Source organism: Melanotaenia boesemani, chromosome 13, assembly GCF_017639745.1.
Source record: "Melanotaenia boesemani isolate fMelBoe1 chromosome 13, fMelBoe1.pri, whole genome shotgun sequence".
Classification (NCBI taxonomy): domain Eukaryota; kingdom Metazoa; phylum Chordata; class Actinopteri; order Atheriniformes; family Melanotaeniidae; genus Melanotaenia; species Melanotaenia boesemani.
This window is the reverse complement of record NC_055694.1, coordinates 30,246,841-30,357,624: the sequence shown is the minus strand read 5'-3', so window position 1 is coordinate 30,357,624 and position 110,784 is coordinate 30,246,841. Positions and strand designations below refer to the sequence as shown.

At 40.4% G+C, this 110,784-nt stretch overlaps 4 protein-coding genes across 9 annotated transcripts; all 4 read right to left on the bottom strand.

Annotated features, from left to right (window-relative positions):
* Positions 1 to 12,104: 12,104 nt before the first annotated feature.
* mical1 (microtubule associated monooxygenase, calponin and LIM domain containing 1) lies at positions 12,105 to 36,547 on the bottom strand. Of its 3 annotated transcripts, none has more exons than XM_042004373.1 (24): positions 36,400 to 36,547; positions 33,443 to 33,737; positions 31,792 to 31,999; positions 30,639 to 30,746; positions 30,458 to 30,553; positions 29,895 to 30,050; positions 29,514 to 29,614; positions 27,934 to 28,191; positions 24,015 to 24,130; positions 23,604 to 23,730; positions 23,240 to 23,318; positions 22,985 to 23,126; positions 21,291 to 21,487; positions 20,406 to 20,512; positions 20,193 to 20,249; positions 19,829 to 20,084; positions 18,773 to 18,840; positions 17,832 to 18,618; positions 17,627 to 17,742; positions 17,437 to 17,550; positions 15,335 to 15,428; positions 13,903 to 13,993; positions 13,666 to 13,739; positions 12,105 to 13,116 (listed from the first exon to the last, which is right to left on the bottom strand). In XM_042004373.1, the coding sequence occupies exons 2-24, from the start codon at positions 33,698 to 33,700 to the stop codon at positions 12,926 to 12,928; spliced, it is 3,801 nt and encodes a 1,266-aa protein (XP_041860307.1). In that variant the 5' UTR covers positions 33,701 to 33,737; positions 36,400 to 36,547; the 3' UTR covers positions 12,105 to 12,925. The 3 variants fall into 3 exon arrangements, with proteins under 3 accessions (XP_041860307.1, XP_041860308.1, XP_041860309.1); XM_042004374.1 differs by having other exon boundaries at positions 20,406 to 20,509; XM_042004375.1 differs by having other exon boundaries at positions 22,985 to 23,120.
* A 2,835-nt stretch (positions 36,548 to 39,382) lies between these two features.
* LOC121651948 (probable GPI-anchored adhesin-like protein PGA55) lies at positions 39,383 to 41,375 on the bottom strand. Its single transcript, XM_042004427.1, has 2 exons — positions 41,105 to 41,375; positions 39,383 to 41,022 (listed from the first exon to the last, which is right to left on the bottom strand). Exons 1-2 carry the CDS (start codon positions 41,373 to 41,375, stop codon positions 40,985 to 40,987), a joined length of 309 nt encoding a protein of 102 aa, XP_041860361.1. The 3' UTR covers positions 39,383 to 40,984.
* On the bottom strand, positions 39,383 to 75,835 carry src (v-src avian sarcoma (Schmidt-Ruppin A-2) viral oncogene homolog). 4 transcript variants are annotated; one of them, XM_042004392.1, is made up of 14 exons: positions 75,477 to 75,835; positions 54,877 to 55,138; positions 54,684 to 54,783; positions 52,710 to 52,727; positions 52,081 to 52,179; positions 50,718 to 50,744; positions 50,165 to 50,268; positions 45,438 to 45,587; positions 45,165 to 45,320; positions 43,519 to 43,698; positions 43,328 to 43,404; positions 43,072 to 43,225; positions 41,950 to 42,081; positions 39,383 to 41,858 (listed from the first exon to the last, which is right to left on the bottom strand). In XM_042004392.1, exons 2-14 carry the CDS (start codon positions 55,127 to 55,129, stop codon positions 41,650 to 41,652), a joined length of 1,659 nt encoding a protein of 552 aa, XP_041860326.1. In that variant the 5' UTR covers positions 55,130 to 55,138; positions 75,477 to 75,835; the 3' UTR covers positions 39,383 to 41,649. The 4 variants fall into 4 exon arrangements, with proteins under 4 accessions (XP_041860326.1, XP_041860327.1, XP_041860329.1 ...); XM_042004393.1 differs by lacking the exon at positions 50,718 to 50,744; XM_042004395.1 differs by lacking the exons at positions 50,718 to 50,744; positions 52,081 to 52,179.
* Positions 75,836 to 81,076: 5,241 nt separating this feature from the next.
* Positions 81,077 to 99,093, bottom strand: kcng1 (potassium voltage-gated channel, subfamily G, member 1). The gene is made up of 4 exons (XM_042004397.1): positions 98,760 to 99,093; positions 97,817 to 97,932; positions 89,429 to 90,265; positions 81,077 to 83,095 (listed from the first exon to the last, which is right to left on the bottom strand). Exons 3-4 carry the CDS (start codon positions 90,209 to 90,211, stop codon positions 82,316 to 82,318), a joined length of 1,563 nt encoding a protein of 520 aa, XP_041860331.1. The 5' UTR covers positions 90,212 to 90,265; positions 97,817 to 97,932; positions 98,760 to 99,093; the 3' UTR covers positions 81,077 to 82,315.
* Positions 99,094 to 110,784: the final 11,691 nt, after the last annotated feature.

Genomic DNA, 110,784 nt, shown 5'->3' with positions numbered 1-110,784 from the left:
TGTTCAAATAATTTGATTAATGATGGTGATTTACAGTTTAATTTGTAACCCAGTTCCCCGTTTGCCCCAAAGTTGTGGTGCTGTGTAAAAAGTAAATAAAACAGAATACAATGATTTCCAACTCTCAAAACCCCTCATTTTATTCCTCATAAAGCATAAATATATCAGATGTTGAAGCTACAATTTTTAATGGAAAATATGAGCTTATTTGAATCAGATGGCAGCAACACATCTGTTAAAAGTTGGAACAGGGGAAACAAAAGGCTGGAAAAGTAACTAAGTATGTTAAATGGCAACAGGTCATGAACATGATTGGATATTAAAGGAGCATTTCAGAGAGGCAGAGGCTCTCAGATGTAAAGATGGACAGAGGTTCAACAACCTGACACAGACTGGGTCTAAAAATTGTGGCACAATTTCAGAAAATGTTCCTCAACGTAAAATTGTGAAGACTTTGAAGATCCCACTATCTACAGTGTATAACATCATCATAAAACTCAGAGAATCAGGAGGAATCTCTGTGTGCATGGGACAAGGCTGAAGGTAAGTGTGGATGCTGGTAATCTTGGGTCCTCAAGCAGCACTGCATGAAAACCAGACATGATTCTCTACTGAAAATCACTGCACAGACTCAGGAAGACTTCCAGAAACCACTGTGTATGAACACAGTTCACCCTGAAATCCACAAATGCAGGTTAAAGCTCTATCATGCAAAGAAGAAGAGGTGTGTGTCGATGAGGTTTGCAAATCATTGCATTCTGTTCTTTATTTACATTTTACACAGACATCCAGCTTTGTTGGAGTTAGCATTGTTGATCACTTCACTGAGGATAAATTTCATACTTTTATATTAAAATGTTCTGTGTCTAAACTTTAATTCAACGTTAGAATAAAAACAAAAAAACATGTATAATAACTAGCAAATTCAATGTTTACACACACTTTAAACATCTAATGACTGAAATAATATTATTGTTATTTTAATACAGTTTACAGGTTAAAGTTTATGTATATTACTCATATACAACATATGTTATTATTTAATAAATGTTAATAAAAGGTGATAATCATGAGGGTGAATTTTCTTTCATGTTTTGCAAAGATGAAATAAGTTTTCAGGTCTCTTCAGTGGATGAATTAATCAGGTCAACATGATGCAGCTTCATGTTATCAGCATGTTGTTTTGACCAGATACCTTTAATGGGATTATTTATTAATCTTCATCACCTGCCACACGATGAGCCATGCAGCCGTGACAAAGGACACACACACAGCCCTGATGACATGATGGCGGTCCTCTGGTCACATGTTCACTCTTTGTTTATACCAAGATAATTCCTTTACTGTATATATGGAATAAAATGAACAAATGTAATCATTTCTTGGAGCATTAGATTCTGTAGTGTTCAGGATGTTTTCATGAGGCGTGATCTGCAAATGGAGACAGAATATCAAAAGCTGGTCAGACTCATGATGTTGTCATGGAAACCATCTGCAGAGGTTGTCACGGTCATCTTCTGTTTAAGAGATTTAATTCAGAACCAGAAGATTTTTCTTTTCTTCTTATTTTTAATATCTGTAATTGATCCATTTTTTTTTCTATTTTTGATTCAATTAAAACACTTTATTTTTGTTCCTGAGGGGCGATTAGACGGCACAGAGAGCACCAAACAAAACATGACACATTAAAAATATAAAAATCTATATAAATAAATAAATAAGAAAAGTTAAATTAAAAGCTCAAAGGGCAGTTCTGATGCTTCTTTGCTGGCTTGTTGGAAAATCCCATGGTGGCGAAGACCAGGATTAATTGGCCCAAAGCTTCCTACAGACTCCTTGGTCTTTCATCGTGGTTCTCATAATAGTACAGTGTGTAAGAATTACTGACATCTAGTGGTAAAGATGTGCATAGCAATGACTTCAAATACTAAAATGTGAATGAATGGTGGCCATCATTGGCCAAAATTCTTCCGGACATAAACATGTTTTTATGTGTGAGTGGATCCAGTGGCCTCAGCGATGACTGCACTACACATTGTGTAGATGTACGCTGACTTCTTTTATGGTCCTTTCAAGGTGTTAATAATCTCAAACGATGCTCTAGCACCCATCAAAAAAGCTGGTACTGCAGTTTTAAAGCTTCATATACAGAGTTGTTTGTCCATTCAGTAACACCGTAGTAAAAATGGTGGCACACATGGTTGGAATTATAAGGGCGATAAGGGGAGCTTGGCCCCCATGAAAGAGCTTCCTTGAAGACATTCAGCTGAAAATAGTTCAGGCTACACATATTTTAATAATAGGGATATATCAATACCACATTGTTTCAAAATGAGTACAAGTACATACTTATTAGTACTTCCCTACACTTAATACTGACATGAATACTAATAAATCCCATTAGAGTTCACTGGTACGGAGGGTGGACCAGAATGTCAAATGTAATGACTGAGTAGTTAATTAAGAGATATATCAAACAGATCATCTTATGGCTCCGGAGCAGCGAGTGGCTCTCTGGACCTTCCACAATGGCTCTTAATACACGGCTAAAATTACTAAAGAACTGACTAATGTTTTTAAATATAGATATAATGACAAATACAGGTTTTTAGCAATTTTGCTTTTTTCATGATATAATTGTTTTGAATTTCCACAACACAATGATGCTAAAAGTACCAGTAATACACACACACACACACACACACACACACACACACACACACACACACACACACACACACACACACACACACACACACACACATATATATTTACATAATTTCCCACAAATGTCTACATCTCATAGAGAAAAGTGTGTTTATTCCCTTTTGCAAATGTTTCATGTTTTTCTTTATTTTGAATCCTGAAAATAGAAATAAAATGTGTTGTTTTTATTACAACAAATCTCCAATAGTATATTAATCTTTAATCATAATAAGTCTTTTTTCAAAAGGGTGAATAACATTTGCAGCTCTAAATTAAATGGGCTGAGGGAAAAATGGCTCTTGGGATTGTAAAGGTTGCAGACCCCTGCACCAGGGTTTTAAAAGATTTCTGTAAAAGGTAAAGTATCAACTCAAGCTTTTTACTCAAGTAAAAGTGTAAAAGCACTGGTTTCAATATCACTTAAAGCATAAAAGTAATGTAAGACTACAGCTTCGGCCATTCCACAGTGGCCTACAGTGCCCCAACCTCCCCCCAAAAAACATTAAAGGCCACATATTAAAATGTTAATGTTGAATAATTTGGGATGCTGTTCTCTTGAGTTTCAGCCCCGAACATCTTTGTACAAGGCTGCATATGTCTGGCATGTCCTTGCTGGACTGAGACGTGATTTGCATCATGCACAGCTGAAATAGATCACGCACAAACCAACGGGGTGTAAGAATATGTTTATACTTCTCATCCAACCACAATCAAATTCACCCTATCCAGATGGCACAAGTTATCTGGATAGGCTTATTTGCATCTATGTGTGTGTGTGTGTGTGTGTGTGTGTGTGTTTTAAAGATGACAAGCCTGATTGAAATAGGAGTAATGAGGCTATTTTTTAAATGTAAGGAGTAGAAAGTACAGATAATCATGTGAAAATGTAAGAGTAGAAGTAAAAAGTTGGCTGAAATAATAATTACTCCAGTACAATATAAATACCCCGAATTTCTACTTCACTAAGATAACAAAGTATTAGTATTTTGTTAATTGACTCTGGCCAATGTTTAGAGTCATAGGATAAAACATGAGCAGATTTTTAGAGCTGGAATCAAACTTTTCACCATAAAACAGCAAAAGTAAGACATGATTTCTGATTCTGGCTGCCAGCTCCCAGAGTTTCTGTCCCGCCGTGATGAAACACACATCTTTGTAATCAGTGTTGCACCCTTACATCAGACTGGACTCCGTCTCGACTTTGGCAGCTTTATTAGCCCCGCGCTGCATATATTTTTATAATATGTGGATTTTCTTGAGGCAGCCAGGACATGCAACGAGACCACGATACACAGGTGAACTAACAGCAACATACACGTTGCGCACACACACTGCATGCAGGCTGATGACGTGCTGTAACTCACAAGTGTCACATGTTCCCGCAGCATACACAACAAAAAATACAAACAGAACAAATGAACAAATGACTTGAGAAATTACTTGAATGATGAAAAGAAAGAAAAATAAAGATTGCTGAAACACTTCTCCTGGATAATTTCTAAATTAGAACATATTATGTCTTAATATTTCCAGGCTACGGCACCCCGCCCCCAGAAAAAAAATAAAATGTTGTCAAATTATTTTCATATCTTTTCTGTGAACAACAACATGTGCATTTAAGGTATGTAAACAGGTAGGTTAATGCATACTAAATATGACAAATGTGACTAAATTGGCTTGTGTTCTTCCATCTCATCTTTATCTCTCTTCCAGATATTCTCATGGCAATAATACAAGACTTCATACGTCCATTAGTATCGGAGGCTGATTAGTCCATAGAAGTTTTGGTGGGCCCCCTAGATTTTTACACATTTCAGTGTCATGCATTATTCTCTGATCAATGACTGTACACACAACTATTTCTACACTGGCTGTGCACTACTCAGTTTTTTAAACTTAATTCTGTGCTTGGATAATACCCCATATCTGGCCTTAATGCTACTCAAATTAATGCCCAGACTGAGTCTCCTCCAGTGTGAGTAACATACCAAGCAGCGTTCTGTTGAAGCACTCTGCAGGGTTTGCCTGGGGAGGGTTAGGGGACGTGTCAGATGGGCAGATATCACAGTGGCTTTGCAGCTTTTGGAAAACAATATTCTCAAACTCTTTTCCCTGATCCCGATGGATCCTTGATGAGAAACTGAATCGCATGAGGAAATCGTCAAAGAGCTTTTTAGATGCAGTCTTCCCAGACTTATCCTTAGTTGCACAGGCCATAAAAAATAGAAAACCCCATTGTAAAAATATGCAACATGAGAACAACGTTTTGGTTAAAATAATTAAGAAACCAAACATATACATCAAACCCGCTGTAACAGCTGTTTACATTAGAAACAACGGGAACAAAATATATTATATAGACTTTTAATAAAGACATCAATGGACCGCAAGCGGTACTGGGCGCAGCCATCTTTAAATCTGGTATCTAGGGGTCCTTTGAAACTTACAAGTTCACCATTCGGAAAAACTAGATCACTTCTAACAAATATTCCTCAGAATTCCAAGTTCAGGACAACTGGAAAAGCACAATTCCATGCATGTCTTTGGACTGTGGGAGGAAGCAGGGAGAGAACTCATACACAGGGAGAACATACAAACTCCACATGGATTCTCTCCAGAAACCTTGTTGTTAATATATAAGACTTATAAAAATAAGATATATTAAGTATGTACATTAATAAATTATGTTGGGTTTTATTGAGTGTGTTTGTGGTCTACTGGGAAAATCACGGACCTCCTCCAAGCACTCCTTCATACTTTAGATGCAGCAGTCTGGCTCTGAAGGAGCTCTGCTCCAGGGGATGAAAGCTTAGCCCTTATCTTCTTCTCTCTCAACACCTCAGCTGGTGGATCCAAGGGGCATCCCAATACAGAACAACTCTGTACTGGGATGCCTCAGTACAGCAACGGACAGAAGCCGACGTCAGATCAAGCAATATCCATCACTGATCAATACGTCCGATTTTACTTCTGACAAGTCTGACAAAGGCTGAAATGTCTGACTGTTTTACCAATCACTCATTCACATAATGATACATAATACACCATGACTGTAGCCCCTCCCATCAGCTGTCACGTCACACTTACTTTTGAGCCCACCTTAATCGTCTCATTACCTCAAGAAAACAAATGTCATTTTCGTTATCTCCAGATAACGAGAAAATTAACTTGTTTTCTGGAGATAACGATTAGAAAAGAATAATAACTGAAAACAGCCGCTCACATCTTCCATAAAAAACATACCAAACATGAAATATTTTCTATATAATCAATATTATGGGGATTCGGCTTTGGTTGTGATTAGAGTCTTGGATATGTCAAATATCAACAACAAAACTGATGTGATGTCATTAATATCGTTTATGTAGTATCGGCTACTTTCTCTGGCGACCTTTGTGGCCAAAAGTGTCCCATTGACTTCCATTAATACTACACGTTTTAATCTTACTATCATTACAGTTAAAAACTATTTATTCTTTTATGTCAGCAATTCATTTAGAAGAAAAATAACAATATTTAACAATTTTACTTCACCACCATATTTAACTGGTTTCTCATGGGAATCCTGGTATGTTTGACAGTTGAGTTCAAACGCAGGGTTCTCTCCTAATTCACACACAGTATAACAACTTCTGCAAGGGTGTGAGCTGTCATTGAGAAAGCATTGTGCCAAAAACAAACAAAAAAGAAATCAGAATAGACTTGAGAAAAACAATTGCTGATGCTCACAAAGCAGGAAGCTGGGAAACAAAGTGGAAGATGAGTCAGAGACCGGTTAAAAACCACAACAAAAAACTGCAGGATTTTATGCAGCAAAAAGGATCCACAGCTTACTGTTAGCATCAGGGGGATAATCATTTTAACCTCGGTATTTATTTTCTGTTTGAAAAGTAAAATAATATTAACATCCAAAGTGAAACTAAAGAATGTTGAAATTCTTTGGTCCGTTTACAAGTATTAGGAAATGCTTTTAAAACAATTAAGCAATCAACCTGACTGCAGGTGTGTGTGTGTGTGTGTGTGTGTTTATCCTCTGATCGAATAGATTTGATTCATCCTCTGACCCGGTGTCAGCTGAGAGGTTCTCTCAAAATCTACTAAAATCTAGAATTTATTTTCCAACATGTTGCTGGTTTCACAAAGGTTAGTTCTTTGCTTCTAGTATAAAAGCAGGAGTAAACAGAAGTAAACACAGCTCTGGTTCTACTCTGGGAGCGGAGGTGGAGCTGGTGGAGGGCTACAGATGGCTTGGAGTTCAGCTGGACCACAGACTGGACTGGAAATGCAACACAGAAGCATCTAGAAGAAAAGACAGAGCAGACTCTGGAGATCCTTCAATGTCTGCAGAAAGATGTTTAATATCTTCTATCAGAGTTCAATCTGCTGTGCAGCATCTGTTGGGGCAGCAGAACCAGAGACTTAAAGAAGCTGATCAAAAAGTTCTGGTTCTGTTCTGGGGACTGGTACACTGTAACATTCAGGGGCCTTAATGTATTAAAATGGTGGTAAGGTTTTCTTCTGTTGGTGAACTTTTGGTAAAGCAGAGACTTAACACCTGCTCCCTTTAAACTATTTGTGTCTGTCTATGGGATTAACTCCAGCTCCTTTCATTATGTCACTGAAGTGATGTAAAACAAAGCTGACGTCAGATGGCCAGCAGATAAAACCTTGGGTCCTAAAGATCTCCTGCAGCTGAATTAATGGTCATCAGGATTACTGTAAATGGATCAGGGAAATGTTCAGGGCCAGACATGAAGTGTCGCAGGCATTTAATCACATCTTCAAACCTTCAAACAAGCAAGAAACAATCAGGATGTATGAAACTAAATCACACTGCAGAGTAAATGAAGTCTGTGCTCACACCTGAGAATTAAGGATAAGCTGATGTTCAGATAAAACCAGAACCAAGGCCACAGAAAACAATCAGCTGTTACTTAAGATCAGACTTCAAGCTCTCCTTTCTGATAAATCTTATAGTAGGTCTGGCTTGGTGATCCTTATCCATCTCTTTAATTCTGCTGCTATAGGCCGAGGCTGCTGGGGGACGTCCCATGATGCACTGGGCTCCGCTCTGCGCTTTTTACTTTACATGAAGAAATATCTGACATGGTTGTTGTCATTCATTTGTGTTTCATTTTTTCTTTCTCAGCAGGTATCATTGGATTAAGTTAAGAGGTGTTTATATGAACACAGTTATTAGAAACTGGACTAATGTGGATCATATGATGGATTTGAGACTTGAAACGACTGTATTGTGCTGTATGAATAAAACTAGACTGACTGAACTGAATTTAATTGATTTCTGATCCAAAAGAAAACTTTTCTCTTTTCTGAGTGAATTTTATCCAGGAGAATGTCAGCCGACTGCTGTAACCTTTAATTATAATCGTTAACCTATAATGCTTCATTTAAAACCCCCAATAATTTCCTCTGCAAGGTCACCAAGTCTCATAAATATTAAATTTAAAGCTGAAGTTGCTGGGTTTAAACAGATGGAGAAAAAAACTGGAAACTCAGGAGTGAATTCTCAAAGTGTATTTTATATTTTCCACATGGCAGCAGAAAGTCCTCACTGCTGAATCTAAAAGTTGGGATGCTGTATAAAATGTAAATAAAAACAGGATAAAATGATTTCCAAATCATAACAACTGCCATTGTCAGACCTCTTATACATGTCCCGGTATAAGCTCAGGATTTAACACAGGAAGGAGTTAAGCATCCAGCAGTGAGAGATAAGATGATATAACAGCACAAGGAACAGAAGACACTTACTTTAGACTAATCTGTAAAGTCAAATGAAGCAGCTTCATTAATGCATGTTCCAGTGAGCTGTAAACTACCTTCTTACATTACATGATGAGTTGGTGTTGTGCACGGCAGCAGCATGCATGTAGTCAGAGCCGCTGTTACATATAAAATATGTATATATATATATATATATATATATACATATGTGTGTGTGTGTGAACACTCTCTTATGAACATGCCAGTTACATAACAGATAGAAGCAACATTAAAACTAATGTTGCTAAAATGAAGAATGAATTAGACTATTTTTATTAGACTATTAGACTACTTTTATTTATTTATTTGTTTATTTTGATCCAGTTCTCTTATTAGGTTACTTAAATTTCAAAATATTTTATAAACCCACTGTAACATAACTAAATAGGAAAGTCTCAATTAAATAATGTCAAGGCTTTTTTCCAGCGATTTACCACTTTACCAGTGATTATTATTATTATTTTTAAATAATAATAATAATAGTTACCCCTGATTTAAAAAAAAATAAAAAATAATGAGCCAGTCTGTTGAATGGCTCTTTGAAAGGAACGGCTCCCCAAGATTCAGCTCCTTTCAAAGAGCCATAAATCCCATCTCTAGGTTATACTCTAAGGCAGGGGTGCCCAGCTCCGGTTCTCAAGGGCCACAATCCTGCAGGTTTTTGATGTGTCCCTGCTCCAACTGAGATGAACCACTGTGGGCCCCTGAGCAAGGCCCTTAACCCCCAACTGCTCCCTGGGTGCCAGGATGTGGTCTAGCAGCCAACTGCTACTGGTTTAACTAGGATGGGTCAAAATGCAGAGAAGAGATAAATAAATAAAATGAGGAATAAGTTCAAGCTTATTAAAATGTAACTGAGATCTTTGATGGCATGAAAACATCTCAGTGGGATTTTCATTATAAAAACCAACAGCTGTTGCAGAACATTTGTTATATGTTGCCATTATAGATGAGTTTGGAAGAGTAAGTGTGATGTTTTTGAGACCTTTATTAAAATAAATATGCCAGCAGCTTCCTCCGTTGGAATCACTGTAAATATGAATTAATCAGGAGGTCTCTGATGTGTCTTTGTATTACTGTGTAATAGTTGCTGCATGTTATGTCTGCACTGGTTGCAATATCTATTATTTTGTTCAATTCCATATTTATTTAGTATATTTAATTCGTATTTTGTTTTCCTGTTCACTGTTTGTATTTTGCATGTACAAAGAAAATTTAGACTTAGACTTAAGTTTATTGTCATTATACAAGTGCGGTACACAAGTACAACGAAATGTCTTCCAGGACGACCCGTCCGAGGATCAGGCAGACTGAGGCAGCAGCCGCAGGGGCGGCGCACCTGTCATATTTAATGCCCTATTTACATTGTACATTGTGTCACTTGTTTCTTCAGTTTAATTTGATGTGTTATTTTCTTCTTAAAGAAATAAAATCTTGAATACATGCATGTATCTTATGTGTAAGTGTATTAAAATGAATTGTGAAACTGACTGCGATGGAAGTGGGGGGGCATCTAAAATCTTGCCTAGAGCACCAAATGGGTCTGAGTTAAATACAGGAAACTAGTAACAGTTAGCTCTTCTCTGCATGCCTTTTCTCACATAAGCTGAAAACGTTAGCTAAACTATTCTCAAACTAAAGATTTTATGAGATTATCTTGCAGCCATGTTGGGACTTCCGTTTTTTAAGAAATTCATGCTATTAAAGGTAAAATAAAGTTTCAATGATGTGCAGAAATAATTTCCATACACACAAATGTACAAGATGGGTTTAAATCTGTGTACTACATTTCAAGGGGTAGGACAGCTGGGAAATAACTTCAGAAATCTAACACAAGGATAAATACTGAGAGTCCATGTGTGCTTCCTAACAACTCTTATGTAATTCTTTAATAAATGTAAATCAACAGTGATGACTGTGAGGATGAACGATGACTTTTCTTTCATGTTCTGTAAAGATGAAATATGTTCATGTTAAAAATGAAGCATAATGAAAAGCCTCAGAAACCATCTTTGAACGGTGAAAATGAAACTACAGTTGATGGAAGTTTTCAGGTCTCTTCAGTGGATGAATTAATCAGGTCAACATGCTTCATGTTATCAGCATGTTGTATTTACCAGACGCCTTTAATGGGATTATTTATTAATCTGCATCACCTGCCACACGATGAGCCATGCAGCCGTGACAAAGGACACACACACAGCCCTGATGACATGATGGCGGTCCTCTGGTCACATGTTCACTCTTTGTTTATACCAAGATAATTCCTTTACTGCATATATGGAATAAAATGAACAAATGTAATCATTTCTTGGAGCATTAGATTCTGTAGTGTTCAGGATGTTTTCATGAGGCGTGATCTGCAAATGGAGACAGAATATCAACCGCTGGTCAGACTCATGATGTTGTCATGGAAACCGTCTGCAGAGGTTGTCACGGTCATCTTCTGTTTAAGAGATTTAATTCATAACCAGAAGATTTTTCTTTTCTTCTTATTTTTTTAATATCTGTAATTGATCCATTTTTTTCTGTTTTAATCAATTAAAACACTTTTTTGTTCCTGAGGGGCGATTAGACGGCACAGAGAGCACCAAACAAACAAAACATGACACATTAAAAATATAAAAAAACCATATAAATAATTGAAATAAGAAAGGTTAAATTAAAAGCTTAAAGGGCGGTTCTGATGCTTCTTTGCTGGCTTGTTGGAAGAGTTCCTGGTGCTGAGGACCAGGATTAATTGGCCCGAAGATTTCCCTACAGACCTTCCTCATGGTTCTCATTACAGTGTGTAAGAATTACTGACATCTAGTGGTAAAGATGGTGGTAAAGCTGTTAATGACCTGGTAACAAGTCTGTAACATGACTGGGTGTAAAAGGAGCATTTCAGAGGGGCAGAGTCTCTCAGATGTAAAGATGGACAGAGGTTTACCAATTTGAGATAAACTGGGTCTAAAAGATGTGAAACAACTTCAGAAAAATGTTCATCGATGTAAAATTGTAAAGACTTTGAAGATCCCACTATCTACAGTATAAAATAAAAAAAATCATAGAATTGGGAGGAATCTCTGTGTGCATCAGACAAGGCTGGATGCTGATGATCTTGGGGACCTCAGGCAGCAATACATTAAAACATGATTCTCTACTGGAAATTACTGTGTGGACTCAGGAAGACTTCCAGGAATCAGTGTCTGTGAACACAGTTCACCCTGAAATCCACAAATGATGGATGAAATTGTGAAACTATTTCTGCAAAGCATGGACGGCATGTAATGCAGACTAAAGAGGAGAGGGAGCATCCAGCTTGTTATCAGTGGACAGGTGAAAAGCTGCATCTCTGGTATGGGGCTGCATTAGGTTTTATAGCAACATCTGCTCCCATCCAGAATGCTGCAATAATTAAAATACTATTATTAATGATAAGATTGTTAATGGACTGGACACACACTGATGTCAGCTGCTGGCCTCAGCCTTGCTGTCTCCAGTCTGCCTCCTGGTGGTGAGACGATGGAACAGCAGGAGCAGTCACATGACCGACACCAGGTCGAACACCACACACACAATAAAAACATACCTTCATTTTTCCTTCATACACAACAAAAAAACTGGAAACATTAAAGTGCTTGATCTTTATTCAGAAACTGAGAAGTGGCAGCAGAACACTGAAAACAGTGAAAGGGTTTTTAATTTTCCTCATGTTGGTCTGTTTTCCATCAGATGCCGAGTTTTTTTCAGCAACACCTAAATGATGGCATTTAGATGAAGCTGTCCATTTCAGTCTGCTTTTCATTCACGTTTTCCAGTCTAACACCCCCCCGCAGCCACTTCTAGAGCAGCCGCTGTTGACCACCTGAGATCCGACAGGACTAAAGTGTCAACCCTGAGATTAACTGTCCAACATGCTGAGACAAAAGCTTCAATACACAAAAACAAACAGAATTTTAATTCATTGCTCAAACACTTTTAATCCCTCACAGTTTTTAACCTCTTTTAAGTTTATATTTAATGTAGAAATAGTAAAGATATCATGAGGATATGTATTTCTGTGCTGTAGCATTTTTCCATAATGGCACATTTAAAATCAACATGAACATTGAATCAAAAACATCCATCACCGAGGATCCAGCTGTGGTCATCAGCTGCTTCGTTACATTTCTGACACCGACAGGTTAGTTTCAGGATTCTGGTGATGACCATCTGACCTGCGGTACACCGAGCTGCCTCAAACATCAGCTGAGCAGAACTGAGCTGCAGCTGTTGGGCACAAGAGGTCAGACCTTCCTTTAAGGATGGACTGTAACTCACCTTCAGACTCCACTTCTGTCCTTCCACAACAATCTGGTCTCATCTTTGGCTTTGCCAGGGTAAGTTTCAGGTTCCTTGTTTGACACGCAGCAGGTGTGAGAGCATCACCTGTAACTATCCAACAGGCTTACTACCAGTGAACCTGAGATCCTGCCTTCGAGTGCCGTTTGGCCTCCATGATGGAGAAAGCCTCTTGCTCCTCGCTGATCTCTTTCAGCCTCTTCTCCTCCAGAAACGACACCAGAGAGTCCCTCATGTTCACCACCTCGATCCTCTGCTGAAAGATGCGTTCTTCCTCTGCCTGCTGCTCTGTTGTCTTCTCTGTCAGACAGAAACATCAAAGATGAACCTGCTGAAAGAGGCAATCCTCCCTGACTTCAGCAGACGTTTAACAGATAATGAAGCTCCTGTTCCAAAAAGATTCATGACAGAGTCTCCTGGATATAAACCAGTCTTCTGACAGTAATAATCTTAGATCACCCACCCTGAAAAAAAAATTACGAAGCCACTTCCTGTCAAAATTTCCACCAATCAGAGCTTAAATTGGTAATGTCCAATCAGGAGCAGCCAAAGATCAAAAAGTGAACAAAGTTCAATGTGTGTCTGAAAAGAAGAAAAATAATGCTCCTCTATGGCTGGAATAAAGTCAAGAAGATGTTTTGATGCACAATGGCGCCAAAAACCAGCTGATACCACGAGGAAACATTTTTTATCATCATGGGTTGTGTGACACACAAAAAAAAAAACAAACAAAAAAAAAAACTATAATAGAAGTAGTCTTAGGAACAACTAGTGCTTGTTTCTAAGTTGTGTGTCTGTTTAAAACCTTTTAAACACTAAAAATGACTGTGTGCACATGAAGCTACACACCTTTCAGGTCCAGGTATTTCCTGAGCTCCAAATCCAGCGTGCTCTGCTTGTCCTCCAGTTCCAGCTGTCGGGACCTGAGAGGAAAGCAAAGCTGAATCAATCACGTCCACAGAGCATCCCGCTGCAGGAGCAAGTATGAGAAATAACTGTTGCCAAGGTGACAGTAAAGGGTTTTCTGAGCCAGAACCCTGAATCTGAACCGTGCTGTGACTAACAGGTGTTGGGAAGTGGACTTACGCCACCATGAGGTCGGACTCCTCCGAAACCAGGGCGTTCTTCTCATGGATCAGCTGGATCCACTGCTCGATCTTCTCAGGACCTTCGTTTCCTGAATAAAAAGACGTTAGAAAATCTGTGTATAAAAGTAGGTTTAACCTTTGTAGGTTGCTTTAAAGTCCTTTACCAAAAACCACAATAAAAACATTACAGAGTAATTTTTTTTCCACTTTTCTCCCCTTTAGAATTTTTAATCAGCTTCATTCCTAATCACAAAATACCAAATATATAATTATTTTAATTATTTGAACCCTTTAAATGTAATTTTAAATACATCATGTCCAGTTTTTATTGAAAAAAAACCCACAAAAAATTACTTATTTTCCATAATACATATTCGGAAGCCTTTTTTTTCCCCCTAATCGGTTTTAAATGCACTCAAAATAAATAAAATCCTCATCACACTAATCCAAATTACATGGAAAATAAATTCTAGGTTTTCTTTCATAAAAACAGCGATGTGGTCAAATTGGCATTTAAGAGGTTAAAATAACTTTATATTGTTTATATATTTAGAATTTTGATCAGGACTGAAGTTAATCAGCGATCAGCAATTTGAGTAAAAAACATTAAAACGTTAAATATTCATGAATAAATCAATTAATTTTAAACTAATATTTTATAGCAGTTTTTTTGGGAGCAAACTTTTTTGTCCTATAATGACCCAGAAGGTCGGAAAGTTATCTGAGGTGACCTTTTGACCTTGGAAAAACAACCTGAACGGAGGCCAGAAATGGAGGGAAAAAAAGTAGATGAAAGAACAAAAAAGTCCCCAAAGATCTACAATGGTAAAAAAAAACACAGAAGGACACTTTTGAGTGGAAGTTCCAGATAAGGTGGCGTGATGCTGGGTCTGGTAACAGTCATGTGCGGCAGGCTCTCATGGAAGCCCTCAGGCTCAGTTTAACTCCAGCTACGACGCTCTTGTGGTCATGAAACAAAGACGAGCAGTGTGCAGCGTTTTGGAACAAAATGGCTCCTCTGACTGATCCTCTGCTTCTATTATCAGAAAACAAACATTTTCATTTCCTGCGAACCTCTGAAGTCTTACACTTCTTTGACTTTATTTGATTAACAAAGTCAAGTGTGGACAGGAAAGAGTGGGAGAGGATGGGTGTGGGGGCCCTGCTACAGCATGAAATGAAACTAAACTGAATATCTGGTCTATATAACTCTCCAAAAACACCTCTGACCCACCGAGGAAACAGTTCAGTATTTTGGGATGTTTATAGTTTCACACATCAGAAGTGTTGAGGACTCACCTTGAACTTGGGGGTGTACGTTAGCTAATGAACAGCCTTTGTGAAACTTTCTGGGACAGGGTTTGCACACAGACATTTCATGGCAACTTTAACTAAATAAACATTTTAAAATGATGTTTTCTTTTTCTTACCAGCTTCTCCTCGCAGACTTCTTTCCAGCTTCACACCTTTGTCTTCCAGCTCCTTGTAGGTCACTTCAATCTCCTCCAGTCTTCTCTGGATGGACTGAACCACAAAACAGGAAGGAAATTCTCTTAAAATATTCTAATTAGATGCTGTTTAATTTGAGGTAAGAAGTTTCCAAAAAATAACTGTTTTTTCTGACCAATATTGTGATTGGGATTTGGTTTACGGTTTAATCTTTTTAATTCCTGATTCTGTTTAGTTCATAGAGAAATATAATTTTACATGAGATGAGGAATGACCACATGAGATGACAACATGAGCTGCTCTATATTCTTTAAGATCATGAAGTTCCAACAGTGTGATGAAACCTGTGGCCAAAACAATGAAGTTTCCTGTAAAACAGGTTTATAGTTGTAGTAAAACTAAACAAATCTGATGTTTTTCATCTGATTTACACCACAGCTCATTTCTCTCTACATGATTTTGTTTTGCACACAGCAGAGTTTCACCCCGATGCCACACAGACACGTGCATGCACGCCCAGGAAGGCACGCTCCAACCAGCAGAGAATGCATGCCGGAAAATATGTGCCTTCATCCAGCTGCAAATCAATCATCCTGGTTTTTAAAGTCTCCCAGAGAAGTGAAGATGCTGAGAACTTCACGTCCATCAGAGACACAGCTGAACGAGCTAAATCTACCACCCCCGTAGGAATTTCTGAGCCATATTACGGCTTAAAGTGGTTCAAATATTTTTTGTAGTTTTATTCGTGTCAAAATGATATCTGAAATCTGAAATTTGATTTTTAGAACAACACCACTCAGTAAAATCGTTTTCATTCACTTCACCAGGACATTTCACAAGTTGGACTGTTTTCTGTCGTTTCAGTCACTTATGGAAAATTAGTTCGTGATGAGGACTGAAAACGTGACTTCACAGCTGAGTGTAGATGTCACATGACGTTTAAATCCAACATGTAGCCTATCAAGTCTTATTAAGTGTTGAACTCACTCACAGGGAAAAGTTTGATGAGATAATGAGGAGGAAGAATCACTCACACCCAGTAACAACCGGCTGAGAGCGGATAATAAAAAGCGTGTGGTGAATGAAATGTGATGTATACACAGAGCAAAATCCCGGCCTCAAAAAAACGACATCTGCTTGCCCTAGTTTAAATAACTGTTGCACAAAGAGACGGGAAGTAGAAGTGAAGGAGTGGACGGGGAAAACCGTGGATGCTGCAGGTGTGGAACCTGGATCAGGCCTTGTGTTATATTAATCGCACTCCTTCATGATGAGCTAATCACAGCATCTTAAATTGTGATTTTGATTTAGAATGATTAATCATTCAGCCCTGTGGACCACAGATCTAATTATAACCTATTTAATAATAGTCATAACCTGATATATTTACCATAATATTTAGCTTATCACAATATTTAAAATTATAACTAAGATATTTGCATATTTGCCAAAATACTTAATTTTATATTTACCATAATTATCATGAAATTTGCCAGATTATTTAGCTCATTTATCACCATATTTAGCTTGATATTTGCCAAGATATTTCACTTTATATGGCTGTTTATCATTGATTCACTACAATATTTAGCAGGATATTGTTGTCATTTTTACAGACGTGCTGCTGCCATCAGATTAAAGATTAGCTCACATTTCCCATGTAATGTCTCAGTTTCAACATCTGTCATGTTGTTTATTTTCTACCAGGAATGACGTATTCTGTTATTTACATTTTATAATGCATTGGTTTCTTCTTCAGCTGTAGCTCAGGAGGCAGAGCAGTTGTTCTGCAACCAGAAGGTCGGTGGATCGATTCCCGGCTTTCCCTGACTACGTGTGTGTGTGAAAATGGGTGAACATGACAGGTAGCGTAAAGTGCTTTGAGTGGTCAAGCTGACTGGAAAAGTGCTACATAAGTACAAGTCTATTCACCATTTTAGCAGTATTTAACTTAGTTGCCATGGTAACAAATGAACCAGGACTAAACTCTGAGATTATCACATCAACTAACGACCACTTTCCAGAAAGCTATGTGTTTACAGTTGAAAGATATAACAGCTGCAGGTGTGGGGGGCAGACTGACCTGAGCTTTGTGAAATCGTTGTATTTTACACGTTTTGGCTCGGCGCTCCAGAGTCCTCATCTTCCTCAACTCCAGCTTCTCAGCCTCAACTGGATCCGACGGCTCCATTTGAAGCTGATGGAAAAAATGACTAGAATGTAGGTGCACTGATAATAATGAAACTAGTCTCTTTACCATGTCCACTTCTTACCTCCTCATCAATCAACTCAATGTCATCCTGTTCAAACATGTCATCGTCATCATCGTCATCATCGTCCCCTTCAACACCCTCCTCTGAGGCACTATGAACATGTCTGAATGTTGTTTCTGTTAGAAAAAGGAAGAACAATCTTTGCATCAACTTTTTCCCTGAACGCTCTGGTCTTCAGCAAAGTGAGGATGATGGTTTTACTGACCCACTCTCCCTGGATGACCAACATGGACACTGAGCCGGTTGTCTCTGCTGATCCTCGGAGATGAAAGATTCCAGGGGGAAAACTTGGATCGGGCCCTGCTCTGCCCATTTGGCATCTCTTTTTTCTTGAAGCATCGTCGGTTCCTGTTTTCCCGGACATGCCCAGCTGTGCTCCCACTCCAGTAGCCCTCCTCTTCTTGACCATCCAGGCCTTCTTGTTTAGGAGGCACTCCTGCATTTGCAGAGGAAGAGGAGCAGGAGGAAGATCCTCCATGGGTCTCCGAGTCTGAGTCAACACTGAAGCTCTGAAGGTTCCTCAGCTGGCTCCTCTCCTCATCGGTCAACTGAAGCTTTCGCAGTGACTGCTTAGGACGGGAATCCGGCCCTGATTTCTCCTCTGGAGGTGCTGGAGATTTCTCCGGAGTGGAAAGACTCATCAGGAAGGTGGATCTTGGTTTTGCTACTGGGGGAGAAGACTCAGAGGTGGGTGTGGTTTCCCTGGAAAAGCGAGGCTTTGGGACTGGAGAGGGTTTCATCTCCTCCTCCTCCTCAGTGGGAGCTGCTGCCTCAGTTACAGGTGAAGGGTCTGTAGAGGTGTTGGACTTGTGTGGTTCCTGGGAGTCTTCTTTGCATCCCGGTCCATGCTGTTCTGATTCTTTGGGGTTGTGTGCTTGTGTGTGAGCAGGAGCACAGTCCAGAGTGTGGTCGTACTCCTCATCTGATGGAGATGGTATGTAATCATCACTGGAAAGCCCATCCTCTGGATCTGTCTGCTGAACTTTGCTATCCTAAGAACAGGAACAGTGAGAAGTCAGCTGGTTATGTGTACTGTTGAAACAAAGATGGTCAAGTTAGCCCTGCTGACAGTAAACCAACAGCCAGCTGGATTATGTAACAAAAGATAGAGCGGTTAACAGAGGTTAATTCTGTTCAGTGACTCACCTCATAAAATGCATCATCTCCATCAGGAAGCAGCAGCTCCTCAGAGTGAAGCTCACAGTAAAACCTCCCTGTGGTGAAAGAAGAGTTTACATCCTTTATCCAATCACAAGAAACAGCTACATTTGTTCTGAGAGCAAACACTGAAGCACCAAGATGCTTCTTCGCCCTCTGCTGGAGCAGAAAGCAAGCCTTCTTCCTGGCAGACATGTTGACTTAAATGAGCTCAGGTGTTTTAAAAAGGCTGCGTTCCACTTCTGCACCTGTGTGAGATGGTTAGCTGGAGAACAAGGACTAAGGAAGTGGAATGCAGCCTCATGAAAACACCTCCTACTGTTTCTGCTGCAAAAAAGGCCTGGAAATCTAAAATGTGATAAAAATGATTAAGACGAAAAAGCTCTAAAACACAAATCTGTTTTTATTTCTTTTCTATTATATTAATTATTGATGATGTATCAAATAGTTTAAACATGGATTCAGAGAAACACGCTGTCATGTTGTTTGTAAGAAATCAACAACTGCAAACCTCTGGTTTCATTTTAAAGCTGAAAAACGGCCTGGTTCTGGATCTTTGGACCTAGCAGGCATCACATCCCAGCCTTGAAACTTGGTACCCCTCACGTGGGTGGTCTGAAAGTCTGACCCCAAAACCTCTTTCACCTCATCATCAAACAACTTTTCATGTTGATCAGCTGATCAGTCATCTGATCACATGATCACATCCTGCTCATCAGACTGATAATGAGAGCCTCAACTACAGTTTGAGGTCAAGTTCTGGTGTTTTCAGTGCTGGGTAATCAATTAACATTAATCCCATCAGACTGCAGAAAAACATGGATTAATTATTAATAACTGATCGGGATGATTCCTGCCTAGAAATGAAAAAAGACTCCAGGAATAACTAAGCCTAGAGTAGTTAGTCCTGGTTAATTGCACAGAATTAATCTCCATGGTAACTGATGTAGAAGTGAAGGATGGGTTCAGTCTCAGTTTAATCTGTAATGTAGATTTCTGGTTTGAAATGAGGGAAGAAAAGTTTAATGAGAGCGTGACACTCACCTGAGTTCTGGTCGAAGGTGTATCCTCCGAGTCGGAGCGTGATGCCACACTGATGGCAGGTGAAGCAGCTCCGATGGAAGAACTTCCCCTCAGCACTGATCCGCTCCAACGCGTACACCCTCTGAGAACAGAAGTAACACTCCTCACTGCTGGCCATCAAAACCGGAGTCAGAGGCTCTGGTTCTGGAGCAGGATCAGGACTGGAACCAGGATCAGGATCAGGACTGAGTTCAGGGGACACGGGATGTACTGAAGTCTAAGGAGGGGGTCAAGAAGGCTGGGTCAGAATCAGAACCAACAAGGCAAACATTGCTGTTAGCTTCTGATAAATTAAAAAACCAGTTAACAGCTGAAAGAAACCTACTCTGTCCTCATCACCCATTCTTCCCTCTGTTTTTTGTTTTAGAGACGCCAGCTGTTCCTGCACAGAAGACAAGAAATACTGTTTTCTTCATCACATAACAAACATGATAAAAACGAGCCAAACAATCTGCCTTTAGCCTCGATATGCACGAGTCAGACTAAATAAGCAGAGAGACTGGAGGCCCCTCTGGGATGGAAACATCTCCGTTGTTACCTTGCGTCTTTGCAGAGAGTTGTGCTTCAGCTTGCTGAGGAAGAAGACAGCCGACTGTGTCCGGGAGAGACTGAGAGACTTGGATGATGGCAGAGATCCTGGAGCTTCTGTCATCAAAGTATAATGTTACAAACAGCAAAGGCAGGTTACCAGGGATCAGACAGCAAATTTACAGACACCTGCACATGACCTACGGCCTGCGTGAAGCTTTTCAGAAAGTCTGACTCTACATTTCTTTCATTTTCAAGATGCAATCAGATTTTTAATTTCTACTGACATTTTTTCTTCTTTTTTTTGACTCAGCAGCGGCACCTGGATCAGTCTGGTTAATCCAGATGAAAACTCTCCAGCTTCAGCTCTGACTTACTCATTCATCATTCAGAGGAGGCTACTCAGACTGACAGCTCCCCTCCTGATCCCATCCCCAGCCGAGCTGCTCATCACACCCACCTCGGCTCATTCAGCGCCTCCAAACACTGCCATCACTCACTCACTCACACACACACACACACACACACACACTGCAGAAAGTTCTGGTACCAGAAAGGCAGTAAAAATACCTCTGCTGTTGAAAGCTGACAGAAAATGTGTCCTCAGAGAAGGAACAGAGGCTGATCCCGTCAGAGCAGGAAGAATCAGCTCCACTCTGACTGGGGCTGGCTCTGAGCATAAACCACTCTACCACAATGCATTGTGGGTAATTTGCTCTTAAAGAGACAGTACCCATTCCACAGTGAACACGTTTCAGAAGGAAGACACCTCACCCTTTTAAGGTGATGCTGATGCTGTGCAGTATCTTAGCAACCACGTTATGTAAGTTTGATGCTGCTGTCAGTATCACCATCTTCAGACATAAATCAAATTAATCAAAAAAATAAAACAAACCTTTTATTTTTGGAGGGACAGCAAAGGCGTCTTGGATCTGGGTGAGGTAGAGGACCATGGACAGCTTGTCTACCTGACCACTGCTGGCTAAGTCAGCTGGAGACATCACAGGGGGGATGCCCAGCTCCTTCTCCAGGATACTGAAGGCCAGCTGGGTGTTGTGAACTCCATCTGACCCATTTAAGGTTGACATGTCACTTTGGAAAAAACAGACATCATGTTAACTCTTTGGTGTTAAATTCAGCAGATGTTTTCACAGGAAGGTGCATCAGCTTTTGATTTCTGTTTGGTTTCTTTCACACACTCTTAGGTTTGTGACACACAAATATGATGGAGTAAGGAAAACACATGACTATCTCGTGAAGATGCTCAATCAAAAAAAAAAAAAAATCTCCCTGATGTATGGTTTTAGACAGTATTTACATTCACAATCATTTTCAGAAAAAAACTTGGACTGTTCAGTATATCTGTTGTTTAGTACATCAAAATGTTCTGTACACCATGTTCCACACGTCGGGAGGAAGAAAAAACAACTTCACGTGGATCTGTGTGACAGCCAGACTCTGTCATTAGACTCGTCTTTACACACCAACATATGCTTCACTTGACAGTGATATGAAGAAAATATTTCATGTCTTTGAACCTTTATGATTTATACCCGAACAAAACAAAACTACATGTAACAATTTTTCCACAGAAAATTAAAATGGTCTAAACCTAAATCCAAAGTAAAATGATGCGTTTTCTCTGTCTACGTCTTGTAATGACGTTAACACACATCAACAAGTGCTGGCTGAGAGGTGCACACATGACAAGAAATGCTCTCTGATTCTCACTGAGAAGAAAACACAGTGTCGGGGGATCCTTACGACACTGAGAAGTTCCTAAAATCACGAGATTTGCTCCTCAAGTGGAGTTAGCTTCGTCATCCCACTTTATTCATTAAATAAAATCAGACAACGCCGCTTCCTCCTTCATAGTTTGTCTAGAAAACACAACACTATAAACTCCAGAGGAAAGATCATTAAATAAACAGTAAAACTAGAGATAGAGATGGACTTGGCATAGTTGTCAATGGTAAGGAATAAATTCTTTGTTAGCTTTTAACCAGCTCATCACTCCTCTTATTGATGCAGCGGATGTGTAAACTCACTACCTCTGGTTACCTTCTCAATACTGGTTCCAAATCACTTCAAGCAAAACTATCAGGTAATAACAAAGATTAATGCACTATGTCTGCACAAAATATGTATTTAAGTAAATAAGAACACAGAAAATATTTATTTCTGCCTTCACCTCTGATTCAACCACATCAGTTTCATATTTAATGACATTCTTCTTCTTTTTTGACATTTCTGGCAAGTTTGTCATTGTTATTTGGTTAAAATGTAAAGAAATGCGCTGTATTTATACTTATTTGCATATTCACTAATGGGAGGAGACAAGTTGGTCTAAGTGGTCGGGAAGCTGCGCTCAATCCCCAGTCAGTTGAGATGATCCAAGGACAGATGAGCAGGAACAAGCGTACGCACAGATTCATCATCTGAATACTTCTGGCCATATGTACTTTCACAGTTTTGGCCATTTGACATCTTTCACCTACGCAATCCATCGACCATGAGGCCCCAGAACTGGAGCTGGTTCACCTCTATCTGGACCAGTTAACCTTGTTACACAACAACACAAGCACTCACATGAGCTGAGGCCTGAAGTGATGGATCAGAGCACACAGAGCCAACCCAGACCTCCACGACTGCGTGAAATCTTTTACGTTCACATGGTCGTAACCCGCCGTGTGTTTCTGGCACCACTTCAACAGCTCCTCAACACCTCCACCTGAATGGGAGAAGACAAATACCCTCAGTGGTTTTACCATCACTACAGCTTTGAGTCAAAGGGAATGAAGCCAGATGAAGCACTGAGCACAGCCTATTCAGAGAGCTGCTCACCTGGACCCGTGTTGGACTGCCTGTCCTTCTGCTTCCTGCTGGGTGGATGAGGTTTATCAACATCATACAGATGCTGGACCTGGTCCAGTGATGAGAACAGCAGGGTTAGTCATACAGACACCCTTCTCAATGGAATACATGTGGTTTTGTTATTTACTAGAAGTCGTTAAAGGTCTGATGTTTGTTATCCAGCTGATGAAAAGCTGCAGATTAAAAGTTTTATCTGGTTTCAGACATTTTAGTTGGATAACTTTCTTCCTTAAATGACATGATGAGTTCTGGCTCTGCTGGTTTTAACCTTCAGGATAACAGGGACTTCAGATCTAAATCTGTGTTAGGTAAATAAAAGGATGAAAGCGCTGACCTGGTTGCTTGTAATGGAGGACAGGTTTATTCTTTGATACCGCGTCCTGGGGTCGATGCTGAAACCAGCATACTTCTTACTGGTGTTTTCTGGCGTGGTCTGGGAGAGGACCTGGTAGATACTTTCTCTGTACGTTAGTGAAAAAGATGACACTATTCAATCAGCAGCTGATACCTACATGCTGGTTTAATTATTGGAGCATGTTATGATTAACTGTATGCTAATGCAAGTTAGCCACCATGCTAATGATCTTAGGATGTGCTCTGTTAATGAGACCAACATGAAGTCTGGCAAACTTAAAGCTACAGACTGACTGCATTTAGTGCTATTTATTAATGTTTAAAATTTGTAAATCCTGATCATAGCTGTCTGTATCTGCTGCAGCTCAGCCGAACAATGAAACGTACTCACCGCTCAGCCAGGACCTTAAGATGTGGGACACCCATACCCCAGTTCCGAACCATCCACGCTGTGTCGAAAGCTGCCAAGAACCCACGAGCAATGCCCGTCCCCAGAGGCCAGAAGGGCTGCAGTGAGAAGAGCGCATCGTTTTCCTCTTAGTCAGCTGGAAACCAGCTTTTTATTCAAATCAAAGCAAACTTTATTTATAAAAAGCCTTTCATGCCACAGGCAACACAAAGTGCTTTACATGATTAAAAACATTTAGGCATATAAAACAAAGTGGGAATACACATACATACAATACACAAATACATGCCAAGCAGCCTTCACCTCCACATTCTATACAAACATGATTCTCTTATTTCTGTCTCGAACTGAATGTTATTATAAAATACTAAAAGTGATAAGCATCCGGCCTGATGCTGCTGTGAGGAAACAATATCAGTGTCATGGGGATCCATCCACACCAGGGGCCAGTCCACCCATGTCAAACAGCGGCAACCACCCCCATGAGAACAGACTGGGGCCCACACCACAGCCAAAAGGCCGCAGTGCAGGGCCCCATGCACCCCGAATAGGTGCAATCACCACGACAGCAGCCCCCAGACCGAGCAGGCAAAACCCCCCGGCGTGGAGGATCCCGACGAGGAAAACACTGGAGTTAAAATTAAAATTAAACAACCTTAAGAAACAATAAGACCAGCTAAGAATGAATGAATAAATAAGTAAATAAATAAATAAATAAGTAGTACAGTTGAATAAAATGAAAACAAAATAACGTGAAATAAAATAATGTAAAATAAATTAAGATCAAATAAATTTAGTTAAAAGCTAAGCTAAAAAGGTAGGTCTTAAGCCTCTTTTTAAAAACATCAACGTTCTCTGCAGCCCTGAGGCCCTGTGGCAGACTGTTCCACAGACGAGGGCCGTAACAATGGAAAGAGGCCTCACCGTATGTCTTGGTCCTCACCTTTGGAACAACTAAAAGGCCAGTACCAGAGGACCTCAGGGTCTGCGAGGGTTCATAATTAAAAGCAAGTCGGATAAATAAGAGGGCCCAAGACCATTAAGACATTTATAAACTACTAAAAGAACCTTAAAATCAATCCTGAAATGCACGGGGAGCCAATGCAGCGATTTTAAAACTGGTGTGATGTTTCCGCCCTCTGGTCCTTGTCATAACATATGCCGCTGAGTTCTGAAGTAGCTGTAGGTTTAAGATGGACTTTTTAGGAAGACCAGAGAGCAGGGCATTACAGTAATCTAATCTACTTGAAATAGAGGCATGCATCAGCACCTCCGTGCTGGCAAGGGAGAGAAATGGGCAACTCTGGCAATGTTTTTAAGTAAAATCCAGTTTTTGTTATATTTCTGATGTGTGTAATAAAATCCAGCTCAGAGTCGAAAAGAACACCCAGATTTCTCACACACTGAGAGGGATTAAAAGGATGTAGTTTTGATAAAATGATCTCTCTCTTGCCCTCAGGACCGATAATTAAAACTTCAGTTTTTTCCTGATTGAGCTGTAAGAAGTTCTCTGCCATCCAAGACTTAAATATCTAAAATACAGTTTAAAAGGACGTTAACTGGCTCCAGGTCATCAGGAGACACGGTGATGTAAAGCTGTGTATCATCAGCATAGCTGTGAAAATCAATGCTGTGTCTCCTGATGACATCCCCAAGATGTAACATGTACAAATTAAAAAGTATTGGGCCTAAAACTGATCCTTGGGGAACGCCACACTTGAATTTATGGATCCTTGAGGAGCATGTATCCACACTTACAAAGAATTGGCGATCTGTGAGATAGGAGTAAACCATTTATTAACTGACAGAGAAGGATGCTGATTAATATTACTCAAATACATAAATAAAAAAGGACAAAAATCTTATTTTTTTCAGAGTAACTAAATTCAACATGAAAAAAAAAGTTATTTATTTTTCTCATGACAAACATGTCAGCAGCGATGGAAGAAAGAAGTTTGACTTTAAAGGTCATGGATTATCTTGGGAATAGCAATTATTTTAAATACTAACTACAGCTGTGAGTGTACGGTGGCCTTCTGTGACCAAACTTCTTCCAGACATAAACATGGTTGTAAGAATTCTTTTGATCAGACAAACAGTTTTTAAAGGAGTTGCAATTTTACCTCAACACGTTTTAACTGAAACTTCAGTCGTCTTAATAAAATATCATTCAATATATCATCAGCTGATGGTGTCTCGGAGGTATTCCAAAAGTGATCCGACAGATTTTTTCCCGACTGGTCACACCTCCTGCCACCTGATGGTCTTTGCAGAGGAAAATCCCAAGTGTGGGATAGCATGAATGTCCCCTCATCACAGCTGATGGTGTTCTAGGCTCGCCTCCTGATTTCTGTGGCCTCCCTGATCCACCGATTGAATTTGATGCTCTCCGATCCGATGATTTTTGCGTCATCTCAGTCCATGATATAGTTTTGTCTTTGGCAGTGGTCTGATATGGCTGATTATAGGTTTGTCTGTTCTGCTTTTTCGTTTTGCGATTGTGAGCCGTCCTGTTGTTTTCTTTTCACATTCTTTTTTGTGTTAGTTTCTTCTTGTGTTAAAACTACTCCGTCTCTCCTATGTACATTTTTTCAAATATTTTTTTATGGGATTTCATATATTTTGTTGCATTTTTGGTCAGATTGGCGTGCTGGTCACCCCTCCGGGATACCATTAGCTGATAAAGACACGTCACGACACATCAGATCACGTTTTCTAAAGACTAAAGTTTCAGTCGAAGAATTCTTACAACTACAATTGGAATTGAGAAAATGAACCTAGTCACACTACAGAAATAAACATGTTTTCATCTGTTAGTGGATCCAGTGGCCTCAGGTGCAGCGATGACTGCACTACAGGTAACTACCTCAACATGTGTACTAGAACAGTGTTAGAGCATGGAATGACCCATTGCACATTTATGAAGGTCTACACTTTTTCCTAAATGGTAATTCTTCATAATCCTCAAAGAGTGTCCAGTAAACAGGCTCAGATCTCACACTAAAACCCAAACCTGAACTGATGTCAGAGTTCCAGCACCGAGTTGGTAGAAAAAAGAAAAGGCAGTTAGGTTAACACACCTGTCGATCATGTAAGCTGAACAGTCATCAGATGTTTAGATCCATATTGAGTTTCAGTGTTTTAGTTTCTACAGGTTTACAGGAAGAAACGCTTAGTTTGTTTAATCAAAGGTGCTGGTGCAATGAAACGATAAGAGGGCCATAAAAAAAGAATAAATCTAGAAAAGAATAAGAAATGAGGAAATAAAACGTAAATAAAGTACAAATAAAATATAAATTATTTGTCTTATTTCTCTATATACACTTCCTAATTTCTTTTCAGAAAATTCTTTTTTTTGGCAGTCCTTGGTGGTACATTCAATGAGAATGGGGAAATTAGAAATTCCACATTCCAACTGGTAAAAATAATAAAAAACACTAATTTAAAGTTCGATTTCCTGGTTGGAGCATCTAAATCACACAAAGTGCATCATTAGGTAATTTATTTCTTAAATAAACTAAATTCAGTTTAAAGCTTAAATTTCCCACTTCAGAAGAACAGTGAATGCAGCATGATTCATGATGCTGTGCAGAGGAAGATGCTGAGTCAGACATCTTAAATGTCTAAATTATTTTTTTATTTATACATAACGCAATATCTCAAACAACTAAACGGACCAAAGTGTCTTCAGATAACTTTGTTGTCAATCAACGGGACACAAATAAAGTTTAATTTAACTCTAGAAACCCAAATCTACTGGACACTCTCCAACAAATAAAACTTTTTTTTTTTTTAAAACATCCCTTTCAGTAGAGATAAGGCCTCTGAAAGATTTTATGAAACATTTAAACAATCAGTTATCTTGAGCCAACATGAAAAAGATGTTCATGTGCAGGCCTACCTCCACCAGACAGTCTCCAACAAGACCCATCAGCAGCTTCTTGCCCCTCCTCTCCTTGACCAGTGAGGCATTCTCAGCTCGTTGCATGCAGGTGAAGTCAAACATGGCCACATCCGGCTGGCCGGCATAATTCTGAGCAAACTGGAGGTCGGACAGTTTTCCACCAGTGGAGAAGAAAGCAGCATCGTGGGCGTAATGGCACAAAGCCTCATAGTCCACGTTTGCAGCAGCCAGCAGCCTTTCTGCATCACCGTAGTCCTGCAGAGACAGAGAGAGAAGTCTGATCATCTCATCACCTTCTCCGATACAGAACGAGATATTTTAACCTCTTCATCATAAGGACTATTTGTCTGAAATGACACAAATAAATTAAATATATCGTCACAACTACAAGGGCTTTGTGTATAATCTTGGTAAATAAATAAATTTGAGACATGTGAAATTATTACAGAAGGGTTAGAATCAGGATATGTGTTACTGCAGGGTCCTCAAGAGCCACAATCCTGCAGGTTATCCATGCATCCCTGCACCAACACACCTGACTCAAATTAAATGGATCCAACAGCCTATAAGGATCTACACAATGACTCATTAGTGTAAGTCAGGTGTGTCGGTGCAGGGATGCATGGAAAATCTGCAGGATTGTGGCTCTCGAGGAGTGACGTTGGCCACCCCTGTGTTACTGTGTCAGAATAAATTCACCTGGGACAGAGTAGAAAATGTGAAGGTTATCTCCTCCCAAAGAAAACCAAATTACTTTAACTGAAAACCAAAGGATAGCAGCCCAATTCACCCAGGTGAATTAGTAAAGTACTCCTAGGAATGAGTAAAGTAGTCTTAGAAATGAGTGAACTAGTCCTAACAATAAGTAAAGCAGTGCTATGAATAAGTAAACTCGTCCTAGGAATGACTAAAGTAATGTCTGATGAGGAACTGTGCTACAGTAGAAGGTAAAAAGTGAATCTGAGCAGTTTTACAGGTGTTTTAATAGAGATGTTACGCAGGTAAATATCTCAGGAAGCCATCAGCAATGTTGATAATAGACACCTCTATCAATGCTCACAATCAGGAGGATCCAGGGATAGCCCCCAAATTCTCTACAGAAATACCATGAGGATCCAGAAAGAAGTGAAGTCCAAGATAGTCTTTGATCAAAAGAGTGAATCTATAAAACCTCCTTTATCTGCATGGAAACTAGAAGAACCTTCATGTTTCATTTCAAACAAAGGCAGAGTTGTAGGAGAACACATTAGCAGTTTTTTTAGAGCTGAAATTAAACGTTTCACCACAAAACAGCAAATGTCAGACATTCTGATTCTGGCTGCTAGCTCCAGAGTTTCTGTCCCACTGTGATGAGACAGACATCTTTGTAATTAGTCTCTGCTTTCATATGACTTCTTGTTTGTGTGGTTTGCTAAAGGTGGTGAAATTAGCAGAAGCTCACATTGCTATGCTGCGTGTTAGGATGCTTCCTGGTGTCTGCAAACATCTTCTGTACTGCAGGTATCTCATGCGTTAGCTGGAAGAGGTGTGACTGCTGCATCTAACTGCTTTGTAGGTTATGGATGTGCTGTCCTCACCTGTTTAATGACCCCCCTCTTCAACAAACTCTTCTTCTTGGCAGTCATCACAAAGTAGTGGGTGTCATCTTTATAGTAGACAATATTCTCCAGATCAATACCTGGATGGTGAACAGACAGAGAGCATGGTGGGCTTAAAACTGGGAGTAGAAAAAGGACATTGACAGACTGGTTTTTACCGGTATCTGGGGAATTAGGGTGGATTAGAAGGCTGCTGAAATGAGTGTGAAGAAGGTAAAAATAACTACAGATCACAGATTCCACCTTGATGAAGGTGTATCAGTTTAGAGAAAAACATTCAGCAGTACACAACAAGAGAAATCTAAAGTCGGACTGAAGCTCTGATCTTAAAGCTCCTCCAGGACTACAGATGACTCCTACCGGTCTGAGTGAGCAGGTCCTGGAAGAACTTCTGGTTATAGATGCGGGCCACACCGCTGATCTCTGCTACTTGTGCCTCGGCTGCTGAGTTCCTGTTGATGAAGTTGGCTGTGATGCCGATCGCCAGCTTTCCTCTTAGCTCCTTGTGCTGAAAACCTGGAAGTTGAGGGAGAAGGAAAACAGCAAACTGGACTGAGACAAGGCAGGTTTATCTGTAAAACACTTTTCAGATACAAGACAGTTCAAGGTGCTTTACATAAAACATTAAAAGCATTACAGTGGGGAGCATTACAAAGTACATTAAAACAAACTTTAAAAAGAAATAAAAAATTAAAGACAGAAACAGCTAAAATAAAGTGAGACAAATTGGAAGAAATAAAGGTTACAGTGTGAAGAATTAACAGTTGTTTTTATAAATGTTGAGAGTTAACAGACCTGCAGTTGCTGAAGGGGAGTTTGCTTACTGAAAATGATCTTTAAAAGGAATTTGAGTAATGTCTCTTTGGTCTTGTTGCAACACGAAAAACTAACGTGAGTCTAGCTGGTATGAGTGTTTTTCTCACCATCAGGGACAAATCGGCCTCCTCCAGCAGAGATGAAGACGTCAAACTCAAAGGCTGCAGCAGGATGAGACGAAGGCTGCAGCTTGGCCATCCAGCCTTTCAGGAGACAAGATGATGATGTTCTTTAAATAACTTTATGGCAGAACCACATTGTTAGTTATTTATTTGCTAGATGTGGTACCATTGCTTCCAGAAGGTTCAATCAAGCCACAGAACTCTACTTTGGTGTGAACTTCCACCCCGAGGAGAAGCGACGCCTTCAGCAGCATCAACTGCAACTGACGGATGCCTGAAAATACATAGATTTTGCAGGAAAGGTGTGTGTGACAGATATAACCACATTCATTTATTTATATATTTATAAACACGCAGCATCCACCTGTTCAACTTCCTATTAACACAAATATTTAATTAGCCAGGCAGCAACTCAATGCAATAAGTCATGTAGACAGTTCAACTGAAGCCGAGACTGAGGCTACAGTTTAACAAAACATTTCCTGGTCTGATGAGTCTCTTTTTTAGATCCATGTTCAGAAAAAGACCAAAATGGGGTCCATCTCGGTACTAGTGAGGTGGACCGAATAAAGTGGCTACTGGGTATATTTGTCCAGAACACAGTAATAACTAGACATGATGGCTGCATCACTTTATCTTCTCTTTTTACCCTGATGCTCCCACCACTCTAAAACAGGGTAAATCTGGACTCATCAGACCACATGATCTTTGTCTATTCCTCCAGGGTCCAATCTTTATGCTCCCTAGCAAAATTAGGCCCTTTTCTCTGGATAGCCTCACTAACTACTTGTTTTCTTAACAGGTGTTCACTCCCAATCCCTTGAGTTCTCCTTCACATTGTTTGTGTGGAAATGTTCTTACTTTCACTATTAAACACAGCCCTGAGTTCTACTGTTGTTTTTCTTCCATCTGATTTCACCGAATGTTTAAGTGATCACCATCATTCAGGATGTTTTTCTGACATTTTTTCCTGGAAGACAATGCTTCCCCACTATCCTTCCAGCTTTTAATAATGTGCTGAACACTTTTTAACTTGGTTCTAGTAGTTTCTGCATCTCCTTAGATGTTTTCTCTGCTGGATGCCAATGATCTGACCGTTCTTAAATAGACTAACATCGTTTCCACGACCACAGGATGTGTCTTTCCACATGGTTGTTTAAAAAATAAGAAGCCGCTCACTACATCAGGAGTCATGAGTGGTTGTAAATCCACAGATTTAAGTAGTTAAGGATCATAGCAAACAGGAAAAATGACATGTCCACTAAAGCTGGATGTCCTTCAAGCTTCCTGGAATGACTTATTTTACATGTCAGACTCACTGATGTGATCCAGAGACCCGGAGCAGAATTTGCCGTAGAACTTTTTGGCACCGAGCTCCCGGAGGTCGTAGATGGTGAAGGGCCACAGGTGGAGAACATTGTTTCTGGTGAAGTCTTCCCTCTTCTCCAGCACCACTACCTGAGCCCCCAGCAGGGAGAGCTCGATGGCTGTTCTCAGTCCACATGGACCAGCACCCAACACCAGACACTGCAGCACAACACAGAACATTCAGAACCAGGAAGGAAACAAAGAATCAGTTCCAGTCTTTTCACTCTAGTTGTGATTAAAGTACTTTAGTTTTATTGATGAAAAACTGAGCAATTCAGGCTGGTTGAACCAGTCTAAGGGTGCATTCACACCAGTATAGTCTGCTAGACTTGGTCAGATTGGGGACTTGGTTCATTTTGGGACTGCAACATTATTCCGGACTGCGTTCACACAGCACCACTCAAAGAATCGCACCATTCCAATAACATGTTCCACCAAGAAATACTGAAGGAGAAGACGAAACACACAATGAAGAAGAAAACTTGTTCATCCATTGGTTAATGCAGAACAACTTCGGTTCCTAGAACATAACAGCTAAATGTGGAGCAGATGAGGATTGGAATAAAAAAGGCTGGTGTGAATGCCCTACTGGACCGGAAGCTGATGACGATGATGAGATCACCTTTTCTAACCTTGTGATGAGCTCAGACTCTCAGATTTAATCACTGAGGATTAGATGTTAGTTCTGAACCCAAACAAAGCTCTCTAAATCTCATTAACATGAAAATGACAGGAGTTCTTCACATGTTTAACCCTCTAAATTCCACTAGATCACAAGTAACCCGAGTGCTACCCGATCCAGCTGCAAAATGTAGTTTTTATTCAGACTTTGGTAAATCCATAATGAGCGATCCATGATAACTACATTATTCGTCACATTTTCATCATAAAAAAGATCACTATCACTACTGTGTTGCTAAGAGACCTCTAATTTGACCCAGAAATTATGATGAAGCCACTTCCTGTCAAACTTTCCACCAATCAGATTAAATTGACAGTAATGATTAATCAGGAGCAGCAAATGTTCAACAAGTAAGCAGAAAGTTCTTTGTGTGTCTGAAAAGAAGAAAAATAATGCTCCTCCCTGGCTGGAATAAAGCCAAGAAGATGTTTCTGATGCACGGTGGCGCCAAAAACCAGCTGAGCTGGAGCTGGTTTTGTGAGGATTGTAGGTAAACAGCAGAAATAACTGGAAATGAGGAAAAAGTGTAAATATGTAAACAGTTTCTGTTGTGTGTTTGTTTCAAAACCAACATTTTTTCTCCTGAAAGACTTGAGAGAATGATGTGCAGACTTGAGAAAAGGCTTGGTCACTGTTGATCTGTGTGTCATTTCTGCAAAGTTCTGTTAGTAATAAATTCTGCTTTCTTGTTTTGGTCGGCCTTTATGCTGCTGTATCTGTTGATACTTTCATTTTACACAATTTTTGCCTCATAATCTGATGACAGAGGCTTTCCTGAAAACATCACGTCTGGATGTTGACTGGGATTAAAAGTGTTGAGATTCTACATGAATTTTTAAATGAAAAGCAGACAGACCCAAACTAGCCAAGTTTTAAGGGTTAAACTACCTCATCATTTAGGAATCTCTGGAGGTTAGTACCTTGTTCTTGATGCATGCTTTTCCTTGCTGATAAGCTGCATCAGATGCCCTTTTGTCCAGCTTGGTCCACAAAGCTTTGGCCTTCCAGTAGTTCAGCCTTTCCTTTAACTTGGAGTAGAAGTTCCTGTAATCCTTGGGATTGATGTTGAGCTGCTCGCAGAGCTGTGAAAACAGGTGCTTCGCATCCTGACAAGTCTTGGCTTGAACAAAGAGGTCAAACGTAGCATGTGAGGGGTTGACGTCACCTGAGCTCGTCATGGTCCACTTCCTAATGTTCACCGGGTTTGTTGGTTAACTGTGAAAGAAGAGGTTATAACATGACATCATAACTTCCAACCTGGAAATAATTAACAAGTCAACAAAGAGGAGGTCGAGCTTCCCAGCCCTTCACCTATTCTGTAGGGGGAAGTTCACACCTCATGCGTTCCTAAAAATAGTCCAATGTGTCAAACACCAAGGCCTTCTAGTGATCACCAACTTCCGCATGTGCGGTTTCTGCAGCATCTGTCTTTTAATGGATTCATCATCCTCACACACTGTCTGAGGTGGCATCAGTTCCCGTAACAGAAAACACAGTTATGAAACATACCACTTCAATTCATGGAGAGAAAAAAACTCTTCTCATTTGGACTGAATATAAATAGAGAACTAATAATTATTTGCATCATTAATCAGTCTTGTTTTCTCCATTTATCCCAAACACAGTAAAACAACAGACATCGTCTTTAAATGTCTGTTTCTGTTGATTAAAAATCACATCTTTCTGCATCATCCACAGCAGAAAACTCCGGAAAAGGACATGGAGAAATATTTCTCTAAAACAACCACCTACATTCACGTTATCACGTCCGCCTGTTCAATCACATGACAGCAACTCAACTCAGCTGAAGTTCAAACTGAGCATCAGAATGAGGAAGAAAGGGATTTAAGAGACTTTGAACGTGGCATGGCTGTTGGTCTGAGTATTTCAAAAACCGCTGATCTACTGGGATTTTCACACACAACCATCTCTAGGGTTTACAGAGAATGGTCTGAAGAAGAGAAAATATCCAGTAAGCAGCAGTTGTCTGGACCAGAATGTCTGGTTGATGTCAGAGGAGAATGGTCAAGTGCTTTCCAGAACATGACAATGAGTCCACTGGACTCCAACGGCCTCCACAGCCACCAGATCTCAGTCCAGTAGAGCAGCTTTGGGATGTGGTGGAACGGGAGATTCTCATCATGGATGCAGCCAACAAACCTGCAGCAACTGTGTGATGCTGTCATGTCAATATGGAGCAAAACCTCTGAGGAATGTTTCCACCACTTTGTTGAGTCTATCGCACCCCAGAAATAAGGCAGTTCTGAAGGAAAAAGGGGTCCAACCCGGTACAAGCATGGTGGACCTGACAAGACGGACAGCGAGTTTAGAGCTTAAAGATATTTCTGATTAATTTAAGAGGCAGAAACCAACATCTGTTAGACAATTTGAAGGACAAAGCCTCTATTTTATTTTTGTCAGACATAAGAAAAAAAAGATTTTGTTTTTGTTACCTTGACATGTTTCAGCTACACCTTATCTGTCTAACAAAGACGAAAATAGAGATTTTAAAACCTGAGTAGACGGTATAAACTTGATCAGATAATTTGAAGAGCAGTTATTGAACAGTTATTTTACAGAAACACCAACATGGAGCAGCTTTTAACTGTTTCCTCACAGCACAAGCAGAGCTGACGTTTCCTGTCACAAAATGCTCCGACTTCCTCATGAGCAAATTTATCTAACGGTGACTCCTCTCATCTGCATCTGAGACACAGAGTTATATACAGACCTCTGCAGACTGTCTGCTTGTACATGAGGGAAAATGAAACTAAAGTCTGCCGTAAAATTTTCTGTCACAACCTGCAGACCTTTATCATGAGAATGCAGCTTCAGAAGAACATGACAGGAAGTTAAAATCATCCCTCTCTTCCTCTTTCAGCTTTTATCTTTACTAACAGTCTCCCAGAAAATAAAAACTGATAATCTACAATAAACCTGACAAACATGTTACACTGAGTTAAAGTCAGCTAACTCACTCACTCCAGGAAGCGTTTTTAAATATTAAATAAAACAACCCATTCCTTTCTTTGTGACACTGACAGAGTTGCAAACAAATGATCCAGATGACGTTGCAGCTTCAGCAACCTTTGATCAGAAAATATTTATTTTTGTATAAAGACTATAGTAAAAGTCTCAGTGAAATGACGAGCAGAAAAACATGAAAGTAAGGCGAGGTGAAGACGAGACAAGCTGTGAAGACTAAAAATAACTTAGACCAGCATCTTTTATCTAATTCTGCAGCAGGAAACGGTTTATTCTCTTTGTCACATCCTGTTTCAGTACCAGTTGGAGGCCAGAACCAGGACCACGGTACAGTCCTGACAGGACCAAAGCAACCCAGTTTATTTATAAAGCACTTTAAGTCAACCACACCAGAAATAACATGAAAAATAAAATACTTTAAAAAAATAAACAGCCCAACAATGCAAACATAAACAGCAGAAAATCAATTAAAACTAAAAACAATAAATAAATAAATAAAGATCAACACATTAGGATCAACAGAACAAGGCTGCAGAAGCTCAGAAAGGTAGGCTGGAGTAAGGCCATGGGCGGATTTAAAAGCAAATAAAATATTTTTAAAATGAGTCCTAGAAAGAGCTGGAGAGAGGATAAAATTGGTAAATGTCCTCATCTTTTGTTATTCCAGTTGGAGGACATGCGGCAACATTTTACACTCTCTGGAGACTAGAGGCTGCACTAACCCCCATCTAAGGTCCGGTACAGTAATCCAGTCAGGACCAGGACCAGGGCCAGCTTACTGTCCTGACACTGAATATAGTTTGAAACGCAGACTGAACTGTCATGCGTGTGATACACACAAATGGGAGTCTGAAGTAAACTGACCAGATTTCTCTGACAGTCGGTTTCTTACGTGTGTTGGTATCGGGATGTTGGCTCAAACGCTGGCTTCCATCCTGGAGGCGGGAAGAGACTGAATCCGACAGATGAATGGACTCCGAAACTCCTCTGGTTCTGTTCAGAGACCAGTTCAGGTATCAGCCGGAGGAGCTCACACCGACAGGAGGCTACATGAAGAGGAAGGAGAGGTTCAGTTTGGATCTGCTCATCCTGGATCAGAACAGGTAACTGTCCACGTTACCAGATGTAAACTAACAGATTTAATAGCATTTAAATTCTGAGAACAAATAAAACAAAAATATATATAAATACAGAAACCAAATAAAATTAATATAAATAAATAGGAAACTAATAAAAATAAATACAGAAAAATAATCAATTAAAAATATACAGAAAATAAAATATTTGCACAAAAAACAAAACCCTAAATGAAAATCAAATAGCCCAAATCTTAACAAAGACAGTAAAAACAACCGACTAATCACCAGAACCAAAACCTGCATCACATCAATCTAAAAACAGAAACTTCCGCAAGAGTTAAAAAGAGAAAAAAACACTAAATAAAGAAGTTCCGCGCGCCGTCCGGAGGTTCTTTTACCGGTTCTGAAGTCCGGCTGGAAACGTTTTTTTTTTTTTTTGTGGAACTCGGTCCTGGTTTTCAGGGTTTCTCTCCAACCTTTGTTTACGGGGGCCTCACCTGAGCCTCGAGTCCATAGTGCACGAGCCCAGTCTCTTCCGGGACTTTCTGCCACAGCCTCAACTGAAGCGCGAGCTCGCGCACGTAACGAGCGGGTAACTGATGAGACCCGTGGCTGCTCTGAGATCAAAGGCTTCTGTTTTTATTGCTTCGTTTAAACATTAAAAACAGATGTTTTTATAGGAGCTGGGAGGAAAAGAAGGAGCACGTGGAAGAGGGGTGGGATCGGTGATGTCCACGACTCATCTTACCGAACAAACGAACGAACAGATTAACAGAATAAAAAATAAATAACGCTGCAGTATGGGTAAATATCTATGAGAAATCCGCAAGTACCGCTTCAGTTTTCTGTGTCTGATCTCTGAAACCAAATCCTAGTAGATTTAATCAAACTGATTAGGGATTGTGTTGTATGCTGTGATTATGATGAAGACACTGTATTTAAATGAACGATTCTTTAATTGAAAGAATCGGAGAGTAGCTGTGGTCAAGTCCAGACTTCAACTGAAGCCAAGGCAAAGTCCAGACGGCGACAGAATCCAGACCTGAGCCATTCTGTAAAGGAACTTCTCCAAGCTGCTGGGTCGTTGGATGGACAGTTTTTTACATAGTGATTCTGATATCCGGTAGTTAATGACACAGTATGATTCATCATGTTGTTGCATCTTAGAAGATGGCGAAGATTTCTTTATTATAATGCCCTGATATGTAAAACCGTGTTACTGAAAGATGGTGGACTTTCTATTTCAGATTAGTGTTTATATTGCCTACCATTGATACCCTGATCTCCATCCATCCATCCATCCATCCATCCATCCATCCATCATTCCAGTGTAATTCTGAGTTGTGGGAGGTAGAATTATTTCCACCTGCTCTCAGATGAGCAGCAGGTCCACCTTGGACAGTCACCAGTCAATCTCAGATACAAACACACTAACTCCTCATGTCTGTTCAAAACCACCAGCAAACCCAACATCATCTCCCTGGCCTCTGGGAGGAAGCTGGAGAACCTGGAAAGAACTCAACAGAGAAACTCTCCGCAGAAAGAACCCTCTAGAACCAGCAGTCTTCCTGCAGACCACCAGACCACCCTGCAGCCCAACTGATTAAAAAACAAAAACAATAACAAAACAAAACACATATGGTCTCCAGCTGTGAATAAAACCCAACTGTGAAACATGTTTGGAGACCTCAGTGGTGGAAGTCGTCATATCTTTGTTTTCAGAACAAGAAAAGGTAAAAGTCTCACATCCCAGACCTAAATTTAGTAAAATATCTTTGATTTCTATTTGTACACATTGGATTATTATTTCCTTTGCAAACATAATTTAAATACTGCAGCTAATTATAGTAGAACTGTTTATACCTTCACATTTCTTCTTTTACTGTAAAATAATTCATTGTGTTTGAGCTGTTAGTGCAGAGAAACCAGCAATATGCAGAACTCAGACCAGACAAAGTTGCTGAATTTGTAGGGTAAAAACAAAATAAAAAACATGACAACAATAGAGGAAGTTATTGCTTTGTTGTTTTGCTGAGCTAACTCAGATGACTATATACAAAACACTCGACAGGCAACTTCCTGCTGTTTCTAAAGCATCTTTCTCCATGCATGGACACGATGGTCTCATACTTGTTTCCTCTTATTTTTGCAGTGTCCATGTCACCTTCTAAAATAGTTCTGATCTCTCACCAGCAATTGTGATGAGATTTTTTTAAAGTTTATTATCTTTTAAAACATACAAAAACATTCACGTAACAGGGAATTGTGATGAGAATGTATGTCACAATGGAGCTGCAATGGTGCATGATAAAGATCCTTTCTACCTTTGTCAACCCTGTGACCATCTGGTCAAACTGGTTTGCACTGCCCAGGCTGGTTTCTCACAAATGCGTAGCATTAATTTCTGAGGTCTATTTGTCCCAGATTGACACGCACAGACATACAGATGCTTGAGACCGATATCGATGCTTAGTTGTTAGTTTCCAAGAGGTTTGTCTCAGTGGTGCCCTGCAGTTAATGCTTTTATTTAATTTAAGCAAATTTGGGCACAACACAGCAGCCAGACCATCATTCTGTGGTCATTATGCTGGACAGGACTAGAGGGAAAAACAAATTTAAACTTAGGGGGAGTTTTTAATTAATTCCAATAAAAAACTGGGATATTTGTGACCTTTGGATAGTTACTGTTAATATCAAGTGACACAGGTAAACAAACAGTAACAGGTAAACAAACAGTAGCAGGTCCTGCTTCAAGAAACAGAAAATATGCAGATGAAAAAAAAGAAGAAACAGATGCAAGTATACAAATTTTATTCAAATTTACCTTTCAGATTTGAACAATATTCAGAAAATTTAACAAAGAATTTTTCATGTGAAAATACTCATTGAATATGGTAGAAAAAGTCTCTATATAGGATTAAAACAGATATAAAAACATCTGCATAGAAAGGAGACCTAAAGAAGCCCAAAAGAAACGGCCTGAGCTGAAAAGCTCGGACGCATTCCAATATGAACTTTAACATGCACTTCAACCATATCTGTGCTCATAAACATTCAATGAGAGCAGGAAATGGGATGATGTCAGGTTGGCTGATATCTACGAAACACCTTTCACCTGTCGTCACCATGACAACGCCACACAAGCTCCCCTCATTTACATACCATCACAACCACACAGGGTGTCATCTAATCTGAATGTTCTGGTCCTGGGTGATGAAATATACACATCAACATGGTACTAAAAACTGTGCTTATGGAACATTTTTTAGATGTCAGATGTTAACCCAAAAAAGTGCCATAAAAATCTGAACAGCTGAAAGAAAAATGAACAAATGGGTTATTTAAAAGGAATAAATTATAATGATGATGATATATACAAACATTAGCACTAAAAGTATTTACAATTGAATTTCAAAATGCCGATTTATTAGCTGTACATGTTTATAGTGTGAAGTGATGGTAATGTTTTGCAATCGGCCTCCTGCAGGCCAGGAGCAATAATCACACTCAGCTCACTTTTCTAATTTAAAAACTAAAAATAAATTTCCAGTGTTAACGTTGTGCTCAAAGATGCACTAATTAAAGAAATAGAGTCTCCATTTTAATGGAGGTCGGTGCTGAAAAGAGAAAATTTAACCTGAAGTGGCACATAAAAACATCCTGATGATCCAGTTAGTTCGGTCCACAGGTGCAGAATCTCTGAACAGAGAAAACCCAAAGCTGGTCAACGTTTGTTCAAATAAAAACATTAAAATCTATAATATAGCACAGCTGAAGAACAGAAAATGCCCCATCCTCCCCATCCTGAGATGACCTTTACCCATCAGTAGCTATTTGTCCTAATAAAATAACAAGAAGTCAGGATTAGAAAATGGAGACAGACCATCGGCTCTCTGGATGTTACAGCAATAAACCAATTTAACTGGCTGGTGATTGGAACAAGTCCTTCTGGTCAAACTACACAGTCCCAGTTCAACCAGAATAATAAACGTCATCAGAAACCACTGTTCCAGATCAAGTCTCCTAAAGTCTCGAAGTGGAAGACAGATTTAGTTTTTCACATAAGATCCTGTAAAAACATCCGGTGGTGTTTTCAGCAGGAAGAGATGGATCCAGTTCTGGGTCCCAGTACGAGGTCATGTTCAGTTCTGTGTCTGATGTCCTGTTTAGTTCTGGGTCCTGGTAGCTGGTCATGTTCAGGTGTGGGTCCCGGTCTGATGTCATGTTCAGTTCTAGGTCTCAGTCCAACATCATGTTCAGTTCTGAGTCCCGGTACCAAGTCACATTCAGTTCTAAATCCCGGTCTGATGTTACCTTTAGTTCTGGGTCCTGGTCTGTTCAGTTCTGGGTCTCAGTCCAAGGTCACGTTCAGTTCTGGGTCCCGGTCTGATGTTACATTTAGTTCTGGGTCCTGGTCTGTTCAGTTCTGGGTCTCAGTCCAAGGTCACATTCAGTTCTGGGTCCTGGTCTGTTCAGTTCTAGGTCTCAGTCCAAGGTCATGTTCAGTTCTGGGTCCTGGTCTGATGTCATGTTCAGATCTGGGTGTGGAGATCTCAGATCTGGGTGTGGAGATCTCAGATCTGGGTGTGGAGATCTCAGATCTGGGTGTGGAGATCTCAGAGCTGGGTGTGGAGATCTCAGAGCTGGGTGTGGAGATCTCAGAGCTGGGTGTGGAGATCTCAGAGCTGGGTGTGGAGATCTCAGAGCTGGGTGTGGAGATCTCAGAGCTGGGTGTGGAGATCTCAGAGCTGGGTGTGGAGATCTCGGAGCTGGGTCTGGAAACCTGCATCAGGAATGTTCAGCCTGTTCTTAGCACAGGGGAGAGTGGTCCGACCGGTTTGCTGTTGATTTGATGGATGAAAGTGTGTAAAAAGAAAAGGAAGGAAACGGCGACTCGCTGTCAGACAGAACAAACATGCTGAAGGAAAGAGAATTTGGAAAAACTGGATGGACGATCTTTTTTTCTGATTGTATCCAGAATTATGTGGTCACACAGGCGAATACGGCCGTGCACTTTAAAGCAGCCAGCCTGTTCTGCATATCCGTGATCTGCACAGCAGCAATTACAGGTTCTCTCCTGGCTGGTACTGAGGTTCTGTAGAGGTGAAGTAATCCTCCAGGAATCCCTGCAGGTACTCAAAGGTGGGCCTCTCCTCAGGTTCTTTCCTCCAGCAGGTCAGCATCAGCTCATGGAGGGATTCAGGACACTCTGCTGGGCACGGCATCCTGTAACCACGCTCCACCTGGTCCAGCACCTCCCGGTTCACCATACCTGGGACACAAAACACACATTTGGACTCTGTGCTTCATGTTCATGTATCTGCACTGGTTCCTCAGACTGAAACTAAAACCTGAAAACGGACCTGGGTAGGGAACTCGGCCTTTGGTGGCCAGTTCAGTCAGCAGGATCCCAAATGACCAGACATCAGATTTAATGGTGAAGCGGCCGTAGAGAGCCGCCTCGGGAGCTGTCCATTTGATGGGAAACTTAGCGCCTGCAGGATTACAAGTTCATCAGTGAGATCAAATTAGATCAGTGCAGCAGGACAGAAACAAAAAGCATCTTCATCCTTTCTGAGCTCTCACACAATCAGCAAACCTTGGTTTCAGGAATCAGTGTTTACTCTGCGACTGCTTCATTCTGACCCGACATGAGACAGCTTGGACTTGTTAGTCTGAGATATCTAAAACTTCTGATTAGTAAGAGGTGTTGTTGTGTCATGAGCCCTCAGTTTTCCAGGTTCCTATCTCATCCACTCATCATCCTGGCTGTATTTACCACCCTGATCTTCATCCATCACCTTCCCCCTCGACTGTTGGTTGGCCAGCTTATCTCTGGGTTATCCCATCCTTTTTGAAAGGATTCTGGTCTGCATTTGGGTTCAGTTTGACTCAGTCTTGTGACAATATGAGTCTCATTAGACTGAGGAGACAAGTTTCTGGTTGCTGTTCCAGTCTGACAGCTTCTGTCATGACGAGCTGTAGCGTTAGAAATGAAACTAAAGTTGAATTTCTGCCTCAAGATGCTCTGACTCACCAACACACAAAACCAGCTTCAGACATCTCTTAACACCACTTCGACATATTTTCACTTTCATTCTGAGTAATCAGATTACAAATGTCTCCGGTTCCAAATGTCTGAAATGTCTTTCTGAACAGCTGAAACGTCTATCTAGATATCTGACAAGAACAAAGTACATATTTCAGTTACAGTCTGTGAAACAGGAACTACAGTATGTTAAATATGGAGATTTGCTGTGAGGAAGCACTAAAATAAAGACGTAGTACTCCAGATCTCTGCTCCTTTGCTGTGAGTGGAGGACAGAAAGGAGTCATGAAAGATGCCTTTTTAAAAAAACTTTCAAGTATTTGACCTCTTCAGGTCGGTAACATCTATTCCAGCTTTAAAAAGTGACTCCTGCCATTCCACACAAAGTGTACAAACTCTGATATTGTCTGCTAACTCGGATCTTCGTGGGGCTCACCTTGTCTGGCAGTATATTCGTTATCCTCGATGAGGCGAGCCAGACCAAAATCTGCAACTTTACAGACCAGGTTATCTCCCACTAGGATGTTGGCAGCACGAAGGTCTCTGTGCACGTAGTTCATCCTTTCCACGTAGGCCATCCCTGAAGCAATCTGAGCAGGAAGAGGAAAACTGTTCTGGTCATTCTTATGAAAAAAAAAAAAAAAAAAACAACAAAAAACCGAAGTTCGTGACAGGAAATGTCTTGTTCTGACCTGTGAGGCCATGTCCACCAGCTGAGGGAGGCGGAGCATCTTCCCCATGTCCCCCTTCAGAAAATCCAGTAAGCTCCCTGTTAGCAGGGAGTATGCTGCATGTCAGTATTAGACTGATCTTTAAATCCAATTTAATGATTCTACAACTATATTTAAAAAAGTCATGGAGAAAAAGATCTATTCATGCCGACCTTGGCCCATGTACTCTGTGACGATGTAGATGGGTTCCTCAGACACCACAGCGTAAAGCTGAACCAGTTTCTCATGCCTGAGCTTCTTCATGACCTGAGCTTCCTGCAGGAAGGCCTCAGGGGACATGGTGCCGGGCTTCAGGGTCTTGATTGCCACCCGGGTCGTACCGTTCCACGTTCCTGACAACAGAAAACCATGCTATATCAGAATTCACTGCAGGCTGAGAATCCAGTCAGCAGGAAGAGCTGACTGGATGCAGAGAAAGATTTCTGCACCACAAGCTACATTTAAAGGAGAAAATATTGACAGCTACAACAGGTAACCCCAGTATCTCCGATATCACCTGCAGAACTTTCATTTAACACAAGAATACGGGAAGTAATTTTAGTTTCTCAGCTGACCAATTTACAATATCCAGTAATATGGTTCTGGAAGTGTCTCCAACCAGCAGATTAACTGGTGACAGGTAAGGGTGTCAGGACTGGGTATAAAAGCAGCATCCAACAAAGGTTCACCACTTGGGTTCAAACTCCATCAGAGAAACATAGAGCAGGTAAAAAACTAGATTTCTCAAGGCAAAAATGCAAAGTTCCTTGGTCCTCTAACATGGAAAAGATTCAGGGAGTCTGGGAAAATCTCAGTGTGGCAGAAGAGTCCTCATTTTAGCTACTTTTAAGAAAATCTGATGTTTGCTTTTACATGCCAAAGGTGAGAAAGATCATCCAGGCTGTGATGGTATGGTGGACATCGGTGTCCATGGAGGACTTCATTTGTGTCTTGGTACCCCTGAAGCAGAGGTGGATTTTGTATTTGTTTATTTTACATGGGAAAGGATTAAAAGAAATCATGCCTCTCTCAGCAAAAACAGATTTTCAACATGTTCCTGCTCTGCAGAAACAGACAGACACACAACACATCTTCGTCCTTCTGGGGCGCACACTGCAGATGGACATATATTGAGCAGGTGGAAATACAAGTTAGTCCCATGACAAAGTTTAGTGCATTTGACAGTAACAAAGCAGAACAGTGGTGAGTCCAGCCAGGTAGTCTGTGATGGATCTTATACCCTCTGTTATAGAGTCCTGCCACTGGCTCAAGGTCATTGGTTGTGTGTCCAAACAGGCAAACAAATGGAACAGCAGAGATAATTATTGCATGTGAATATGTCTTAGAAACTGACAGAGACAGATGTGATCTGATTTTACTATAGACAAATAATTTTTGGTTCAGTTTTCAGGTAAGGTTTTGTACTTGTATGTAGGACTGTATGTGGGATGAGAATCCAGTGTGATTCCCAGATACTTGCATCTACAGTGGAGAGTTTTTGGTTTGCAATGAAAACAGGATTCGATATGACTAGCTTTCCCGTATGGAGAGCAGCGTGGATGTTGGATTTGACATATGGTACCATTGAGGTGATGTCTTTTTCAAGAGCTCAGTGGTTGGGCTTGTTCATATTTTCTAAATCCAGTTGTTCAGTGTCAGTTTTTAGTTTAAAGTTAAAAACATTTTAATAAATGTTGGTCATCACACAGTTTTCCTTTCATAAACTGTTTCCATTAATGAAAAGAGAGCCAGCTATCTTTTCTCTTTAACTCTGTAGAGTTGAAGACTTGTTCAGGGGATAGGTGAAAGCAGAACTTACCCATCCAGACCTCGCCGAAGCAGCCCTGTCCCAACTTGAGGTCTAGACGGAGCGACTCTCGTGGGATCTCCCAGGCATCCTTGGATAAGCCTTGAGTCTGCGGCTTCAGTACAGGACAGATATCGGTCAGACTGTGACACAGTCCGTCAGCATGCTCTGGGGAGGAAAACAGGAGGATAAGTCAGACTATTCTCCTGGTGGAGCAGGAAAGGGATTAAATAAATAAAAAGAAAGTGAGAGGGTCTGTTTCTGTGCACTGAGGAGTGAACTCACTGCGGTAATGATTGACCAGCTGCTGCAGGGTACCAAACTGTGTGCGGGATGTGATGTAGAAGCCGCCGCTGTCCAGCTTCCTAATCTTATAGTGCTTCACGTTGAGCCCTTTGGTGTTGTCGTAGTCCAGAACAGACAGACAGTAGGCACCTGGGAGGATTAACAGGGATAACAGGGATACATGAGAAAAAGACTAAAACAATGTGCTCATTTGACCACCAGAGGGCGCATTGGTAACATGAAAACCCACACAGCTTCCTGCTCTGTTGTTTGAGCTGATGTGGCCTGTGGCTGTTTAGCTCCACACTGACCTCATATTTTACTCACCCACCTGGTTCATCCCCACAGCTACCACTCAATCTAGTCACAGCTTATAAACACACATAGAGCTCATCAGGTGTGTGGATGCAGGAGAGCAGCTGCCAATCAGAACAATCTCTGGACAGGCGTCACCACAGCACTTTTCCCATCTGATTAGTTTTGTCTGAACTCAGTCCGCAGCAGGTAACACTAACAAGTTTTCTTTATTCTCATTTTCTTCTCGGTGAGATACGATGCAGAATTCATCCTGATCTTCATGCTGGGATCTCAACATTTTATGTTATTCATGGTACTGTATGCTAGATGTTCTCTAGGTTGCCATGTTAATCAGTACCACAGAATGAATCATTTACTTCCTCAGGTTCACATTTCCAGCTGTACTTCCTCATATTTGACTTACTAAAACTCCATTTCCGCCGGGTCTTAAACCCCTAAAAACTCTAGCTAGAAATCTAGTGCCCCCGAGTGCCATCAATTATGGCATCTCCAGTTTCTCAGAAAGGCTAGTGTGTAACTGTGGGGTAAATTGTGTTGGATAGCTTACCCTTTAGGTGATCTAGGGAAGTTTTCCAGGCATATATATCATGTCCAGGAGGTTTACAATCCAGCCACAAAATGTCGTATTTATTCATAAACTCTATGGTAAATCCACAATGAATGATCTATGATAACACAATCACTTTTTCATCATAAAAAGATAAACATCACTATGTTGCTAAGAGGCATTTTTTTTTGACCTGGAAAAGATGATGAAGCTACTTACTGTCAAACTTTCCACCAATCAGAGAGCTTAAATTAATGGTAATGTCCAATCAGGAGCAGCCAAAGATCAACAAGTGAACAGAAAGTTCTATGTGTGTCTGAAAAGAAGAAAAATAATGTTCCTCTATGGCTGGAATAAAGCCAAGAAGATGTTTTGATGCACGGTGAAGCCAAACACCAGCTGACTGGCGTTGGTTTTGTGAGGATAGCAGGCAAATAGAAGCATAAATAACTGGAAATAAGGAAAAAGTGGTAATGGTTGTATAAATAGTTTCTGCTGTGTGTTCGTTTCAATGCCAATATTTTTCCTCCCAAAAGCCAAGACTTGAAAGAATGATGTGCAGATGAGAAAAGACTTGGCCACTGTTGATCTGTGTGTCATTTCTGCAAAGTTCTGTTAGTTATAAATTCTGTTTTCTGGTTTTGGTCGTCTTTTTGCTGCTTTATCTATTGATACATTCATTTTACATAATTTGCCTCATAATCTGACAACTGAGGCTGTCCAGAAAAAATAAATGTCTGGATGTTGACTGGGATTACAAGGGTTAAGAAAATCTGGGTTGTTGTTGGATTTATTTAGAGATTCTGTACAGTTCACACGAGTACGATACATGACGCACTTTTCATAGTTCAGATTATCAGCAGGGACAAAAATGTTAGGAATCTGACCGACACTGAGCAAGAATGTCATATCCAGGAACTCTGCAGTACATGGACTGTAATCCAGAGAAAATTTGTCCTCTCTACAGTAAAAGTTTAACAGTCCTTTGGTTCGTCTGAAAGACCCACAGAAAAGAACCTTAAGAAATGTCTGGGGAGGTGATTTGTTGCAGAAAGAACAGCAGTGTTAATGTGGGTTGGAGACGGTGGGTCAGGGAAGAGCCGAGGAAAACATTTTTAAGGTGGATATAAATTTAGCATAAGAAGTCAATAAATGAGTATTTGGTGTATTATATCTTTATTGTGACAATGTTTCTTGGTAATAAATCTGATACGGTTACACATACTTATCACAGCAGTAGTGGTAAGTATGCGGGTTGCAACTGTCCAATCTCAGGTGATAAAGGAGCTTCATGGAGAAACTCCATATTTGTTCATGCAGATAAGAAAGAGCTGAAAAGCTGAAAGCAGGAGGCAAAAAACTAATTTCTGCATCCAAATCTATAAAAAGAGGATTCAGGTTTATAATTTAAATTAAAAAAATGCAAGGCAATCCTGCTTCTCTGGCATTATTATTAAACACAGCAACAATGAACACATTCTGTTTGCAACGGTTGATCTGCTAACAAACCCCCATGTCCCAGTTGCTTTTTAACTTCCATCTGTGAAGGCCTGTGATGAATTTGCAATGTTTTTTAAAGGTTAAATTGATGCAAGTCAAGGAGGGATTAGCATCCACACATCAAGGCCAGGACCTGGGCTGCACTGGTATCCCCCTAACACCAACTCAGGCAGCATGTCCAAATTTAATCCCATCAGCCAGATCATCCCTTCATCCTGCTCACTAGATATTCTCCCAAAAACCTTTTTTAATAATGTTTTTTAGCTGCATATCACCAGACCTTCTGCAAGTAGTTAACACCTCTCTTGTCAGGCTGTTTCCCACGAACCCTGAAACCTGCATGGATCACACCACTGAGCGACATCACTAATGAAGTACAGGCCCATCTCTAACATCCCATTTTAAATTAAAATAATAGAAAAAGCTGTTTATTAAAAGCTTTACAGATTGTTGGCAAGTAATTGTTTTGATGTATTTCAGTCAGGATTTGGACAATTAGACTGAAACTGTTCTCATTAAAGTCTTGAACAGCATCCATCTAAACAGCAGACAACGACAGAAGTTCAGAAGTTGACCCGAACATCCTCAAAGACAGGGACTACCTTGTATCTGTGGGTAACTATAGATCTACATGTGGAGTTCCCCAAGACATCATGCTGGGCCCCTTATTGTTAAGCATCTAACATCTCCACTAGCTCAGATCATGGAAACAAACCAAAAATTTGATCATAATTAGGCTGATAACACACAGCTATATATAACTGTCCCAGACAAAGCTTTACTTCGTGTCCTGGTCAAGTCAATATTTTGATGTTCCAGAGGTTTCTTCAGATAAATACAACAATTGACATGACATGACATGACATGACATGACATGACATGACATGACATGACATGACATGACATGACATGACATGACATGACATGACATGACATGACATGACATGACATGACATGACATGACATGACACAAAGATGATTGTCCAAAGATTAGTACCTTGCCTTGTGTGATGGCCATCTAGCCAGCCACACACATTTAGCCCAGTCTGGTAACCTTTTTCCTTATTTCAGTTAATTTAATTCACACTTTATTTGTAATACTTACCATTTCTTTTTTATTTTACATTTTTATTAGCAAGTTTGGCAGGGTGGCTAACTAACTGGGTGCAGACTTTTAGTTGACTCATTTTTGTTACCTTGTTAATTTGGTTTGCTTTCAGTTAAAATGCATTTTTCTTTGAGTTGCCAGTTCTTGGGGAAGTTGCTGTGTGTGGGAGGCCTAAGCCTGCCTAGACTCCCAGCTGATGAGGATCTCCCTGACGAGGCTGCAGCCTAATTGGACTCTTCTATTCCACAGGAGAATAGCGGGAGAGGGGTTTAGGTTTTCTATTGTTTATGTATTACTTTATTTGTTCTTTATGTAGAATTAGGATTATTTAGATTTGTTTCCCTAATGAGTTAAGAGTCTAAATTGGTTAAGTTCTGTTAGGAATTAGTTAAGTTTATTAAGTTAGCTGGAGATGGTTATTTTATGTTTTCCGTCTTGTGTCAAAATGGTCTGATCAGCCAGTATACAGCTTCCCTTGTGTGTCAGTTTGTTAGGTCAGTTAGTTTTTAGTTCCTTATGTTGCCGTTCTGTTTATTTGACCTTTTTTATGGGCCCAGAACTTTTAGTTTGGAATTTGTACTTTTGTTTGTTTTTTTGTTGTTTTTTTTTTTGTAAAATTAAATGATAAAAGACTTTTTCTTAAAAAAAGAAAAAACCCATGCTCTCTTCATCCTTGGCCTTGGTTCCTCACACCTTGTTTATTCCAAATATCCTGTTATTTGGGTGTAATGTTGCTTACGGACTGACTTATTAATCCCTTGAAGTCTGTTGTTGTAAAGTTGTACAAACCACTTCTAGCATTTTATATTGCATTTCTTTGTATCTAATTAGTAAATTTTATTTTGTTTTTTTCATTTACTTTAATTTATGCATTTATATATTTATTTATTAATATCAACTTATTTAATATTTAACTCAATTTTATTTTATCCCAGGCTTTATCGTTTTCCTTTTTTTTTCTTTAAATAAAGTGTCCATTTTGTTTTCATATAACTGTAAATTAATCTAGGTGTTAAGGGGTAAATAACGGGATAATTCTGTACATGTCAGCATACCCAGAACTGGAGGGATGTAAGATGTTTGTTATTAATTATTTAAACCACGAAGAGTGAAAAAAAATGCCCAGGATGAAAACTTCTTCAGAACCAAAGCTCTGACCAAAAAAAATATAAATAAATAAAATAAAAAATCTGACTTTCTTAGGACTCGGGAAGTTCTGGCATTTAATAACCAAACCAGGACTCACACATTTACCTTTGGTGGTCTCACTCTCTCTGATCAGGAAGGTTCCCCTTCTGTTCTCTAAACTTAGCAGAAGCCTCTCAGAATCACGCCGTGTTATTTTACCAAAGTACCACCTGGTGATGAGAGGGGGAAAAAGAAATGGAGAAAAAATGGATCAGACTGGTGAGGAGGTTAATATGTATGGGATTCCAAAAGAAGGGATGGCAAATTCTTCAGATGGGCTCAAACAGTTCAGCTCAGCAGTTTTCAGAGTCTCAGATGGTGGGCATCTGCACAAAGCTCCGAAAAAGATGCTGTAATTCCCAAATTTTTGAATAGGAAGCTATTTTGCCTACCTCCTGGATGTGTACTGGATCAGGATCGTGTTATCTGATTCCACAGCTAGTTTCTGAGAAAGTGGGAAACTTGGTACTTTTAATAAGATCTTTACTTCTGCTTGCTGAGTATCTCCTGAAACTGGTTGGAAACCATCTGGAGAAGCCCACCTCCCACTCTGAAAAGCTCTGGTTCAGTGTATTCCAGATGCGAGCATGCTAATGGCTCTAGAGCAGCAGCTGCTTACCTGGACTCTAGAGTCAGTTTGAGATCACTGGTGGAGCAGGAAGCAAAAGTGAGAAAGGTGGTTGTTATAAAGGTTAGTTTGTAAGTTCTGTTGAAAGCAAGCAGGTTAGCAACATAAAGACCAACAGAGACACTGAAGAAAAGATGAAGAGCTGCTAGGAGGAGCAGTCAGTTAGCCTGGCTTAGCATACAACTGGAGACAGAAATGGGTGATGACTCCTTTCAAATGAACTTAGTTTTATTTTTAGTTTCAGCTACTGTGTTTGTTGGTTGTAAAATGATTCAAGCCTGGACATCAGGCTGTCACCATGTGGGCGTTTTGGTGACATACTGGCTGCATGCTGCATTGTGTTTTATTTCTGCTCTGTGTTAACATGTCAGACTCGTCATGTCAGTCACATCTGAACAACATTGCAAATGGTTTACACTTTTAATATGTTGCTAGTAAATCTTATAGTAGGTCTGGCTTGGTGACCCTTATCCATCCCTTTAGTTCTGATGCTACAAGACGAGGCTGCTGGATGATGTCCCATGATGCACTGGGCTCCTCTCCGCTCTCTTTACTCTCCATGTAGAAATATCTGATGTTGTTGTTGTCATTCATTTGTTTCTTTTCTTCTTTCTCAGCAGGTATCCCTGGCTTAGAGTTATGTTGCTTGTTGACCCCTCTTTCCTGTCCTCTCCCCCTCCAACCGGTCCAGGAAGATGGCCGTCCTTCCTGGTTCTGGTTCTGATGGAGGTTTTCCTCTCCACTGTTTCCTCATGCAGCTCAGGATGGAGGATTTAATCGAAGAGAAGATTTGATGATTCATTGGTTTCCTTAGCTAGGTCATTATTTATATTAATTTGTTTATATGAACAGAGTAATGATAAATTGGACTCATGTAGATTATATAATGGATTTGTTTTAATTTGATTATAATTGGACTATAATGAATTTGATTGATTTGGACAGTGTCTTTGTCCTGGCCTTGATTTTTCACAAAAAGTCCATTATGTCCATGTATCACCCATTTCCTTTCCACCTGCTGAGCTAAGGCAAGCTAAGCTAATCTAGCTTCTGGTTATAGCTTTGGAAGTGAATTTGATTACCTTTAAACAGAAGCAGTCTTTAGGCCGGTTTAAATCTTTTTTTCCATATGCCAAGCTAAGTTAACTATCCGCTAGCTAACCTCTTCCTTACAATGAAAGTGAATAACTGTGCTGCAAAAAAATGTTTGAGTATCCTTTTAAGGGTTTGTGTCAAATGCACATGAAGAAGTCCGAAAATTCTTCAGAATCCATAATGTGAGAGCTGATTCTTCCATGCAGTTTGTGAGACACAGATAAAAGAGAGAGAACAAGGAAAAAATGAAGGGCTTTACTCTTCTGCCTGGATGGAGTCAGATGGAGCCACATAATTGCTGGGGATGTAACCGCTCTCTCCGGTGGTCAGGGAGCGTGCCAGCCACCAATCCCCTTCTCTGCACAGATGAAACGATAATACACAGCTTCACTGAGGCTCATCACACACCCAAAACACAAATGGGAATTTTAGGGCTGTTTATCAAGAATCTCAAGGTATAACTTTTTATTTCTGGTAACCACTAAAGAAGGTTGAATTAAAGTGTTTCTGAGCACTTTAAAAGCTTGATAAATATGAGCCCAGGTTACTGTATTGTTAAAAGAAAGACTATCTTTGAGTTATGCCATTATACAAACATGCATTCATGTGGGTAGGACAGATGATGATGTGCATATGATACACTTTAATCGGGGACTGGGCTGCTGCAGCTTTGCAGCACTATATTAGAACAATTTAAAGGAAAAATAAGAAAAGTTGCAGATTAATTGCCTCTTAGCCGAGATGCTGATAGTGCTGCAAGGCTCTGCATCAACACCTTCACTTTAACCATGGCTCATGGGGAAGGGGTGTGTGATGAAGGGTTATGAATGTGAAGTACTACATGTTCTACAGGATACACACACACAAAAGGCACATTTAAACACAAACCTGCAGTTCACCTTCCTCCTGTAAAAATATGTGGTTTGTGATGCAGAAATGGGAAAGAGACAAAAAGGGACGTGGTGGGGAAAGAAGGATGTTACAGAAATACATATTAGAAGCAGTGACAGAAAAGACAGCACTATACTTCATGTGATAATACTGAGTGTATCTGAAGTATTTTTTAACCATTAGATAATTTGACAGTAGCAAGGCCTGATAGAGAGGCTCACACAGTCTACGTCAGGTCAACATTTATGCCTCATATTTTTACATTTAACCTCTTCCTGAAGCAGCAATCCTAACATGTAACATAGCAAAGTGGCGTGAAGAAACTCAGCTAAAAGACTCTAGAAAGCATTGAGATCCAAACCAAACACAGTTCAAACCCCTAACTATTATATGGAAATCACGTCTTACTTCTGCTGTTTTGTGGTGAAAAGTTTGATTCCAGCTTTAAAAACTCTGCTAATGTGTTCTCCTACGACTCTGCCTTTGTTTGAAATAAATCATGAAGGTCCTGCTGGTTTCCATGGAGATGAAAGAGGTTTTATAGTGAAGGATTCACTCTCTCTATCATAGGCTATCTTGGGCTTCACTTCTTTCTGGATCCTCATGGTGTTTCTAAGGTGAATGTGGGGGCTATCCCTGGATTCCCTCGACTCTGACCATTGATAGAGATGTCCATCATCAACATCAGCCAATGGCTTCCTAAGATATTTACCTGCTTAACACCTGTATTAAAACACCTGGAAAACTGCTCAGGTTCACTTTTTACCTTCTACTGTAGCACAGTTCCTCAACAGACATGACTTTACTCATCACTAGGATGACTTTACTTAGGATTAGTCAACTTATTTATTTTAATTAACCTTTATTTTACCAGGCAAAACATTAAGAACAAATTCTTATTTACAATGTTGGCCTGGCAAGTGCCAGAAAGCACTTGTTGGACAAAACAAAACAAAACAAAAAAAAAAACAACAACAAAAAAAACAATACGATTACTTTTCATCCCTAGGACAACTTTACTCAATCCTAGGCAAAGGCATGGCAAATTTATTTTTATAGCACATTTCATGTACAAGACAATTCAAAGTGCTAGAGCAACTTCACTCATTCCTATGATAACTTAACTATCTCCTAGGGCTACTTTACTAATTCCTAGATTAAATGGGCTGCTATGTTCTGGTTTTCACTGAAAGTAATGTGTTTTTTTTTTAGGCGAAGGGAACCATATACTTTTTTGTGCTTAAGGTAAATTTACTCTGACACAGTCACACACATCTTGATTCTGACACTTCTGTAGTAATCTCACATACCCTTGTAGTTGTGAAAATATACTTAATTTATATTGAGTATGTCATTTCAGACAGGAGGCAGAAAAAATTAGGTTTCATCAAGAATAAGTTAAATGGACTAGAACTACAACAACCACGACTGGCCAGAAGTTAACCTGCTAACTAATAACAGAGATGGTTCATGGATTCTTGATGTAGTTTAGCCAATAATGATCCAGGTTTTTGGCTTAAGGGGCCAGATGCAGCGATAATCCACTATTGTTCTGAGATTCTGCCTTCTAGGTCAGCAATTTGTTTTACCATGCATGGTTCACTGCACCTCTATGGAGTCACAGAACACGTATTTGCTTTAAAAAAGCAGAACTGTCCCATTTAAACAGGTTAGGACTCCAATGAATTACTAGGTGTATTTTTAAATCTACCAGAACTGAAAGTAGTCAAATCCTTACTTAACTTGATGCAGTGACTCAGTGATCTGCTTCATGGATTAATTAAAACGTAGACCAGAAACATGTCACCTGACTGTAATTCAAGCATTTCTGGGGGAATGGTGGTTTCTATGGTTACATTCTTCACCGTTTACATGTGCAGTTATAAGAAAGAGTTGGTATCTTTGGTTACAAAAGGCGACAGACGAGGCAAAGACTGATTAAAATCAGAAGTGTTTTTAGTATTTTCTTACGTATTGTTTACTATCTGCAGGCGTTCGCCCTTCCTGAAAGACAAATCAGACGCTGTTCGAGACTCATAGTCATACAACGCCACGAATGTCGTCACGCCACCTATAAGAGAACCAAAAATCTGGCTGTAACCAGAGAACTTCACAAAACATACAGTCAAACTGTCCAAAGCGTTAAATAAGTGGAGCTTCTCACCTGCCAGAGTCATGCTGTTGGAGGACGTTACAGCGTTGTTGTCCACGCCTCCAAACAGAGCCAGTTCTGCATTATTAGCCAGAGACTGATTGTTACTGAGACCCCTGTCCACTGTGGGGCTTCGGTTGGGTGTTAGGGACTGCTGAGCAGAGTTGTGATGGTGACCGCCGGCCCCTCCCCCAGCGCTGAAGTTGCCATCGAGACTGCGTGTTCGCTGGCCTACATCCTTGGGCTTACTTTTGGACCCCCCCATCGCCAATGCCTGCAGCAGATTGAAGAACATAGAAAAGTCTGAGATGCAGAATACAAGTCAATAAATTTAAACTTTACAGCACTGTACAGGAGAAATTACATCATCATTTGGCATCAAACAGACTTGATATCCTATTTAATGTTGTAAGATTCCATTCTCCGGAAAAATAAATCCTTTGATATCCACAAAGCCAAATGCAGAGTCTGAAGTCTCCTATTAAATCTACACAGATTCATGCAGACCCCATGCAGCACTTCCCCTCAGACCCAAAACACTCATGTTCTTTGCTGTAGAAATTTCTCTATTTTATTTATTTATTTTTTATTAAGGATGTAATATTTCTTTAAAAAAAAATCTACCAATTACAGGGCGTTTATGATGCGATTTCTGGAGGCCACCACATGGTTAAATTTAAAATAAAATTATTTTTAAAAATTATATTAATAACATGTTTGAAAGTGGGAAATGGTTTATTGATTACATCGCTGGTACCTGTGGTATAAGTAGCTTTCGGAAGAGATAATATTGAGGGTATTTTTGACAGTCTAGGTGTCAAAAGCATGGTGGGAACAAAAAAGATGTTTATCCTTTACAGATGCGTCAATCATTGGCATCAAGCAGAGAAAACATCTAAAGGCCCATTTCTGCTCCTTTATGTGTGTAAATAGCAACGTCTGTTTCAAACATTGCCACATGTTATTCTGCTCAGCACTGCCCCCGCAATTTCCGCTTCATCTTCTGTGTGAATTGTCAAGCAACAGACTAAAATATGTGGATAACCAACGCAGAAGACGGACGAAACTGTCCGTCTGTTCGCGTATCCATCTTCTGCGTCGAGCATAATGAGCCTTAAGAAGATGCAGAAACTACTAAAACGGTACTAAAAACTATCCAGCATATCATTTAAAACTGGAAGGATGGTGGAGAACCATCGTTTTCCAGGATGTAGTCAGAAGAAATCCTGAATGATTGTGTTCGGTGATCACTTAAACATTTAGTAAAAAAGAAAGAAAAACAACAGTAGAACTCAGGGCTATGTTTAAAAGTGAAAGTAAGAACATTTCCACATGAACAATGTAAAGGTAACTCAAGGGATTGAACAGCTGTTAAGAAAACACCTTATCAGTGAGGATAATCACAAAAAAGACCTCAGTTTGCTACATAGCATAAAGTTTGGACTCTGAAGCAATGGAAGAATGCCATGTGGTCTGATGAGTCCAGATTTACCCTGTTTCAGAGTGATGGTGGCATCAGGGTAAGAAGAGAAGCAGATAAAATGATGCAGCCATCATGTCTAGTGCCGACTATACAAGCCTGTGGGGGCTGTCTATGATCTGGGGTTGCTGCAGTTTGTCAGGTCCAAGTTCTGCAACATCATGTGTCCAAAGAATGAGGCCAGCAGACTACCTGAATGAATGAGCACGTTATTCCACCTTTACTGATGGCATGGCCATATTCCAAGATGACAATGCAGGGTTTCATGGGGCTCAGCTTGTGAAAGAGTGGTTCAGTGAGCAGGAGACTGGCCACCCCAAAGTCCAGACCTGAACCCCATGGAGGATCTTTGGAATGTGATGAAGGTACAACTCATCCATCTGCACTACAAGACCTTGGTGAAAAATTAAGGCAGCTCTGGACGGAAATAAAGGTTGTGACATTGCTGAAGCTTACCGAGACGATACCACAGAATGTTGCTGGAATCAGAGATAGAGGAGGTCCAACAACATATTAGTGTGTGACCGTTTTTTGTACAGGCTGTGTAAAGAATAGTTTAAAATAAAGTATAAATGTAGGGTGATGTGTAAACCACTCCCAGTTATTTCACAGATTAATAATATTTTGATTTGACTTTTCCACTAGCGCTGTTTAAAGACAAACCACAAACACGATCAGTGTTTAAGTCAGCCTGCTGGATCCACAACCGATGATGAACCAGAGATGAAGTCTGTAGAAATGGACAGAAATGATGATGAGAAAAGATTTCTGGGGAAAAAGAGCTGATTTTGATGGTGCAGCTTGATGGTGACGCTTCCAGCGGCTCATGAAGTAGCTCTGATCACAGCTTAGAGCGGAGAAATCATCGTCATCGCACTAAGCCCAGGGTCAGGCTGACGGAGCCACAGGGGGTCTGCTGGGAAATGCTAATTTATAGAAAATACAAAGCCTTGAGCGGGGGTGGGGGGGTGAAATCCCTCTGATAAGCTGATGAGGGTAAAAGTGCACGTGGGCAGAGTCAGGGGATTTACCCTTCTGCTGATAACTCCTGTTATTCAGGGGTCATGTATCTGCTGGATGTAGCAGTGAGCTCAGCAAGACCAGCAACATGACTCAGGCAGAGTGGTGACATGCACACTAGAAATGACAACATCAGCTTTAGCAGAATATATTTACTGGATAAAGTTCAGTAAAATAATAATAGTAAATTATTCGGCCTGTTTGTCTCTAAAAAGTACTTTTTCAGTTCTTATTACACAAAAATATAATGGCCTAAAAAGAGGTAAAGAGGCTAATGTCATGTCCATTTTCCAATCACACAAATTAAAATGTCTTACTAACTAAAAGTTCCTCTTGTTTAGTTTTTTTTTCTTGTTTTCTCTGTGTAATGTTCTAATAAATCAAACATACTTTATTCTTCCTTAATAACAATGAATTATTTAGGAAGAATAAACTGTCTAAAATTCATCACATGCCACCTTTGATGATCTCTGGCTCCAAACCTCCTGGTTTAGCTGGTGTTCTCAGCTAAACAAAGAGGGAAACATGTTGTGGTTTCACCATAGTTTCAGTTTATAGACAACATTTTCTAGATGTAAAAATACAGTTTACCTGTCAGAACGATGATCGATGATGAAAATGAAGGATTTATAATTAATGTTGTTAGTGTCATGTGACTGCTTTCCAGTTACTGCTCATCCCTGTGTTTAAAACAAATGATCCAGGCAGCTGCTGCAGTGTAACAGAAGTTGGTGGTCTGACATTATTTTAGCTAAAACCACGTCCATGCCAACTCCCTGCTGCATTCAAGTTCATCACTTATTCTCAGTGAGGTGAACTTGAGCTCATCATGTGAAACATGACCTCTAATTTACGTGGTTTTGACCTGATAAACTAACAACATATTTATGGAGTTAATTTAAGCTAACTGATCCAGTTAACCCTTAAACTTTCAAAACGCTGTCAGATCTCAGGCGCCCCCGAACACTCTCACTTATATCACCATCAGTTTCTCAGGAACGGTAGTGTGTAACTCTGTGGGGTAAACTGTGATAGCTTGCCCTTTACGTGATCCACAGAAGTTTTCTAGGCATTTACATTCTGTTCAGGAATTTCCAACGCAGCCGTAAAATTCAGAGACTCTATGGTAAATCCACAATTAGCGATCCATGATAAAAAGTTATTTATCACATTTTCAGTTTTATTCAGTTTTCTCACATTTGAACAGTTCAATGTCCTTTTATTTATCACATCTTCATAAAAAATATACAGATATTACTATCACTACTGGGTTGCTGAGAGACCCAGAAATTATGATGAAGCCGCTTTCTGTCAAACTTTCCACCAATCAGAGAGCTTAAATTGACGGTAATGTCCAGTCAAGAGCAGCCACAGATCTACAAGCGAGTACAACGTTCTGTGTATAAAAAAGAACGAAATGATGGTCCTCTATGGCTGGAATAAAGCTAAAAGCACCACTGGTTTTTGAGGATAAGTATGTGAATTGTAACATAAATAACTGTAAATACCCAAAAAAACAGCTGAATGAAAAAGTGGAAATATGTAAATAGTTTAGACTTGAGAGAATGATGTGCAGATGAGAAAAGGCTTGGTCACTGTTGAGCTGTGTTATTTCTACAAAGTTATGTTAGTAATAAATTCAGTTTTCTTGTTTTCGTTGGTCTTTATGGTGAAATTTATATTGGTATTTATTTTACTGCATTTTAGCCTCATAATCTGACAGCTAAAGCTAAGGAGACCAAATAAAAAGCAAAAAATGGCTTGGAGTTAAAGGTTAAACCAGGTTTCTAAGATTTATTTTTGCATCAGGCAAGCAAGGGAAAACTGAATGAAGTTCTCAATGACGGTCATTTTTTAACATGATGCTGTTTTTGTTTGGCATCATTAAGGAGGATGATGAGGAAGTGCTGAGGGATGGATGGGGTCAGGGCAGTCACCCCCCCCCCCCCCCCCCCCCCCCCCCCCCCAATGAATTACCCCCATTACCCCCTCCTTAGGCATGTCTGCAAAAAGGGGGTCACATGTGGCCATGAGTGCAGGTTAACAGACAGTAAGGAGAAAGCAGACACAAAGATGATGCCGGCTCTTTGTGTTCTCCCTGAGCAGACTGGCTGCATGGTTAATAAGCTTCATCTCTCATCTCCAGTCGAAGGAAAATCCCTCATCGTTCCGCCGACAAACATTCCACTCAGGAGACATCACCTTAACAGCACTGAAGCTTAAATAACACATCTGAACAGAGGGTTAGAATATATGGACGAATTAAACTGATGTGGATTTGCTTTAAGCAGCTGGAACATAAAATCTGAGGAAGAAAATAAATAAACTTTAACTGAATTAAGAGAATTCAGTTCCATTGCTGTCCGTCGCTTATACTGCAGATCAAGAGAAGATGAACAAAGAATTAAGAGAGTCTCTGGTCTTTCTTTACACTAGGGCTCCAACAAAGCCATCTTTTGTCACAGTTCGCAGCAGGCAGCATCAACAAGAAGTGGCCTGTGGCTCGTTGGCTGCTAGTTCCCGGCGTTTCCAGCTGCGGGTGGCAGCAGGAAATATGGAAATGAAGGATGACGCCTAACAGTATCATGTTCTGCAAGAGAATAAGTGGAATTCTACCCATGAGGGGAAGAGAAGACAGAAAAGACATGAACGTTCCTGAAAACGTCCAGCGTCTCTTTGTGTTTGCAGATAATTTTTCTGACAGTTATTAAAGAGGACCTGACATCAGTCTAACGAGGCTGAGTTACTGTAACAAGCTGCCTGAGAGGCAAAGCTGCATGAAAATCCCTATGGCAAGGCGAGGAGGTGTGGGGTGGATGGGGGTGGATGTGGCTGGATGGGTGGGGGGAGGGGGGGTTGCTTAATTATGCATAAGATCTGGAAATGAATTCCAAATCCTTCAAGTCTCCAGAGCTTTTGTTAAGTGGGAGTAGTCTCTTAATATTGCTGCTGGGATTGTTTCCCTGCACAGGAAGCTTCCTGACCCGGTTCTGCTCCATGTCTCATTTCATGTGAAAAGAAAACAAAAAGCTTCCCTGAGTGGGATGGATCCTCACATTCACCCACTAACAGGATACAATTAACAATATGGAGAGCTTTGTCAAGATGAAGACGACTCTTATTCGAAGTCAGATTTGGAGAAGACAGTAAAACTTTGCTGTGAGAAGAATCAAGTTCGGTCTTGTAGAAACACTCACTCTGGTTCCTGTCACTGGCTCTAATTCACAGACAGTCCTGTTTTAACAAGTTTCCTTCACTCACAAAAATATGTAGAAACAGCTGTCTTTCGTTTTTCTTCTTCGGCACGTTCCTTTTCAGCCACTGTGAAAATAATGGATTCAGTGAGAAACCAGAACAGTTTGTCCCAACTAGATGTCATCAGATGTTTCATCTGAATTTATTTATTTCTTATTGCTATTTCAAGTCAATCTGGTTTTTTTTTATGTAAAACTGCATGTAGAAGTTCAACCCTTTAATCCCAGTCAGCATGCAGACATGATGTTTCCAGAACAGCCTCAGTTGTCAGATTATGGGGCTAAAATGAAGTAAAATAAATCTATCAACAGCTAGAGTAACAAAAAGACCAACTAGAACAACAAAACTGAATTTATTACTAACAGAACTTTGTAGAAATAACACAGAGATCAACAGTGACCAAGCCTTTTCTCATCTGCACATCGTTCTCTCAAGTCTTGGTTTTTAGGAGAAAAAATATTGGCATTGAAACAAACACACAACAGAAACTATTTCCATATTTCCACTTTTTCCTCATTTCCAGTTATTCCTGCTACTATTTACCTGCTATCCTCACAAAACCAACTCCAGCTCAGCTGCTTTGTGGCGCCACCGTGCATCAGAAACGTCTTCTTGACTTTATTCCAGCCATAGAGGAGCATTATTTTTCTTCTTTTCAGACACGCATAGAACTTTCTGCTCACTGGCTGATCTTTGGCTGCTGATGTTCAGACATTTCCATCAATTTAAGCTGATTAGTGGAAAGTTTGACATGAAGTGGCTTCATCATCATCTTTGGGTCAAAACAGATGTTTTTTAGCAACATAGTAGTGAGATAAATATATATATATATTTATTTATTTCTTTTTCTTTTTTTTTTTTTTTTAGAAAATGTGATAAATAAAGGGACTTTGAACTGTTAGCTGTGAGTTTCCATCCTTATTATTTTCCCAGAGAGATTTCCTGTTTTTTCCAGTTAGTGGTTTATATCAAACGTGGTACAGGTGCAGACACAACCTGTGATGTCATCAGTTTCGTTGTTGCTAGGCTACAAACAGAGTATCCTAATGCATTCACTGCGATCTCTTGAGACATACACAACTTCTTCCTCTCTGCAACATTACCAACATTCCAACAGTTTGTCAGCTGTTCCACTAGAGAAAATACGATCCTCCTCTGCCCTGCCTCCTTTAGGAAGATCATATCATAATCTGATTCGTCTCACCTCCACCTACAAGGCCATCATTCAGCAGCAACCAGTCATCACACAGACTATTAAAAACTGGAATGGCCTCTGTGAACAACATGGCGATGACATCAATGCCATGACTGAGTGTGTGACCGGTATATCAACTTTTGTGTGGACAGCATCATCCCAACAAGAACAATAGGATGCTTTCCCAGTAACTAGCCCTGGATCACCAGTGACCTGAAAAAGCTGCCAAACATTGAAATGAAATAATTCAGGGAGGGACACAGAGAGTTATTAGAGATGACACAAAAACAACTTAAAACAAAGATTAAGAAGTGCAGGGAGGACTACAGGCAAAAGAAAGTCAGCTCCAGCAGAACAATGTGAAGGATGTGGCTCTGGTTCTGATGGCGGATTGCCCTTCTGGTTCTGGCTCTAAGACAATTTTATAAACTGGACCTATTCATGTGTCCTTGATGTGTTCAAACAGGGTGTGTGAGAAAAAAAATGTAAAATAAAAAAAAATTAAAAAAAAAACCTGCAAAAGAGGTTTGACTGATCTACAGTTTTATTCATTATATTGGTCTTTTATCATAAAAAATTTTAGGATGAAGAATTTAATTAAGTTTTTACCTGAATCGGTTCTTCTACGTATGATAGTATTTTTTTATTTTAAAATAAACATATTTGTATTAATATTTAAGAAAAAAATGTGTATTTTCTAGCATTGGTGAGTAATAATTTCACATCTGATTTTTCCACTTTTCATTATATTGTCCTGAGCCTGACACTAGTGACCCGAGCTCGATCTGTTAAAAGGAAGAAGCAAATTTCCGATGTGCCGTGCCATGATCCCACCATGTTGGATCTGTCAGAGTATCAGGGACAGATTAACATTTAGTCCACATGTTCCCTGAACAACAGCTGCCAGCAAGATATCATCATGTTTTTATTGCATTTGCATAAGCAGACATCAGACATTTAAAGAAGCGTGTGCATGTGCACCCTCTTCACGTGTGCTGGAGAGCATGGATTCATCATTTAAAACCAGTAGTAGGACAGCAAATCCACACTATTGCAGAGTCATTCCAGTGAAGTGTGTTTGCATGTCCTGAGAGTGATCCTGTGTTAACAAGAGCAGTGTGATTTTCAGCTCTGTGGATGTCTTCTTCTTTCTAATTACCACTGTGGCAGTGGGGAGGCTTTGGCTCCTGCGTCACTAGTCACCAATTATATCTTAATCCAACCCCACTTGTTCTGTTCAGATTATTAACATCTAGTTCCAAATCGGGACTCAGCAAATGCAGAGTGGACATTCAATTTGTGGCCTGTACACTGCAGACAGGACAAACCAGTCTGGCCACAGCTGCTCTGGAGTCTGTCAACAAATCTATCTGCTGCTGCAGCACACCAGAAAAAAAGTCCCCTTTAAGAAGGCGCATTTAACAGTTTACACTGATCAGGTACAGGTGGGATAGTTCCTGGTTCTGAACAAACACAGCACAGCTGAGTTACATTTTCATTCCTTCCACAAACATGAGCACAGGAAATGACCGTTTGGGTGTGTTTGCACACCAGAAGTACAGCTGAACAGACTTTAGAGACTGGCTAATATCTGTTCACAATACTGTTACCTTTCAGGTGGATCAGCGTTTGGAGCGGAGATGCTGTAGCACACCACAGAATCCGTCAGAAAACCTGCAGAGTTTGTAGATGCTCAAAGTCTAAAGCAGAGAGCTCCTCCATGTTTGGTGGTCTGAAGGTAAATACACGCCCCCGACATCAGGACTCCGCAGAGTCCTGGATAAAGTGTGCACAAACCCCCCTCCCTGCACTGTTGTCACACATACACACAGGGATCGGGAGGTGGTGAAGTCAATATTTACTGCTCCACACTAACATGCACACACAGCCCAGCAGTTACCATGGAGCTGATTCCAAGCATTCCATAAACCAACAAAGTGCACAGATGTAGGATAGCTGCACACACACTCCCAGAGAGGTGCAGGGCTGTTTGACGAAAGAAACGGAGAAAGTAAACCATGTGGACCATCAGTCAAAATCTGACATCATCTGTCAAATTTTGTCTGTTAGATCACAGGATAAATCCCACTGAAAAACGCTACCGATGCCGATCGATTCCTACGGAAAACGTCACAATAGCTCACCTCCCACTGAAAACGTTTCTTCATTTCTCAGAAGCTTTGGTTTCCATAATAGGATCAGAGATGCCTGATCCCTTTCCCTGTGTCAAAGTGTGTGTGCATTTCTCAGCAGTGACTTTCTTTCCATGAAAAAATATAGAGTGACCTGTTTTCATGACACTCATTTTCCAAACGTAGCTTTGGAATCATTTGGCATGTCTTAAAGCCAGCGCTTATAGAGAAATTTTTCTGTCCACTTCCCTACAACAAACACTACTGGCACCAAATGGAGGTCCATGGATTTTCTGTTATCCCCTGTCCCTAATCTGAGAATGACATATATCAAATTATTTTGGGATTGAAGCTCAGAGAGAAAATATCTGGGCCATTTTGATCAGGAGATGTGTCAAGTTTGCAGGGTGTGCAAAGATTATTGGGAGAAATGTTGCTTTAATGTATTACTGTGACTCTTAACCAAATCAGCAGATTGCCATCACTGTGTTCATTATAGAGCAGGGATCACCAACTCTGGATCTCTTGTCCTGCAGGTTTAAGATATTTTCTTGAAAATTGTTCTTCTGGTCCTCCTGAGTCCATGTGTCTTATTGATCATGGTGTCATGATGGTTTCTCCTGCAGTGCCGCCTAAGGGCTGGAGGTTCCTGACCATCCAACAGTGGTTTCTGTCCTTGTCCTTTCCATTATGAGATTTCTCCAGACTCCCTGATTCTTTTCCCAACATTCTGCTCTGTAGATACTGAAAGACAAAACATCTCTACAATCTATCACTGAGAAATATTGATGAATCTGATGGCATTTGAACCCAAGTATTGAGCCACAATCCATCCTTGTTAGAAAGACTAAACCTTGGATGCTCCTTTTATACTCAATCCTGACACCCTTATCTATCACCAGTTAATCTGCTGGTTGGAGAATCACCCAGAATCATTTTACTGGACATTAAGAAATTTTTATCTGGGTCTTTAACAACTTTTTATTACAACCGTAATCAGTATTAGAATAGTTTTTTACACTGCAGGAAAAAAGTAATCTCAGTCATCAGTATTATTTTGATATGTTCAGCGATACATCGAGTTTTCACCAACTTTTTGTATGGATAGAGTCTGACCACTGTAGAACCTCCCAAAAATTCTGGATGGAGTTCAGATCTTAACTCAGTCTCTGTGTGAAGGCATCGTCTCCCTGAACCATCTTCCCACGTGGTGGTTAAACACTTAAAACTCTGCTAGAACTACAATTCATTACTGAATGAGAAAAAATGTCACTTCTTTTTGCTGAAAATGATATGAGTAACGTAACAGACTCCATTTTATAAGAGTCATTTACAGCTGTCATCAGAGGGGATGTCATATCCTTTCAAATTAAGACAAATAAAGAGGAAAAAAAGAAGATTGACAGAAATCAAGTGTTTAATTGCAGATTTGGAGACTGATTATAGGTCAAAACTAAACGGAAACGCTAAATTATTTAATTTTAAAGTGAATATAACTCAATTCTTTCTAAAAAAAGACATTAAGAGTAATTAATCCCGTCAAGCATAAGTCTTTTGAGCTGGCAGACAAGCCACACAGATTACTCGCCCAGCAACTTAAAAACTTACAGGCAACAGGGGCCATACGTAGGATTCGATCTAATAACAGTGCTATACTAACTGAAACAAAAGCATTAAACAAGCGTTTAGTTGAATTTTACAATGTCTATAAATTGAAAGGAGAGATAGATACTGCTGCATTAAAGGAGTCTTTAACAGATGCTGAGCTTTCTAAGTTAGGTGAGGAGGCTAGGAATGTACTGGAAGGGGAGATAAAGTGGAAGAGATAAATGAAGCGATCAATTAGCTGCCTAATAACAAATGCCCAGCACTAGACTGCTTCAGCGCAGAATTTTACAAGGTGTTTTGGGCGACACTCAGTCCCATAATGCTTCACATGATCAAACATTCCAGAGTCCAAGCAGAATTTCCACCAACATTGTACAGGGCGAACATAGCTTAATACCTAAACCAGGGAGGGATTCGCTGGAGCCTTGCTCTTACCGCCCGGTGTGTCTTATCCCCATTGAGACTGAAATAACATGCAAGATCTTGGCAAAGAGACTTAAAAAACATATACACAAGGACATATACAGGATTCATTCCAAACAGGCATATACAGTCCAATATAAAATGACAAGACCACATATATAAGCAGCAAGAAGCAGAGGCGTGTTTGATTTTCATTCGACCCAACTGAGTGGTCATATGTGTTTGCAGTCCTTAAGAAATTTGGATTTGGGGATAGTTTTATGGAATGGGTGAAAATATTTTATGCAAAACCAGAAGCTACAGTAATTACAAATCAGACCGTACCCGAGCCTTTTAAGTTACATCGTGGAACGAGACAGGGATGTCCCTATTTTTTTTGCAACAGCCATGGAGACACTTGCCATCAGCATCCAGAAAAATACTTAGATAGCTCTTGTGATTATGGAGGGTCAAAAACAACACATTTCACTGTATGCAGACAATGTACTTTTATTTGTAGCTGAACTAGAATCCTCAGTTCCCCCTCTGTAAGATCTTTTGGAAACTTTTGGTGCTTTCTTCGGATTCACAATAATATGGAGTTAAAGTGAACTAAAGGCCCATTTGTGCTCCCTTACGTGCATAAAAAGTGACATCCATTTCAAACATGGACATACATTGCCGTCCTCATGCGTTCATGCGTCTTTTGTTCAGAGTTCACTCTCGAGAGCCGACGTCAGTTTCAGACACCATTTGGCGGCGGTAATGCATCGTTATAAAGTTGTTTTCAACCGCCAAATATGCCCTAAACACTCGCATATAATCCTTGTTCAAAAGCTCGCACAATTTCTACAGTTCTCCTCGTCTTCATTCTTCTTCTGCTTTTTGTTCCCTTCCTGATCCTACTCTTCTTCTCTGGTTTGTTTCTTTTGTTGATCGCATGTCAACTCTTCTGCTCAGCACTGCCCCCATGATTTCTGGTGGTATTGCTCCGTCTTCTGCGTCAAGCAAGTGATAGCTAAGCTCCCTGAAAACAGATCAATTACGCACGTAATGAAGAAACTGCCCATCCATCTGCATATCCATCTTCTGCGTTGAGCATAAATAGGCCTTTATACCTCTTACAGCCAACATAGACCGATATTTCCTATAGTCCAATTCAAAGTAGCCTTCAACCAAATTAAATATCTGGGAATCATTATTACAAGGAAACCTGAGGATTTATTACAAGTGATAACTGTAAAATTAAATATCTTACAAACTAATAACTTCGGTTAGTGAGGACAATAAAAAATCTCTCTTTAGACTTGTATCTGTTAAATGAGCATCTGTCTCTCCCGTTCATCCTCCTGTTCCACTCATATTCTCCTCTCACATTATGTCAAAGAGCACAAAGCAGCACTTTGTGGTTCCACAGACAACGCTGTCATTAAAACGATAGAGAAAGAAGCCACGTCACTGTGGGACACATCTAAACATGTCAGACAAATATTTACCCTCCACAAGGATTTGCAGAAGTTGGATCACATGACTTCCATTTGAACCAATCATTCGAACAGAGACCATGCTGATGAACAGTTTACTCACACTGGATTTCTAAAAACCTATAACCTGAGCAAAACCAGAGCTTCCCTAAACTCGTATTAGGAGGTTAACCGTGCATGTAGCCGTCCTGGTCCACCCATTTTATCTGAGACCTCTGATTGCCTTTCTCAGACTGGGCGTGACAGACCTGGATTCAACTGAGACAGACAAAGAGACGACCTTGTTGCAATCCCCCCACTGGAGCTCTTCGGGTTTGTTGCAAAACAGAAAATTACATCCATGCAGATTAGTCAACACTTAACATTTCACAATGAAATGTTATATCAAGCACAAATGAACTAAACTCATTGTAGTTCAGGGGGCCATTTACAGCACAATTTGTTCTCTAAAATTTTACTAAAGTATTCATAAAATCTTTATATTTACATTTATATTTTTTAAATGAATTTTAGAAATGTTTGCAACTTTACATCTAAGAAAAAAATTTATCTTTTTAATATAAACATGTCACATTTTCTATTTTTATTTATTATTTTACCCTTTTTTATCAATTCATTTAATTTGATTACATATTTTATTTATTTTACACATTACAAACTTACACATTTACACGTGCATTGTAACTTCTAGATCACAGTGGATCTATGAAACTACCAAACATTTAATCCCATCTATCTGGAAGGGAAAAATCCAGTATTTCACGTGATAATCAGAGTAACTTTTCCAGATCTAGAAGTTATTTTAAATCTACATACGTGCACATTTCCACGTTTGTAGTAATCCCGACCACCTGAACTGTCTTTCCATTGCTTCCTTTTAACCATGTGGACAAATCAGGAATTACAGTTACTTTTATTACAATGTTACAGTTGATATTTTCTATCTCATTTTTACATTTACCAAATTCATCCTGGAGGACAGACTGGACCTTGTGGTGGGCCGGTTCTGGCCCCCGGGCCATATGACATCCCTTGTTTACAGTTTTTTGTTATCAGAGGAGAGTGCAGGTTCGGCAGTTGTTCAGTCACATCTCCTTCCTCTCTGTTCTAAATATGGCGAAGATGTGAAGTAAATCAATGTGCTCTGTTCATGTGTTCAAACCAGAAGTGGAGGAAAAGAAAAAAACCCAGATAATACCGTCTCCCCTCCAGCCCCTCACCCCTCTACATTACCTACATTTATGGTCCTATTTTTTTCCAATCTGTTCCCCACTGAAGAAATGGAGGGAATAAAAGCTTTGATATGTCAGCAGTAACACGAGGAGCACCAAACTGAACCAACAGCCAGCTGCACACGCCGACACCAGAAAACAGACCAGTACAGAAACGTGAGAGGTGTCAGATCAAAATCACTTCACACATGCTTGTGTTTTTGTTGCTACTGTGATAGCAGAACCTTAAATTCACCCCTTCTCATCACATTTCAAAGAGGCAGCATTTGATCTGCTCAGCTCCTCAGAGACTCCGATCAGCCTCATGCTTCAGTTCACTGGAGCTTTTCTACCGTTTAGCTTCCCATCTGCACAGCCAGGCAGGAAGAGGTTCCTGCAGCTCTCAGATCTCAGACCTAATCCGTCCTCAGGGAATATACAGAAAATATGCATATTCATGTTATATATAGCTGCACTACACACAGATTAGACTATGAGAAAGTGAACCAGGTGTGTGTTGTAGCATTCCCTGGTTTCTGAGCTCAGTCATGGCTAAGGAATGCAGAGCAGAGGACAAGGCGAGTTTAAACTCCTCTCCTTCTCACACAACCCAAAGCAGGAATGTATGAGGAGCAGGTAGAGACACTGTTCATCCAGGTTGCCCCCCGAGCTTCACACAACACCCACCCAGGGGAAGGAAAGCGTCTCCAAACTGCTCTGAAAACTTTATACACCACATTTTTTTATCAACACAGAACTAAATCCGTGAGGAGGATGTCATGTCACAACCTGTTATACTGATAGTCTCCATTACATACAGCTTTAAAAAACACAATAGACTGTCTTCATTGACAAAGCTGAATATTGAAGTCTGGAAGCAAATTTAAGAGCAGGGATTCAGAACAAGCACAGGGATGATTCTTTGTTTCTGTAGCTGAAAACAAGACACAGAGACCAGAGACAGACCCTACTTCCTCGGAGATAGACAAATAAATGGCGTAGACATGCAAGAAACATTAAAATATTAAAATGTGTCCATGTCACGCTTGATCATCAAAACATAACAGCTCCCTGCCATGACATTTCCATAACAGATTGGAGGGCGAGGCCCTCAGACGCTGAAACGATTTCCTCCTTCTCCTTTAAACCGTCCCTTTGTTCACAAGGTCCTGATTTCAATATTCAAATAGAAGTCAGTGGTAGGTGAAGCCATGGATGAGACACTGGCTGCGAGGCAAACAGGGACAGCAGAAAGCTGTAAGTTCACAGACCAGCATCTCACCAGGGCAGGACTCTGATCGGGTTGTAGGTCCAGCAGGGACCACCACTGAGTCTACAGCAGGGACTCAGGCTCATTATTAACAACGAAAAAGGAATAAACAGAAAATCTTTTCCTGTGTTTATGTCTGAACTACTGTAAAAACCCCAATCCATTTACTTGGTTTGAAGTGATTTAAATCTTTACAGGGTACTGTTATCTCACAGATCCAGCCCAGAACAGATCCATCCAGCCTCCCAGTTTTTATCACCACCCCCCAACTTCAAATCATGTGGTCTTCATTATACCCCAGAAATGGGAAGCAGAACCTCTTTTGCTTCTTTCTTCATGATTAAAAGCTAATTTTTGATCAGAAGTAAAATAGTTCATCTCACCAGTGAAAGAAAGGAGATACTAAGGCTGTAGGAGGACTTTGTCTCGTGTTTCATACACCCAGGAGTAAATCTGAGTTTTCGTTGGCCTTGTTTCAACACAGCCTTTCTTTCAAAGCTCCCGCGATCTCTGCTGTTGTTATCCTCATCATCTTCTTCTTTCTCCACCTCCTGTTCCTCTTCTTCTTCTCTGGTTTGTTCTTTTCGTTGGTCACATGTTAGCTATACTGCTTAACACTGACTACGTGGTTTCCACTGTTATTGCTCCGTTGCTGCATCAAGCAGTGAATCGGCAAGGCCCCTGAAAATGCACCCATTACGCAGGTAAATGACACAGAAGACAAAAGATGGTCAAAAGTGTCCATCTGTCTGCGTATTTATCTTCTGCGTACTTGCAAACACAGCACGTGCCCTGTCTTTGAAAAGACCCTGTCCTGGTCATCACTTCAGCTGTGTTTAAAGTCTTAAGAACGAGATCTAGAAGGAAACTGAGCATGAGCGGGATCCAACGCAGTTCGCATACAGGCCCAACAGAGGAGTGGTGGGCACTACATGGACTCTATTAAAGGTGGAGAGTAAAGTAAAGGGACATTTTCAAGACTTTTATTTATGAACTTCTCTGTTTTTAGCACAATCTAGCAACAACAGCAAAAATCTGGTGGGCTGGATTTTAGACTATGAATAGAGAATAAACAGGGTTTTGTCTCATCCACTGTTCTCCTCCACAGGTTCTCCACAAGGCTGTGTGCCGTCGCCTTTATTATTCATCCTCTATACAAACATGTGTCAGAGCAAACATGACAACAGGGCCATCATTAAGCATGCAGATGACTCTGTTATTGTCAGCTTACTTAAAGAGGGCGAAACCAGTCATGGCCCAGTTATTGATGACTTTGTACATGATGTGAGGAGTCCTAAAACAATCTGAACATATCTAAACAAAAAAGACATGGTTATTGACTTTAGAAAACAACAAGACAAGCACAGAGTTACTTTAATTAAAGGTCAGAAAACAGAGGAAGTGCAATCATATAAATACATTGGGACCATAATTGATGAAAAATTGAACTTTGATGAAAATTAAATCTGCCCGTGAAAAAAAGGCCATCAGCGCCTTCACTGCCTCAGAAAACTGGCACATTTTCACATCGACCGAACTATGTTGAGTCTGCTTTATCTTTCTGCATGGTGGCATGGTTCAGTCAGACCTGTGTTACAGAGAAAAACTCACTGTGAGATGGTGCAGGCGCCTGATTGGTGAGTCCCAGTCTCCCTGTACACTAAACAGGTACAGAGGATGGCTTTATCAATTCTTAATAATGGCTCCTATCTATCTACCTTCTTCTGGACAGAAGTTTTCAGTCCCAAGGTTTAGGACAAAGTGTTATAACAACACTAAGCTCAATAAGAAGTAGTGATATTTGGACTTTATTTTAGTGTATTTATTCATCTTTTTTATTTTGGCTCTATTCATCATTGAGACTTAAATTCTATGGTCTTATCCTGATTTTTATCCCAGAGATTGTTTTTATTTCCCTGAGGTTATTGTCCTTAATATATTGTTTTTATTTGTTTTTTTTATCTAGCTTGATCTTATTTATTGTATTTTACTTTTTTACTTGTCCTTGCTGTTATATTGATTAATAGCAGAACACGAAGCAAGTCTGTCAGGTTCCATGTGTGTGTTTTTGTTTCGTTAGGGAATGCCAACACTACCATTGTTTCTGCAAAACCAATCAAACCCCGGGTATTGATAAAGAAACATTAAACTTTGCGTTAAGCATAAATGGGCCTTTAGCGTGAGATCAGTCTGATGTGTGTTAGTGTGGGTTCCACATGGGAGCTCTCCACCCGGGTACTACATCCCCTCTCTGGCTGTGACCTCACACCCCAGCAGAGGATGGAGGAGTACGCCGGCACACCAGACACAGGAGAAGTCTGAACTTACATCTGTCTGGAACTTTTTCTTGATTTTAGGTCACTTTGTGTAGTCATGCAGTGCAGTAACTAAAAGATGCCATGTAACCACAGTGCACACATTTTTTCTTTTGTTTTGTCCTTATTTGTGTGGTAAGTTCAACACAAATGAGATCCTCTTATCTTGTTTTGGTGGGATTATAAGATTTGCCTGAACCAGAGCTAGAGTCTAAAATGATCCTTGATCTGCATAAAAACTCCATGTTGATGTACACTGCAGTGATTCTCAGAGGACAGAGCGTGTGCAGGGAGGGGGGGGGGGGGGGGGGGGGGGGCCCCCCCCACAGCATGCACTCTTCCCAGCATCTCATCATCCCAACCGAGCTCACACAGCTGCGCCTACACAAAGCCACACAGAGACATCTTTCTAAATGCCAAAGACTCTTTTCCTGTCACCAGAAACGTGCATGGAGCGATGGGAATGAGGGTGTGAGAGTGATCGCTTTTCCACAGAGTTAACAGTGGGTGGATTGAGTGGAGATGGGTGGCCTGTGTCACCCTGGCCTGTTCCCAGAGCGGAGGGACAGGAAGTGGCAGGGGATCCTGGGAGGATACAAGCCCTCCTCTGTTTGTATCAAACCACCATCAGATACTTCATTCAAACGACCAGCTCTGACTGAGAGCCATGATAGCAGCTTTGCATCTTTGCCAGTTAATGACCTCTGCTTCGTGGCTTTAAACAGTCCACACGTTAAAACACATCTCCTCAGCTTCATACAGCATTTAGAAGTGGGATTCAAAGTGGAAAATGGCAGCGAGACACACAACCTTCCAGTTCAAGTCCAAGGTAAATTCCAACCAGAACAAAAAGAAAGACGAACAAAGATGCAAAAGAACTTGGCCATAAACAGAAAGAGAGAAACAGGATGAGAACAAAGTGGAACAGGAGGAAGACTCAGAGAACAGGTGGCTCCGGCGTTCCGATGGTCAACCATATGCTTTGTATGAAGCCGGACACTAATTAGCACCAAATCTGGGCCAGAGCGACAGACGTTTACAGCCTGCAACATAAAAAATTCAAAGGCCTTAGTCAGCGGGAAGCCATCGCAATCCCCATGTCTCCTTTATTCCCTCTTCCTCTCCTCCTGGAGAGCATCACACGTTCTTATTAAAAAGAGGTTCATGCTCATCAGACAATTGATCTGTTTAAGTTCTCCAAAGCCAAAGAGGAAGAGTGTGACTTATTTGTTTTAAGAAATAGGAGACACACAATGACTTGTACTACTACTACTACAAGTGGAACCTGAACTGGTTTACACTCATCTGCTGTCCCACTGTTCATGAACCCTTCTTGTCATTTCATTTCCTCTGGCCAATAAGCTGGATCTTCTTCAGAATATCACAATATGGCTTCAGAACTGAACGCCAATTAATCCTCATCTGGCCTGAGAGAAACTGGGACACTCACTAAATCAAATGATGATCCCAGCAAACTGCCAGATACACTGGAATCTTTTAGTTTGCTTCACTGCAATCCACATCAACAGCCTGGGTGGGTCTTACCTTGCAGACCACCCTGAAAGTGTCTCCTACCACCTCTGAGAAAAAGGTGCACAAAGGTAATTTTTGTAAGTAGACCTGTCTTAAAGCAGTTGATTATCCCGCAGTGTATTGCCAAGGAAACAAGCAGTTCATTGATGCCGCAGCCCAGTGTATCCCCCTCACACACAGAACCCTCCTGTACACCAGAACAAAGGGGCCCGTCCACATCCACGGGCCAATTAGCAGGAATCTCAGCCTCAAGAGCCACTTTCCAGCAATCTCATTAGAGCTGACATAAACATCTTTGGCTTTCACTGGAAGGAATGTGTGGGATTCCAGGGAGCATTAGGTCCCCTCTGAGGAGCCCGGCAGTTAGGATGAACGAGGGGAATCTCGTAGCACTTTAAGAAGCAGCTGTTGGTCATCAGCTGGTTGTGTAGATGAAGGGCAGAAGGTCTGTGGCATGTTAACAGCTGGTGAAACTGGTGCCAGGGCTGTAGGGGGAGTGTTAGGTAAACAAAAAAGAAAAAAGAAAAAAAAAGTGTGGATTTCTAAAGAGAAAAGTGGAGTTTTTCTACACAGCATACCTTCATCTCTTCCATAAGTCTCAATGCCAGTGGTTGAATCTTAAATACAACATATTAAAAAAAAAAAGAAATGTGTTTGTTGTGTGTCTGCTGCAAAACATCCTAATTCTTTCGGGAAAACACCCAAAGCAGAAAACAAATAAAACCCCACTGACAAAATCTCTGCAGGATTAGTCATATGCACCACTGATAATCAAATATAATGCCGATTTTATGTCAGAAAACTCCACTGATGGTGCTTTGAAACACATTTCTGGAAGGTTTCAGATTTCAGAGGGGATTACTGCACGAGAGAGAGAAAAAAAAAAAAACAGGCTGTCGGTTTATACACAGTATTTAGGTTTAAAGCAGATCAAAAAGCTGCAGAGCAGGTTTAACGTGCACGTTGAGGGCACGGGGCCTGAGCTAAGCGTCATATTTCAGCAGTCACCATAGTAAACACAGAAAACACCAGCGTCTGGTTTGGACCAAAGGACCAACACTAAGAGAGAAAATATTGTCTAGACTTTAAATCAGTTCTCATTTTCTCCACAAATGACAGCAGAAGACCAGATCGTGGTGTTCCTTAGTATTTGAGGTTGATTTGTTATTATTAATGGCACCACCATCCAGTATTTGAGTCATGATAAGTATGAGAAACTAATCCTGAGATTACACCAAGCATGTCTTTAAAATGTGTGGGATTCTGGGAGGGAGATTAAGAGTCAGCAAACTAAATTAAATCATGTTCGTTCCTTTTAAAATCTTTTTTGTATGTTTTCAGTCAGTAAAGCAGGCGGCTGATTCGGGGCTTCCTGCCAAGTTTCAGTCTGATGAAAGCTTCCAGTACAGGAGCCAGTATCACTGTGAGGTGTGGTGACTTCTCCAAGCACCGCAGAGGAAGTACTGGATGCCATGGAGCTTTTGGACTTCAATTTTAGACAAATACAAGATGAGCAAAAACAAACTCCTGCTGCTGAACATAAATAGAATGAAACCAGCTCACATAGGTGGAAATTTGACACTAAAAAACCCCTAAAGTGAAGCGTTTGTCCTTTCATATGTGATGCATCTACACCCTCATTCATATTTTATGTCGCGCTGTCTGTCAGAACTGAAGTCAAGAAAACAACAAGTTTCAGCTGCTCACCCTGAAGATGTAGGAGACCTGGCGGCGTCGCTCTTCTGTCGATCAAACCAGCGGGCTGCTCATCAAACCACAAAGAACCATCCACAAACTGCTGAGCGGCGCTGAAGGATCACAAGGATGCGGCAGAGGCGCAGCCAGGAGCGGCAGAGGCGCAGAAGATCAGCGGGAGAGTCGCGGTGAGAGTCCCATTCAGGTGGAAGGTCGGCCCGGTGAGAAGCTCCGGAGCTGAGCAAACATCTTTCATTCACGCAGACTCAGTGAAGTAGTCGGAAGAGAAAAAACCGGTGTCACTGGCACGTGCGCACATAGGATCCGGGGTAGAAGCGAAGGACAGAATGGTGCTGTGCAGAGAAAACCAAATCTGGATCAAAACACTGGGATGTGATGTTAGGAGCAGAGGGGGCGGAGTCTCTTGAGCAATGCTCAGCTCTGATTAGTCAGACTGTCTGACGCACAGCTGAGCTCTGATTCTGTTGAAAGGAGCTCCTCCTCTCCTGGGAGCTGCTCTCAGTCACGCTGAAGTGAGCCATGACCACTGGCTTTACTGGTCCGAGTTTCTTCATATTTCATTTTCCAGTCCTGACCTCCAGATCCGAGTGATAAAACATGCCAGAAATGTCAATACCGATGAGCATCAGTCAAAGCACAATATGAAAATATTTTCTTTATATTTCAGGAGAAATTAAAGTCTGCGCTGTTAGAACAATGCTGCCACCTGCTGTCCAAAGAAGGTAACAACACAGCTGCAGCTGCAGAGTGTTCAGGTTCCACATGCTGACCTTCAGACCAGAGGGTTGGACCGCTAAAATAACAGCACAACAACCTATAAATAATGAAAACTACACATTTCTCCCTTGCTTTGGTACAAAGACGTACAAGTATTATGAATATAAGTTATATATATATATGCTGATTTAATCAAATATCCTCTTAGAAAAAATAGAAAACAACATGAAATATGCACTTTTAACAATATTCTACCTGTTACAAATCTACATACAAACATACATACATACATGCATTGACTTATTTTAATATATCTTGTTTTTTATATTTTCATTTATACACACACACACACACAAACATATACACTGCATGTATACATACTAGTGCTGGGCAACGATTAAAATTTTTAATCGGGATTAATCACATGACATGTTGTGATTAATCTCGACCTTTTTTTTTCTTTTACTTTAAATCATTTTTCAGAAATATCTACATCCCTTAGAGGAAAGTCTGTCTATCATCTTTTTATAAAGGTTTTATGTTTTTTTTATTTTAAAACCTAAAAAATATCCTATGGTGGCTCTTACTTAAAAAATATATAATAAGCTGCACTTTTGAAAAATCTTGTAACATGTGTGTCTCTAAAGGAGTTTTATTTAGCTGCCTGAGGGAAAATGGCTCTTTGGATTGGAAAGGCTGCAGACCCCTGCACTAAACACATAAACAGAATTAGCAGCAGTTAAAATATTTCTTCATATATATTTATAAAATCACATATTTATGACAAAGAAGGATGAAATGTTCAGGATTTACTAACTTAAAGGTAAAAAGTCAGCAGGATGAATTTAAAGCTGTGAAGCTGCTTCCTTCTAAACACAGAAGGAACAATATGTGATGAATATCAGCATCAGGTGAACAGACAGAAAGCAGGATGAGAATCTCACAGCTTCTAGATGGTGAGGAGAGAGAAGTATTCACAATATGCACAATAACTTCCATCCATGCACCTTCACTGCTTCATTATCCAGATTTCTGGCCTATAATTTCTCTAACCTTTCATTCTTAGCTTGACTGTTTAGCTTCACCTCTGCACCTGCAGCCTCCGCTACTGGGAGTTAAGGGTTAACATCTCATTTCCGAATGTAGCGTCAGATCTGTAGATGCAACTGTAAACATGTGTGGTATCCACAGAAAGTTCAGAATCTCAGCTACCAGCTCACTAAAAACATTTCTGTCATCAACAAACACAGTTAAGACAACAATAATTAAAAGACCAGGCACACAAAGTCCGAAAAACATGTAAACACAGATGATGTCTCCCCATGAACACGAACAAACGGCTCCTCTACTGAAAGCTCACATCTCACAGATTCCACAACTGGAAGTTTCATCTCGCTACGACCAAGAGTCACCGAACCAGAGGCAGAAGAAGACCCGATTTATGCTTCACGTTTGTAAAAGTCAGAAAACATGTCTTACCTTTGCTGTTTTGCATAAATTAAAGCCACATTTATTTGAAAAATAAATAAATATAAAAAGGTTTCTCATTGTCTTTTGGGAGCAGTTAATGTGCCCAGCCCTGATACATACATACATACATACATGCATACATACATACATACATATATACATATTGAGCATTTGCTGTGGTATTGTTTTGATTAACTTCTGAGGTGTCACAAGATTAGTTTCCATCCAGTGTTGCAATAATTCTTTACCTTGTATTGATGATGGAGAGTCCGACCACTGCAATGTCTTCTCCAGCACATCCCAAAGATTCTCAATGGGGTTCAGGTCTGTACTCTGTGGGGGCCAGTCCATGTGTGAAAATGATGTCTCCTGCTCCTTGAATCACTCTTTCACAATTCAGATAACCTTCTTCCGTTGCTCCAGAGTCCAACCTTTATGCTCTGTAGCAAAGTGAAGCCTTTTTCTGCAGTTAGCTTCACTGATTAGTGGTTTTCTTCTGGCTACACAGCTGTTCAGTCCCAATCCCTTGAGTTAGCTTCACATTGTTCATGTGGAAAAGTTCTTACTTTCACTCTTATACATAGCCCTGAGTTCTAATGATGTTTTTTTTTTTTTTTAATCAATTTTATTATACCAATCATGATAACCGATCACAATCATTCAGGATTCTATTCCAGCCACATTCATTCCTGGAAGATGAAGGTTCTCTACTATCCTTCCAGTTTCTAATAATATGTTGAACAGTTCTTAACCCGGTTTTAGTAGTTTCTGCATCTCCTTAGATGTTTTCTCTGCTGGATGCCAATGATCTGACCGTTCTGAAACAAACCAACATCTTTTCCATGACCACAGGATGTGTCTTTCCACATGGTTGTTTAAGAAACGGGAAGCTGCTCACAGCATCAGATGGGCTTAACTAATTTGTTACAGCTAAAGGATGATCGCCTATGCAGTAATTATCAAATACGAGTCCCCTACTTATTTGCTTAGTTAAATCCAGGTGGGACTGTTCCTCTTTTGGCCAGGCAGTATATATCTTTGGCGGACGTACAGTTCCTGTTGCTGAACTGTATATCAGATCGTTGCTCTCAGTGATGGTCACAGCTGGAAATGTTCTTACTGCTCCATCCACGTTATCTAGGAGGCAGCTGTAGCTCAGGAGAGAGTCATGTACCAATCAGATGGTCAGTAGGTCAATTCTTGGGGGCCGGTTTTTGGCCCCTTGACCGTATGTCTGACACTCCTGATCTTCATCCCCATCTTTTCATCTTTGACACCAACATACTAATCTCTGAACACAGTTCTATTGTTTTAACCCATGTACTGTCTGAACCACAGTTTTCTAAACTCTAAACACAAACTTCATCATCTGCAAACTGGAAGGTCAGCTGGGCGATTCCTGCTTTCTCCAGACATTGTGGACTGTCCTTGGGCAAGAACAGAACAGGTGAGGTGGTACACCTGTGAATTCATGTAGAAAGGGTTCTTGTAATAAATAAATATACTTCCACATATTTTTGCTTGCTTTTATGTTTTTAACTTCTTCTTTTGCTTTAACATAATGTATTAAATCAGTTAATTATGTATATTTAGACATAACGCCCAGAATATAATCATTTATCAGAAATGAATCCACACAGATTAACAGATAATATATTTGATTTCATAATCAAAGTAACAGAACAATAAGCATTTAATGAACACATAAACGAACGGTATGATGGTGTAGATGCAGCCGAAAGTTTGACTCGCAGGTCTTCATCCATCTGGTTGTAAAATGGCTGCATGAACATTTACTGATCAGTAGTTTAGAAATTAATGACAGTTTCAGGAACCATCAAAAACCAGGTAAACACTGACGTCTGCGACGGGAACAGGTGTTCAGCAGCTTTTAAGGGTCTAACTTATTTACTAGTATTTCTGCATCGTAACAACTCTTCCCTTCTCCCGTCAGGTGAAGACGTTTCTCTCTAGCGTGTTTTTAACATGTTTTTAACTAAGTTTACTAGAGAGAAACCTGAACATGTCTATGGAAACAATCACAAATTTGAAGTTTTTTCAAAAGTAAAGTGTGTGAAAGTTATGACATCTAGTGGTAAAGATGAGCTTAGCAGGTTGTGAATGTATGGTGGCTGTCAGTGGCCAACATTCTTCCAGACATAAACATATTTTCATCAGTGATTGGATCCACTGACTCCAGCGATGGCTGCACAACCGGTAAATTCTTCCACATGTGTACTCTCCTCTTTTGGAGGCATTGCAGCTTTAAGCTTGGAGGGTCCTCACTTCATTCACAGAGTTGTTTGACCATTAAGGGACACAGTCGTAAAAATAGTGCTACGTATAGACCGATTTCCACCAACGGGTCGGTAAATCCCGATCTCTGGAAGGCTGGAAGGCTCCCAAAAAAAGTGGGACAGTTTGAGTTGAACATTCTGGTGCCCTTCCCACTTTCAGCTTGTGGAAATACAAAAACCTTTACCGTACCAAACCCAGCCTGTTAGTGGAAACAGGCCTGGACCCACAGCAAGTAGGCCTGGATAGAAATGGTTTGTTTTAAGAAAATTAAAACATAAGTTATTTTTAGTAAAGTGATTAGATACCATTAGAAACACAATTTTTAATGAAATATTAAATTTTTCTGTCAATGAGCTTTGATTTTGTTACTGTACCTTTAAATCCATTTTAAAGAGAGACCTCCTTTTTACCTGCAGTCATTATAAACACAGTGATGCCGTCTTCATTCCGAGGAACTCCATATGGAATTTAAATGAGAAAAATTAACACAAAATAATTATGTAGATGCTGACGGTCGCCACTTCTGAACAGACTTCAGCGTTTGCACAGTCACTGAGAAGAGATCAGTGGATTGATCCCACAGCATCAATAAATCCATCAAAACATGTCGAGATGTTTGAGATGAAGAAGTCAGTGATGCTTTTCAGTGTTTGCTCTCTTCTGCCGTGTCTTTAGATCAATAGGACTTTCATTTTTATTAAATTATTGAAGCAGCTGGAACACTGTGACTGGGGTTGTGTATATATCAGCTGTGCTAACCTAAGACTGAGCTACAATCTTATTTAATCAATTTAATTAATTTTTTACTTCTTACGAAAATAGTTTTTCTTTTTGTTTGTTTGTTTGTTTGTTTTTTTCTCTCTGTTTGCCCAGCTTGTTTTTTTTTTTAATCCTTCCAGTCACTTCTGCACAGCAGAAGGTTTTTTTTGGGAGAGAAAAACACCTCTATCACATTCATCTTTCTTTTTGAAATAACACCTGCAATCATGTGACAAGAAAGTACACTTTCTTTTAATTTAGCATCTCAGGAGAAACTTTCGAAAACATAATCTCATCCCCACCATGTCCTGGTCTTAGGTAACCACCATCTGAGCTGAGCAACACAATAAATGTTACACCATGCCATCATTTATTAAACAAAAACCAGAGCAAAATACAGAAGCAGTGTTTGAAAAATTAAACACATGAATTCAGTGCTCCAACCTGTCTGGTTCCTGCAGTCAGGTGAAGAAGCAGCTGGAGAGACTGAACCAGAACCAGGCTGCAGGTCCAGATGCTGGCACACTTTGACTGGTTCATGTCAGCAACTTGATTTTTTTCTTTTCCATCCATTCTTTTGCAGATCTGCTGCTGTGTTTGGGATCATTGTTCTGCGGCATGAAACCGTTTCGACCAAGCTTTAGGTGTAAGACAGATGGACTCACATCTGACTCTAGAAGACTATACAGTGGAGTTCATGGTCCACACAATGACCGCAAAGTGTCCAGATCATCATCCCTCCACCACCGTGCTAAAAGTTGCTATGAGATGTTTGTGCTGATTTGCTGTGTTTGTATTTTTTTCCTGCATTCTGACCAAACATGTCCACTTTGGTTTGATCTGTCTAAAGAACAATGTTCCAGAAGTCTTGTGGTTTGTTTAGAAGCAGCTTTGCCAGCCTAAGCCCTGCTGCCATGTTGTTTTTAGAGAGAAGAGGCTTTCTCCTGCAACCCTTCCAATCAGGCAATACTGGTTCAGTCATGAGCTTTAACATTTATCATGCTAACTGAGTTCTGGAGAGTCTAAGGTGTAGCTCTTGGGTTTCTCTATGGTCTGACCTTGGACAGGATTTACCGGGACGTCCACTCCTGGGAAGACTGGCAGCTGTCAGGAATGTTTTCCTCTCATGAATAATCTTCCTCTCTGTAGAATGATCATCCTACAGCGAATGTGGACTCCAGATAGTTTGGAATTTACCTGACAAGCCTTTCCAGGTTTATGAACAGCAACAGCAGGATCATTGCTGATGTCTTTCTTCCTTGGCATTGTGTTAACACACCCGTTATAGAGGAGCTCACACTGATGATTGGTTAATTAGAGCATTGATCAGCAATAGGTTGTTTATCTGAGGTTGGAGTTTTGTTATTTTAAGACCTGATGAGGACCAGATGTTTGGTTTTTGTCCTGAAGAGGAAAATCTTTACTTTTTAGGCTTTACTTTCTATTTCACATTATTGCCAGTGGCCTTTTCTCTTCACTCTGACTTTCTCTATGTCAGGACATCTCCATCTTGTGGTTACACAGTTCTGCTTTCTTCTTCCTTCATCTTTTCTGTCTCTCGCATGCCCTCTGCAGTCCCATCAGCCTCAGTCTTCCACATCTCTGGCATCAGATGACCCAATGGGAAACAGCATATCGCTCTCTAATGAGAGGTTGCTGCCAAGGCCGGCCATGCGGCTGCGCAGCAGGAAGTGTGTCCTCCTCTGTAAGAGCCTCTGCTGCTCCTGCTTCAACTCCACGTAGGACCTCGAGAAGGTGTGGAAGATGGAGGTGACAGGGAAGGCCATCAGGAGGATACCACTTAGGATGCTGCTCAGAGCCACCACTTGACCTGGGATGCTCCTTGGTACCATGTCTCCATAACCCACTGTTGTCATGGTGATGACAGCCCACCAATAAGTAGCAGGAATGCTGGTGAACTCCTGCGTGGTGGTCATTTCATTCTCGATCAAGTACAGCAGGGGGGAATACAACGCAATGGCCACACACAGGAAGAGGAGGAGCAGACCGAACTCCCGTGTGCAGCGGCGTGCTGTCAGGCCCAGAGTCTGCAGACCCAGAGAATGGCGAGCTAATCGCATCACATAGAGGATACGCAGCGCCCTGAGGACACGAAGCACCAAGCCCACTTTGTCTAAGTAGCTGCTGCCAGAACCCAGACGCTTCTCCCCTTTGGAGGTGCTGTCCACTACTAGAGTGATGTAGTACGGCAGGATGGCTACCACATCAATCAGGTTCAGGGGCTTTCTGAGGAAGGTCAGCTTGCTGCGATCCTGGATGAAGCGCAAGGTGAACTCCAGGGAGAACCAGGCCACACACACAGTCTCCACAATGAAGATGTTATAGCACATGTTGGAGCACGTACCCTGTCAGAGACACAAACACATAGCTGTTATCAGCATGTACTCATGTGGAACCACTAGAGGGAGCCCCTTCAACATGAAAGCCAGGAGCCTGCCAGTCTGAGACCTGAAGCACTCAGAGCTGCTAAACATCTACACAAACAGGACAGAAGGCTTTTTAGTAAAACAGTTAGTTATTCATTTTCCTAAATTTTGATTTTAATGAGACCTCTTGGAACCACAAAAGGGTTAGGACCAAATAAGTATATGACTTCATCCTTTAGGCGAGGGATCTCCAACTCCAGTCCTCGTGAGCTACTGTCCTGCAGGTTTTGGATTTTCCCTGATGCAACACACCTGACTCAAATCACTGGGTCATTAACAGGCTTGTGTAGAGGTGTGTTGTAGTAGGAGACATCTAAAACCTGCAGGACAGTAGCTCACGAGGACTGGAGTTAGGCCTACCTGTTTCAAACTTTGACAGTTTTGATTTTGTTGTTAAATATTCACCTTTTTGTTTGAAATTTTAGTTAGAAGTAAAGATATAAATAAAAAATAAATAAATAAACCTATTGGATCTGGTGGGTTTTCATACACACAATACTGAAAGTGATTCAGTGTGTTGTTTAGATCAAAAGATGAAGATATTTTCAGTCTCATCTTTAAACTGATTTAGCTCTTGTTAAGTTATTAGATTAAATATTTCATTTCTACATTATGACGACTGTTGGTTGTGACAGTTGTGGCTCTTTGTCATAAAACTCAACTGAAATCTATGCCTAACTTCATCCACCTGACATAATTAGTGAGGGAAATATTTATGTATGTAAAGTCTTAAACTTGAGAGCACGTGTGAATAAATAAAAAGGATTATAATAAACCTGTAAAAAGGTGGAGATGCAGATATTTGAAAGGGTATAAAAACATATCTGCCTCATTGTTTATCACTGGAAGAAGTTTGGATCCACCAACAGACTTCTAAGATCTGATTACTGACAGGTAAGCAGACAGATAAGAAACAAACTGATGGTCATCATGAAGAAGACACATATGAAACCTTTATAGAATAACAGTCTTTATGCTTTCATGGTAAAGAGACAGAAACCATTCTTTAATGTGACCTTCAGGATCTGCATACCACCAGGAAAACTCAACCTGGACCAGAAAAAACATCTCTGAAAATACCTGTAAAAGGTAAAGTAAATCGATCTTTACTCAGGAAGTATGGGAGAAACTTCCAGAGCAGAGGAATTATTTGGTGCTGCTGCCAGACTCTAAATCTGCTTTCACCAATTTCTTGCTTTCAGTTTTGTCTTTGAGCTAAGCTGTGGATGGGTTGACAAGGGGAAATGTAACTGAGCACATATTAGACATAAGAAAATGTGGGAAAAGTTACTGTAAGGTAGCTTTTCAAAGACACCAGAGTCAGGGATTATTCAGGAGATGTTTCCCACAGCAGAGGAAATGTTAGAAGAAAACGTGGTTCAGACTGGAGCTCTCACAGCGCTGAAGCAGCTCTGTTATCTGGCAGCCACGAATTAGAAGCAGCAGGCTGCTCCGATGTAATTATTAGCACTTTGAATTAAACAGCTTCATAAATGTGACAGTGAGAGCAGATAGAATAATGTAGCTCTACCTCATCAGGGATGGTTATTATTGTTCTTTCTTTTTACTTATAATTTTTTTCACAAGATTGGTTGTCTATCAAATAACTGCAGATGAGTTCCATGACACCACACAAGTGAATAAAAGACAATTTCCTCTGCAGTGAAAAGTTAACACACTCGACCTTCTGTCAGCTGCATCATTTGTAGTTAGTAGCTGGAAAAGTAAAACCTTCTCAGGTAGATTTATATTTCCATTGTGCATGTTTTAAATCTTCAGTTTTACTTTACTGATCAGGAAAAAACACAAAACATGTCAATGTAACCCCTTTTTGATTCAGACTAATTAAAAAATTACTCAAGAACTCCTTCAAATGTGCCACTTAATGGCTGTAGAAGATAAGAAACACATACCTTGTTCATGTCTTCTATTTTTTAGTCACTTGTCTGTTGTTTCTGTCATAGCGTGGCTGGCTGGGTTAGGAATTTTTTTTATTTATTTATTTATTTTTTAACTTTGTTTGCTCTCAATCTCAGGTGAAGCACTGGGTGGGCTGTCCTGCAGGGCTCCTCTTCGCACCTGCCTTGAATCTAGTAATCAGGAACCATATCAGGGCATATCAGGCTGGAGGTTGCAGCAGCCCCCTGCCAGATGGTTGTTGCTGTCATGGTGAATGTTTGGCCAGAAACATTTGTTTAGCGCACCTCTGTAACCAGCTCTCTTTTTGTTTCTCTGTTGCCTGAAGATCATTCCTGTTGAACTGTTGCCTTTCTGGAGTTTTACTTTCCTGTCCCCTCTGCTCAGACTTACCTACCTACTATGCCATCTCTTCACCTAGCCTAGCAGCACCTGTTCAAGGATTTCCACTAGCCATCCACTTACTCCCTCCAGAAACTCAACTAGGACAGGCTAGTTTATCATAATTCTAACAACCACAGCTTTGAGGGAGTTGTGGCTCATGACACACCTACTTTTGGTCTACATGTAGTGCACAACAGCAAACCTTGCGGTGAAACGATTTAGCTTTTTGCCCCTTTAAAGTAAATTTTAAAGTAGTTCCCAAATTAGTCATTTTTTAAAAATATTGAAATCTAGTCCCATATTTCTAGGAGAGGTTTTGTCCCTGTTCAAGTATATCTACTAATGTTATGTAAGGCTATTAACCTGATGGTTCAAGTTCTCGCATAAATCATCTGTTTTCTCATGCTGAAACATACACCGAGAACAAAGTCGGCTAATCGGGAAGATTCAGTGGGCAGCACTCTTACTCTTGGGCCGGTGAAACAACTAAATAAGTGGGAACGGGCCTACGATATGATCTATCTGAGAAGAATAAATAGTAGTGATGTGCGGATCAATAGTGAAATATCTATTCATCCTGTACCAACATTTATATAACTAAACCTCCAGGATAAGTAGGAACTACTTCTTCTGCCTGGCAGCAGCGCGGTTCATCCACTGCTCAGAGTTAGTGATCAGTTCGACAAGCAGTGATGAGTGGAGATATTGAAGCAACGATGTGCAGTTTGATGTGTGTGTGAAGCCAAAAAACTTCATCAAACATCAGAGAATCTACCATAACAGTAGAGGTTAAAGAGGAGAGGAGGAGGACAGGTGTAGCCAGGGAGGACACAGACGTTACTGAGTCCTTGGCTGCTAGGCAGGTAATATCAGGTAATATTAGAGGGATAACATGTGGAGCTGGTGGATCCTGTGTGTGTAGCAATTTTACTGGCTTTTGGGGAAGTGATTTACATCTGCCTGTTGCTTAATTTAATGTTTTGTGTTGAACAGGAGTTCCTACAATATTAAAACTAAGGCTTCCTCTTTAGTTCAGACGTGCAGAAATATCAGCCACTCCGACATTGCTGACAACTGATGTTATTTGGGATCTACCTGAGACTTTCATGATCAATAAATTATGCCTACAGAGACTGACGGCAGGGACGTTGCTAGACATAGGGCTCTACAGGGGCCCAGGCCCCACATTACTAATATTTATGAGCGTTATAGAATTAACAGTGTTATGTTCCATCTGCTTCCCTTTGCTAATCTGACTGTTACTGTTGCTTCCAAACCACTGCTACAGAAACTGAAACAACAATAATAATAATAATAATAATATTAAAATAATGATAATAATAATAATAAAATAATAATAATAATAATAATAAAATAATAATAATAATAATACGGTTGAAATAGACTTTCTGAAAAAAATTCTAATATTTGTCTGTTGTCAAACAAAACTGAAACATACAAATAGAGAATTTATAATCTGAACAAATGTATACATTTATATGGATTTAGGTTATGAAATACTTTTTTGTGATAAATGCAGTCAGCTGACATTATTTTGATCTCTTGCATGAATTTAGAGGTTTGATTTAAAAATCCAGCATAAGATTGATATAGTCAGACTTTACTCTATTTATATTTACAGAAAGACAGAAAATTTACAGGATTATAAGTGATTGTTGTAAATGTGCTCCAACAAGTATGTTTAAATAATTATGTTGAAATTTATTCTCCAGTAAATGTCATTAAGTCATGCTTTGTATTGAACCTTCAGTCTGACTGGGAACTGCCGGACTGGGAAACAGATAAAATATCAACACAAAACTATTTTTACCACAACGCCTCAGTGTCAAATGATAACTAGTAACAACTTTGATGAATTTCTGATTGTAATTATTCAGTGTTGTCCCTAAATGCAGTGGCGTTGGACTGGGGGGGTGGGTGGGTAAACTATACCATTTACCCAGGGCCCACTGCAGGGTGGGGGCTCTTGAAAATTCTGGATTGAAAAGTTATTTAGTGGATGGATGTTCTTAGAGGCCCTATCACCTCTCTGAAAGTAAGGCAGGAAGTACAATACAAAACATGATTCCTGTGATTGTTAGTGTATCCTAGCAAATGGCTTATTGCATAACAATCATATATATTGTACCTTAAAGCACCACTTTAACATTGTAACATCAGTATTGGCAAAGATTAACATCATGAACCACATGGTCCTCAGTCTCACACCCATCAGCCTCAGCAGGTCCATCGCTTTCCACATGCTGTAATAATTTTCATACTGTCTCACCACCTTGATCATCTGTTAATTAAGGCCTCAATAAAGGCCAAAAGGCAGTCTGACAAGGCACACAGATCTAGAGAAATTATTGTTATTGTGGAATTCCCTGTGTCTTGTCTGAGTGTATCTTTTTGTAGTTGAGTTTGTTTCCTGTTTTACTTTAAAGTTTCTCTTGGTACTTTGAAGACCTATTAGTGAACCATTTTTTACATTTGATTTCTCCTGAGTGCTATATTTTATGATTAAACTTGCACAAAATGAGTCTTATGTCTTGCTGCTGTGTATGTGGCAAAAGTTTGGTTGGTTCCACCAAATCTCACTTCAAGGATTATTGAAAAGTTGGCAGCTCTGTAAGATAATGTGGGAAATCATGTCATATTTAGTTTTCACTGAGTGTATTTAGGGAATACACATCAACTTAGTTAATCAAGATATTCACATTAGAGCTAATAAACTATGAAAATGCTAAAAGAGTACCACAGTATCCATGTTACTTAGTGCTGACTAAACTAGTGCTACATGATCCAGTTTTATTTAAACAGGTGGCTAGCAAGGCTGCTAGTTTTGAAGTAGCTACAGCATTAAAATGTGGAGAAATATATCCTGTAACCAGTCTAATTTTGTATAGGAAGATAAGAGAATGAGGAGAAGGGGACATATTTCTTTTTAATAAAGAGGAAGGACACAAATCAGGCTGAAACAGACCCCAGCTCCAGTTTCAGCAGTCGGACAGCTCCCAGCGTGGAGCTATCTATACAAGGATCTAGTCTACCACCACTACCAGACACTAAACCATCTTTGAGCAACTGACATCATGGACAGTGGGAACAGGTTCCTCTGCAACAAGAACCTTAAGTTCCCCAACAAGGTAAAAGTGTTGTCAGCAGAAATGGTTGATGGTGGGAACATCCCTCTATGAAATTCTGAATTTCTTTACATTTGCTAAATAAAACAAGATTGGTAAGTCAACACTATAAATAATTTCCCTTATGGCCCGTTCCCACTAGTACCCCCTTAATTCAGCCAACTCCCCGTTACAATAGAGGGCAATTGAGGTTCAATGTGGGTGAGGTCATCTTAGCAAGATAACTAGTAAGTATCATAAAGTCATTTGTTTGCAACAGACATGGAGCAACAACTCAGCCAACTTCTGTAAAACCGTCTCATTATGAGTTGTGTCATCCAGCTCACTCTTGACTTTTTTGTTGGCCAAAGAGCAAAAGGTGTTCACCTCTGTTGGATCATGTTTTTGAAACAGCTTCTCTGCTGCCGCTTCTGCCAATTTTGTTATCAATTTTGGAGTTTTAAAGATGCCGACGTCGGTAGTCGCTCTCATGACTCATCCCTTGATGTCAAATTCTGGCCAATAGTGGCCTGCTATCTTGACATGTCCCGATTTTCGGCCCAGCTCTGTACCTTCAGAACCCCGACAAGGTAGGCAATAAACATGTATCTACTCGCCCTGGGACAATCTTGATGGGACCTACAAATTGGGAGGACTGATGTCGGGCTGGGCTAAGTGGGTACGAGTAGGAAAGGGCCATTATAGGCTACATGTGTCTGTTAAACAAATAAGTATATATATATATATATATATTTTCCCCCAATTTGGAAAAACTCCCTCTGTTGTTGTGGAGTTGGTTTGTATGTGGAAAATATCATCAACTCACCGCCTCCTCCTCCTCCCTCATGGCTGGCATGGTACTAATGGAGAGGTTGATGGCAGTGATGGTGACAAACAACACTGACAAGCAGGCGAAGATCTTCCCAGGAAGGCCAGACTGAGGCCTCTCCACCATGTCCCTAAGCTTTCCCATGCAGTGACTGAGTTTGGACTCAGCTGAGTGCTGCCTGTGACCACTCTCTGAATCCAGCAGGTCTTCCAGAAGTTCCTCCTCTTCCTCTGCCCTCTCCATGGCTTCAAACTCCTCCACACGCTGCAGCAGACGACGACGGCAGCACCACTCCAGGTTCTCCTCAGGAACCCCCCAGTAGAGCAGCTCCTCCTTGAAGGACAGAGCGCACATCTCCCTGAGGGAGCGCAGCTTTCCGGCCCGCAGGAAAGTCAGGATGGTGCGGAAAGCACAGGGGCTGCGGTCAAAGAAGAATTCATTGTGTGTAACATCGTAGTCATCACAGATACGCATGATCTCATCGAAGCTGCTGCAGAGGCACAGCTGGCCCAGACGGGTCAGGGGGAAGTCCTCTAAGGTGGTCCAGGGCAGCTGGTAACGCAGGCCGCCCACATTGATAATGGCATGGAGTTTGCGGGCGCCTGACAGGGGCGTGTTATCAGGGATGGAGCTCAGCTCAGGGGCGGGCTGGGCCCTCTTATAAAAATCTCCCTTACGAGCATCCTCCTCCTGCTGGGGGGGTGGGTTGAGAGAGGTGTCAGAGGCACAGCTCAGAGCACTGTAGTCGTAGTCGGAACCATCGCCTGCCAAAAGGGTCATGTTTACTGGTGCGTTCACATCCCTGAACTTAACCTCCCATCAGCAGGTCGTCACCTTCAGAGAGAAAACAGAAGTCATGATTTCACTTCTAACCTCATGGCCAAACACACACCTGATGACACACTGTTTATCTAACAAATAAAAAAACAAAAACAAAACACAGATTGGATTCAAGAGTTTAATCTAAGGTGCTTAGATAGTCAGTGAGAATTCAGCTGGAGAAACATTTCCTTAATGCTGCAGCCTTAAAACATCCACAGTGGGCTTTTTTTTCTACTGTGGGATGAAAAGCGCCTCATCATTCCTGCAGAACCACTGCGGTGCATCATTAGTCCTGCAGAAAGCTTTTAGACTGGTTGCATTTTATTCTTAATGGCTCCATGTCATCATAAGAATCTGAAAGTTAACAGTTTCCAGCAGCAGAACAAACCACTGCTGCAAAAATGAAAACCAGAAATCCACCAGTGACCACAAACATCTGATGTTGCTATCATGCTAATGCATATATCTACATATGTAACCCTGAGGAAAAAAATCACCTTTCATCAAGTAAAGTGTATCTATTCATTATGTATTCTATCTATTATCTATTCAAGAGTAAAAAAAAAAGTCTCACATTGTTTCCATAAGTCTGCAAAGAAGATAGATTACAAACTGATATTTTTCCTGCTTATTTTTATTTGTAGGAATACTGAATACACCAACTCCTGATTTTATTCTGAGTCCTCTTCATAAGACCAGAAGCATTAATCAGCTGATGGCCAACAGGGGGCAGACACACCCCCACACAGATATGAATACATGAGCCAGAATACCCTGCCAGCAATGAAAACAACTTAAAAAGAGAAAGAAAATTCTGTGGGATGTATTCAAAGACACACACATACACTCAGTGTCCACTTTATCAGCTCTACCTGTTTAACTTCCTGTTAACACGAATATTTAATCAGCCAATAACATGGCAGCAACTCAGTGCATTTAGTCATGTAAACATGATCAAGACAAGGGGAAGAAGTGCAAACTGAGCAAAATGAGGAAGAAAGAGGATTGTTGGTGGGTTGACAAGCTGGTTTAAATTTCTATACTTGACTATGGTTTGGAGAATACATGATTGGACAAGCTATATGGAAAACAAGAAAACTTGGATGCTTTTTCTTACAAGTTGGTCCCTCAGTACCAACGTGGCCTGATTTAACCACCACAGCCGACCTGAGCATTGTTGCTGACCATGTCCATCCCTTTATGACCACAGTGTAGCATCTTCTGATGCTACTTCCAGCAGGATAATGCACCATGTTTCAAAATTCTCAGATCATCTCCAAATGCTTTCTTGAACATGACAATGAGTTCACTGGACTCCAACGGCCTCCACAGCCACCAGATCTCAGTCCAGTAGAGCAGCATTGGGAGGTGGTGGAACGGGAGATTCTCATCATGGATGCAGCCGACAAACCTGCAGCAACTGTGTGATGCTGTCATGTTAATATGGAGAAAATCTCTGAAGAATGTTTCCAACACCTTGTTCAATCTATCACACCAAGAAGGAAAAGGGGGTCCAACCTGGTACCAGCAATGTGGATTAGATAAAATGTTTGTTTGATGACTGATATTTTTCTGATTATTGGTTTACTGAAAGGAAGTGATCAGCAGATTGGACACAAGAATGCTTCTTTGCTCAGGCTTGTGGTGACTTCAAAGAGTCATGATGTCTAAAAAAAAACCCAAAAAAAACATGTAAAAGTGGATTTTAAAGCTGATATTTATTGCAATTGTTTTTTTGTTTTTTTGTTTTTTTTTTACTTAAACATTAGATACTGGTGATCTTATGGTCCTCAGGCAGCAATGCATTAAAACCAGTATGATTCTCTACTGGAAATCACTGCATGGACTCAGGAAGACTTCCAGAAATCACTGTCTGTGAACACAGTTCACACTGAAATCCATAAATGCAGGTTAAAGCTCCATCATGCAAAGAAGAAACCATATGTGAACAAGAGCCAGAAACACCGCCATCTTCTCTGGACCAAAGCTCATTTAAAATGGTCTGATGCAAAGTGGAAAACTGTTCTGTGGTCACATGGATGAAAATGTCAAATTCTTTCTGGAAAGCATGGACGCCATGTCCTGCAGACTAAAGAGGAGAGGGAGCATCCAGCTTGTTATCAGTGGACAGGTGAAAAGCTGCATCTCTGATGGAATGGGGCTGCATTAGTGCCTATGACGTGGGCAGCTTCCACATCTGTGAAGCTCCATCAATGCTGACAAGTACATGGAGGTTTTAGAGCAACATCTGCTCCCGTCCAGTTTTCTCCTTCAGCCTCGTCCCATGCACACATGAAATGCTCCTTTTATACCCAGCCATGATACCAACCTGTTGCCACTTAATAATTAGTTACCAATTACTTTTCCAGTCTTTTGTTGTTCCTGTTCCACCTTTTACAGACATGTTGCTGCCATCAGATTCACATTCAGCTCATATTTTTCATGAGTCTCAGTTTCAAAATCTGATATGTTGTTTATGTTCTACTGGGAATAAAAATATAAGTTGATGAAATTCTGTTTTTATTTACATTTTACACAGAGACCTAACTTTTTTGGAATTGGGGTTGTGTTTCTACTGATATTGAAATAATATTGTTAGTGTGAATGCCATCAGCCATGTTCATCGTGTAGTAAAAATCAGATCTGGTGACAGTTCTAGTTCCAGCTTAACGAACATCACTACTTTGCCACCATCTTCTCAGTAAATCTGCCATTTCTGCATCATTAAAGATGAGGTGATCTATCATCAGTGTGCACAAACATCTGCCCATTACTGATGTTTCTCCTCCTGTTAGATAATTCACTGATGTAACTGGTGCTGATGCTAAACATCTATATTTACACACTGACTAATCTGGATGTGTTCTGCTTAAAATCATTGCAGCTGATCAGGATTTTATCTGCAGTACGGACTTTCTGTCCAGTCAGAGTCAGGTGGGGATACAGAGATAAGTAAGAAATAGTGAACAAGAGAAGAAAATGTTTACTGTGCATCCCTAGTGAAGTGAAGAATGTGTGGCCTGTGTCCAAACTAATTTCCTCAATGACAGTAATTTAGGGGGAGGTTACTCTGTCAGAAATGAAAGTGTCAGTGCTTTGGAAGGAGGGATGTGGATGGTTATTAGACACCTGCTCTTTCAGCTTCAGTCTGCTGCTGATCACAGATGTTCTCTCTCTAAAACTCTGCTGTAGGTTGTTGCTCTGACCAGATGCTTCTCATGTGGAAGAGAATTCAGTTCTCTTCTGTTTGCCATATGATCATTTTTTTTCTAATGGCAATTAAATCAAATGAGCACCAAGAATGAAACTAAGAGAGATGATTTTCATTCTTGTGTTCTGTTTTTTTATCATCAGCGTAGACATGCACAGGCCTACATTGCTCTCCAGCTGGATTAAATGACACCTAAGCTGTTAGATTTTTCATTTAGCCTATAAGCCGGTTGTTCTTTTGCCTCTCCACAGACTCAGGAGCATTTTCTAAACCCGTGTTTTCTCTCTTCTCTGCCCCACTGGGCCACAGATAGATCCTCTGGAGGACAGAGTCTATCTCAGAAGGAGAGATGAAACGCTGCAGAGACACTGAAGGCTGTTCTCCCCAACAGATCGGCTGAGGTCTGGCCTCTTTCTGTGCCAGCGCTATCGCAGCTAAGCCACGGGGCATGTTCTCCAGATTGCCTGGTGAGTCACTGGGTTGTGAGTCTCTGTTGCCTGACTGCATTGTGCATGCATTTCTCACAAGAGTCTTTGGAGAGCATTGATACAACCAAAACTGACTGGAATGACTTTGAAGGGAACAACATTAACTTCTGGAAGACAGAAGGACAGCAGGGTTGGAAGACATTTGCAGAGATTTTAGAGGAAATTACGATGTGTTATCAGTGTGCAAGGATGAGTGTGAGACTTCTTCGGATGAAAAATCAGAACATATGTAGTTGTAATGGATTCTACGAAGAGACGTGAAGAGCTTATTTATTACTGTTTGTGCATGCATATCAGCATACAGTTCTCGTGTAAGTGTTATATAAGACAGATTTTACCAATCTGTCTCTGAATCAGGGATTCAGCTTGACTCATCTGGTGAACAACAGACACATGGACCATCAGACTTTTTTTCTCTGTATTTCTGGACATCATAGACTAACAAAAGCCAGACACATTTCCAGAGGCAGCAGTTCAGAAATAATTTTCCATCGTTATGACCCACCTGTCTTATTAGTTAAACAACCATTTCAAATAAATATCCCTTGTAAAATTCATTCAGAGTCCTATAATGTCATCCCAGCCTAAAAGAGCATTTAGATCACATTACATGCCTTCAGTTTTTACAACAGCCACTTCTCCTCTTATTCCCCAACAGCTCTCTGTTCTCTAATGGACCATGAGAGTATGATGTTTCCAGAAATGGACCACAAGAGCCACAAAGTTCCAGCTGTCTCCCTCCATCTCTGTTTGTCTCTGTGAAATCTGCTTAAACACAGAAGCAGTCAGGCATGCCAGAAGCACTTCAACCCCGCAAGACCTTTTCTTACAGTAATTCCAGCAGGAATAGTTGTAAACAAAAATGTTTTTTTTTTCCCACAGAAGTGGGCGGTTTTAATGCACACCGAGAACACCGGAAACAGCGATAGCTCCAGGGCAGAGATGGTCTCCCCAACTCTGCAGTCCAACATGATGAGGTGGGGTGGAGATGATGCTTTCATTAAAGAGCTGTTTCATTTTTCACTCTGACATTTGATTTAAACAAAGCCTAACCCAGGATCCAGCTGAGCTGATGCAGAAAAACACAGGAACATTTTGAAATGCCATTCAGTGTTTTTACTCTCCCTCTGTGATTTGAATGTCTCAGAAAACGAGCTAATGAGAAGCATCACACCTCTGTCATTTTCTGTCAGCAGTTTATTTGCCAGCCTGTCCTCACTCTGTCCTTCCCCTTAAGCCACCATATCCCCCAAACAGGGCCAGAACCGAACCACCAAAACCCGACATCTCTGCATCACTGCACAAAGCAACACACCAACAGCCATCACTATTACCAGTGTGTAACTACGTTAAGTTTCCTTCATTTTTCCAGCCTGAGTGGATGATTGCACTCTCACCGTGTGAGTACTCATCTAACTTGATTATATAAAGATTGCATAACATTAAGTTCCCTGCATCGCCCGTGTGTATCACTTCTCATATTTCGATGGCTTTTTCCTGCCCGAGCAGCAATCATCCGACCACCTGAGTGCTCAGGGCTACGCAAACTGTTTCTGCCAGTGAAGACCTGTCTGTCACTTCAGACTGAGTTTTTCTCTGCAGCATGCAGGTTCCTGCAGGCCAAACTAACAGCAGCTATACACAGAAGAATAGAACTTGTTAGATGAACATAATAAAATGATGGAAATCATTTCCACTTAAATCTTAAGTTTTAATTTAGTGAGGAAATAATTGAGTTGACTCAAGTAAAAGTAAATGTTCTGTATCAACTTCATATATTTGGGTTAGTGTTAGTTAATTATCATTGCTTAGTTCAGCTACATCTGTAAGGGTAAATATTACATATTACCAGCATCTGAATTGATTTTCTTCCTCCATTTAAACTTGTAGGATCTGAGGTACTTCATTTAACAGGGCAGTTACAACCACTTGTTTTATAATCGTACAATTACATTAATTAATTGGTCTGATCCAACAAAACAAAGTTAAGAGTTGAAATTAAATTTAATCATATGTTTTCCTGCAACTGTTGAAGCTAATTTCTTTCCCTGGTTCTTCAGCACATGATGCAGATCTTGTCTGACCTGGCATCTTAGGATGCATTCCCACCAGGATAGTCCGGGGCACCAAAGTTTATTTGAGCAGGTAATTTTGAAAGATTTCCCATCTTCATTTGTTTTGGTTTGTTTTCACACTGCACTAAATGACCTGGACAACACCATGCAGGTACAACAGCTGCTCACTAGGGGCCAGTATCCACTGAAAGGACCACTGACCAAGAAGAAAGAAGAAGAAAATCCAGGTCATTGATTGGCCAGGACAGAAACCAGTTTGTTCATCATAAGTAAACAATAGAGCAACAATAAATTTCTGCAGTCTGGTTTCTGTTTTTACTTTGTTGTTCAAACCTGATTCCATTTTTCTCCAGACTCTGTCCAGTATGAGTAGCTGGAAAGGCAGCCAGATATCCACCACGTTGATCTATGTCACTCCCCCTCTTTGCTTCACTGGATGCTTCGTTTGCTTTCACACCAGAAGAGAACTGAACCAGAATTCAGCTGGAAGTGGACTGAGACCCCTGGTTTTCAAGGGAACCAGAGTTCACTTCTTTGATCCAGACCAGCGTGTTCACACTGCTCCAAATGAAGCAAACTATCCATGGAAGGCGACCAAAGAGAATGTGTCCTAAGACAGTATGACTTTCATGGTATGAGGTGGTGTCGGCCTGTCTAACGAGCCAGACTGGAAGATCGTATGGTGGATTAGAACATGCTACACTGATATTATATCATGAATGTAGGACATTTAAGAGTCTTGGTCTGATGATCTAAAAATGTCAAAACTGATCAAAACTGATCTTTTTAAAGCTGCTTCATAATCTTAAAATGATTTTATTGTTTTTTGGGGTTTTTTGTAGGTTTTAATGGGCATCTTAAGTAATATTTTAATGTTTTTGTTTTTTGTTGTTGTCTCGCACTTTGTATTCTTGTTTTTCCTGCTCCATTTTCCATTAAACGTTAAAAAGCTGAAATAAAACAAAAGATCCAAACTAAAAGTAAAGGCACAAGCTGTATTTATATTATGGATTTTACTGTTTATTTGTCTTTTTTACCTGTTATTTCACAGTAGTTTTTTGGCGTTCCAGCTGCTGGAATATTTCTGTGTTTTTGAGTTGTTTTATTCCAACAAATCCAGTTTGCTCTATTTTTTCTTCAAACTTGACGCCAGCTGGAGGTAAACATGTTAAACTTGCATTTAAGATGAATAAACTTAACTTTCAGAACAATTAATTAATGCAATTGTACTATTATAAAAAGTAGTTGTAATTACCCTGTTAAATTAAATACATCAGAATAAACAAGTTTAAATCCAGTCAGATTCTGATTAATATGTTGTACTTACCCACACAGATCTAGTTGGACTAAACCATGACTACTAAATTATTTCCTCACTAATTTGAAGCTTTTGTGCTAAAACAATTTTATCTAGGCAAGGCTATTTGTGTAGCACATTTCATGTACAAGACAATTCAAAGTGCTTTACATGAAACAAAAGCATTACAGATCTAAAACAGTTTAACTACAAAACATGATTTTATTCAGTAAAAGCTGCATGTTGGACTAAATGCAGTTTGGATTTTCTTTTTTCTTTTTTCTTTCTTTCTTTTTTTTTTTTTTGAGTGCATGGTCGATCAGAGATCAACCAGAAGAAACGGGATGAGGAAATGGAAGAGAAGGATAAAATACATACTGTACACAGGGGTGTGTGGATTTGTTTAAATCCTTAAAATTCAGTTCACAAAGAAAGAAAAGAGGAAGAGAAAAAAAAAGTCTGTTCAGACTAGATTTGTTGGCAGAAACTCACGCTGTGGCATTTGTGTTGTGTCTGATCCCTGCCGAAGATTCCTCTGTGTTGTTGGTGAGGTCGGGACTGTCTGAGCTGGACCAGATCTATCTGAGACACCTTACACATAAAGACACCTGGGAATAGCAGATTATAATTACTTTGTGGCTCTTCTTTGTGGAAGGAAATCAGACAGACTCTATTAGAACAGGAAAAGTCATTAGTTCATCTCATTATAGTCACAATTACCTGGAGGAGGAAGAGATGATGATGTATTACATATCATATATCAGTGATCTACAGACTCAGACAGGCATCTGCATCGTGGACTCCTAATCACATTATGGGTTATAATCTAGCATCATGTTAAAAGCAATGTGCTGTGGCTGAACATGATTCAGAGCCACAACATCAGCTGTGATTCACTATTTGAGGACCTGAAGTGGCTCTCAGATGGAAAAGTTTCTCTTATATCAGAGTTCATTTTAAAATTAGATTTTGGAGAAGTTTATTCTCACAAACATGATGCAGTTAAACTATATATGAAGCTCTCCATCTGAGATATCAGTTGGTGTTTACAGATCATAACTCACTGCAGCCCGTTACCATGGTGTGCATGCATTAGATCCAGTATGCAAATCACCGTCATCTGTGAAAGACATGTCGGAGACAGGCTGAATGACACCACATAAACAGCTCTTTGATAATTAAGTAGACTACAGAAAGCATTTCATCTGTTGTTGTAAAGTTGGTCATATTTCCACATCCGTGACGGAGATATGCAGCAACATTCACATATAAACACACCAACCCTGCAATGTCAAGATTTAAGTTGAGAGAAGACTGTTACTTGCAGGGAAACTCTCGGTGTCACCTGGAATTGAGATCCTGTGGTTTTCAGTTAAAACTCAACTTCAAACATATTACTATTTTTATGTGAAACAGAAAAGAAAAAAATACTCACTTATGTTTTTCAGTTTGCTACAGAAAGCGACGAAGAAGAAAAAGAAAGCTCCTGCAGGAAGCTGTGAGATGTTTTTTTCAGCTCCATCCATGAACCGGCAGCGGGAGTACCAGCAGGCAGTTTGATGGTCAGGAGCAACAGGCTGCCTCCCTCATCCCCTCCTCTTCTTTCCTTTTTCCATCATCTCTCGCTCTTTCTCTGAACTCCATCCTACCCCCCTTCCCCTTCCTCCAGCGCTGACATCAGAAGTGGGATGTGCCATTTACCAAAAGCTTTTGAGAAAAATCCATGGTAACCAGAATGGAGAGAGTAGAGCTTTTTCTCCAGCTTTAAATGAGAGTAATCCCGGTGTTTCAGCTGTGGAGGTTTATATTTGTCCGGTAGGTAACTGGGCTGAGGGGGAGGGAGGAGCGACGGGGAGGAAAGGGCTGCTGTGGGCTGGCTGGGACTCAGCAGGGTGTCCAGATTTAGACAAGTGGTGGGTTATGCTATGATGAGGTATGATGATGAGGAGGAAGGCATGGCTCATAGAGAGAATGTTTTTCTAACAATCACCTCTGCACTTTATCACAGTTCACCAGGATGGAAGTTCTGATCAAAAAACAGAAAACAGATTTAGCATGAATAACAAAGCGTACGCGGTGTGTTTGTCTCCCTGAATAAACACACACAAGACAAGTCAATCTCCTCGTGTTACTTTCACTTCAGTGCTGTTATGGCCCCTAATGGCACAAAAAGATTTGCTCCATTTTTTCAGCTGTGTTATGACCAGTGAGCATTACCGATTATTTTATGGCTGCAGGCGCTTTTTTCAAAGAGAGATAAACTAGAAGCAAAGGGCCAGGAGTAAATCCTGGGAGGTGTTCAGATTCAGATAAGAAAGGCAGCTCCGAAAGACAGAATCAGTGTGGTTTAAAATCACCTGAATGAATCAGTTCAGCTTTATTTATACAGCAGCACTTCACAACAGTCACTTTTACAGACGCAGGCCAGTTCTTTGTTGATCAGAACCAGAACCAGGAAGGAAAAGCACATCAGAACCAGAACTGAATGGAAAATAAAGTTATTTCCACTAAATGTATTCCCTTAAAGCCAGTGCACTTTCTGTACACATTTCATGAAAACCTAGTCATGTTTTTTCTTTGTGCATCTGAGCTTGAATTAAAACATCTTTTGTTTAAATTTTTCACCTCTGTTTTGTCACTGATTAAAGATAGCCTCCTGTTGTTGATGATTAAGTCTCATTCTCTGCTAATTTCACCTGTTTGTGAGTGAAGTTAGACTTAAACAAGGCTTCTAAATATATGCAGAAATCACATGAGTATCAAATCCTTGTTATTTGAAATTAAAAGTTTTTAATCCCAGTCAGAAGATGAGGATTCAGGCATGCTGAGTTTTCTGAATCACCTGGAGATGTGACGGCTGGATGTGTGTTAATCAATCAGCAGCAGAGAGCGTGTCTGCAGGCTTTCTTTCACCTGCTGACTGATAATTATCATTCATTTTAAACCTCTCTTTGTTGAGCAGAGATGATCTGCATATTTTTCTCCTCCAGTGTGCTCAGCGGTGAACTGAGTCCTGTTGTTTAACAGGGAAAATATTCAACCTCTTCCAAAGGCACCATTTATCTGTAAAACTCCAAAGGTGTTTAGATTCAATGTTTCTGACAAATGTCCATTGAGCTCAGTGAATAAGAAAGTCTGATGTATTTGCACGTTGGTTGGTTTTATCATCAGTGTCTTAGTTCAAGCATTACCCTGAGTGGAGTTTTACGAGAAGGACTGACACAGCTCCTTTATAGGATAATAAACTCACTGGGAAAATGTTTAAGGGCATCTTTTTCTTGCAGAAAATGGAAATAAGTCCTTCTGAGGGCAGCTTCAGCTGAACTTCATGGTCTGGCAGATATTTTGTTTTGTCCATAAAAGTGAATTTAATCTTCTCATCTTACTGTCAGCAAGATTTCCTTCATCTGTCAGACTATCCTTTTATCTCCTGTCTGCAGGAGTTCCTGGCTCTGCAGCATTTTCCAGGTGATTCTGCATTTAGCATTCCAGTTAATGGAACATTCTGGTTTGAGTTTTTCTGTGGAAGATTTAGCTTGTGACCTCAGTAAGGTTGGCCCTACATCCTTCAAATCTAACAAAAGTGGCATCAAACATTTTTGTTGCAAAACATTTTATTTGTGCTGCTTTCATATGAAAGACAGTAAAGTTTAAGGATCATCAGAAGTCACACACCAGACGTAACTCCAGTAACCCCAGTTCACCCACAAGTGATTCTAAACAAGTGTGCTGAGACTATCAGCAGATCTGATGCTGGGGGGAGATTCTTCCATAGTTTGGGGACAGTGAATTAAAAGCCTCTTGATATATTTTATTTATATTCATTATTAGATATCAAAGCCCTCCTCAACAATAAGAAGAGGGTTTTCAGAGCTGGCAACAGAGAAGAGGTGAGAACGATCCAAAGCTAACTGAGAGTCAAGATCGAGGGGACTAAGGACAATTACAGGAGAAAGCTGGAGTGGAAACTCCAACAAAACAACATGGAGTGATATGAAGACCATCACTGGTTTCAGGCCATCCAACAGCAGAGGTGCTGAGGGCGATGAGGGCAGGACCAACGAGCTGAATATTTTTTTAACAGATTCGACTCTACGGCTACTGCTCAGCCCCCTTCTAACTCATCAGGGGCAAGCCTGAAACCCCCTGCCACACCATCCTCTCTCCCTCCCTCTCCTTACTGCACCTCTGCCTCCTGTGATAAACCTGACAATCCTCCTTCACCTGTCAACTTCACATGTAATCAGGTTGAGAAACAACTGAGAAGACTACACTCAGGCAAGGCAGCAGGACCGGATGGGGTGAGTCCCCATGTCCTTAAAGCCTGTGCCTCCCAGCTCTGTGGAGTCTTACACTACATCTTCATGATGAGTCTGAGTCTACAGAGGGTCCCAGTGCGATGGAAGTCGTGCCTCATTCCTGTACCAAAGACCCCATGTCCCAGTGGGCCCCAGGATTACAGACCTGTGGCACTGACTTTGCATGTCATGAAGACCCTTGAGAGACTCATACTGGATCAGCTCCGACCCTTGGTTAGACCCCCTTCAGTTCGCATACCAGCCTCGTCTTGGAGTTGAGGACCTGCTCAGTCGTGTCTACACCCACCTGGACCAGCCTGCGAGCATTGGGAGGGGCAGGTCATCTGACCAGACGTGACCCCAAAACCCAACAGATTGATTGATACTCAGTGGGATACTCAGTAAAATGTGTAAAAAGATAAAACTGTCCAGCATTCAGGAAAGGAAAAGAAGCAAAGAAGAGGAAGAAGAAAATGGGTTCAAAATGAGGGGACTGTTCCCCCTAGTCATCCCCTTCCAGGTCTCACTATCATTTCCCACATGAGCATTGAAGTCCCCCAGCAGACTAAGGGAGTTGGCAGCAGGAGTTCTCTCCAACACTCTTCCAAGGACTCCAAAAAGGGTGGATACTCACAACATGAACTGCTGCTTGTTACACAAGCACAGTCAGCTTCTGCTGACAAGGATCGGATCCCCAGGGTGTTCAAACCAGATCCCAGACTTTAGCCATTTCCCAGATCACACTGCACCAGGGCCCATGTTAAATTTTTCGGGCTAAGCCCCATGGACATAGTCCCGGTCATCAGGTGCTCACCTCTGTGACCCAGGCCTGGCTCCAGGAGGGGCCCCAGTGATACTTTAAATCCTCACATATGTCCTGGTAAATGTGTTGTTTTATTGTTAATTCAAAAAGTTTAGCTTCACTGCCATCACTCAGTAACAGTGATTAAGCTGAAACACATTTAGAAGTTTATATGTCTCATTTCTGGGCAAGTCAATTTGCTGCTTAGTTGAATGAGTTCAGTGTTTTATGTTCAGACAATCTCAAGGGACAACAACAACTTTGGAGTTTTAACTCATAATCATGAACTGAGGACTAAAAAGTGACTTCTTACAAAGCTGTTTAGTCATTTGGTTCATTAGCAGAACGAAGCTATGCAGCATCATCTTACTCAGCATTTGTCCACCAGGAAGACAGGAACACTCAGACATAGATGGTCATAGGAGTAGACTTTTAATCACATTAAATACAAAGTCAAACCCACAAAGTTTCTGAACATCGATTTTATAAAAGCTTGTGGTTCTTATTAACAAAGCTGCCTTCAATAATTTAGATGTGTCTCAGCGTTGAACTGCTAGGCATTCTAAGATTGAACTGGGAGGCTTACCAGTTCCAACCATGAAGAGAAAAGACCAAGAACTTTGGGGGACACACACTTAAACAAACATTTTTCCATCTCAATGTCAGACATCTAACTTGTTGCGTAGCTTTGAGTCAACCCACACAAAAAAAGTTATACCAAAATATGAGTCTCAATCAGGAGAAGAGAGCTTTTAATTTTTTTCCATACAAAAGTCTTCCAGTTTATACAAAAAAATGGTAAAAATCTGTGATTTTTGTCCATTTGAAAATGAATGTAATTCTGCCAAATGGTCCATTTTCAGATGATATTTAATAATCCATGAGGTTCTTGATGTGTTTATTTAAATATATGAGATGATTGTATCAGCTGTATATGGTAGTGGTTAAATGTTTTTTACCGCTGCCATGCACTAATATATATGTTCAGATGTACATTGTGATTTGCAATTTGCATTCATATTTGGTCAATAAATTCATTTTAGTTTTCATTTTAAGTGTTCTCAGCCACCCACAGCTCTGACCCCTGATTTCCACCGGGTGCGAGTTAGTAATGTTTTGGCTGCGCTGTGGCCTCCTCTGTTATTCACGGCCGTTTTAGTCAATGGTTTGGTTTCCACCGGGTGCACCAGAAGCATCCCAGAAGCGTCTTGTCACAGCTTTCTACTAAACTTACGCAGCGATTCTGTTTTTAATGAAGTACGCACCCAGAACGCATCAAACTCAGCAGTTCAGATAGGAGCAGACAGAAAATCAGACACGGGAACATTGTAAAAAATTTTTACACTCTTTATTTTTAAAAATAAAAGCCCCCATGCAGATTTGTGCTGCTGAACCATGTAAACATTATGTCATTGACCAGCCAGGGGGTCTCAGTGTTTTTTTTTTTTCACATGCACGACGAGTCGTTTATCCTGGAAGTCAATAATCACAAGATTCTCCAATTCTCCTGTGATTTTGTGGATCCAGCTAGGCAAACTGCATTCGTGGGCCCTCCGCACCTGACATGCTCCTAGCGTGGATTGATGCCCTACGGAGGTCAAAACCGTGGCAACCAGACCATGGCGCACATGCACCTGGTGGAAATGAGAGGCTATAACATCTAGTTACAGACAGAGGCCTAACAGCTAACGGATGGCTAACACTGCATTTCTGCATTTAAAGCATCACATTTCTAGCAGGTGTGTGTGTGCACCATGTTACGGCTGCACCATGGCCTCCGCTCCTGTTCGCAGTCAGTCAGCAGTCAGTCAATAAGCCGGGTTGAAGTAAAAATATATATAAAAAAAATATTTACAATGCGTTAAAAGAAAGGTCCATCTAAAACTAGTAAAAGTCTTTCTTAACTCTCAGCGCCAACTGGAGAGGAAGAAGTATTCTCAAACGAGTCCTCCAGACCAGTGAGAAGTTGGTGGTACAGCTACTAGCCGGTTCTCATCTGTCATAACCAATGGTTCCTGCTACAAACAGCAAAGCAAAAAAAAAGCTTGCCGCTGCTTCTTTCCACATTCACCGATCTACCACCAAAGAAAAAGCCATCCAGCTGCTGGAGCTGCTGACAGGTCAGCGTAACAGCCCTAACGGCTCAGACTGATACCGTTCAGGACCACCTTGTTCATGTGTAAATGAGGAGATTCAGGAGGAAAAAAGTCTTCCACTTTAAAGACGCTCTGTGACGTAGCTGCTTTGTGAATCTCGCTTTGCATCTTGCCTGTTAGCTGAGCTGCTGTCTGTCAATCATTTCTGCCTGTCTATCCATGATCACCCCACACCTGTTACAAAAGGACCCCTCGGAGACAGAAGGATGGTTAACAAGGTTTATTGATTGAAAGGAACAGCAGGAATGATCTTATTACTGGGTGAACCAACGGAGGAGATGACAGAACATCCTGGAGACATGGAGCAGGATCAGTCCAGTAGTGATGCAACAATAAGGTCCGACGGGTATGTGTGTGGGGAGGATATTGGATACAGGTGTGGATGATAAGGAATCCGGGGATTGACTGCTGTGGTGCATGGCTAGAGTATACGTGGCAGGGTGAGTAGATTGGAAACACATGTGAATGATTAGTGATCCAGAGTGGAACCTGGTGTGGGTGTAACAACACCTTCCATTCCAACCCTTGCAGTTTCAGACATTTTTCAAATTTGGCAGTGGGTGGAGTTATGCAAAAACTAGGGTGTGTAGTTACACTTTTAATCATCTGGAAATTTAAGTTTACATAAGGCCTGTTCAGGAATAACTGCAAGCTTTTGTTTCATTGTGTTTAAATACATGTTAAAGTATATTGCTGTTAATTCATATTTAGCTTCTCTCTGTATATATAGACGGACGGACGGACGGACGGACGGACGGACGGACGGACAGACAGACAGACAGACAGACAGACAGACAGACAGACAGATAGATAGATAGATAGATAGTGCTGCACCCTGCAGGCTTATAGTAATGTGTGGATTAGGTAGGTTGGGCAGATTGTTTTCTTGAGCCATCTTAAGATTTTCTATGTGCTTAAGAAGGTTGTGGTGCCGTGGTTTTGTGCAGTGCTTTTGGTTGGTGTGCAATTTTGCCTTGTCGTTCTTTAATTGAAGTTCACTGATTGCAGCAAGTGGGGCGAATGCTGATCCTAATAAACAATCTGATCTGTTTGCAGGACTGGAGGATAGATTATTAACTAAATAGTTGTGTTGTTAAAGTGCTGTTATTTTTTTCTGATACTATGGCCTCATCTTTTATTCCATTTAGAGACTCTGCATAATTATAAATGTATTACAGTATCAGAACGTTGATTTATCTCATCTACCAACTCAATCAGCACCAAAGCTGCTGTTCCATTATTTCTAAAGCAAGTATGGATTGTTTATTGTATTCTTCAAACATTCATTTAGTAAATTATGCTGATTGCAATGATAATTGATGAACATATCCTAATTAATTTTCAAGCAATCACGACAGCTCAGCCGCCTATTAGCACAACCTCTAGTCTCAGGAACAGTGAGCCCTGCAAATTTTTGTTAAATACATTTAACTATTTTATTATTTCAAACAGCTAAAACTTTGTATCTTTGTGCTTTGTATGGTGGTATGTGTGTATATGTTTTCACTTCTCCATGGCATGGTCTCCTTAGGTTAGGAGTTTCTTCCAAGCGGAGTGTTACAGTCCAGTTTCTCCATGCTCTAGTCCCGGTACCACGGCTGCACTCCCACCCACAACAGTAACACCATCATCAAATCTGCAGATGATACCATGGTGGTGGGATTCATCTGGAGGGGGGATGAGACCGCCTACAGGGATAAGGTGGAGCGACTGACTGTGTGGTGTAGAAACAACAATCTGCTGTTCAACACCTAAAACACCAAGGAGGTCATTATTGACTTCCAGAGGAAAAGAGAGGACATAATGCCACTGAACACCGTGGGGACTGTGTGGAGAGGGTGGTGGACTTCTGGTTCCTGGGGATTCACAGTGAGGAGGACCTGACCTGGAGCGTTAACACCTCTGAGCTGCTCAAAAGGGCAGAGCAGAGACTGCACTTCCAGAGGGTATTAAGGTAGAACAAAATTTAACAGAGACTGCTGGTATCCTTTTATCGGTGCTCCATTGAGAGCATCTTAATATATTGTATTTGTGTGGTACAGCAGCTGCACAGTAACTCAGAAGAAAGCGCTCCAGAGGGTCATCAAAACAGCTCAAAAGATCACCGGCTGCCCTCTTCAAACACTAGAAGAACTACACAGCTCCCGTAGCCTTATAAGAGCACAGACTATCATTGAGGACAGTTCACACCCGTGAAGCTCCCAGTTTGAACTGTTGCTGTCAGGCAGATGTTACAGAACAATAAAAACCAGGACAAACAGGTTCAAACACAGTTTTTCTCCACCTGCACGTTCAATACTAAAAAACATAAAATGTGCAATATGTTTTCTAAAGGATGAATGTAGGCCTGTGTGTGAGTGACGGGCCTCTGCTCGTGCTGTTTGTTTTTTTTTGTTTGTTTGTTTGTTTTGTTTTTTTTTAATATTGTTTTTGTTGTTTTTATTTGTATGTTTTACACTAATTTTACATATGCAGTATCTAATCAGATGGCACTTTTAAATTGCATTTTACTTTAATGACAATGTCGATATTCTATTCTATTCTATTCCATTCTATTCTATTCTATTCTGTGTTAAGTACTTTTTCTATTTTATTTATTTATTTTTAGTAGTTTTTGTTTACTTTCTATATTTTTTACCCACAAACATATAATTGAAAAGCTGAAATTAAACACATATTACATTTTATACATTTTTTATTGTTTTTCTTTTTATTTTGTTTTTTATGAGGGGTAAGGAAAAGAAAGGAAAGGGAGAGGGGCGAGGGGCAAAGGATTTAAAGAAAATGGCAGATTTTTAGTTGAAATTTTTAGATTGGAGGTGTTAATATTGAATCATGGCTTTTATTGAATTCAGGAAATATATTAAAATTATTAGTTCAATAAAATACTAATAAGACATTTGTTTACATATAAAACTTTTACAAACTCAAAATTTCAGTTTATCAGTCTGGATTAAAGATCCAGACTCGGATTTCCCCATATTTGACAATAACAACTCTCAGAGAATACTGTAGCAAATGTACCATTAGGGGTATACAGTGTTGTTATTGGGGTGGTACCCAATAAAGGTCCTACTGTTGTGTCCTGAACAGTACAGTTTGTACCTTAAAAAGCTCCAGCTTCCTCCTACCGTCCAAAGACACATGTTAAGTTAAATGGTTTCTCTAAATTCAAGTGTGAATGGTTGTTTGTCCATATCTATGATGGCCCTGCGATGAACTGGTGACCTGTCCAGGGTGTACCTTGCCTCTCACCTGCTAAAATGCTGGGTTAGGCTTTAGCCTCCCAGCGACCCTTAATGGACAAAGTGATAAATATATAATGGAGGAATGTCTTGAGGTATCTGGAATCTCTGATTCTTTCTCCATGTCTGAAATCACAGTTTCAGCTGGAATTTGAGCCAGCATGTCACATCCAGGATCAGGCTGAGATGGGGATGCTGCAGCCTGGGTTCTTGGGTTTCAGCAGAAATGAATCCATTTCTGAAGTGTCTTTAGAATTGATAGAGGTCTCTGATGGCTGCGACTTTGTTGGGACAGGAACCACAGGGTCATCAGTGAGCCCAACAGATGTTTCTGTGTTTGGGGATGCTTGTCTTGACGTCTCTGGATTCTCTGATTGTTTTTTGTCCAAAGATTCATGTTGAACCATGAAGCTAGGCTCCATACGTGAAAGCTTTTTGACTATCTTACGATGGCATCTCCAAACTTCAGGTTTTACTGCTACAATTTGAGTTGTCATGTCACAACCAGGATCAGGCAGAGATGGGGTAGTTTCAGGCTCTAGTTCCTGGATTTCAGCAGACATTTCTGCAGCAGTTTCAGATAAACCCATTGCTGTTATGTCTTCATGATCGTTGGAGGTCTCTGAGGTTGTTAATCTTAAAGTGGTATTTCTTGAGGTCTCTGGGTTTTGTCATTCTCTCTGTGTCTGGAATTACAGATTTAGTGGCAAGCTGGTCTGACAGACAGATTCAGCTGCTGGTTGTGAAGGGGCTTGTGCAGGATCTGGTCCGCAGGAACCATTTTCCCAGCAATTTCTTGGATCTTCACAGCTGAAACATGTTAAGTAACTCTGTCTCCTGTTTAAATAAAGCAGACTACGGCATGTTTGTCATTGTAACTACAGGAGGTCCTGTTTGGATTTTCACAAGTTCTTCTAGTTTCTCACACAGTTGAGACAGTTTTTCTATTATTAATCTGGTTTTCATGGATTTGCTGCTGGAATTTGATCCGGTAAGTTACATCCAGGATCAGACTGAGACAGGGATGCTGCAGCCTCTGTTTCCTGGGATTTCAACATTGAACACAGACATCAGCACAACAGAAACTGTCCAGGGCCACACCGCAACCAATAAGTTGCAGTGCAGGTTTCTGCCAAGACCAGGGCAACCACTGCAGCATCGAACCTGTAGGCCGAGAAGATCCCCGTATGGAAAACACTGGGGTTAAAAAGACAATAAGAACAAACAGGAGAAACAGATATAAAAGTATATATAAAACAGTTAAAAAATAATGTACTCAAAAAAAGAAAGAAAGAAGAAATCAAACAAATATAAAAATAAATAAATAATTAAATAGTTTGCGTTTGTAAATAATTTAACAAGTAAAAATAGATTTAAAGTTTTTATATTATATATATTTAATGATTAAATAAATAAAATAAAATAGAACAAGAAGAGTAAATGACTTCCATTAAATGCATTTTAAAGCAACACAAGCCCAAAATGAGCTGGAAATAAAAGAGGAGAGAATGGATATAGTATAAAGCGAGTCAGTGTAGAAGAGATAGAAATCAACGTTTGACGGTATGGAAAAGAGTGGGAGGGGTCTGTGACCTCAGCCTATTTCTGACAGCTGCCAGGTTGCAGTGTTTGAACAAATAACACTGTTCATGCCTCACATGTGAAAAACGCTGAATACACACCTCCATCTTACAAACCCGAAAGCAAATTTACTACTTTTTTTATGTGAAACTTTCAATTTGCTTTAAATATGATATGAAATGCAAAGGTACTAATTAAAAGTATATCAGATTTATCTTTTACATCTGCTATTAGATGTAAAATCAATTTTGTAGATTCTCCTTGAGACTGGATGTTCAGCCTCAACCGCTTAAGATGTGAAATCATCTTCCTAGATGCTCTACAAATTGTTCCCTCCAGTTCTCTGGGGATCTATTTTAAAACCTTTTTGGCAGGTATAACAGTCCATCTGTTGTGTGAACCAATTTCGATAGTTACTAAAATAGGAGCTAATTTTTAACAGTCTCCACTCAAAGTAATGTTTTATTGGGCAATGTTATAAAGACACTGATGTCCAGACAAAAGACCGTAAAGGCAGTAAGATCACACTGACTGAAACAGGAATGGTTTATAATATACATAATTCAGTAGTACAGTTTGAAGTGACTTGATCAGTCATTAAGTTTTAAGTCAGATGAGTTAGGCTGAATGTATGTATGTATGCGTGGGTTCTCGCCAACTTCCTCCCATGGTCCAAAGACAGGCGTGTTAGTTTAACTGGTCACAATTCTTCCTTAGTGAGCTTGAATGAACTTCTCTGTATTGGAATTCTCCTCGGTAAATGACAGGTTTCTGCAGCTGCAACTAGTGGAAAGAGAAATGCTTATGGTTCCAAAAGAGGTAGGTTCAGTGTCAATTTTAGCCATTTTGGTGGTGTCCTGGAGGGGATACCAGCTTAGGATTCCATTTTTCTCCTGAGGGACTTCAGTGTCAAAATAACTTGGAAGGGTTACAAAAGAAATATACAAAAGTTTATGGGGAATGGGAATAAGCCAACACTTATTCAATCCCACCCCCTTAGCCACACATTATTAACTGCCTCATATGTATTTAATAACATGGTTTCACAATAGCAAAAGATCTATGATCAATATTAATAATAATAATTAAAATAATAATGTCATCATCAGCAATAGAAACATTACATACACTTATGTATGTATGTATGTAATGATAATACATGTGATAATAGGAATAATAATAATAATAATAATAATAATAATAATAATAATAATGTAATGAATGAAAATCACTGCCCCTCATTTCTATACTTTTGGATGATCATGTTCTTATATGATCATTTAAATAAGTGTATATTTGGACATTGCCTGTGCTTGTCCCCTACAATTTAACCCCACATACAGACACACAAAAACTTGTGATTCTCACCAATTGCATT

Bases quoted from the DNA above. Each gene is read 5' to 3' on its own strand.
- src (XM_042004392.1), bottom strand. From the start codon at position 55,129: ATGGGGGGGTCCAAAAGTAAGCCCAAGGATGTAGGCCAGCGAACACGC. The intron at 45,588-50,164 runs GTAAATGTGTGA...TAATCCTCCCAG, and splicing joins AGAGAGTGAGACCACCAAAG to GTGCCTACTGTCTGTCTGTT. The intron at 43,405-43,518 runs GTCGGCATGAAT...CCCTGCTAACAG, and splicing joins CACAGAGTACATGGGCCAAG to GGAGCTTACTGGATTTTCTG.
- mical1 (XM_042004373.1), bottom strand. From the start codon at position 33,700: ATGACGAGCTCAGGTGACGTCAACCCCTCACATGCTACGTTTGACCTC. The intron at 23,731-24,014 runs GTGAGTACGTTT...ACTAACGTACAG, and splicing joins CTTAAGGTCCTGGCTGAGCG to AGAAAGTATCTACCAGGTCC. The intron at 13,117-13,665 runs GTGTGTAGCTTC...TCTGTCTGACAG, and splicing joins GAAATACCTGGACCTGAAAG to AGAAGACAACAGAGCAGCAG.
- kcng1 (XM_042004397.1), bottom strand. From the start codon at position 90,211: ATGACCCTTTTGGCAGGCGATGGTTCCGACTACGACTACAGTGCTCTG. The intron at 83,096-89,428 runs GTGAGTTGATGA...TGTCTCTGACAG, and splicing joins TGAGGGAGGAGGAGGAGGCG to GGTACGTGCTCCAACATGTG.
- LOC121651948 (XM_042004427.1), bottom strand. From the start codon at position 41,375: ATGCAGGTTTCCAGACCCAGCTCCGAGATCTCCACACCCAGCTCTGAG. The intron at 41,023-41,104 runs CAGGACCCAGAA...GTGACCTTGGAC, and splicing joins ATCTGAACATGACATCAGAC to TGAGACCCAGAACTGAACAG.